General features: G+C 43.7%; 8 protein-coding genes and 1 long non-coding RNA gene across 17 annotated transcripts in view; 5 read left to right on the forward strand and 4 right to left on the reverse strand.

The window, feature by feature from the left end:
- Positions 1-6,344, reverse strand: part of LOC117727066 — a 7,321-nt gene extending 977 nt beyond the window's left edge. Inside the window, exons 1-2 of the long non-coding RNA XR_004609013.1 lie at positions 6,200-6,344; positions 792-1,000 (exon numbers count right to left, since the gene is read on the reverse strand). This is a non-coding gene — a long non-coding RNA (uncharacterized LOC117727066). The remainder of the gene's footprint in view (positions 1-791; positions 1,001-6,199) is intronic.
- On the forward strand, positions 3,049-17,811 carry vegfab (vascular endothelial growth factor Ab). 5 transcript variants are annotated; one of them, XM_034527062.1, is made up of 9 exons: positions 3,049-3,268; positions 4,249-4,659; positions 6,759-6,801; positions 7,718-7,914; positions 8,614-8,690; positions 10,826-10,858; positions 13,254-13,316; positions 14,879-15,022; positions 16,192-17,811. In XM_034527062.1, the coding sequence occupies exons 2-9, from the start codon at positions 4,606-4,608 to the stop codon at positions 16,211-16,213; spliced, it is 633 nt and encodes a 210-aa protein (XP_034382953.1). In that variant the 5' UTR covers positions 3,049-3,268; positions 4,249-4,605; the 3' UTR covers positions 16,214-17,811. The 5 variants fall into 5 exon arrangements, with proteins under 5 accessions (XP_034382953.1, XP_034382957.1, XP_034382956.1 ...); XM_034527066.1 differs by lacking the exons at positions 3,049-3,268; positions 13,254-13,316; positions 16,192-17,811 and adding an exon at positions 12,262-12,351 and having other exon boundaries at positions 3,279-4,659; positions 14,879-14,991; XM_034527065.1 differs by lacking the exons at positions 3,049-3,268; positions 14,879-15,022; positions 16,192-17,811 and adding an exon at positions 12,262-12,351 and having other exon boundaries at positions 3,279-4,659; positions 13,254-13,362.
- An 18,540-nt stretch (positions 17,812-36,351) lies between these two features.
- naga (N-acetylgalactosaminidase, alpha) lies at positions 36,352-41,178 on the reverse strand. Its single transcript, XM_034527528.1, has 9 exons — positions 40,898-41,178; positions 40,218-40,374; positions 39,486-39,626; positions 38,871-39,082; positions 38,697-38,791; positions 38,377-38,538; positions 37,990-38,187; positions 37,716-37,856; positions 36,352-37,110 (listed from the first exon to the last, which is right to left on the reverse strand). The coding sequence occupies exons 2-9, from the start codon at positions 40,370-40,372 to the stop codon at positions 36,907-36,909; spliced, it is 1,308 nt and encodes a 435-aa protein (XP_034383419.1). The 5' UTR covers positions 40,373-40,374; positions 40,898-41,178; the 3' UTR covers positions 36,352-36,906.
- A 2,546-nt stretch (positions 41,179-43,724) lies between these two features.
- Positions 43,725-57,269, forward strand: LOC117727465 (adenylate cyclase type 3-like). Of its 2 annotated transcripts, XM_034527796.1 has the most exons (22): positions 43,725-43,792; positions 44,952-46,933; positions 47,024-48,090; positions 48,810-48,959; positions 50,087-50,223; positions 50,353-50,464; positions 51,307-51,434; positions 51,769-51,927; positions 52,026-52,185; positions 52,776-52,883; positions 53,021-53,097; positions 53,207-53,368; positions 53,527-53,614; positions 53,819-53,935; positions 54,539-54,810; positions 54,961-55,042; positions 55,230-55,388; positions 55,649-55,795; positions 55,902-56,018; positions 56,133-56,259; positions 56,385-56,509; positions 56,663-56,842. In XM_034527796.1, exons 3-22 carry the CDS (start codon positions 47,407-47,409, stop codon positions 56,840-56,842), a joined length of 3,291 nt encoding a protein of 1,096 aa, XP_034383687.1. In that variant the 5' UTR covers positions 43,725-43,792; positions 44,952-46,933; positions 47,024-47,406. The 2 variants fall into 2 exon arrangements, with proteins under 2 accessions (XP_034383687.1, XP_034383688.1); XM_034527797.1 differs by having other exon boundaries at positions 44,952-48,090; positions 56,663-57,269.
- An 894-nt stretch (positions 57,270-58,163) lies between these two features.
- LOC117727011 (WD repeat-containing protein 26-like) lies at positions 58,164-72,354 on the forward strand. Its single transcript, XM_034526955.1, is given in 15 exon segments — positions 58,164-58,845; positions 58,847-58,920; positions 61,055-61,154; positions 62,386-62,442; positions 64,491-64,627; positions 65,540-65,637; positions 65,762-65,918; positions 66,272-66,410; positions 67,140-67,280; positions 67,667-67,786; positions 68,290-68,435; positions 68,591-68,669; positions 68,791-68,920; positions 69,429-69,623; positions 69,758-72,354. Coding segments are annotated over 15 exon segments (1,833 nt in total). The 5' UTR covers positions 58,164-58,611; the 3' UTR covers positions 69,784-72,354.
- Positions 72,355-74,790: 2,436 nt separating this feature from the next.
- si:ch211-57i17.1 (uncharacterized protein LOC565010 homolog) lies at positions 74,791-87,665 on the forward strand. Its single transcript, XM_034527480.1, has 9 exons — positions 74,791-75,247; positions 78,522-78,630; positions 78,870-78,986; positions 80,005-80,146; positions 81,577-81,704; positions 82,190-82,339; positions 83,720-83,795; positions 83,982-84,047; positions 84,849-87,665. The coding sequence occupies exons 1-9, from the start codon at positions 74,940-74,942 to the stop codon at positions 84,863-84,865; spliced, it is 1,113 nt and encodes a 370-aa protein (XP_034383371.1). The 5' UTR covers positions 74,791-74,939; the 3' UTR covers positions 84,866-87,665.
- Positions 87,666-96,666: 9,001 nt separating this feature from the next.
- On the reverse strand, positions 96,667-123,050 carry LOC117727875 (estrogen-related receptor gamma-like). 2 transcript variants are annotated; one of them, XM_034528405.1, is made up of 8 exons: positions 122,766-123,050; positions 111,251-111,499; positions 110,957-111,114; positions 109,557-109,673; positions 104,428-104,538; positions 103,663-103,845; positions 98,798-99,067; positions 96,667-98,540 (listed from the first exon to the last, which is right to left on the reverse strand). In XM_034528405.1, the coding sequence occupies exons 2-8, from the start codon at positions 111,484-111,486 to the stop codon at positions 98,296-98,298; spliced, it is 1,320 nt and encodes a 439-aa protein (XP_034384296.1). In that variant the 5' UTR covers positions 111,487-111,499; positions 122,766-123,050; the 3' UTR covers positions 96,667-98,295. The 2 variants fall into 2 exon arrangements, with proteins under 2 accessions (XP_034384296.1, XP_034384295.1); XM_034528404.1 differs by lacking the exon at positions 122,766-123,050 and adding an exon at positions 115,844-116,186 and having other exon boundaries at positions 96,689-98,540.
- A 1,969-nt stretch (positions 123,051-125,019) lies between these two features.
- gpatch2 (G patch domain containing 2) lies at positions 125,020-132,596 on the reverse strand. 3 transcript variants are annotated; one of them, XM_034527648.1, is made up of 11 exons: positions 132,402-132,596; positions 131,437-131,680; positions 130,745-131,292; positions 130,272-130,336; positions 129,579-129,776; positions 129,046-129,157; positions 128,424-128,477; positions 127,862-127,901; positions 127,616-127,680; positions 127,281-127,369; positions 125,020-125,886 (listed from the first exon to the last, which is right to left on the reverse strand). In XM_034527648.1, the coding sequence occupies exons 1-11, from the start codon at positions 132,449-132,451 to the stop codon at positions 125,717-125,719; spliced, it is 1,635 nt and encodes a 544-aa protein (XP_034383539.1). In that variant the 5' UTR covers positions 132,452-132,596; the 3' UTR covers positions 125,020-125,716. The 3 variants fall into 3 exon arrangements, with proteins under 3 accessions (XP_034383539.1, XP_034383538.1, XP_034383540.1); XM_034527647.1 differs by having other exon boundaries at positions 130,742-131,292; XM_034527649.1 differs by lacking the exon at positions 128,424-128,477 and having other exon boundaries at positions 130,742-131,292.
- Positions 132,597-136,788: 4,192 nt separating this feature from the next.
- Positions 136,789-142,218, forward strand: part of LOC117727217 (phosphatidate phosphatase LPIN1-like) — a 10,556-nt gene continuing 5,126 nt past the window's right edge. Inside the window, exons 1-7 of the mRNA XM_034527367.1 lie at positions 136,789-137,161; positions 138,929-139,132; positions 139,251-139,346; positions 140,597-140,868; positions 141,282-141,377; positions 141,473-141,596; positions 141,738-142,038. Coding sequence (XP_034383258.1) covers positions 138,941-139,132; positions 139,251-139,346; positions 140,597-140,868; positions 141,282-141,377; positions 141,473-141,596; positions 141,738-142,038 — 1,081 coding nt within the window. The 5' untranslated portion in view covers positions 136,789-137,161; positions 138,929-138,940. The remainder of the gene's footprint in view (positions 137,162-138,928; positions 139,133-139,250; positions 139,347-140,596; positions 140,869-141,281; positions 141,378-141,472; positions 141,597-141,737; positions 142,039-142,218) is intronic.

A 142,218-nucleotide genomic window follows, 5' to 3' on the forward strand; every position in this document is an offset into this window, starting at 1 on the left:
CAGATAACTCGGTCAGAAGCACCTGTGCAAATCACTCCCTTCCACGCACACGCACACACACACACACACACACACACACACAGGCAGCTCACGCTTCTCAGGAACAGACGGCAGAAGGAAAAGTCTCACTTCTTACAGAAAAAGGGAGGATAGGAAGAGGAAAGGGAACGGAGGAGAAGAATGTGTAATTTGGAGCCAGGTGATAAAAGAGTGGGGCAGTCAGCCATCGGGCTCTCTGATGGAATGCCTCTGTTACATTATACATTTAAACAATGTGACTTTCATCCTACCATGCTGCACGCACAGCTGTTTCGGCAAATAATTCAGCTACTGTACATATGTTTGAGTGTAAAAAAATTTATATTGTTATAATTAAAGACCTTCAGGATTGTATTTATTTGATAGATAATATAAAAAATATATATTTGGACTTGTTGTTATCGTCTACACATGTGTGGATGATTAGCTTGTCTGCCCCTTTTTGAATCCCTCCAAAAATGTATTTAGGAATATGAATCATCGGAGCATTTAGAATAGTTACGATTTTCATTTTTAGCCATTTTGCACGGGATCCATCTTGTTCATCTGAGTAAAGAGTTCACAGGAAACAAGGCATGCGTGTGTCCCGTTGTTTACAATTACAAGCAAAAGTACAGAATGTAATAACTCTTTAGCAGTTTTATTGTCAAAATGTTCTCAAGCTCAAAGTAAAAGAACTAAATAGGCAGAATGACCCTTTAAAGAATGTTAAATTGGATTATTGTTACTGAAGCACTGCAAGCAGCACTTACTTGTAGATGATTTTGTAGATAACATTTGTTCATACTGTTTGACACCATCATATGAGTCTTCATGCTCTGTGGCGGGGTCAGCCATCCCCGCGCTGGTTTCAAAGGGCCCTCCGATGCACCGGGGATTCACCGGGAAAGGATGCAGCATGTCAAAGTGTCCTCTCATTGACAGCAGCCTCGATGTTCACTCTCCTCACACCTTTTACTGCCTGCGAGTTCACGTTAAAAACAAATCAACAGGTGGAACACGGGGGGAAGGGGGGGGGGGGGGGGGGCTTTTATTGTGAAGCAGTAACAGGAAACACAATGGATTCCTCTCGGATAGTTATTGCATTGCATTTGTGACTGCGGTGTTGAACCTTATATTGCTGTCCCCCCCCCCCCCCCCCCCCCACACCACCACCACCCCCTGGGCGCAGACAGGAATCACCTTGACCTGGTAACATGATGACGTTAACAAACGTGCGTCAATGAGCAGGTCCACGCAGGGGAGGCTGTTTGTTGTACTTTTAAGAAAAAGACCATTTAATTAAAGCCTGCGTGTGTGTTTACGCGTGGTTTATGTGTGGAGTCAGCACAAAAACTGGGATGCACTCGCTCACCCATGCACCGTGTCCACTGTAACCTTGCCCACTTGAGTGCAAAGATACACACAGGAAAACACACACACACACACACACTCACGGTCTGAGTCAGCAGAAATAGGAGCTTGGTGACACCGTTAATGAACCCAAGTGTTATTCTTCAATTAAACTAAGGACGGGTACCGAACCGGGGGACTCCGCTCCGGTTACATGACGGACAAATCCTTCTCTTCCTAAAAGCTCTTTCTTCTTATCCATCACTCAGTCTGCACAATCTGCTTTCTTGCTCCATCATGCCTCAATTCCCTCCGCTGTAAAGTCTCATTGTCTCTCCTGGTTTTTCTCCCTCTTTTCATTTTGAATGCACGGTGTGAAGGTATGAGTTGTAGCAAGCAGGCCTTGTGAGGCACATGGCTGCCAACTTATGTCATTACATCCTTATCAGCTCTTTCCACTTCCTCCATGTCTATCAATCTGTCAGTGAGCCGGAGGTTATAGATAGACACAACATTAGCAGTGCTGCAGGGGCCTATTGGTCCAGTAGAGGGCATCACTGCTATGTGGGAGCAAATTATTATTATTATCTAGAAATATTACATACACAACAACCCCCAAAGAGCATTTCATTCAGCTGGAAGACGTTTAACATTAGACTGCGTGGAAATGTGAAACATCACTTGTTTGAGATAATGACCCTTGCACATTTTACACAACCTTGAAGTGCCATCCATTTTTGGTTTTATCTATCATTTAAATCTGCCTTTTGGAGTAATTTCACGTTTCACGTTAAACTTTATGCCTCAAGGAGAGAACCACATTTTTTAAAAAAGGGCTTCAGGCTTTTAACCAACAACAAGCAGATGGGAAACACTACTTTCCTTTCAAATCAATTTAACATGTGTTTTAAGTGGTGGAAAGCAATTTAATAGATTTATCCAAGTAATCTAGTTACCTTTCATATTTTAGAATTATATATTGCTAGACGCTTAACTGTATAAAAGGAAAGAAAGAGACATGTTTTTTTATTTTTTTATTTAATTATGTCGGAAAAGTAAATTGTGTTATGCCCTTTAAAATGTCTATTATACAGTAGAATTATGGTAATTGGTCATATTGTCAGAATGTGCTTTCATTTGTGTTTATTAGCCCTATTAAGACATAATCTTATTTGTCCTGCTATTGGACAGTTTGGGTTGGTTCCTTTAAGTGGGATAAGTGCTAATTATGCTTCAATGGAGCAGGATGAGCAACAATATTTCTTACGCAGATTGTGTATTTGGGCTAGGTCAATTTTTGTTATATTATTATTGATTTCATGAGGATAGCAGGCCAAGGAGAGTATAGCTTGCAGAAAGAAGTGCATGTTGAAGTGCACATGGTGGTCTACACGAGTCCGGACCCAGCTGGCAGTTAAAATTAGCTCCATGTCAACCAGCTGCTATGTTAATGCCTCAACAACAATAATAAATACTACAATAATATAATTACATATATAATATAATCTCCAAAAGTCTGATTGCTGCTTTTACTTTAGTAAATTATATGTACGCATGTCCCAAGCTGCGTAACGTCCTTTGAATCACACAATCTTCGTCATCATCTCCATCATCATCATCATCATCATCATCATCATCGTCGTCGTCGTCACGCTCGTGACTTCCTTTATCAGCATGGTTGCCCTTCTCTTCCATGTTCCTCCTCTTCATCGCCGTCTATACATTTCAGCTGTCGCGCACAGAAAATAAATTCCTGACCAGAAGTCACCCTCGACCGGTCAGGTGGCTCCTTCCGTCCTCCGTCAGCGGCCGGGAGGAGGAACTTAGTCATTACGACGCGCGTGGAGCCGACTCCTACTTTCCATGCGCACGACTCCCTGGCGGAGCACCGACGCGGGTACGCACGCACGCACGCATACACAAGAGACGTATAGGCTACGTGTCCCGGCACACACGCTCTCCCATTCCGGCAAGTTTATACGAATCATCGTGAAGGAAATTGATTATTATTTGTGTTCTTCTTCTTCCTAAATATCACCCAAGGAGACGATCCAAGGTCATATTCTCTGTCGCATTTGTGCGTTTTGTTCAGCAGTAATTTCCTCGCAATTAATAAGTTCATAAGACTTGTGAACGAGGTCTGTGTGTAAATGTGTTTTAATAAAGTAAAGTATTAGATATGTGCCCCTTTGAGTGAGCTTTTAAAGATGCGCCCCTTCACGCGACATGTGGAGATGATGAAATGGATATGAAAGTGGATGATATTTCATCCGGTGAATACGAATGATCGGGATGCCCTTGGTTCTTTTATTCTCAAATAAAAGAAAAATAATAATACATTTAAAAAAGAAATAGACCGGTTGTGAAGTCAGCTTTTATTAAAAAAAAGGTACAACTTTTTTTTCCTTTTTTTTTTAAAAAAAGACTTCCGAGTGCTGTATAGATTTAGAAGACACACCCTTTCTCTAATGTCCAACCAATCAACCATCGACCCGGGCTCGCGGCTGCCTGTGGCCGCGACACACACGGACACAGTATGGAGAGACAGACACAGTAGGTGGACGCGGTCTATCTTAACGCAGAGAGCAGACCTGCAAAGTGCGCAGTGACAAGAGGAGTAACACACACACACACACACACGCACGCACGCACACGCACACACACGACAAGAAGGCAAAGAGACAAGTTGTGTGGGGACGAGTATCAGCGCGGTGTTCCTTTTTTCTTTTTTTTTTCCTTCCACTGAACGTCATCCTTGTCAATGCTCCAGTTGCACATACGAGTCGGCCACAAGTTTCCAATGGACAGACACTTGGAGAAGGCTGGCGCGACAAGCATGGGATTATTTTTGTAATGTGGATTGCTATTCTTTTGCAGGAAAATAAAGGTCCGTTGCGGAACAATGTGGGACGTTTTGCGTCTTGGATTCTCGTTTTTTTGGATATCTTGTAAATCATTGGCAACAGTTGAGAAAGGAAGAAGTTATGCGCGAAGGATTGTATGCTCCGACCCCGGGACCATCATGGATTTGCCTCGAGAATTCCCTGCCCCTTATTTAGAGAAGTTTTAGCCGGTCCACTCGTGTTGCTATTTTACTTTTTTTTTCTTCTCCTTGTTGTTAAAAAAACAAAACTTCACGCTTTTGAGAACAAATCGCCACTTTTGGTCTTTTGGATTTAAAAAAACAACAAAACAACAACGTCGCCTGCCTTTTTGGATTGGATTTCCAACACCATGAACATTATTGACAGTTTGACACTATTATTTTTGACGCTGTCAGCTGTCAAGGTGAGTCATGTGCCCCCCCCCCCCCCACACACACACACACACACACACACACGCACACACACACACGCACACACACACCCTCCGAAGGCAAACTGGACGAAACAGAAGAAACATTATGCGACCTCTATTTGCGTAATGCAGCCCCGCTGGTCATTAGTGTGTAGCTCGTCCTTGCCTTTCCTCCGGCTAGGTCATCGCTCGTGTTCAAACACACCGAAATGTTTCGTGGCTTTTTGGGGGAAAGATCTAAAGAGCCACTACGCAAAGCCGACACTATATAAAACCCTAAACGCACCACGCTCGCAGGTGGTACGTTGTGTGTGTTGCCAATGCGCCGTACGGGGTGATTTTTAAATAATATTGTGAAGTTTGGACACCGGGGTGATCGCCGGGGCCTGCTCTAAAACCACCTTGGAGATATGATGACGCTTTAAAGGCGCAGTGGCTCCATTCTGATTTAGGACATGTGAGCAGGTTCATTACACTCTCGCGGTTTGCCTTCTTCAAATGAGGAAGAAAATCCAGACTTTTTTTTGTTTTTTTCCCCCCACTGCGATTACAGTGGACATGTCCGTTTCCGGTCAAGACAAAGCACCACTTCACAGATGCATCAGGTTGACGCGAGAATTGGAAGAATGGCTGTTTGAGAGCGCGCTGTAAATCGTTACCCATAATGATTAATCAAGTGCAGTGTGTCCACGAGAGGCTTTGAAGCAAAGGTTTTCCTAGTGGAAAAAAAAAAGAAAAAAAACACACACACACCACCTCAATAGGAGACTTTCCAACAACCAGATTGGATTTTGAAGGATTATTTCTTATAGAAATATGCAATCTCAAAGGAAGCAAGGGCACTTCCGTTTGGGATATAGCTCACTCTCTCTCTCTTTCTCTCTCTCCCTCTCCCAATGCAAAGTCCAGTAACGTGTTTATTTATCTAACTGGGTGATTCAATGACAGCTAACCCCGCAATCAACACCGAATAGCATCAGGATGCTGTCTCAGTTGCTCATGCCTATCATCGGTTTAAGGGGCCGCTGTTCGCAGCTTGACACCCGGCCATTAGTTATACAGTATATGGGGCTTTTTTTTCTTTTTTCCCCCCTTTCTTCAGGGTTGGGGGTCTCCCAGCCCACACTGGACCCCGGCTCACGCCACCAGAAGGGGGGAGGAGACTGCCCCCCCCCCCCCCCCCCACACACACACACACACAGCCACAAATCTTTATAACAACACGTTTCATTTAGGAATAGAACAACAGTTCCACGGACTCAATTGAATATGAGCCAGTTGCAAAACGGGATCGGATCTCACGCAATATTGGCGAGATATTGCGCGAGATACTGCGCGCCTGAGAGAGAGAGAGCGAGAGCGAGAGAGAGAGAGAGAGAGAGAGAGAGAGACAGAGAAGGGAAGGGGGGGGGGGGGGGGGGGGGGGCGCGTGTGTGAAAGCGAGAGAAAGTTGGCAAAATGCTTCCCTGTGGTCGGCTGGTGTGGTGACAGCTACCTCCTGTGAGGGAAAGTAGCAGGCTGGAATTCTTACCGGCTTTAATGGCGACAGTTGCCAAGAGGCGGCGGAGGCGCGCGGAGGTTTTCGGCCCCTGAAACAAAAGCTTCCACAGTCACTCAACCAGCGGCAGGAGTCAGGTCGAATATTTGGCCATGTAAGGCCTATATTGCACCACATATAGCAGCTATGTGATAATAAGTATTGGTATATTAAATGAAGGGGGGGGGGGGGGGGGGGAAGCCACTAATAAAATGAAGGCTATCCACGGACACTTTTGTTTCAGAATGTTGAAACATTAATAACTATTTTTTTTTTTAACTATAAATTCAGATGTGGTAAAGGACCAGACTCACGCTCCGAAAACTATACATTCATATTTATTTCCAATGCGTATAGAAGACATGTGACTTGCATTGCTCCCTTAATTACGTATATAGACCAAAATACGATACATAAACGGTCAAAAGAAATGTCAGAATGTAAATATGTATATTTATATACACACACACATCTATGGATGAGTAAATGGCACGAGCTCTTGCACAATCTACTGTAACTAACAGGTCGTATTTGTGTTCTTCTCTTCTTGCAGAGCGCGCACATACCGAAGGAAACAGAAAGAGGTCCACATGACGGTAAGGTGTCCCGCAGGGCACTGTGGGAAAACAGCATGCCCTGGGCTCCCTGGCTGGCACTCAGCCAAATAGAAACAGGCTGGTTTGAGGTTCATCTTGACATTAAAAAGGGGGGAATTATCGCCTCCTGGTGGACATCTCCATAGCTTGACCTTGTCCAGATTTATCCCCCCCCCGAAAACTCCCCCTTTTAGTAAATGAGTTCAGTTTCACCCTTAAAATCTCAACTCTTAGATGTGTTCATCCCGCACAGCATTCCTTCTTGTTTGAGGTTAAGCATTACGGGGAAATGTTGTGGAATTTCACCCGGTTGGCCCACAATTTCATCTTTGCACAATCCCGAGTGTTGCCCAATCGAATTTGAACAATCAGAAGCTGAACTCCACGATATTGTTCAGTGTGTGTTTAATTTGGCTCCTCGGGGGGGGGGGGGGTGTTGCCCCCTCTGTGTGCTCACATCTTTCTCAAGAGCAGAACTCCTTTAAAGACCGAGAGTGGGGACTGAAGTGGGGAAACTAGTCTATTGGTTATTGTTGTGTAACCGTAGGTGAATGGGGCAGAAGCAGAGTTATGAAACATGGACGCAGTGGATGGGGCCCGTTGATATACACATAGAGGACTACCTAAATTGCTTGTGTGTGTGTGTGTGTATACAAGTAGATAAATAAACCAACTGTTTCTCAATGGAGTAATAGAAAGTAAAACGTGTGTGTGCATGTTTGTGTGTGCGTTTCATCTCCTCCAGTGATTGTTTGCCAGTCAGTATTCTTTGTATTCACGTCTCCTTTAGATGTGTGTTATTGTTACAGAACTGCCCCGTTCAGGAGTGGGTGGTTTAGACTAAAGCTCCGCTGCCATTTTATAACCCTTGTACACTGTGATTCTATCTCCCCCCCCCCCTTTTCCTCCCCCCTAGTGATCCCTTTAATGGAGGTGTACAACAAGAGTTTGTGTCAGCCTCGGGAGCTGCTGGTGGAGATTCTGCAGGAGTATCCGGAGGAGGTGGAGCACATCTTCATCCCGTCCTGCGTGGTGTTGACGCGCTGCGCCGGCTGCTGCAACGATGAGATGCTGCAGTGCACGCCGACATCCAGCTATAACGTCACGATGGAGGTCAGCTATCAAATTATACTTTGTTATTTTAGCCTCTTTTTTTTTTACGTGGGCTCTTCAAGTTCCCGTCTGATCGGCCCAGAGGTCTCCATGGGCCCCTGTGCTCAATCTAAAAGGCCAACGCGATTTGCTCAAAGGTTGCTCAGGTGTGACCTTTGAGCAAAAGTCAACCCTGTACTTAGCCTTTTTTTAAATTATCACCTCTCTGCTTCTCTGTCTACGAGTCTGTAGACAGAGAAGAGAGTCTGTTTACATTCATCAGGCCATTCCTATTAAAAAAGGTGAAGATCTTCTAGAACTTGGGCACATTTTGGCACTGGTTCTCTGCTCAGGTGGCATTAAACCATCAGTCCAAGGCAAACCTCAAACAATGTGCAAAACAATGTGCGAAATGTGATGGAATATTTGGAACTTCTGATGCTTTGCCATCTCTTCCGTTTTCATTCACACCAGTTTAAGACTTTAAGATGTGAAACTTAAAATGAATACATTTAGATCCTCTTTTTCTCATCTGAACCTTAGTGACCTTTCTGTGTGACGTTTTGTTGCTCCTTGTCCGTCTATTTCTTGAAAGCTATGATTGTAACACTTAAGAACGAAAAGTTTAAGACTGTAGATCCACATTCAATTCAAACCTCTGACGATTTCTCTTCTCTTCTCTTCTCTTCTCTCATTTCTTTTTTTTTTTTTTTTTTACAGATAAAAAGAATAAAACCCCAAAGGCAACAAAATGATATTTTCATGAGTTTTACAGAACACAGCGCATGTGAGTGTAGGTAAGAAAACCCCAAACTCTCACTGAAACACACACACACACACACACACACACCGTGAATGAAATGCTGTTCGTTGGAGTGGCGGAGAAGAGGTTGGACCAAACAAGTCCCTTCGAGTTACTGTCTTGTCTGTTTGCCTCTGACACATTCAACACTCGTATCGGGTGGATTCATATCTTATCTTTGCTTCTTTACGACACCGATCTTAAACATCCTCCACATTGCGTTGGTTTAATCCTCATTCCAGCGTATTTCTCAAGCAAAGGAGATGCTTTTGTGTGGATACAGAGCTACATAATCCTTTGTTTTCCCTATTGGAGCATGCAGAGGTCACTCCTGGGACGACATACAGGTTATAGCTTTAGTTATTGATCTCCGAGATAAGCAAGCGTGTGTCCTTTTTGTGGCCTCCAGTCGCAGTACGGCGACTTCTCCTGGTTTTCGACTTGCGGTACAATGATTTATAGATTTTATGGATCAATTTGATGTTGTAAAAACAGATAAGCGCTGCAACTTAATGTGGCATTAGTGGCATGTTCTTCGTGTGCTGGCGTTTTTTAAGCTCGACTGGCACAGCGAGAATCGGACGGTTCTCAGAAGTGAAACAAGGACAGAGGGTCAATATTTCATCACCCTCGAACGAGCACGTCATTGACGTGACGTGCTCGTTCGAGGAAGATGAAATATTGACCTTTCTTTCCCATCATTATCGGCGGCTGAGATCTGAGATGCGTGTGACATGAAATAGCAAACTGGGAACGCAGCAACCCGGATGCGGCGACGTGCATCCTCCTCCCGTGTTTAAGGGAAATATTAAAAGCAAACAAACTTTGGAGGACTTATTGGCCGAGGACCAAGCTCTCTCTTTTATGAGTTACTGCATCTGAAACATGTCTGTTATTTGTGCAGCAGTCTGTCTGGAGAGCCCCCGGCTACAAAGTGATGACACAATACTTCAAAAATAAAGTCATTTAGATGCAGCTATCAACATTTAAGGCAGATTCATACGATTTTAGAGGGTCTAATCAATCTATTTTGTAGTTTAGGAAGTTGTACTTCACGCTATTGTTCTGGAAATGCTACGCAGGCTTTAAATATGTAAACTAAACAGGTCACTGCTAAAAATGTCCTTGTGTATATGAAGGCGATCCCAGGTGGGGGATGGCGGACGCTGCCACCAACAATGTAAAATCACTCCGTTTTATTTTTATTTAACATTTATTCCAACAGATAAAATCCGTTGAGATAAAAAGCTCAAGAAGGCAACACAGTCAAATGTCAAGCGTACGTCAGTTTCACGCAAAACAATAAAACAAAGACAAAACAACACACAAGTAAAAGAAAAAACGTGGGTCAACACACCAACAGAAGAGGTTCAATAGGCACAGATAGTGTACGATACATATAGACCAAAAAAAAAAAAGGAAACAACTAAATTGTTATGCATGGCGGCAAGAACAGTTTACGATTAAAACCTCCGATAACTTTTGTTTGAAAAAAAAGTAGCTCGCGAGATGACTGACTCGAAATTGAGTCTCGTCTGCAGATCATTCCAAGACCAAGGCCCTTCATGAAGCAGACCCCATCAAAAACACAGATTGACTTCGTGAAAAAAAAAGAAAATGAGAAATCTAATTGACTTTTGCTTCAAATAGAATACTTGGCTGCGTGTCCTCTTTGAAAGAAACAGTTTCCCAACACTTTTGGCCAACGGTTTTCTCCGGAGTTCGCCAGAAGTTTTATTGCTCCACATTCTGTTATTGAAAGTGTGACCACACGGACGAGAAGTGAAACAGGCCTGCCAGCCGCCTATTGTGGTCCCGTTTGAATGCGTGTGTCTTCATCAGTGAACACAGTCTACATGTGTGTGTGTGTGTGTGTGTGTGTGTGTATGGTTGTTTCCCAACTAATCTGCTTCATTTCCTGAGCGATTGAAAGTGAACATTTTATCGCGGTTTCTGGTATCGGACCGTTAAAAAAAAAAAAAAAGAAAAAAAAAAAAAATGATGCAAGTCCGCCCGTGGTGGTAATGAGCATCTGGTCTCTGATGGTCTGGATACGTATCTGTTTACCCGGGACAACAACAGTGCGCTGTGTGATCTGATGTCATGTTGTTTTCTTCCTGCTCTTTTCAGGTTAAAGAAAGAAGCAAAAGAACAGAAAGAAAAGTGAGTACAGCACTTCTTTCTGCATGGAGATTGTTTTGTTTCCTTTCAAAAAAAAAAAAAAAAGGGGGGAAACAATGGGGACTTGAGATTTGATCTTTTTCCTGATCGGCCCTGCAAACAAAACTCTCACTCTCAGTCTTCTGCAGCTGCCGGCCTTCCGGACACTCTCCCGTATATATGCTCCTTTTTTCTGCTGCCTTCGCCATATTCCTTCACATTCACACACCCAGACACTTCGAATCGATACCATTTCATTAAAAGAAGACAAGCTCCTACATGATATCATGCTGAGATTAGCGTGCAGCTCTCAGGGTGATAAAACACGAGCAATACCAGCTCAATCCATTCGGGTGAATGAGTGACACTTGATGAGGCCGTTGCCCTCTCTATACCTGTCCTTTACACCTGTCCTCCCTTTTGTGTCTCATGCATTCCTCTCATCTCTTCTTACTGTTTACGTCCCACTTAACTTCTGTTACTTCGGTGACTGGTTGCTCCGATATAGATAACAGTGTTTTTGAAGATCGGTTAAACTTTTTCTGTTTATGGTTCTCGCTTCAGTGTTCAGTGTGCACAGGGTCATTAAAACTCTTTAATCCTCCTTCTGCGAACAGTCGTTAATATCTCGCCCTTGCGGGGGGGGGGGCTGCTGCTTATATTTTGGTTTTATGTCAGGTCATCTGTCATATAGATAAGTGCTAGTTTTGAGACCTCCTCTTTGACCTCGTCTTCATTGTTTACGAGTCCGCCGTCGGTGGTGCGCGTCTACAAAGCGATGGTCTCGGGGTCGTTCAACGCTTTTATACTTTCATGTTTTCATTTTAACGCCGCGCTGCCGACCTCTCAGTAGTGACGGGTTCTCTGGAGGTCTCCCTGCTGCGGTTGTGTAACTGTCAACGTCCGCAGGGAAAGCGGACCTAACATTAAAGAGGAAGTTCACGCACTTACAGGAGTTCCATCCTATCTTTATTGGACGGTGTCATATTTGTCATCCGGTCCCGGCTGGGTCTGAACGAGCACCATTGGATGGATTGTCATGGAGCCACATTCTGATCCCCTCATATGGCTCCTTCATTATGTCAAATGTCCTTGGTTTATTATTACATACCTGCAAACTAATGACATTCCCGTCAGCCTCAGCTGCACTTTGTGTTTGATGCTATTAAGCGAATGTTAGGATACTAACACACTAAGAGGATGAACATGGTCAATATTATAATCGACATGTTACTATTGTGAATATGTAACTATGCTGACAAAATGCTGCATTTAGTTCAAAGCACCCCTGAGCCAAACTACAGCCTCTGTGACTCTTAGCCTTCTTTATTTTTGTGACCTGTTATCTGGCAGCGGGTTCTATTTGCCTGCATCAAAGCCGACATGTAAATCCAATATGTCCACAGGCTGAGCCGGGTACTTCCTCAAACCTGTGCAGCTAACTCTAAAACTGTGGTTCGAAGTCCTCAACGTGCCAGAATCTAATCACGATGGAGGTAAAAAAGACTTATTTTCAAAATGCACTTTATTTACAGTTTGCCATCAATGTCCACAGATACATTTTGGTTTTTCCTTTCTATTTAGAGTATTAAAAAAAGTTCGCTGTGTAGTTGTAATCATCTAAGACAGCAAAAGCTTCCGCCACCCAGGCTCGTCTTTTGAACGCGCATCCTGATATTTTAATCCAGCCTGCACCTGTGAATCTCCAGGTGAATGCTTGAGAGGCTTGTTCTCATTGTACTGTGGTCTGAAACCAGTTGAATCAGCCATAAAGAGTTGACCCAGATAGCTTGAAAGATGCCGTTTTGGTGGAGTCCAAGTTCATTGTCCTCTGAGAAATTTCCGGCAAACCAACCGAGCCAAACCTCAAACTATTGATCGCTTTGTGTACCGTTTTACAAAACCCTTTTTGGACAATAGAGCCGTTTTGAGCATTTCCTATTCATCACATTGAGAAACCGCGACATTAAGCTGCAACACTGCGCGTGTGTCTTTAAACCTTATGACCTACAAATCAGGACACACCTTAGTAGTTGCTTGTAGTTTAATTTCAACAGCTCGACAAAAGAGTGGTGGTTTTTTTGTCACCCCTCACTGAAAAACATTTAGACATATCACACACACACGCATATGAACACTGCCTGAAGCCGTTCTCATAACATGATGATATATAAATTATCACCCCAAATTGGCCAATCACCACAAAATAATCAAATTAAAAGGAATAACCTGTTACGAATGACTGATAGTTTGGCTCTTTGTTTAATAGAATTGATAAAAAAAAAGACTGCTATTTATCGGCGTTGGTTGTCAGTTTAGGCTTTTCTAAACACATCGGCCCATCTCTCCTCAGTCTCTCAGGCATCTCTCTGCGTTGTTGTCCTCTTTCTCTTTGCAGAAAATCCCGGAAAGGCCAAAAGAGAAAACTAAAGAAAAACCGCGACAAAACAATTCACGATGCCGTATGTCAGCTCCGCCTTCTCCACCTACTGCACCTGAGTGTTGCGCTTCTCATAATTAAGCTAATTTGGGAGGAGCTAATTTGCCCCTTTTAAATTTGCACCCGTCAGCCCCATCAACTAGCATGTCGCTTCTGTGTTTCGTCCTAACTTTGTCTCGTCCACCATGTACCACATACTCAGAGTATCCGTGTCCATGCTGCCCTGTTTGCTAACGTTGTTTTGCTAACGTAGTTTTAGCAAAACCTTACGTAACAGCGATAACTGGTGGAAGTACAGCAGGCTTGCCAGCCATATCCCACATCACTAGAGATGAACATGACCCATCTCCAGCCGTCAAAATACACATCTAATCTCCCCACAACTTCACCAGCTCCCCGTCTGAAGAATATCACTCCGTGCGGGGAGACTGGGACCTTGGTTGGGATGAGATACAGCAGCGAATCAGGAAAAACAGTACAAACTAGAGTTTCTTCTCACATCTTGTCAGATACCAAGTTTTCTGATTGATAATGAAGACGTTTAAACAGCGTGAAAATAAACAGATCAGCTGTTAGCAGTAACTTGAACCTTTTTACTGAATCAAGGTCGCAGCTCCACCAGCATGGCTACGCAGACGGGTTCAAAATGTTCTGTAATCTGTGCTGGCATCGGGATTGTAATCGCGGTGCTGTGTTCAGTGTTGAGTCTGTGCCGCTTTGCTGTGTCTCGTACCCGTCTCCTTTCCGACTCTTTGTTCTTTTCATCTTTGCAAACAGGTTTTGCCATCATGTGCATAATGCTGGTACTTTTTATGTAATGTAAAGATCTAAGTGATGGCTATCTATTGCCTTTTTTTATTTTGCTAAGGGGGATATGTAAACAAATTGTTTAGCGAGTACTGTTTTGTTTCTTTGCCTGCTTTTGTATCTGAAACTATACAAGAGCACCCATATTTTATTCAACAAAACATAACAATTATCTCATGTTTCTTCAGTGCTCATACTGTGAAAGAATATGTGTCTGTGTGTTAATTTGTAATTTGTACATTGAGATGTATCCGAGCCTTTATCTGTCAATTTTCCGCCTCTGTTCTGAATCTAATGTCTCTCTGAAGGAGGCATAGTCTGCAGTTTTCACTCAATAAAATGAAATGTTTCTTACCGGAGCACCAAGCACAGCCTTGAGTCTTCTTTATCAAGAGTTTTCCATTTTTAAGAGTGAGAGCAAGGTCATTGACCCGCAGTTCAAAGCCAATATGTGTTGTTGTGTGTCGCATGAAACAGTCCGGAGCTTTGCTCATTGCATGTCTATCACATACAAGGCATTTGTGAGCGGTCAAATCAATGAGAGAGTGTTTGGGGGGCGTGAGGGAGGGTCATTTTACTGCTCTAGTATTTGCCTGCTCTATGGGAACCCGTGTGCAACACTACCCAACTGTCACATGCAGTACAACTGGTCGGGCCGCGGCTTGGAAGAGCAAACTGGAGCGTATGAAAGGGTTGATAATGGGTGGTAATAGTACACTGTGATAATCATCCTCCCTCTCCCTCCCTCCCATCTCGGTCTGTATCTTTCTGTCCAGTGTTTGTGAGCCATGTTGCGATCACTGCTCGGAGAGGAGAAAGCGCTTGTTCGTGCAGGATCCAGCAACCTGCCGGTGCTCCTGCAAGCACACAGATGAATACTGTAAAGAACGTCAGCTAGAGCTCAACGAGAGGACCTGCAAGTAAGTTATTTTTTTCGATTATTGAGCCATATGGACATTTTTTGTCCTGTGTTCTGCTCCAGAAGTATGGAAAAACTCATTAAAAACCACATGGCCAGGGGATTGTTCAAACATAAAAGGGTCTGTCTCCGAGAAGACCGCTGTTCATTCCCCCCGATTATGTGTTATGTATTTTGCGTACTTTATTAAGGGCACTAATGTAGTTATGTTCGTTATGGTTGTTGCCCAACTGATCTAAGTTAATTTTGACAAGACTGTGCATGGAACAAGGGGAAATGAACACATGTTGCTGGCTTTCGTAGGAAAAACACATTAAAATAAGGAGTAACTTTTTGTAAGATATCATCAGAACTGTTGTATGGGGATATGTTGACCTTGTCATGCATCTCAAGTCTATCGACAATAATTTAGTACGATTATCCTAAATAACAGGCAGATTAAAAAAATTAACCGTTCAACATAATTTAGCTTCATGATGTTTTATACTTAATATTAACAATGGCTCACATGACTTTTTCCATGCGAGAGGGGTGGCTCGTAGTGACGAACCCAAAGATAATTATCAACCAACTCTCCTTCAACTCATTATTCTAGTTTAATGGCCCGCAATTTTACTGATTTAATTGACTCATCGGGGTCTCATCGGTGTTGTTGACACCTATAAACACTTTAGGAAACCGGCCCAGTACTAAATGGCAATATAAACTATCTGTGGTGCATAGTGCATCATTAAGCTGCTAAAGAGCAAGATATTTCCATCCGGAGTTGGAGGAGACTAAAACATAGTGAAATGGGGGGTGAGCATTGAACCTGCATTTTTCAGCAAAGATGACTCCAAATAAATGTTAATGTTGCTCCATAACTCCTAGTTGATGTGTAGTCAACTGATTGCGAACACCTTTCGTCATATTAACCTTAAAAATGTGATAATATATCAGTGTTGTGTTCACCGCGTAGGTCTACTGCCCCCAGGTGGCCAGAAAAGAAATTGTAGAGCTTTGTGATCCAGTTATACAGGCTAGCGGGATACTGTAGCAGCTAGCATGAATGCAACATTGTGACTTTAGCTCTCCATTTGTTTATGCGTGTTTATGTCTGAGAAATACTTCTATGGACAACTTGTATTTGTTCTTGTTCTGATAACCGTTTAATTTTTCCCTCTTGTTTAGATGTGACAAGCCAAGGAGATGAGGTGGCAGCACCAGATGTACAAGATGAAGGAATATTCTAGATATTTCACAGCACAGCACTTTGACCTTTGAACCGTAAGCTCTTCTTTTCTGTGGAAAGCATTCCCCTTGGACTGTCTTGAGAGTGAACAATAAGAAAGACTGAACTGAAGTTTCCTCCCACCGTTTATCTGTGTGTATATAGACCATGAAAAAAAGAAGAAGAAAAAAAAAAAAAAAAAAGTACAGAATTGTTATGCTGCTACAAAAACAAATAACTACCCATCATTTGACAAAATGTGGTTTTGCATTTCTAACAGGCTTGTGATGCAGGTGTCGTCTTGTTGTCAATTCATTGTATGCAATTACTTCACTGGATATGAGTCTCTACTGTGGTTGTGTGTCAGTCGTAAAATTGCAAAACCTCTCAATTTAAGATATATTTAACTGCTAAAACAGCGAGTGACGCTGAAGAGGACATGGGAGCGCACTCTTCTTTCAAAAATGATGGATGGATTTTCAATTGGTCGATTTCTACTTTTGGAGTATAACAGCAGGACAACCGGGACAGTTGAATCTGTCTTTACATGACAATGCAGGACTGAGATGGACTTACACAATGTCACCATTGTGACCAGCTTGCAGAAGAAGAGACTCCGGAGTGCCATATACTTTTTAAAGGGATACTGGTTGTTAATATAGCATCTACTGTTTTGCTATGTCCGACATGAAAACCACTGTAAACATCCTATACTGTAGTTTGATTCCATTTGAAAAAAAAAACTGTGCCTCGCAAAATGTACTGAGAAATCTTTCGAGTGCTTTTTAAATTATTTTTTTGTTTCCTTTTTTCAGGAGAGGGGATTGTCAAAGTAGTTTTGTTAGTTGTTAAAGTCAAAACAGAACGCATTGATTACATATCTTCATCTCTGAACTTGTACATACTTAATATCCCTTTATGCCATAGTCCATTCTAGATAATTTATAATGTTATAGAGTATTTTTCAGTATTCAGTCTTCTACCCATATTTAATTTGGTCTATTTATATATGCAGTGTTATGTACCTGTGGCTGTCCTATCTCCCCCCATGTGTAAGGTCACTGATGGCTACTCTCAGCATGGAGCCTCTCTGTGCTTTTCTACGAAACCAACTAAAAAAACAAGTCGAAAAAAGGATTTGTTAACATTCCCTGAATGGATAATTTGTACAGGTGTACTGATGACATCTCCTCTGGATTGTTTCAACTCCCTCTTATCTAAGGGTGTGGGTGCTCTGTAGGATTTTAACATGCTGTGCGTTTGTGAAAATGTGTGTGTATGAGTGTGTGTTCACGTGCATTTGCCGATGCCCACATCTGTGTGGAGGTAGCGGACCTGTGTTATGTCCGTCCTGCGAGATGCAAATACGAATAAACTACTGCTAGCAGCTCAGCATACACTACCACAACAACGCCACAGTTTTACATTTGGATAACAATCTGCATCCTGTCATAGACCCCTCATTATTAGTTCTCTTTGTCTCTCCTTCACTATTAACATGTTTTCTGTGTCTATGTAAAACAGTAAAGCATATTTATTTTCAAATTATATTGTTTTTTATATAAAATAAGGAAAAGGTTGCTGTGTTGTGAATGCTGTGTTTTCAAGAGGTTTTAACAAGGCAACATGAGTTTTCCATGTTTTTTTGTGCCGCAAGCTGACACTCACACATATAGTAAGAATCCCTGCAGGATGTAATATGATAGAAAATAGAACAGATAAATAAAAAAATCCTGCATCCTTTTCATGACAGAGAGACAGACAGACAGACAGACTTATGAATAAAATTGCACTTTGGAGCAGTGTGCGTAATTTCCTCTGTTAGATCTAACTGTAGTCACCAATTTAGGAGCACTGGTGGAAACACAACAACTATTATCAAAGGAAAAGTGTACTAAAATAGTTCGGTTAGGCTTTTGTAGGTAGGTTTTGGTAACAAGGAAAATGCATGAAAACAAAAAGTTACCTGCGATTGGCTACCCATTGGAAGAAAAAATAAAGTTTTTTTTCGATAAGCCTTCAAATTAAATTCAGAACAGTTAGTCTTTTGTTAATGTAAGAGATAGTTGGTCTCAAGTACTGGCTTGGCATGATTAAAGTTAAGGTAAGAATATGGTTGGGACCATTTCTGCGTAATACTAAAAAAAAAAGCATCATTGGTATTACATTACCGACATCTGCACTGTTGCAAATAACACAACTCCCTCATTCATTTCAATGAAACCACTGCGTCGACGCAGAAGACACGATGCTCAGTGCCAACTCGTCAAATATTTGGTCAGTGCCCCTTGGTCGGACACACCGGGGCACCCTTTAGCGTCTGCATGAGATGCACCTGGTTTTCAACTAACTCCAATTTAAACCCTGTGTGCCATCATTAGCCACTGGCGTAGTATAAATAGCAACCAAAAGTCCACCTGGGTGTAGGAGGGGAGGATGGATCAATCAATCGATGGATAGATGGGTCAAACAAACACAGGACTTTCCCCCAGACTTCCATTTGTGTCCTGTATGAAAATAAAGCCTTCATTGACTTATTTTGGCATACATTCTTTACGTTACTTACCTAGCCTTCTTAACACGAGTTAAGTAACAAGCGTACTTATTTGACTTAAACGTCCTTGTTTTAACCCCGACAACAATCTTTTCCTTGACCTAATCAAGTATCTTTTGGTGCTTTTGTCAACCTAAAAACGAAGCAACCGACACGTTGGAAGTTGCATTGCAAAGGGCCACTGACTCGGAGTCGGTATTTGACGAGTTAGGAGTGCCTCAGTTGGCCATTTTCCACAAGCAGAATTTTTTTCCTGGAATCAAAGAAACTTTAGGAACTCATACAGATTCACGTTTAAAAAAAAAAAAAAAGTGTTTCTAAATTTGGCACGTGGGCTGCATAACGTGCCACTTTAGATTGTTTTTCGAGTTTTCTCCCAAAGTTCCTTTTTTCTTGGCGTGGAAATGTTCACTTATTGGAAATGTTGATGGAATTTCAACACTTTCCGTATGTATTGTAACATAAACTTGATACCTGTAACCTCCAAGCGAAGACAGCCTCTGCTTTACTAGATTATCATGTCACCTGTTCCCCTTTAGTTCATCTGGGAAAAAGTTTTAGCTAACGGGGCACGGGATTAGTGACCTTTTCAGTGACACTGCTTCAGTAGCTGAGCTCCGGGACCAAGTCTAACCCTTATGAATGTAGATTAAGTGGAGGTTTGTGGCTCTTTGGCCGTGTTTGTTTTGAAACTCGCTCCCTCTTATCCCCATTGCTTGCTGCTTCCCGCTGGATTAGCTCCTGCATGGCGCTAATGCTCTGCCGCGCTCTCCCTGACTCATGCTCTTTATGTGCATACCTAAATATAAAGCACACCATATAATCCCTGTAAATTGTGGGGCCCCCTTCACTGGGCAAAACACCCCGAAGAATGTCATAAACCGTCTAATCTGTTATTTACCAGCAACCCAGAAACCAGCGAGCAAAGCTAGCTAAACTGATTTAACATCAGTTTGGATGGTTTAGGATGTTGATATGTAAAAAGCATCAAACAGAGGGTGATCATTTATTTTGTTGTGAGTGTGATGAGACCAAAGAAGAATACATATTTTGAAAAAGAGTCTTTAAGACGTACAATATATAATTTTAGTTAATTAATGGTTAAAGGAAATCCAACAACAACCCGCTTTTAAGAAACCCCCTAAATTAACTAGCCTCTCACAGCCATTAAAGGGGTTGTTATTTCTCTAATGTATAAACTACATGTGATTCTACAAGCCCATGAGAACAGTGGTACTGTTGAGTGATACAATTAAGAAGTACATTAATCCTTATATTATGTAACCTTTAAAGACATATTCTGACCCTTTGAGGAGAGGGGAAACATCCTTCATCGTGCATATGAGAGATTGAATCAGTGGCAAGCAGTGTGGTGTGTGTGTGTGTGTGTGTGTGTGGTGTGTGTGTGGTGTGTAAAGTCTACTTTACTTTCAATTGCAATTCAAGTCTTATCATTTCTGGACTCCCATGTGGACGAATGTGGTAGATTATAAAGAGAATAGGGTGGGAAAACGTGATACATGATTCATCATAGCCTAGCTGTGTTCTTATCTAGGTTAAGTTGAGTCAAATGTAATCAGTCACATGCAACGGTGTATCGTTTAAAACCAACAAGCAAGAAAGTCGTTACACATTTTCTAGAATTATACTTTGAGATTTTTGGACATTTAATGAAATCAAGGAAACACAAATAAATATGAGACAAGGTTCGTTGGCTTTTAATGAAAATAAACCGATAAACTAAATAAAGCCAGCGTTAGTACAAGCACAGACTCACAAATAGCACCACGGTCTGCTCTCATGCAGGTAGGGGGCTCAAAATCACCATCTATTAGAGAAGTTAAGATGGCAAAGAAGCGTCGAGAGGGATCCTGGCTGATTACTTTGTGCTGAAATGATCTCCGCATTACATCAAGGGAGGATCGGATTGCCATGGGTGTACGATTCCCTGCCTCACTTCACAGCCCAAAAGGAAGGGCATCCTCACACCCTGATTGGCCGAGAGGGGAAATGCACCAAGCTGCTCTCAATTCCTAATTAGGAGCCAGTCCCCCCCCACGCCCCAAACAGGTGATCTGAACAACCCTCCAATCGAATGTGGCATACATCCAAAATGTATGGGGAAAGGGATAATGTAATGCTTCTGTGTGTCTTAATGTGTTGGGTCTCGGGTCTATATATAATATAACGATTGTAAGCAGAAGGATGTAGTTAAAAAGTACAACAATGGACGCAGGTATGATTAGAGCTGAGGCAGGCGACGTGCAGCCAGGCAGGTCAATGACTTCCCACTGCTGACGTGTGAACCCAAAGGAACCACGACTCTGCAAAAAAAAACAATCCCTGATGGCTGTCCACAGTGTAGTCAGGCATGATGTGTGCTCGCTCACACGTACTACGTCTTAAAGGCTTCCGATCTATATTTACCCACCTTTATGACTGATTGTGACACTGAAAAAATATTCTCCATGAGTCATGAGGCAGGAAACCGGAGAGTGAAGGAAGGAGGGAGGGGATGAGAATAAGACTAAAATCAGTTTAAAGAGGGATCAGTGGAGCATGCTGGAAAAGAGACTAATTGAGCCGAAGGGGGAGAATGAAAGAGGATAAAAAAAAATGGGATAGAGGAGTGCGTGATTGAGAAGGGATAAGGTGGAGAGCTGAGGGGGGGGGGGGGGATTTGCATTCGGGTCCCCCCTCATTCATGTGTGGGATAGTTTGTTGCTAATAAAAATTAATAGAAAAGCAGTGAAACGTGCAGAGAGAACCTTGACATAAGGACGTCATATTTTCTCCTGATCCATTTAATAACAGCAGATTTGCATAAAATACAACAACATCTGTGAAACATTTCTGAAGCTTTGCAATTGCAGTTTTTTTTTTGCCAGAACGGCTGCACCCTCTCACATGGGTGTAGTCCAGCTTACACTCATTACCACAGCATTACCATTCACTGAGCATCTAATAATGTGTGTATGTTTGATTGTGTATTTATGTGTGTGTATTTGCAAATGGACGAGTTTATTGATTCGTTTGACACCCTAAAAGTCCTCTTTTTTGTTCAATTATGTTCCCCCTCTTCCTCTGTCTGTCTCTCTCTTTCTTTGTGGCCTATGTTCAAGTCTTCCTCTCAGCTTCAGTGCAAAGTACATGTCCGTGCACCTCTAAGCTCACTAATTAACACCCTATATCTTATTTGTTTAAACCGTACAAAAAAACAACAATCTTCTCAGATGACTCTCGGGCAGGAGCCCTAAGCGTTTTTCCAGAAATGTCAAACTAGTCATTAAAGTTTTTGGAACACAGAACAGTTTGTGATATTTAATCAATCCCCTTATAGCATGCTCTTTGCACCCTGCCTCTGCTCAGTGAGGTGCTCGAGCTCAGGATCAGGAACAATCGTGTCTTGCTCTAAAACACCACAGGGCACTGACTTGAACCCAAATTATGCGATTGTGAGCCCACTTGCAATGCCCTGTATCAGCTGTTTTGTAGAGTAGAATTTTTAAGGGATTGTAGTTTGAAATACTTCTGCTGTTCATCTGCAAGTGAGGAAGTGATGCGATCTGGACGAATTACTGCAGATCAGGCAGAAAGGAGCTGGATTTGTGTTTGAGGTTTTTTTTTTTTGTATTTGGACAGGCCCAGCCTTGTTAGAGAATCCAAAAAGGACTCTGTGTTGAAAGGAATTGGCAGGAATACACAACTCCTGATCAACCACAACTTGCTCATATGAATAGGTGTGGAAGCTAAAGATCTTACTCCTTTGTTCGCCCCAAAAATACGATTTCAAGGGTCAGGGGATGCCGGCAAATGAGGATCTGTGATAAAATAATGTTCTCACAGTGAAACTTGACTCTTGTAATCCCAAAGTCCAAAAGGGACTTTTGACTGCATGTGTGTGCATGCAAGTTATAGTTTGGCTTCTTATCAATCTTACTCGCTGTTAATAAAAGCCTTTTAGAGACCGATTATCAGAATCCTCTGCAAACTGACGCCCATCCTCTTCTATGTGTCGAGATCTTTTACGTTCATCTTAAAATACTATAAAATGTAGCTTTTTATTATTTGTTTTATTGTATCCATTACTGTAATTGAATTTGAGAAAGAAAAGGTATATTTGTATTTTTTTGTGTGTGGTTTATTTACATCTTGGGAAACATGAGAGTGGTTTCCATCTTTTCCATAGCGTTTTATTAAAAATTGCTCATTTCAGAAGAAGTATAAAGATGACTATAAATAACAATTTGCTTGACTTTGTTTTGATTAAGAAATCGTACATACGCAGGCCCTTTCTAAAATACAGCCCATTTCCATACAACAGACTCCTCCACAATGTAAACATTTAGCTCTTTCTCCCACATATACTGTAAATCTATCGTCCCCGCCCACCGTAACATTTGACCCCGTGCGTCGACTCCTTCACAAGTTGCTTTATAGAAACATAGAAGTGATGAATGATGAGATGTTTATCTCTTATCTTTTTGTCCAGATTCCTTTGCTAACTAATAACTGTGCCATCTGCTTTTAAAAGGTAAGAAAAAAGAGGTAACATTTTGACAGCATTTCTTACGGCCACGTCACAAGAGTGGAGCTTCTGCTGCAGTCATTTCATCAAAAGTTGATGCCTACCCTCCAAACCTACTATTTTCATCCCACTTCATCCGTCCTCTGCATATGACTCTAAATATCACTCCCTCAGGGCAGACACAGTGACGCTTTATTTTCTTTTTTTTCTGAGACCACAACAAACTTTGACCAGAACATTTCGCTGGCATCCGCTGCCCAAGACAATAAACATGACTTTTCCCATGATGAACCAAGCTCCTGTGTCTCTGGCGTACTGGTCTTACAGGATAACAGTTCCCAGATAGTTCACTATACTGGTGTATAGTTCACCAATGGGTTAACACAGTGGTTCCCAACATGACTATACTGGAACAGGCTAATTTGTAAAAAAAATATAAAATAATCCAACCAAAAAGATGTTAAACCAAAAGTTATGTATAAACACATCTACAATTACTAAGTAAAAAAACAACAACAAGTAACAGTTGAAATACTAAGCTGAATATTATGGATAAAAGGTTGAAATAGTGAACAAAAACAGTTGGAATAGTTAGCTAACAGAAAAGTATAATTGAATAACAAAGTAATAGATTAATGGTTGAAATATATGTTATATAACAGTAATTTATAAACAATTGAAATTACCATGAAAGATAAGGAGTTGAAAAAGTTAGCTAAACATAGTTATTCAAAATAAGTTAAACCTTAACAATTCTAAATATATTCAGAGACGCACTATTTATTCATGTTAATTAATCGTATATGTGATGATATTTCTTGTGTTAAAATAGTTTTTTAATGTGCACAGAGTAGTGAAAAAAGAAGGCCTGTAGCGAGATTAGCAACACGAAATGATCCATTAAGTGCTTCAAACAAATGATCTACTGGTAAACTACGGTATCCGTGATTAATGGCATGCTTTTAAAAATGTCAAGACACCATAATGTGTATAGCAGCGAGACACCATGCCTCTCAGCCATGCCTCGTTGTTTCGCCGTACACGCTGTGCAGTGGTGCTGCTAATTAGCCACGACTAATGTCAGTAATGTGTAGCGCGGAGACGCGGTGTCCGGGAGCAGGAGATATTTCCGAGAGATTAGCGGTTGGGGCTAAAGGTGAGATTAAGACATTCCCTGCATGTTCTCTGCGAAATCGGCCTATTTCTGACCACTTAAATCATTTACACGGGATTTGTTTCGCTTGCCGATCCATCAAATTGCATGAGAGGGGGAAGTTAAACGATTAGTAAAAAGTTGTGTGCTCAAGTGACTGGCAGAAGTGATGATTTATGTCTGAAATGAAATGTAAAAATTCTTCTTTCAATTAAAGATCTTGTCCAGGTCTCTACGTGGTAGTCAGTAATTTAAAGACTGTTTGTGTATTTGTGTTTTTAATTTTGTCATCCTGACAGTGCACACTGTATTTTTTACGATGTAATTGGTCTATGCACAACATCTCTAGCCCTAAAAGAGGCATCCACTCTACGCCATGAGGTATCTTTGGGGAGTTTTTCCTTATCTATATAAGGGTCAAAGGATATTGGCTGGATGTGCTCAGCTATAAATATTGGTTTGCCCTGGTTCCTGCGTTGCCACAAAACACACCACAGCTAATATTACACCTTTTCTCATCCCGCTTGTATGGAAATGCATTAAAACGCAGATTAAAAAAAAACAGCAAGCGTCTCGCTCAAATTCACAATTTAACACAAACCTTTTTAAGACTCCACTCACATAATGTGCGACCTTGTCGCATTACGTTGCCATGTTGTGATCATACAGTATATTTGCCTATACATTAGGGTAATCATCTAAAACTTTTAAGTGGATTAGGTGTAATCTTCTTACTGTGCCATACTTAAGGATTTTCACATACATGGGTTGATAGCTACTGCCAAATCCGTTCAAGCGGCCCGTCACTCAAACCTGTGCCAACCCAGAAGGCCCTCCGCCGCATCGAGACCCGACGCGCTGCCTCGCGAGAAACACACGCCAGCGTCACGGGGACCGCCGCTGCACGAGAGGCCCCCCCAAAGCACAAACATCTGGATCACGGGCCCGGCTGCTGTGCCGCTTTCACCAAGTGAACTGTTGCAACATTCGACCGACTGTTGCACCCGAGAGTAAACTGTTGCGTCACAGGAATGGACTCGGGTTAACCCACGAAGTGGAACTGTGTCACCAGTAACTGGAAAGCTAGCATGCCGAAAGAAGAGATCTGTTGCTATGGTTACCTGCCGTTTCACAGCTCTAATTTGAACTTAAAAAACTGGGACTATGTGTGATACCTGTCAGCCAATGAGAATGTATTTCACTATAGCCTTGGTAGAGGACAACAGATCTCCATATATATGATCTATAGATTTTTAGAAGAGTTTAACTTGTGATGCTAGTAATGCTTGTGTGTGTGTTTTTGTTTTTTAATGTTATAATGTCATCCATCTGGGTTTTGTTATATTGTTATTGCTTTTACTGTTACAAATGCCCCAAAATTGATGTTCATGTGACCAAGCCCCTCTGCTGGCTGTACCAATTATGACTCTCATCCGTCACGGGAAGTTGTTTGACGTGGTTATAGAGCCTCAAAGTTCAGAGATGGAGGCAGTCGAGGGTTGTCGGATGATTTGGAAAGCATGTCGTTGTGTAATCTGGGCGACTCATTGCTGCTCCTAACAGTGACGTGTCATGAAACCCTCGTCGCACAGTTGTGGCGGCCCTGCGTTGTGAAAGCCTGCTCCATTCATCTGTCTGGCACAGTGAAACGCATCGTGCTTTCTGCAGCACGTCGTTGTGAGAAATATCCCCAAGAAAATCGTGCAGATCTGACTTGCTTCTATACTGCTTCTACATTCGCAGGTATGCCAACGACTGTCTGGCTGGCTCAAGCTCAAGGACAGACAGATAAGAGCACACACACACACACACACACACACACACACACAGAGAGAGAGGTTTCTAAAACTAAATCAAATATTTATCCAATTCAGGGAAACGTTAGAAAGGAATGACACATAGCCTCAAATATGTAGTCCTACTGGAGAGTGTGTATAATTCATGCCATATTCATTAAGAGTTCTCGATTCAAGATGGCAGCTCCTCTTCCTCCTGAGGGAGTATACATGCACACATGCTTTACCTTTTTTTACGGGAAGGTTCAGTGATAACAAACTCCCATTAAGAATTTACGTCAGGTGCTGTGACTGTAACCGACCTGTCAACACTCAGGCGAGCCCTAATGGGATTTCACTTCCTGCGGTGTGTACACAGACTGTATAAACAATGTTAAATCAAGTGGAGATGAAAGCCGCTAGCCTAATTTTAACTCTTTCTATGCCGGGGTGGATATTATAGAAAAAGGGTAACGGTGCAGTGGATTTAATAAAGCAAGAACCCTTCCTTGCTTGAACATGAACTCATCGACTCGTTGGTCATCGCAGCAACACATTACGCCGTCTCTCCCTCTCGAATCTCTCCCCCCCCCTCCCCTAAGTGTATCTCATTTTAGCATCGGCTATCTGTAAGCCAAGAGCCGCCGCTGTCACCAGATCCCCGAGTCCCGCAGAGTTCTCGGGAATGGCATGTGTTCCCAATTGGCAGCTTGATGTCGGCTGACCACACAACTACACACCGGGGGCTTTCTAGGGGCCAAGGTGCGGCTCCCTTGTAGTTCCATCAAAAACCAGGTAGAAATGTCAGGCCGGGACCCACCAGGAGACGCCCCCGCAAGGCTTCTGACACTATATGAGAAGAAGGACTCATGCCTCGAGAGGGAAGCCACCGTATCAAACAGGTGCACACATTCATCTGCGGTCTCGTGATGTTGCTTTGGTTTTTTCGGGACCCCCCCCCCAACAACCACCCCCAACCCACCCCTCCTTTACTTCTTCCTAACACCTCTGCACATAGATAATGTCAATGTTGCTTCTCGGGTTTCAGAAGAAAGGGGCACAGGGAGAGCTGGACGTTTTCTTGGCAGTGACGATGGCGTCAACTCTCCCGACCGCGCCAGTCGGCCTCCGGTACATATGTGCAAGCGATTGTGCGCGCGTCAGTGATGTATGTTTTAAGTGCGGACAGCTTACAGCTCAAGCCATACACCGACAGTTTGCAGATGCAGATCTGTTTTTGCACAAGAGCTGGATGTATATAAAAAGAAAGAAACGCACAGGATTTATAGCTTCGGCTCCATGAGAGTGTGCCACAGAATGTCGCTGGTAGTGGCGACATTAAGAGAGAATATACAGCGAAAGGTCAAGGTGAGACAAGAGCACGAACATGAAATTGAATCATCACCATCACTCTGGTTCTCTCCTCTTTTTTTAATTTAAACAAATTAAAAACACATCCTTTTTTTGTCTTTTTTTTTGTCTGAGTCATCCCCGAGTTTTTTTGTAAATCCTTGAACGCACTACTTGGAAGGACTTCTCTGTTTACTGTTCTCTTTCGTCCTGTCGGCGCCTGGGTTTGCTCTGTTCCTTATCTGTCTCCACTGCACAGGCACTCCAGCAATAATTCGATTTCGCCATCCTCCTCTTGCCCTCTTCCACGCTCTCTCCATTAGTGTTCCACCTACGACCTTTTGTTTTGAGTTCATGTCCTTTTTTGATGACAAAGCTGCGTGTTGAATATGACTTCCAAGTGGATCTGGCCTGGAAAATAACTTCTCTTTAGCCACACCGACTCACGACATGTCTGTGATCGTTGTGTTCAGTGCCGTTCGAGGAGCTAAAAGTACACTACATGACATTGTTTAACCTTCATGTCATTTCCTCACCTTTTTTCTAAAAAAAATTTAAGTTGCACTATAAGAATGTGTCTCCATCTCCTTTTCTTTTTGTCTGCGACAGCTCGTGTGCTATTTTGCTTGAGACAATCTGGTTGAAATAGATTTTTGTAGCTTGAGGAAAAGCATCGCCCCCCCCCCCCCCCCCCCCCTCGCAGACAGTGGCATGACCAGGCAGGAACAAAGATATGCGCACTCACACGCATACAGTAATTAGGGGTACTGTAATTGCGACTTTGCATTGTAAACTGGCGCGGCAGAGTTGCCAGGGAAGGTTTGTTGACTGTAGGTTTATGACAGGGAACTTAAATGGTATGTGTTTATCTACATTCTGCAGTGGTGAGAGCTGTCTGAAATATCCACCGGGTTCTCCGTAATGGAGTTGGCTCAGGCCGTGTCGTGGTCGTCATCATTATCGTCACTGTAACTGGAATCTGATGTACGGTGGGGGATGTCGGATGCAAATGTTAAATGATGTCACGCACGTGCAGTTACTTTTTGTTGTGCAACGTGGCAGGTTATATGTGGTCTAAGTGCCATTCCCGAATTACTCGGCTTAAGTTAAGACAACTTGTATGGGGACAAACAGCTCGTCCCCACAGGGAACACATGTTGGGGTTTCTTTGGTTAAGATTTAGGTTAAAAGAGAGGCGGTCCTCATCATGAGTGGTTGGGGTTGGGCATGTAGCGGGTATGCCTAAATGTAAGACTAGCACTCAGCAAGGTTAATGCCAGAAGTAGAATATGTGTGGACGGAGACTATAAAACATCTGACTGTGTGGTTACTTCATGTTAAAAAAGCTTTGAAAGTAACACGAAACAAACCGTAAAAGTCCTGTTTTTATATCATATGTTTCATCAATTATCCGTATAGGATTCAGTTTTATAGTTCTTATTTTCTAATGTGTGTGTGTGTGTCCATGCATATAAGATCATATCATACTTTCTCATCGCCCCCGGGTTCTTACATTCTCACACACAACCACAATAAATCCTCCCACAACAATATTTCCATTTAAAAATCACATTTCCAAGCTATTATTCCTTTTTTGGGGTGTGGGGCGGCATTCTCAACTTCAAAATTCCAATGTCCCACATTTCCATTGGGTTCACATGAACGGCAGATCAGCAGATTTCTTTTTCCCGCCCCGCTCTGAAATTAACAATGGCTGCTTTTCAGGACTTCAAAGTGCCCGAGGGGGTGAGAATGGGCAGTTGGGTTGCATAAAATATCAAGGTGAGAGATTAGGGCTTATCGGAGATTTCCTTTGAGGAAAAAAAACCGTCTCGAGTGGCTACTGCATGGACTAAACAGCAATAAAGTCTGAGAGAGGTCCATGTGTTGCAACAGGGTCAGGGGGTCAGCTTCTGGTGATTTATGGGCTCATGTGGAAGAAAAGCTATTTGTGTTGTCCTCTGCTTCTTGAAAATCTTGAAAAAATGTGTGTCTTCTGCCACTCTGTACCGGTGTGTTTGACCTAAAGTACCCTCCTGCCCGGAGAGCTTTGACTTTCCAGGAAAACCAACGTTTCACCCAGTCGTCATACACTTTTGATCACCGCCGCTCTTGCAAAAAAATGTACGGCGGAGGCTAAACGAAGACAAAATGATCTCAAAACTGCATTACCGCTGCGATCCATTATAATGGATCGAGTTGCGTGTGTGATTCAAGGTCAGCTAAAAACTGACGACTCCAAAATGCCATTCAGGAAGGAAGGTTTTGCTCTGTGGATTGTGAGGGGAAATGCACCCGAGTTACCCCCCCCCCCCCCCCCACGCCCCCATGTCGTGGGTCAGGCAATACCCTACCGCCCCCCAGTGGTCACGGGGCAAACGCAAATGACCTTGGAGGTCATATCAAGGCCTTCACCCGGTGGAATTTATATGATAAAAACAAAAACAAAACGTACTATCGCGAAAATGTTTTTTTTAAATTTTTTATTGCAAATCATCTTATTCAAAACTTGAATATTGATATTGATATTGCAATTTTAATCTGAGGTTGCAGAAGAGTTCTCAATTCGACATTTGGAGCAATAATATAGCGGCAAACAAATATTATCTATGTACAGATACGGTGGAGTAATGTCTACCTGAGAGGAGAATGGAGTCGCTCTGTGTGTTGTAATCAGAGCCTTGTTTACATATCTGGGCCGGCTGTGCATGCCTTTTAGTGCGTGTGAGCTCGCCCCCCCTCGCTAGCTAATGGTCGCCTCCCTGCAATACACTTCCTACCCCCCCCTGGAAGCCTCAATAGCAACATTTCGTGGAGGTCTCTAAAACCACGAGACAATTATGTGTCACCTGCAATCGTCCCTTAAATGTATTTCCAAAGCTGCAAAACATTTTATTCAAACTGCAAAAATATTTTAGTGTTAAAAAATGATTTTATGTTTGTTTGTTTTTTTCGCTGAAAATGACACATTCCTCCAGAGGTCGCAACAGGTTTTGCAGAGCCAGCCTGTCTTCATGTCTATTTGTGGACCTAAATGGACCCCCGTCCCCCTTTGGACATCATCTCTCCTCTAGGACGGGAATGAGAAGAACCCGAGCCGAGTTCTGCGTCCCCGGATCTGAGCGTGTGCCCCGCAACGTGAGCCGTTGCAGGGCAGAGTTATTGTGTCGTGTAGTTGGGTGAGTGGTCTAATTGTTAATTGGGGGTCGGGGTGGATGGTTACAGCTGGTATGGACATTTGACTTGGTTTTAAGTCTCAGCTGTCATCATGTTGAGGGCCGCGAAGATGCGAGAGATGTGCTCTCGTTCAGTCCCTTGAAAGGAAATCATTACAGTGAACCAGAGTGCTCGTTCTGACTGGATAAACTGGAACAAGCTGTGCACCTGTTCTTGGAAGCGGCAGGTCAATGAACAACAATGGGAGGCAGCAGGTATTTGCACACCTGTCTGAAACAGTGCTACCGTGAGTCATTTATAATGCCTTTCCGTGTCAATGTTCACACATAACTACAACCCCTGAGTCTCTCCTGACACTGTGACACAGGGCAAGGGACGTCACCGTTTTGACAAGTAGCTCTTTTTGTTCTTTTTACAAACCCTTCAACTGTGCTCATTATGGACAGGATGAACAGCTCAGAGATGGTGAACCACACTGACTGGTGGAAAAAGGTGGGCTCCCTGGGGGTCAAGTCCGTATCGTTCCCTGTAGTGCCAGAAGGACTCTGGCCGGGCCGCGTCAGTACAGCAGGTGCTTTCTGCACCCTGAACTCTGTTTCTCACCAACACTGCAAGTAAGTGATAATGACCGAGATTATGGATTTCAGGCTGAAGAGCTTCCTGCTGTCACTCGGACTGCAAAGCGTACAAATGTAAAAACTCACAAGTCTTTACACCTTTTCAGACGTCGTCATATAGAGTCGCACGACAGCCGATTTAAGGCCACACACTCATTTAGCCTATATGCAGACACACACACGCACACACTCCATTAGACTAAACTGTGGCCAGTCCCCGTAGTTAATGTTTAGACTCACGATGCCTGCAGATATACACAGCAGGCGGCGGGGACGCTGGGCTGAAGGTCAGCCCCACACGTGCTGTTTGATCTTTTCCAGCCGACAGCGAGCCAAATGACACGAATTAAAGGCCGTGGGGGGGGCGGGGGGGGACGAGACCGCAGATGAATGTGTGCACCTGTTTGATACGGCGGCTTTTTTACGGTAAAAGAGACACAATCACCTCGGAAGAAGTAGGTCATTGAGTAGGTTGGGATATATTCACAAGAACTGGATATTCAGGCGTGTGTGTGTGTGTGTGTTTGTGTGTGTGTGTGTGTGTGTTGCATAGCAAAGTAATAAGGTATTCATTCTCTCCAATTCATACTAACACAATGTTCCAGCTTGAGGAACATTTTACAGCTGCAGAATTGGCTGATTAAACAGTAACCCGGAACGTTAAGTTTTCAGTTTGCACTTTAAAAACATTACCTTTTCTCTTCGGGTAATATAATCTGTTTTTCAGTGTTTCACTGCACAACTGCAGTCATCTTGTAGTCAATGCAGCTGATATACTATGAAACGTGTTAAAGCCACAATGAATGGCTCTGCGACGCTCTACACAAAAATTACAATATTTTGACGCTTGGAATTTCGACCTCATCGTCAAGGTCAGAGGCGATCGCCAAAGTCATTGCGGTTCATCGCCTGGCAACCATGAACATTTGTAGCATGCTAGCATGGTTTAATAAGCCACGATATGGTTGAGCAGGACTTTGACAGTCAAGCAGCGTTGGCTGCGAGGAGCAGCAATCGAACCACAGTGATTTCCATGGGTATAAATAAAAAATACCATTAAGTGTCCAGGGCAGCTTTACATTGGTGCTACTGCACGACCAAGTGACAGATTGACAGGTATTTTCCCGGTAAGCTGAATGATCCAGATGTATTAAAAAGGTAATGCTGATGATGAGACACCCAACCAAAATAGCACAGAAGATCCTGCACATGGTTATTCACAGGGCCAGACTGAAGGTTATGAAAAGCATTGTCGACCGATCAAGTCTATTTTTATGGGTCCCCCCCCCCCCCCACACATGGCTCCTTTTTGCAAACTAATGTTGTCAGTCAAGGGTTTGACAGTGAGACAATCGTCACGTGCGCGCGCCCGCCCACAAAACACGCTTGCCAAATAACTCCACCTGCTCTTTCCAGACCTTTCCAACCATTCTCCTTGAGGCCAAATCCCGCTGCTGTGTTGGCTGTGCTCTGCTCCGGCCGGTGAAAGGGAAGATGGGGGTGGGGGTGGGGGTACCCAGAAAGGCTTCGGGATCTGACACCGAAAACAAGACAGGGAATCCAGCGGAACAAAGGAATACAGTGAGGGAATGGGGTGACCACACACAGTACGCACAGATATACAGTGCGTCTGCATGCAGGAAGGTAACTGTGTGGGATCCAGGATATAGAGAGTGTGTGTGTCTGTGTGTGTGTGTGTGTGTGTGTACAGGGGATGAGAGAGAGAAAATGAGACGAGGTTGAGCGTGTGGAAAGACAGATTATAGAGTGAAAAGGAAAGACTGAGACAGTGTGAGCGCGAGCTGCATTGACTTTGACCCACTCAGGCTGCCAGTAAGCAGACAGCTGACAGCCTGGCCAGTTGCCTACGAACCCAACGCCTCTGCAACGTGCAGCCTGCCTCGTACACAGCAGCGACATGGAAACAGTTACCAGGCGCGTCTGTTTTTATCTAGACAACAGCAGCCACTGGTGGACACATCCAGACACTCATTCATAAAAATCCCAAACCACAAATACATGTCAGTGGGTGGGGGTGGGGGGGAGGGGAAGTTTGGAGGTATGAATCGCTCATGAGAAATATTTTTCACCCAAGTGAGGAGTAACTTTCGCCATCGTGCACACAGATGTTTCATGTTTTATTCCCACATTTCCACATGTGTATCTTATCCATATACGCACACATACATGTCCACACACTCTCACTACAGCTGAAACAACAGCATCGCCACACAGCCAGCAGGTCTTCCTCGGCTGTGACAGACTGTGTAGGGCAGAGCAGGGCAGGACAACCTTCCCACCAGACGTCCACGGTCCAAACCCAAATCAATTTAATGCCCCAGTACTTTTGGATAAAAGGAGAAATCACACAGCGAGCCTGCAGCAAGGACACTGTCCTTTGCTTCATGGGCCACAGAGTCACAAGAGGGGAAACAAGTGTGTGATGAAAGCAGTCGTGGCGTCAGATCTTTGCCTAATAATGCATGAGCAAGTAAAAGAAGGGGAAAGACGTCAATGCTGCACTGAGAGAGGCAACGGACGTGATGCAGCCCGCATGGCCCTGTTTAAGTAATCCCCGTTCAGAACTTCCATGTTTGCTTCATTTAGTACAAAAAGTAACGTGATGGGGGTAATTTTCTGTCTCACCTATTGGCTATGGCTAAATAATAAAAAGTTGAAATCTAATTGTGCAGGACCAGAGTATGAAACCACAATATTTGATCATCTGTTTCACCATATAAAAGTGGCAGAGGAATGTTTAACTGCCGTGAGCCATAACCAAAGATAATTAAACCAATTTTCTTTTTCTGTTTTTAAACCATTTTTCGACACTAACGCCATAGAGCACAGAGACGCAGTAACTTCAACCTCTGCAGCTTCAGGCTCTAGGAATTCACATGATTTGATGTGTGCCAGAGCTGGTCACATATTACATGTATTCATTAAAGGTCGAGTTATGAATAAAAAACCCACTCTGCTCTAGATCAGACGTTGGGATTGGGATGTCATGACTCATCAACTAGACAGGCAGCACCAGGAGAGAGTGATGATGTCACCGAGATGAGCTGAGGAGCACAGGGGCACGGTGTGTGTGTGTGTACGTGTGTGTTTGTGTGTGTGTGTGTGTGTACGTGTGTGTGTGTGTGTGTGTGTGTGCACCTTTAGAGGTTTTGAGTGTGTGCGGCCTCCTTTGAGACTATGAGCGTGCTCATATTCTGACCTATATGCAAAGCCCTGGGTGTATCATATCCCCCCCCCCCCTCTGCCCCCTCCTCCGAGTTGGATTTTAGAGGCGTGAGGCAGAGAGCGTGACTAGCAGCGTGACAACAACGACGTGTGTGTGTTGGCCCAGAAGAAGGGGGGATCAACCCCTGATTTGAATCAGGGTGCTGGTGTTGGGTACAAAGACTGGAGTGGTGACTTGTGTGCCTCTCTGCAGCTGTGGGCCTACGTGAGCGCTGGCAGGAACGCTTTCGTTCCCCATCCCCACCCCCCCCCCCCCCCCCCCCCCCCCCCCCCCCCCCCCCCCCCCCCCCCCCCCCCCCCCCCCCCCCTTTACTCTCTCTCATCTCTCACACTACTCCCTTCCTTTGCTCATTTGTGCCTTCTAATAGACTTCAGGCAGCCCCCCCTTCTTCCTCCTTTGCTCAAATCCTTCATGCACAGTTCTCTCTTTTTCTCTATCAAAACTCCCTCGCTCCTCTCCCACGTCATGTTCCCAAACGGCGGGGACCTTGACAGTGAGCGATGTGTGGTGCTCGGCCAGCCAACGGATATCTGAGACGAATGAAAGGGAAAGACAGGAAGGCAAAGATAATCTTTCCCACACACACACACACACACACACAGACATACACACAGCTGATCTTGCCTGAAATGACCTAGAAGGAATATGTGTGTGTGTGTGTGTGTGTGTCACGCAAAGCAAGTTTACTCATGTCATACATACGCACACGCAGTAGCATACATGCCCATGCACACACACACTCATATGACCACTCGTTTATCTTGAGACTTTGTGTAAACACGGGGCTTTAAGGCCAAGGTCAAAGGTGATACTTTATGCACAGGATTTAGCAAAAGGAGACAAGGAGGAGGAGGAGGAGGGATAGGGAGGGATGAAGATGAGGAGGTAGACAGAATACAGGGAAGAACTAATAGATGGTGGATAAAGGAGAGAGTTTAAAAGAGTTTATACATTGTTGTTCAATTCCAAATGGGAGAGGGTGATGCCAGAGGACAGAACATCATAACAGAGAGATAAAAGACTGAGCTGAATCGGCTGACTGTCCTTGTGCTCCTCAGCAGGTGCATTTTTTGGCAGTGGATCGGATTGGAAGGCCCATGTGGCCACAGCTATGCGGCCTGAAGAGCAGCGCTGACCTCTGCTGGCTGAATATGGACGTGGGCCTGTGTTTGTGTTGGCTCCATTATGCAAAAGAATCTATGAGTTATGAGTTGCCAGATAAAGACGTAATCGACCACTCCTCAAATTGCATTACGACTATTGAAGGCTGAGGATGAAAGCTGTTTTCATGTTCATCTCCATAAGTCTGCAATATATTCGGTAGTAAGCGGTATTGAAAATGGATGGATGGGATGTTACAGTGCACACGAGTCTCGGACACTAAACCATAAAAGATGAAGCCGTAATTGGCAACCATAGAACAGTGAAACAAACACAAAAAGTAGTTTTAGTTTATTGCTCAGTTCTGATAACTGTACATTCAGGGACATAAGTTGAGACGTTAGGGACGAAGGGAGAGCTCAAAGTGAATAACTTAATGGGAAAGTCCTAAAAGTCCTTCGGCAGCAAAGTGTTTCTGTGTGTGTACATGTATTTATTTATAAGTCCTGAAGAACACAAGTTATTCCGGAGCAGCATTTTTAGTCGGATGAGGTAAGTCCCCGTCAAGATGAGCACCGGCGCAACTACATGATTACAAACATGATGGGGAAAAGAACAAACTTTTGCCAAATCATTTATTTCAGTAAAGACAAAAATGCATTATTCACAGAATCATTTTTTATAAAAATCTTCATTTCTTAAACACACGTTCAGAGCTTTTATTATCCTGAGCAATACAACAAACAGATCTTCAAAGGCTGAAACCGATTTCCTTTTATTAAACATTCAGAAAAACTAGCATTGTATAAGCCTTTATTGTCCTTAAAGCTGCTTACTTCAAATGTTTCAATAAGAGCAGAGCAGCGGAGGCTTCTGAGTCTTAGTGCTGATCTACGATCAGTTTTTCAGCTCAGAGATACACATTATGATCAGCTCTCATAACCTGTGAAGCACAGAAACACGTAAATTGTGTGCAAAATGTTTCCCACTTTAATAGAGGTGTTTTATGTTTTGGATATTTTCACGTATAGAATTTGAGGAAATTAGTGATATATGCAGACGCAAAATGGCTGCCCCCCTTGAGCTTTAAGTGACTTTATACTTGCAATATAGATCGTGCCTTTTAAAAAAAAGAAGACACAATCCATATCATGTGACAACGTCAGTGAGCGATCAGAGGAAGGCATGAGGAACAACGTTTTCGTCATCATTGCCAAATGCAAATCCCTGGAGTCGGCCGCCTTTATAGAACTGGCGAAGGTTCCTTTTGGCGGGCGCAGACACGTGCCACATGACCACGCCGGTGGGGTTCACTGACACCACGAAGCCAGTGGTGTCTTTCAGCGTTGTGGTCTTCTCAGTGAAGACGTCATAGATCTGAGGGAGGGAGACCACGTTTGAAGTTACGACAGAGGAGCTTTATAGATGATGAGATGAGATGATTATTGATTATTTTCAGTGAGGAAGTCCATGCAACCTTGTGATACAGAGATACATGATGAGTAGTGATAAAGCTTTATGTGCTGGGATAAACTGCTAAATTAATGATTTGGCATTTATAGATGTGGCATTTATAGATGTAATGGCAGTAGTGGAGGTGGAAGTGGAGAATAACATGTACTTGGTCGTAACTGCATTTAAAACAAGTCTATGCATTGCAAGAATAATTCTAAAGCATTAAAGGCTGAAGTGGAGTCAGAGGTGGAACCTGGGGCATATGAAATTGTATTATCTGCATCAAAATGTACATTGAAGGGCGAAGAATATTGTTATTTCTCTGTAATTTAAATGTAGGGGGCCAAGAATAAGACCCTGTGGAACCCCATTTCTGATGCACACCCTGTGGATGTAATACATTCAGAGTTACTTCAAGTGTAACCTTTTTTGAGATAGCAAGGGCTGGATGAGTGGCTACAGCAGACGAGGGAGGATGGAGATGTTGATTAAGTAGACAGGATTAAAGGTTTAAAGACACACAGTACCTTGTAGCTGCCAGCGGTGTAGTTGAGTTTGCCGAGGGTCGTCTGGTAGCGGTAGGGCATGTCGTTACGACGACTGAAGAATACCAACGCACTTGCATTGTTTGACAGCGGACGCCAGGACACGTCAATGCCATTCTTCTCCTGGCAGAAAGAAGTGGATGAGAAAATGTGAACAATGACACAACGGGAAGATATGTATTATGTGAGAGAGGATAGAAACGTTTTTTCCATCTTTCAAGAAGCTGCAAAAACCCGTGGAAAAAAAGTGTGTCACCTTTACAATGCGCCTTCCCTGGATGCCCATGGCGTCCTGGTTGATGCTGATGGCCATTTTGTTCTGCAGGATGCTGCGGGCCCCGCTGCTGATCGTGCGCAGGTCATTGGACATGAAAAGTGGAGCAGCCATAATCGCCCACAGAGCCATCTGAGCCCGGGACTGGTCCATGCTGAGGCCGAAGTCGCCAGCAATCAGCTGTGGAGATCAGAGTCACACAATCAAGGAAGAACCATATAGAAAATATACCTGTTGTACATTTTTTTCACGTTTTTCCTGTACTTTTTTTTTTACCGTTTTAAAAAAAAACTTGCCTAACCTCATTGACGGACCATATAGTAAATAGTAAAACATTAAATAATTGAATATCGTGTCAGTTGAACAGACCATATCCGGGTCGTTCCACTTTCCAGGTCCAGCTGCAGGTGCCAGGACCTCCTGGTTCTCAAAGAACCAGTCAATAATGTTCAGGACACTGTCCCAGGAGTCCTGGATGTCGCCATAGTTACGCCACAGGTTGCAGATCTCCCCCAACTGAGTGTAGTTCACCTGAAAACATAACTCAGTTTCACAAGTATCAACTGGATTTAAAGTATTTAGAACAATAGTCCTCTCGACGGAGGCTACTTCCACTAGGAAAAATGTGTTCTGTGTCAGGCCTGAAGCTTCAGGTGGATGATATCAACTTTAAGACACTCTGTTTATACCTTAGGTGGCAGGCCCCCCTGGTAGGCTGGCCAACTGCAGGAGTAGCCAATGGGACGTCCCGTAGCATTTAAGGCCTTTGACATGAGAGGGTAACCTGCCCAAGAGAGGAGCAAAAATCAAGTCAGCAACATCTCAATAACCACAATGTCTGAGTCACTTCCTTCTTTTCTCACCCTTCGCTTGCTCTGTGGCGTTAGAGTAACAGCCGTCGAATTTAAACATATCCACCTCCCAGTCGGCCAAAGTCTGAGCGTCTAACTCGATCTTGTCCAGTGTGGTGCCGGGGTACCCCCCACAGGTGTGTGTGCCCAGGTCCCCGTAGAGGCCCAGCTTGAGACCCCTGTCATGCATATAGCGTGCCAGCTTGTGGATGCCTCCTGGGAACCTGATGGAGAGGCGGACAGTTCATGAAATCAGGGCACAGTCTTGATGAACAGTATGATACGGAATGATGTCACTCAAATAGTGAAGCTCTGAATCCGAAAAGCCTGCAGTGCTTTGTTTAGGATGATGGCTTCCTCTTTTCCCTTTAAAAAATGCAGCGGTCTTCATCATATGCTGATGCTGCATGTAATAGCATACACCACACATAAGTGAAACTACTGACTACGAATGTTTTTGCGAGTCATATGACTGTCACATTGTAACAACCTTGTTTAACTGTTTTATTGACTCGCAGGTTTAGATGATACCGATTATCCTTTCTACTCTGTGGGCGTGTGTGTGTGTGTGTGTGTGTGTGTGTGTGTGTGTGTGTGTGTGTGCGTAGGTTCACACTGCTCCGTTACCGTTTCGGGTCGGCCTGCAGCCGCCCCTTCTCATCTCTCTTCATGGAGGACCAGCAGTCGTCTATGTTCACATAGACGTAGCCGAGTTCCCTCCAGCCGTCCTCCGACAGTCGGTCTGCCATGTCGATGAACAGATCCTCACTGGAGGGAAGACAGACATGGTGGAAGAGAGCCAGAACGTGTGATTAGCAAATAATTAAAGGTGAAAGTCGCTAAAAGGTGGGTCACATTGTCATTTTGTACATTGTTCATGGAATACAAAAAATATTGATCATAACGGCATGAACAGTTTGATTTAAACAATGTCATGAGGGTATGTGTTGAATGAGGTGATAAGTTTAAGAGTGCTTCTTATTGTAATGGTGAAAAGAAGAGGTTCTTAAGTTAAATGGCAAAAAGACATTTTGGCAAATGAGTTTTTGAAGTCTTTCACAAAAATTATTTCTCAAAGTATACAAACCTGATTTGGAATGGCGAGATGCTGAACAGGAAGGCCAGTTTAAAGTGGCTTGTTTGGCTGGTGCAGTTTCACCATTTGAATAAGTTAGGGGGGGGGGGGGCAATGAGGAGAAGCAGCTTCACGTTATAACTGAACTTACTAGTCATTCCTAATCTTAACTTTTAATATCTCTAAACGGCAGAATCCACCCTAAGATGAGACACCTGTATTGAACTACACCTGCGTTGAAAGTAAAAGCTCCAGTCCGTTGTATTCACGTTGGGTGGACTTGCCTGATGCAGTTCTTGGGGTCGTGTGCGCAGTCAATGTCACAGCGGAAGCGTTCCCATGCCAACCAGCCCATCGGAGGGACCCTCATCTCTCCGTTGTCGAGGGCCAAGGTGGCCCCGGAGAGCGCGGACACCAACAGCAGCACCGCCAAATGCATTCCTGTAAAAGAGAGAGACGCCCGCCGCTTGTTTGGTTATCGTGTGGTGTGTCGTTTTGTTTTCTTTAAAAGCTGATTTTGAATCATGAACATACCCTCAACATATCTCCCGTGTAACAAATGACGGGGCATCTCAAAACACACACACACACACCTCCTGAGTGTCACCTGACTGGGTAGGATAGTGTCTGACTTCTGACTCGTAAACAGCTGACTGAACCAGAACCCATTGCTCATTGCAAAAGGACAACAGGTTCTTACAACATGGCAGAAGGATTGCAATGTTGATAACTGGGGCTTTAATGTATAATAAAGACATTTTCCCCCTGGGGATGAATAAAGTATAATCTAATAATAAGCAGTACCCAATAATGTATTTACTAAATACATAATATAATGTATTTACTAAATACATTATTAGTGCAGACGATACAAATACAGTGTTTGCGGATTCACACTCATATGGCACACTTTAACATCGTGAAAAGTATAATAGTTATAATGGTACAATAGTACGTTACTTACTGAAATCCAGTGACCTGCTCTTATTCACAGGAAGGGAGACGGAAGAGGATGCGCTCCACAACTCCGAATCTGTGCTCCTAACTCCTTCTTCTTCTCCTTCTTCTCCTTCCTCCAGTCTCGAGACTACTTCTTTTTATTCTTCAGTGGCTTCCGTTTAACTCCACTCTGACCTTTAGACAAACCCCGTGATGGACAACCTCTCCGGTCGAGTGTAAAGAAATGTAAGTGAGCAGCTTCGACTGTAAAGGCAACGACCGTCACGTGACACCGCTCAGTCAGCTGACTGCGGAGCAGGAAGTTGGAGAGGTATCGTACGACCCGGGCCGCGTCCCATTCCTCTTTATTACCTCACCTCTGACCCTCAGTCCTTTCCCTACTTTCTTTTATTTGTGAATAACTTCACATTACAGTAACGATGAGTGACAGAGAGCAACATTTGCGTTTGTTATGGTCTTCAAAAAATAAATTATTTGATAAGACACCATTTATAAAGGGGTTTTAAACAACTATAGCATGCAGACAACTAGTGTCTTTGCAAAAGTGTGCGGCAGGAATGAGTCCTATAATCCAAAAAGTCGTCTCAAAGGATGCGGCTGCCAAATTGGAAAATAAATAATGTATTTGTTGTAATGGGATTTTGGTTAGAGGTAAGAAATTGTCCTGGGGATGTAAGTGTGTGATGGCAGTGTAGAAGTGCACCGTCATGGTCTTTGGCAGGTTGAACTTCTTCAGCTTCCTCAGGAAGAACATCCTCTGCGGAGCCTTAGTGATGGAGCTGAGCTGCCTTTTGAGGGTGGGGGGGGGGGCTTGGTTATTGCAGAAATCCACAACCATCTCCACTGTTTAGAGCGTTGAGATCCAGGTTGTTTTGACCATGAAGGTCGGTCTCCCATTTGGTGGTCTTATCCCCAGCAGAGATGAGTCCAATGAAGGTGGTGTCATCCGCGAACTTCAGGAGCTTGACGGACTTTGTGACTGGAAGTGCAGCTGTTGGTGTACAGGGAGTATAGCAGAGGGGAGAGAACGCAGCCTTAGGGAGAACCGGTGCTGAAGGTCCGCCTCCGAGAAACTGAGACATGTTTCCACAGCGTCACATGCTGCATCCTGTCAGACAGGAAGTCTGTGATCCACTTGCAGGTGGAGTCGGACACGTGCAGCTGGGAGAGCTTGTTGTGCAGCACAGACAGGTTGATGGTATTGAAGGCAGAGTTGAAGTCTACAAACAGGATCCTGGCGTATAGGTTCCAGAGGAGTCCAGATGCTGGAGGAGGATGTGGAGGGCCATGTTGACTTCGTCGTCTACAGACCTGTCGGTTCTGTAGGCGAGGGGGGGAACTGGTGGTCTGGAGCCGGCGGATGGGGACATGGAGATCGGATCGTGACTTTCAAAGCGAAAACTTGTGCAGAAGTCGTTTATGGAGTGGGGGGGCTTTGGGCAGTCCGAGGCCCCTCCAGACTGAAGCAGAGACACTTGCTGAGAGCTGGTGTTGCAGTTTCTCTGAGTACCGTTTCTCACCGCCTTGCTAAACCTGTATTTTTAAGGCCTGTTCCTTTTGCAACCATAAAGTTTTGCAGTGAACCGCAGGGTTTGTCGTTGTTATATAACTCACCCCTGGTGCATGATGGTCCACAGCTGTCTTCACAGGAGCCCGATGGATGACGTCACCGCCTCTGTATGCTCAACCAGACTGTTGGTAGCAGTCCTGACAACAACACCCCGGTCTGTACAGTCCTGCATGTTGGCCTGCGGTGAGAATGTAAACACCGGCCAGGATGAATGAAGAGAACTCACGGGGGGTAAAAAAGGGGTTTGAGGTTTACGATGAAAGATTCCCGATCAAGAGAACAGTGCCGCAGACTCACTGTCCCGTCTTTACTCCAGCCATTGTTGGTATAAAAACAGACTTGCTCCATGTCACCACCCGCTCTGAACAGCTGACAGCCTGCCAGCTGGAGAGCAGAGCACAGCTACTTTTTGCTTTATTTGTAGCCAATTTATATTTCAATGTCATTGTCTAGAAATAAAGTGCTTTATTTTTAAGGAGGGTGTTTTGTCATTTTAAAATCTTGTGCAGATAACACCTTTGTGAAAGCATGTACTATTTACGTAATTAGACTTTTTTAAACAGGTAACTTTTGACAAAACCTGGTCCATTAAACATCTTGACAACTAAAATGCCATCCTTAACTGATAGTAAACAGTGAAGCAATAGAACGCATGTCTCTGTTTCACAGTCCAACTTTATTTAAATGTTGGCCAAAATCTTCACTGTATTCTTAAAATTGTTTCAGATCAGCATGAAAATAACAATAAGTGTAAAAAAAAAAAAGAAAAAAGTATTGGTTCTGCAGTAAAATCGCTCCAGTGATTGTTATGTAAGTCGCATTTTACTGTTATTTTTTTGTTTTCCATTTGATCTGAGAGGAGCTCCAACACAGCAGAGTTCAGCAGGAGGTTATGTCAACCATTACAATCAGTTAAACCATTTTCATATTATCACCTGATATTGTATAATAAAAAAAAGAAAACCTTGAAACATGCATTACAATATGTTCACTGGTTTATATAGTGGTTGTGAATGAGTCATAATTGACCTGTAAAAACATGCAAATATGAGGTGGAAAGAGTTAATCAATCATTAATCATTTTTTTGGGCCATTTAATTCCATGGGTATCAAAAGTATCAGTCTAGACTGATACTTTTTTAGTGAAACGGGTCCAGTTGCTTCGTGGCAAGAAAATGAAGCAACCGCGTGTCAGTACGTTGCACTGAGAGACTGCAGGTGGCGACAATGCAACTCGTGGAAGAAGCTGCCGTACAAAAGCAACAGAAGAAGAAAGCGTGTTGCCCGTGCAAAGGTATCTCCGAGGAGACATGGCAGAAACCAGTCTGGGTAAGAGCACTCAACAGCAACACAGTGCACACTAGAGATGTCCACACAGCTTTTGATATCTGAACAGGGTCTAAAAGCTGCAGCCATGCCACAGAGTTGCTGTTGTGATGCCTCATAAAGTTTACAACAGAAACATGGATAACTTTTTATATATTTGTTGTTGTTGTTGTTGTAGTTGTTGCAAAGAATCAGAAGCATTGACACAGGTGTGTGGTTAGTGAAATGGTCTGTGGAAATGTGTGTTGTCTTTTCACAGTTCAGACAGATTTCCTGGTTTGAAGTTTCAGTGGATCCATTGAAGTGGTTTCACTTTCCTCTTAAAGTGACAGTAGCCGTTTATAGCAATAAGAGGAGCAGACATCTGCATATAAGAGGTGGAAGAAGAAGTATTCAGATCCTTTAGTTTACTCAAAGTAGCAATGCAATACCACAATACAAGTGTACTCCATTGCAAATACAAGTACCCAGGTACTTAAATATATTAAAAGTAAGAGTACTCCTAATGCAGATGTTTTAATATAAAAGCAGCAGTTTAATGTGTCCGGTGGAGATTCAGCCCCATTTTGGGTATTTATACGTGGTTGGGAAGTTTTATCTATAACAAGACATAACAACACTTATTGTATAATCTGATCATGTGTTTTGTGGACTTCAAAAGTACAAGGTTTACACCTGAAATGGAACTTTGTGTGTTCAGTATGCTCGATAATAATAATGATTCTTTCTGTAGCACTTACCAAGATTATCGTGCTTTAAAGGGGCAGGCATAAAGAAATAAAATCATCAAAATGAAAATTGTAAAGAATAAAACAAAAGACAAAATGGAGCGAGATCAAGCCCAAACAACTCTGCATCCTAGATGTACCTTAATGCAACTCTGTACCATCCTTCGTTACCCCGTGTCTGAGGAAACACATCTTTCAAACTCCATGCCACAGTTTTTAATGCACAATTTCTGTTAAATATGCGTACCGACGACGGGGTTCTTTTCTCTAACTTTAGAAAGATCCCGTCAGTGGACATTATATATCCGTTTTCACGGACTGAGTAGTACTAAATTCAGGCACACAATATTATGAATATGAAAATGTATCTAACATTGCGATTGTTATAAAGTTCTAATATATATATCTTATTGTTATGTCGTATTGCATCCCAGGTGTTTTTGGTGCAGTGAAGATCATCCTCCAAAGTGCAGCAGCAGGTTTTGCTTTTGGAGAAGCCGCGTTGTTTGCAGTCGAGCCCTCGCTGACGACAGATGGCATCCTGCTGAATGCCGCCACTCTGGCTGCGGGACGAGTCGGTTCCACGGGCGTCGGGGTGGTGGCGGCGTGCCTGGCGTTCACCTCGGTGCTCACTTCTCTCGGTAGTGGTTTCCTCCTCGCTGCCATGACGATGAAGCTGTTGACCCAGGCTGGGGTGAGGTTGCCGTGGTTGGTGGAGGCCACGACAGGAGCCTCTGTTGTCGCGGGTGCCGTCACGACCGGAGTGTTCGCCGGCATCCTTCCCCCATGGGTCTGCCTCACAGCCCAAAGCATTCTGGTCCTTGTAGTCTACTCATACTCCAATATTAACGACATGACCACCGCTCTGTTAATCATCTTCACCACTCTCTACCTGTGTGTAGTTTACGGAAGAATGGGTGTCATGGTGGGACTCTTCGTGGTGGGTTTGACCATATCTGTGCTGTGCGCCCTTCGAAAGGCTCTGACGGAGAGGACGACGCAAAGACCAAAATCTAAAACCGAGTGCCAACTTTTGGAGAGGATATTCTTCTACTCCGTTTTTGTGGGGGTTCTGGGATTTGCAGTCGGCTTGGGGGCGGGTGAAGCAGGAGAGGGGTCTGAAGCGGAGGTGGTCTTGATGCTGCAGTCGGTCCTCTGGGTGGCCTTTCTGTCTGCAGGGCTGCTGGGAGCCGGACTGGGAACGGTGGCCACGGCCGGGCTGGGGCCAGAGGTGGCTGGAAAGGTCAGCGTGGGGGCTGCTATAATATCATCAGTATTCCTTAGAGCCATTCTGCAATCAAGCTCTTCTTTAGGGACCCGGAGCAGCTTGGGGGGGACGCTGGGAGCAGCCACAGCTGCGGGGGTGTCTCTCGGAGCCGCGAGCGTTGCGGCGAAGAAGGCGTTCGGGACTCGAAATTGGACTTCAGTGGCTTTAGGTTCGGTAGTTGTTGGTGCAATTCTGGCAGTGCGCGGCGTGGCACTCAAAGCGACACTCCTGACGACATCAGAACTCATGACGATCGCCCTGGTTGCAGTAGGGTCATTTGTTCTGGGTGCACCAAAGAGCCCGTTCAACACTCAGGTGACTCTACAAACGGGCCTCCTCACGGGGCCGGAGCTAATTAAAGGAATCGGCATGGAGACGGTCACTGCGGCAGCGGCACCCATCGGAGCCGGGGCGCTCGGGGCTGCAGCGTTGGGTACCGCAGCTCTGGGGAGACTGGGGACTGTGGGAATTCTGGTGGCTATATCGTTGGCTTTAGGAAGTGTTCTTAGTGGCATGATAGGGAAACCTCCGCGGACAGAGGCTGACTGAGGACGAGGGCGAGCACTAAAGCTCTGCATGCATGTGTTGGGTTGACAGAGGTGTTTACATTATTACAAGTCTACACTGGCCTAAAAAAATTATATTTTAAATGTGAGCTCATTTGCATCAGATTCTTTTTTTTTTTTTCATAAAAAACGCTTTTGCTTGTGGATCAAACCTGGCAGTATTGTCATAATGGTATTATGCAGGCCGGCAGTGATGAATAAAGTGGATGATGAATGTTATCCAAGTGTATTTATTTGCAATTTGCCAATATCTTTGTACTAATTACTGTAAAACACTGGAGGATGAGATAAAGGGTCAGTTGTTTGACAAGAGTCGCCGCGAGGATCCCTTCTCCTCACTTCTTTCGCACCAGCATTGCCACTATTCCCAAGACGTGATCGCAAGGTGGCAGTTACTTTGGTTTCATCTTAGCAACAGTAACAGAGGACTTGCTGTTTAGAAAAGGGAGGGGGGGGAAGAGAGAGAGAGAGAGAGAGAAAGAGAGGCAAAGAATAACATCAGTAGCTTGAAGAGCATCTTAGGATAGAGTCTGTTCCGCAGATCTTACCACGATCAAGAAAAACATGGATTTAATACATGAAAGTAAGATGCCCCTCCGTCTATATGAACTCACATTACCCTCTCTGAAGAGATGATATGTTGCATTCAAATGGATATCCACCTGTGGCTCAGGGTTTTGTGGGTCATGGCAGCAGCACACATGAGCAGCGAGAAAGAAGAAGTGTTTCCTCTGAACCAACTGGGGCACCTGGGGCAGCAAGCTGTACTCTGATGTACTTTTGAGGAAGTTGATGAGAATTTTGTAACATGGTAATAATTTCAAAAGGTAAGCATTGTGTTTGTTTATGGATGGTGAAGCACAGTCATTGGTAACAACCTGGGATGTCGTTCTTTTTTTTGCCAAAAATAAAATAAAAGTTCGTTAACAATGTAATTATCTCCAAAAGTTGCACAAAGATGGGACCCAGCACAACTTTTTCATGGATTCTGGCATTTGTGCGCACTTCAGGACTCACGCGCGGCAGTATTACTTCATGAGCCTTTATTAAACGAACATGTCTGTGAACCGGGTCCACGCGACCGACCCGGAGCCGTCCTCCGCGGAGTACTCAACGGACTACTCGGTGCAGATTCCCAGTGATCCGGGACACGCGGCGGGTCGCTCGCGGGACGTCACGGTGCTCCAGTCGAGCTGCTGCCGCTGCCTGCCGCGCGCGGTGCGCCTCACCTTCGCACCGGACTCACTGGAGAGAATCTACCAGAACTACTTTCGCCGACAGAGACAAGAGAACCTGCTCGTGCTGGCGGCGCTCGCGGCGCTTTTCAACAGCTTCGTCATCGTCATGTGCGCGGTGGTGTACACGCCGGACAAACTGGCCATGGTGGTGGTCGCCGCGGTGGGGCTGGCCGCGGACGTCGCGCTCTACGCGCTGTGCAGGCGGCGGATGCTGCCCGCGTCGCCCGTCCTACGCGGCGCGGTGCCGTACGTCCTGTGGCTGATGATCACCGTGCACGTGCTGTGTTACCTGGGTCTGAACCACGAGCGTTTCCCCCATGGCAGTGACGCCGCGGGCTGGCACGCCTTTTTCAGTTTCTGCAGCTTTCTGACCCTGCCGCTGGATCTGGTGCCGCTGCTGCTGCTCACGGCCATCTCCTGCGGGATACACACCCTGGTGCTGGGGGTGACCGTGGCTCAGAGGTTTGAGGATGACCTGCAGGGGCCCATGCTGGTGAGACAGGTAAATATGGCCCTCAGGAAAGTGACATTGGAGCAGAGCACCTGAGGATGATAGAGGCCCAAGGTGTCACAACAGGAAATGGGTTTGTGTGTGTGTGTGTGCGTGTGTGTGTGTGTGTGTGTGTGTGTGTGTGTGTGTGTGTGTGTGTGTGTGTGCCTATACGATTGGATGTATCCACACTTTATTTTAGGGCATTGGTCACAAGACAAAGCTGATTTGCCTCAGAGGGCTTTACAATCTGTACACATACGACATCCCTGACCTTTGACCTCACATCGGATCTGGAAAAACTTCCAAGAAAATAGAGAAAAAAAACATTCACAGGGAAGAAACCTTCAGGAGAGCAACAGAGGAAGATCCCTCTCCCCGGATGGACAGAAGCAATAGATTTCATGTGTACAGAATGAACATCAACTATTTCATAACTTTGCCAGTAAGGAATGCAGCCCTTTGATTTACTTAGTTCCCCAAAACGAAATGCTCTCACCGTAATGCCGCCGTATAGAGAAAATCAATCATATATTCATTAATTTTACTATAATTAATCCAAATTAGTTTCCTTAATATTCTGACACTATATACATTCAGTGGCTTGACAATTGCCAAGGTCATACAAAATGCAGTTGTTACAAACGGACAGTATGAGGAAACTAACAACGCCCCATTTATATAAAATGAAATGTAACATACGAACACACGTCGTCTGACCCGCTCTTCAGCTCCTCGCCAACTGGATGCTGAACCTGTGCGCAGCCACGGTGGGCGTGATGTCGTACTACATGGCGGACAGGAAGTACAGGACAGCTTTTCTGGAGGCCCGTCAGTCACTCGGGGTCAAACTTACGCTGGAGGAGCAGAGCACCGAGCAGGTAAGTGGGACACACACACACACACACACACACACACACACAGACACAGACAATCACAGGCATACTTTGTCTAATGAGATAATACATTTCCTTATTTGGAGCAAACACACACACACACACACACACACACACACACACACATTCTCCACGAATACACGTGTGCAGTAGAACTCCCTGTGCATCCTAATTACTGTGTGTTTTGCTCAGCTCGGAGCTAATAAGTTGATTAGAGAGACTTGTTTTCACCGCCAGGGACACAATACGGTCAGCTTGAGCTCTGTGGCAACAGAACTGTTGACAACATTGTGGGAAGATATGATTTGATATTTTGAAAGCATGTTTATTGTATTTGATTAATGCTCTTAGTTTCCCATCTCAGTAACCTTCATCCTTTAGTTTAGCTTTTTCTATTTTACTCCTTTTGACAGCTACCCTTTTCTATAATGAAAATATTGTTGATGGTCAATTTTCGTGTTAATTGTCTTAATTGACTAGTGTGTGAGGTAGACGTAGACTAGTATTATTTGTTTCTCTTAAATATCAGGGATGGGAGGTTTGGGCTCCAATGACATTTTGAATATACTGACAATGATGTATTTCTTGTTACGCTATTATGTATTTCATCTCCTGCCACAAGGGTGACAGTATTTAAAAATGTGATCACTTTAATCTATTAAACACAAAGATAATGTAACCTATACTGTCTCCAACCTTTATTTGTATTAATTTAGCTCTATTATTTGCTCTCACTTTTTTTTCACAATTTGTGGAAAAAAGAGAGCAGACCTGTGAAGAGTTGTTTATAGACATGGGTGGAAAAGATGGGGAATGATGGTGGATATGTAGATGAGGATAGAGAGACAAAAAGAGAATATATATAATTCCCAAATTGCCTTTTTTTGGTAGAAGACATGAAGGCCCAGCCAACCAGTTGACAGGATCTTTTGAGAATTCCTCTACTGCCTCAGTCATGCTATGCAAGCATACACACACACACACACACACACACACACACACACACACACACACACACACACACACACATAATACACATGGGACACATATATTCTTTCTGTCAGCACCGAACACGACAAAACTCACCGTGTTCCAACTGTGTCTCCATGAAGGAGGAGCTCTTGCTGTCCATACTGCCCAAACACATCGCTGATGAGATGCTGCAGGGCATGAAGAGCCAGGCCGATCAGAACGAGGTCCAGCAGCAGCAGTTCAACACCATGTACATGTACCGCCATGAAAACGTCAGGTCGGGATCACAAAATATGCTCTTTTTTTTGGTGTGGCGGGCGGGGGTTTGATTTATTTCATTGTTAGGGGAAGATTTGTGCAGCTTGTTAAATGTCACATTGCAACCTCTTCTTCACTTCTGTTCCAGTATCTTGTTTGCTGACATTGTGGGCTTCACCCAGCTGTCCTCAACCTGTAGCGCCCAGGAGCTTGTAAAGCTGCTCAATGAACTGTTCGCCCGCTTCGATACACTGGCTGACGTGAGTGACTGTTTTTCCTGTGTCTCCGTTGTAGTTACATAGTTAAATAGGATGATCCTATTGTAGATAACACACAAAGTGCCCTCTAAGATGCCATTCCAGTGGAGAAAACAGGACAAAGTGGCCATTAGGATGCCATTCCAGTGGAGAAAACAGGACAAAGTGGCCACTAGGATGCCATTCCAGTGGAGAAAACAGGACGAAGTGGCCACTAGGATGCCATTCCAGTGGAGAAAACAGGATGAAGTGGCCTCTAGGATGCCATTTCAGTGGAGAAAACAGGATGAAGTGGCCATTAGGATGCCATTCCAGTGGAGAATACAGGATGAAGTAGCCACTAGGATGCCATTCCCGTGGAGAAAACAGGATGAAGTGGCCATTAGGATGCCATTCCAGTGGAGAATACAGGATGAAGTAGCCACTAGGATGCCATTCCAGTGGATAAAACAGGACAAAGTGGCCACTAGGATGCCCTTCATGTGGAGAAGACAGGATGAAGTGGCCACTAGGATGCCATTTCATTGGAGAAAACAGGATGAAGTGGCCACTAGGATGCCCCTCTAATAGAGGAAAGATTATGAAGTGTCTTCCACGGCACTTTTAGCATACTAGTGTGTGCAGCTGCTGCCCTTTTAATATTTGTACCCCACTCCTCTGAGACCGCCTGAGTCCATCACTGCTCCATGTGTTTCTCGTCCTTGATTTGATCAAGACAATATAGTGTTGGGTATAGATGTTTTATAGCTTTATCATGGATATGTCGTTTCCCATGGTTTTACATTCATAATTCTGTTTTCTAGATGTATTTTGAGACACTTCATTTGTTTCTTGCTCTCTTGCAGGAACATCACCAACTGAGGATTAAGATCCTCGGAGACTGTTACTATTGTATCTGTGGTCTTCCCGACTTCAGGGATGACCACGCCGCCTGCTCCATAATGATGGGCCTCGCGATGGTAGAGGCCATCTCGTGAGTAGTGATTTTATTTTCACAACATAAATATGACAAAAGAGATATAACAAAGACATAATAAGTAAAGGGAAGGGATAGTGACGACGTAGAGGTGGTATCATGGTCAGTTTATTTGGATTGTTCGTGTATGAGACAAAAGGGAATCATTAAAAAAAAAAATAGAAAAGTTTATACAAGAAAAAAAAGTGTAAAGGAAAGGAAGAAGTGAAGAGTTAAGAGAATGGTTGGGAATATTTCTACAGTCAACGATGTAAAGATAGAAGAGAGAAAAAAAGGAGACATGAACGAATGAAGAAACCACGGAGTTGCTCCGCCTTCCCTCTTGCTGCAGGTACGTGCGAGAGAAGACTAAAACTGAAGTGGACATGCGCGTGGGCGTCCACTCGGGCACCGTGCTGGGAGGAGTGCTCGGGCAGAAGAGGTGGCAGTTTGACGTTTGGTCCACGGATGTCACTGTGGCCAATAAGATGGAATCTGGGGGGATTCCTGGGTGAGAGAGAGAGAACGGCCTTATTTCACTGCCGGGGAGGGGGGAGCGATCAAATTCTCTCGTGCACTTTTATTTCAAGAGGTTTGTGTCGTACACAGGAGGGTGCATATTTCCCAGACCACCAAGGACAGTCTGTGCGGGGAATTTGAACTGGAGCTGGGGGACGGAGGAGGGCGGTGCGAGTACCTGCAGGAGAAAGGCATCGACACTTACTTAGTTCTGGTGCCGAACCAGGAGGCGAACGGGCTCAGAGGAAATGTAATGTATCTTTCAAGGAAATTTTACATTACATTACATTACATTACATGTCATTTAGCTGACGCTTTTATCCAAAGCGACTTACAATAAGTGCATTAAACCGTGAGTCCAAACTCAGAACAACAAGAATCAAGCAAGTACAATTTCTTCAATAAAGTCAAACTACAAAGTACTATCCGTAAGTGCCATTTAAGTGCTACTAAAGTGCTATCGGTAAGGGACAATTAGGGTTTTATTTATCAAAAGCATTGTTTCTTTTGGATCATTCGGTTTTTTAACTCACTAACCTAGACGTCGCTTAAATCAAAAGTACACAACACTACATTAAATATAATATTTTGTTCTGTTTTTATAGAAAAATTTAGGGAAATTGCTTCAAATTTGGCACAAACTTGCATGATGAACTGCTTAGAACTTGATTCAAGTTGTTGGCCACAACTCAATAATTCATTATGCTAATTATGACAATTGTGTTGGACAGACAAGGATGTAAACTGCAACTTGACTAGTTTGCGTAGGCATTGAACCAGGAAGTGTTCATTCTAGTTATTTTAATCACATTAACAGATGTGTTCCTTCTCTGCCCTCAGAAACCAGGCATGTTGTCCAACAGAAATTCAAACCAGTTAATCAACACTACAGCCACCAATGGGAGCGCAGCCTCCCCCCAATCCACGCCCACTGAGTCTAAACAGGAGGTACATTATAATAAATGTCTTTATTTAAATGTCAACTATAAATGCAGGTCTTTTCATCAGTATATTAATAAAATGGAAAATTAAGAGCCTTGATAATCTTACCGATCCAATCTCTCTCTCCATGTTGACAACATCAGCGGAATAAGATGGTCGAGGAGCAAGTGATCAACAGACGGTTGCAGCAGGAGCTGCTGGAAAGAGAAACCCAGCAAATGTAAGAAAATCAGACCAAAAAAAGATCGCAAATGCAGAGAACGATGACGACAAAGTTCTAGCTTTGTACATAGTTCTAAAGGGATAACTTCTCTCCACGTTGCTCGCAGCATGAAGGATCACCAGATCAACCTTCTGTCGTTGCGTTTCGTGGACGCGAAGTTGGAGGAGCACTACTCCTCAGAGAAGGAGAAGCGAAGCGGAGCTGCCTTCTGCTGCTGCATCATAGTGCTCTTCTTCATTACGGCGATGGAGGTGTTCATAGACCCACTGTGAGTTCAGGGATATTACTGTGTCACACATTTACATACACATTACATATAATAATACACACACACACATTTAAATGCTCCTTTGACATCTCTGAATTCATGAACCAATAGAAATAGTGAAGTTGAAAGTGGACTGAAGATGTGTGTTCTGGTTCCAGGTTGGCTGTGAACTATGTGACGCTCGCAATAGGAGAGGTGTTGCTGCTCATCCTCACCGTCTGCTCCCTGGCTGCCATCTTTCCCAGGGTGAGGAAAGATGGGGAAACAGAATTCATACAAATTTAATTTGTTCATTTCTTTGTCTTGTTTTGGCTCAAGAACAACATTGTTAAAATCTAAATGCAGCTTAAAGGCATAAACAGATTTGTAAAATTGTATTTGTGACACGAGACTGATGGACTCTCATAAAGTATACGTAGTCATGAAGTAAAACATGTCTTTTGGTCACAGATGTTCTCCAAGAGGATGGTGTCTTTCTCGGTGTGGATTGATCGCACGCGGTGGGCCAGAAACACATGGGCCATGGCGGCCATCTTTGTTCTAACGATGGCTGTGATCGCTGACATGGTACGGAATGTTATAACTCATACGTTGTGAGCATGTGTGTGTGTATGTGTGTGTGTGTGTGACCGGTGCTTTACTCACACGTTTTATAACACAAAAATACATTTTCATATCGCAAAAAACTATATATATCGTCATATCACCCAACCCTAGTGTGTGTGTGTGTCTCCCCTTTGTCCTCATCAAACCATCACCGTCTTTCATGTATCTGACTACATGTTCCCAGTGGGGTCCATTAGCTGTCTGTCTCGCTGCCTGCTGGCTCATTTGTTAGGTCCCACAGGGAGCAGCCTGGTACACACACCGCTGCCTTCGCGGTCTGACAAGAATAGAGGACGCTAAAGTGAACATTAATTTCTCTGTCACGGCTGCCATGTGGAGGTGACGGGCACAGTGGGACAAAAATGTTTGTGATAAAAAAAAAAAAAAAATGTAGCCCCACTTGTTGCCATTGTAACAGGTTTATTGTGACTTGATCGTTCAAACTGTTTATTTAATGTAAAAGGGAAACAACCGTGTACACTAAAACACATTGTCCTAGCTATTGACACTGTGAAACAGGTGTTAAGTGAACATGACTCTTGCCCTTCATCCCTGATATCGCAGCTGAGCTGTGTCCCACCGTCCCTTCGAGTCTTCAACAGCACTTCCGGCCCCGTGTTGGAGTCCCTCGGAGACCGAGGCTGCGCGGAGAATCCGAAGCACTACAGCTTCATGGCTGTGATGTCGCTCATCGCCACCGCCATGTTGGTGCAGGTCAGCCACCTGATCAAACTGGGCCTCATGGTGCTGGTCGTCACGGCAAATGGAGCTGTCAATATCTACAGCTGGCGGGACATATATGACCTGTATGACTACATACAGTTTGCCTCCTACAGGTGAGAAATGGGCTAAAGCAGAATGTGTTTTTTTATTTGTGATTTTATTTAAAATGCTTGAATAAACAAGCCAGTAAACAACGATTAGGCTATATTTAGTTGTTTTATTTATAAAATACAGTTGTAATACATTATCCTGCTTGTTTCTAGAACATCCATAGTGCCATCCAAGTACCTCATGACCGTGATGATCATTGTCATGATGATTGGTTTCTACCTCTTTGCCCGCCATGTGAGTCACCATCTTCTATCCTCCTACACTGGATCACACTGTGTTGACCCACAGCGTGTCTCCTACATCCTACAGCTTCCTGTAACGGTGCAAATCAATCATCGCATTTCTATAATGGCTTTTTCTTGTTCTCCATACAACTTTCCCTGCCTCTGTGGTGTGTGTGTGTGTGTGTGTGTGTGTGCAGTTGGAGCTTCAGTCCAGGAAGCTGTTCCTGTGGAAGATGGGTGTGCACGACCAGAAGGAGCGGGTGTTTGAGATGAGACGCTGGAACGAAGCGCTGGTCACCAACATGCTGCCGGAGCACGTGGCCAAACACTTCCTGGGCTCTAAAAAGAGAGACGAGGTGCATACGACCGTGCGCCAAGTTACATTATGATCTGTGAGGGGAAAAGAAAAGAAATGTGAAAGAGAGAGTGAGAAATGTCAGGAAGGAGGAGGAGGAAGGTCACGATACTGTTCAAAAGCCATCACAATGCAATGTGTTGCATATCAGCGCCATCTTGTGGTGTATTTCAAAATTACACATCAAATATTTCCTCTGGTCTTATAATCGGTGAAAACTAATAATAAATATAGCAAACTAACGTCATTTGTCATTTGTAGGACCTGTACAGCCAGTCGTACAATGAAACAGGTGTGATGTTTGCTTCCATCCCCAACTTTTCTGACTTCTACACCGAAGAGAGCATCAACAACGGAGGCCTCGAGTGCCTCAGGATCCTCAATGAGATCATCTCCGACTTTGACAGCGTGAGTCCCGTCTGCGTTTGTACAGCTTGTAGTCGACACGTTGAGACACAGCTCCCCCCAGGTATTAAACACCTAACTACTAACCCATACGCTTGTCTTCCACCAGTTACTAGACAGGGATGAGTTCCGCTTCATCACGAAGATCAAGACGATAGGCAGCACCTACATGGCCGCATCAGGACTCACCCCGGAGAGCAACACAAACGAGTACAGCAACCGCAAGGTGTGACACACGTGCACACGCCTCACATGTTATAAATATACCTGTTTTATCTGAACTGGTGCTGCATGTGGTGATGATGATAGTAACGGTGAAGGTTGGGCGGTTGCTCCACAGCCAGAGGACCAGTCACTGATCGAGCGCTGGCAGCACCTCGCCGACCTGGCAGACTTTGCCTTGGCGATGAAAGTCACCCTAAACAACCTCAACAAACAGTCCTTCAACAACTTCATGCTCCGAATTGGTTTGTGTGTGTGTGTGTGTGTGTGTGTGTGTGTGTGTGTGTGTGTGTGTGTGTGTGTGTGTGTGTGTGTCTGAGGAAATGTTCAAGTGTGTGTGTGCTTATGATGACATGTTAATCCCTTCCAGGTCTTAATAAAGGGGGAGTGTTGGCTGGAGTGATTGGAGCTCGTAAACCTCACTATGATATCTGGGGCAACACAGTCAATGTCGCCAGCAGAATGGAGTCCACCGGAGTGATGGGAAACATCCAGGTATCACCGACACAAAATCCCACATATAACACGCTTGAATGCAATCCTGTTATCACTCTTTTTTTTTTTCTTTTTTTTTTCATGCTCATTTTCAACTTCCAATTTCTGCTTTTATCCATCTCCTTTAAATGTTATGTCCCGCTCTGCCCTCAGGTGGTGGAGGACTGCTACGACATCCTGAAGGAGTATGGCTTCCGCTTCATCCGGAGAGGGCCCATATTTGTCAAAGGTAAAGGGGAGCTGCTGACCTTCTTCATGAAAGGAAAAGACAACCCCAGTAGCAATGGTGGTCCAGTGACAACCACGCTTCCACACCAAGTCGGTGACCTTTGAAAATTCTCACCTGGTGAAAAGCTGCTCATGAAAGGATAAGCCTGGGCATAATGTCCACTCGGGCCATTTTCTCTCATATACACAGGTTACTTACATATATATTTTTCATAAGCTCTGTAGCAATGTAAAGCATATGGACATAGACCAACACAACCAAATTAGATTATTATAAGCATTACAACTGTGAAATGCCATTTCACACAGAAATACATGTAATAAGATAAACTGATTATGTATAGTTGTACATAATTCAGAAATACAGTTGCCGGAGCTCCTGCAATAAGAATAACAAGCTTAGAACAGACATATAAAGTACCTTCCTTTTAATCTATTTTGTTTATTTCTTTTTTGTTAAATATTGTAGCTGTATTTATACTGTATTTATACTGTGTTAATAAAACATGTTTGCACTATGTTTTTAAAATTACTTTGCAGTCTTGTTATTATTCTAATAAGGCAAGAATTAATAAACAAATGAATACCAGTTGGGATTAATTGTATGTTGCTAATCATTTACACAGACATAAAAATGATATCTTAAGTGATGATGTCAGCGTCACTTATTATATGTGCAGTTTAATGTTGTTTTTGTTTGTTTAATAAAAATAAGAATGGATCTATGCCAAATGTTAGCATGTTGGTCTGCTAATGTTATGACTATATTGCCATGCTAAATGTGTGCACTGTTACAAGACAAAGACAGGTCAACAGTGTCGGAGCAGTGATCTAATTATTAATACATCTAATTATTAATACAATGGATGTCCCTGGCCAGTTGTTTCTTGATTATTCAGTCTTTCTTTGATTATTCCTTCATCTACACATATGGTGGCAAAAACACTGGTGGTGTATGCCAATGTTGCAGAGTTTGAAGGAAGTGTTCAAAGTGATATATGGTAAGATGATATGAACTGTATTATCCACAGGGGGAAATTTATACAGTAATATATTTAAACATGGTCACGATGAGCTTTTTGTATAAGTAATGCATAGATTTTTTTTTTTCTTTGAGTGAACTTTGAGCCAAAAATCAAACAACCTCTATTTACATTCGGTTTAGGCCTATTCTCTGAGATAATTAATTTGGGACAACATGATTTATTGATTTAGGATTTATTATTTCAAGTGGTTAAATTAAAAAAAAATGTAAAAGCTGCACAATTCAATATGAGGTTATTCTAATTTTAAAATGTCGGATATATTGAGGTGAAGTCTCTGGAGACATGAATTTAAACGTGTATGTTATTGTTATCAGTTCATTATAATGCTAACTAGGGTCTCATGCGCCACGCATGGATTATAATTCTACCCGGAAGTTTGGTAGTGTAGGAATTTCCGGTTACGTCAGGGCGTCAGGACACCATTAGAGCTGCAGCTGATTTGAGAGAAACAACAACAAAAAACGGGCTAACTGACAGCGCTCTCATAGTGACAGTCCGCTCTGAGCCAGACAACGAGGCCTCAAATCTGGAAGCGTAACCTTAATTTCCCACCCGGAGCTCCGCCGGCTTCTAACCACGGCCGCTCTCGGTGAGGAAACTCTGGCCTCCGCTTCCTCCTCCTCCGACTCGGACACCGGCGGAGCGTCGCCGCCCCCGCGGAAGAAGCACCGAGCCTCGGCGGCGGAGGGAGCAGGAGAGCCCGGGGCTTCAGCAGATATAACAGGCCTGTCCGGAATTGTTTTAGGACTTGCTGCTCACTCTCCGCACTCTCAAGCCACCTCTGCCATCCACTTTAACCGAAGTGTCGTCAACAACCTCAGCAGCAGCATGCAGGCAAACGGGGCAGGACAGGGACAAGAATCTACAGAGCTCTCCTGCCTTAACAGCGCACAAAACGGGGAGTCATCCTCGGCCGGGGGAACCCACTCCAACGGGCTGCTCTCCAGCACAGACAACGGGAACAGCGTCGGCACCAGCAACGGCTCTTCAACCGGCCCCGTGTCGGGGACTTCGGCTTCCTCTGCGGCCTCGGGCTCGGAGGTCGGCGGCTCTCTGAAGAAGAAAAAAACGACTATCGCAGGCGGAGGAAGATGTCATACGATTAATAGGGCAACATCTCCACGGGCTGGGGCTGAAGTAAGTTTATTCAAACTCGGTGGTGGAGGATGTGGGGGGGGGGGGTGTTAAAGAACCTAACGTACACAAAAAAACACATAATACGTTGAACGTAAGAAGTGTTATCCACCTCGCTGGTGCTTCGAGTGAAACTCAAATAGCAGATGGCAAAAGCGCTGTTTAGTGCGCTTAACAGACACAAACATGGGGGGATGGGGCAGTTAGCCGGAGAGCTCGGCAGTCGGTAGAAAGAAGGGGTCCATCTTGCACAATAACAGTTGGCTTGATGGCTAGCAGAGACTCGCGCTGAGGTGTTATGTCCTGACATTAAACCCCCTCACGTAAACATAAATCAGTTTAACGTGTGGCTGGTTTTTTTTTTTTAATGTCTTAAACAAATCCAATCGTTAAAGTTAAAGGATGATTCATACGCCGCGATGCATTTATTCACGTTATAGATTTCGCTGTGGATAAAAAAAAAAAAGCCATTACATAATCTTAACGATGTTTTTTTTTTAATGGTTTGTAAGACATACCATTAATTGTCATGCGAATGTTTACACTTTATTTGGCTTCTTGGTGAGGTACACATGGAGGATTATCGAGTTTGCAAGTTGTAATGTTACATTTTATTTGCGTTTCAATGGAGGAGGAAATGTTAACGTGCGGAATGCAAATGTCGGGTTTTCGCCCCGATGGTTTTGTTTTTTTTCCCATCATTTTCTTGCTGTGTGTGTCGGGGGGGGGGGGGATTTATTTTTAATTTGTTCACATGACCGTGTCGATGTGACATTAATAGTTGTGCCACACTGAACCAAGCAGCATGGTTATAAGAACCGACCTGGTTATTTTAGTATTCCGACTTTCCGCTGTTTGCACATCCGGAGCTGTCATTCCTTTTTTCTCAAGTTGTTTATTTATCCAAATGCATCACCATTTTTAATACAGCCGTCTCCTCAACGCGATCACTTCTTTCCCTTTTGATTAATAACTTCGATATATTTGAGGCTGTCACTGTTGTCAGAGCAATGTGTCAACAGTCGGTCACAAACGGTGACGCGCACTTAACGTGGATTACTTATTTAAAGACGACGATCAATACTGTGGCCCACACTTGGTTGGACCTGGATCTGTTTTTTTTTTTTTGTTTTTTTTTTATGGCAGCGGAAGAATGCGCTTTCTGGCAGCTGTTTGTTTTTTTTGTTTTAAGGTGGAAGCTCCTGTGTTTGAAATCTAATTATTGCGTGGTGGGGTTTTCGAGAAATGTATCTAACTTACGCACGCAACGTGTGTGTGGTGGCCACGGACATCCGCAGATCGATGGTATGCAGGGAAGTGTAGCTGCCATTACAGGGCATTATACAAGAGAGCTTAACATGGCAATGTTTATAAGGAAGGAGGGAGGGGGGAGATGCATGACATTGGCTGGTATGAAACAGAGCCCCTACATTTCAGCTGGGGAAATGCAAGAGAAATCAGTGTTGCAGCCAGCTGGATGAGAGGCTCAACACAGCTGCTGCGCCACTCCATTGATACCTGAGAATGATGTCATCATGCTGAAGGTGTCAGCCACCCCCATCCATCCCCAACCCACTTTCATTATCTCTCTCACACACACACACACACTCGCATATCTCAGCAGACGTGTTTGTGGTGGTGGTGGTTGTGAAGTGTGTTCGGACAGATGGTTATGGTTCATGGTCCATGGTTGGCAGCCTGAGAGGATGATATCCACTGCAGTGGGAGCTCGGTTCATGTTAGTGAACCTCCTACCGTCCACAGATAGTACTCTGGTTACAAAACCGGTGGCCACGAACCTGCTAAATGATTGCTGCGTATATATATATATATATATATATGCCGTTCACCTATTTGCTCTCCTTCTAAACCATGGCACAGTTACAGTGGAGAGGTGCAATAGGTGATGCGATAATCAAGAAAAGTTGAATAATCTGCCTAGAAATACCACTTTATATAATCAAGACGAGCCAACTTTCATCATACTAATGAGCCAACATTAGCTTAGTCCCACTTAGCTCTGAAATATTGTCTTTGCACTTTATTCTTAAGTTAAACATGATTCTCTCCTTTTTTCCTCACTTGTATTTTGTCGTCGTCCGTCCCCCCCCCCCCCCCCCCCCCTGTGTCTCTGCAGTCAGACAGTGGACCTGCTGATGCAGGAGTCAGGCTGCCGACTCGAACACTCCTCAGCTACCAAGTTCCGCAATCATGTCATGGAGGGAGAGTGGGACAAGGTGAGTGTTGGGTTACCACGGTCACGGAAGAGCACACACCTTGATGGACAGGGAAGTGGTGATCAACAGTGTCCTTATGTTACTGTAAGATGGAGAGCTTGTTTGCTCGGTCCAGAAAACCAGCATGCAAATATATTTGCGGGTTGTCGCGCATGTTATAGACAAAAGCAAATATTGTTATTGTTAAAGCCCGGGAAAACATAAGCAACGTTTTTATAGTGGTCTGCATTGGGCCACAGTTGCACAATATTTGTTATGTGTTGTACACATGTTATACACATTTGGCTGATGAGTGCCAGCCAACTGTTTTCTTGACTAACAGGTCTTACTGTGCTTTTTGATTTTGTAACTGCCAATTATAGAGCACATGGCGTTGTTGAAGCTCTTTAACCCTCAAGCATATAATTCATATATTTCATGACATTGTTGACAGAACAAAGAAAATCTGCCTCTAATTATTAACGTTGAGAGCCCAGAGAAAAATCAAACTTCTGGTGGTTGAATAGAATGTTTTGGGAACAGTGTATGGTTGAATAAAACTGTTCTTTGTTGTTATGCCTTAAGCAAAATGATAAGGCACATGCCCCTTCATTTTACTAAAAGATCCAATTACACCTGAACACCTGAAGCATAGCGGAGTGCTACTGCAGGATGTTGTGGGCCCTAAATCAACAGTCTCGGCTCTATTACCCTGTTCTGCAGCAGAATAATCTCATTCCAACATTTAAGAGCTGAGGCTTATGACAAAGCACACATCCCATACAAAATGACATTGTGAATCTTCTGGAATAATGACTCTATGTCAGAACTGCTGGCTGGAATATTAACACCAGCACTAAGCCAAATGCAGGGACATGTTTGGATGTGGCATGTAGGGTTGTGCTCTCTACAAGCCAATTGTGAAGCAGCCACTGTTTTGATTCCCAAAGTCTAGTTTCTGTACTAGCAACATGGGACCAGAGGCTAGTGTTGTTTTGAGAGACACACACAGATGTGTTGTTGTCTTTTATAATCACAATACATGGACATCAGATTCTTTGTTGTATCCTCAATTTGCTCATCTTAAACAAGAAAGAAGAAGTCGACCATAAGATCTGTAATACTGCTTGATTTAGTTATTTTTTTCTCTTGTGCATGCATGGAAACTGCTGAGCTGACCATTTCTCTCTCTCTCTCTCTCTCTCTCTCTCTGTCTCTCCCCTCCATCACTCTCCCTTTTGTTTTGATCCAGGCTGAGAATGATCTCAATGAGCTGAGAGCACTGATGCATTCTCCCAATGCTATTGTGGTAAGCTCCCCTTGAACTGAACTGAATGACAGCCGGTCAGTTAGAAGGCCCAACTAGAGGTTCTAGAACGGTACCGTTATAATAATGCAGGGCTGCAGGGTTCTTGTTGTGGAACACTGAGCGCTAAATGAAATGTTCTGGATGACACCGCGGGATGGAAACAGCATTAGATTCATGGAATTGTTGCAGATAAGATGAGATAAGATATTACTTTATTCATCCCTCAGGGTGGAATTTCTCGAAGCAGAAGCAACAATGTTTACATATATACAATAAAATATAATAGCAGGGCAGGACATATTACATTCAATAATTTAAATAATAAAGGAAATGAACATGTTAAAATGAAAGTGTATCTAAAGTATAACGTGAAAGTGGTGCAAGGTTTATAGATGTTTCGGTTGTTTTAAGCCAAATATGGTTAGCCTTTAGTTTGTCCTTGGATTGATTAAAACTAAAAGACTCAAAATCAAAATAGGCCTGTTTTATTTTATTGATTGATTTTAAATGTATATTATATATTCCTTTCAACTAGAGCCGTACTGGTCGGCTGATCTTGGGGTGTTGAGGATATATTGTATACAAGCAAATGCCTAACAAGAAAATTGCAGTATAGAAATGCCCAAATATGTTTGAAATGGTGAAGAGTTCTCCGTCATATACAGTACATTGTCCACTAGAGATTACTGAGTTTATTTTTTTCAATTTGAAGAAAAGACGATCAGCCAATATACTGGGATTACAACCAGTACAACCAGAGCGGTGTCTCAGTTCCACACTACATATTAATTCTAACTGTACTGCATCCAAACTGAAAAGTGTTCAAATTAAGTGCGATCACTTCTCAGAAACTTTTACTATGCTTGCCAACTTTTTGTGTATTCTTGTTCTATAAACTGTTGTCCCAAAAGGCATTGCACACACACAAAAAAAAGAACAGTGCTCCTAAAAAGATGGCGTCAGGAGCGTCTTTGCGAAAAAATTAAATAGAACATTTATTGAAAAAGCTCTTTGATTGTAAATTGGCAGTTTGATTGCCATCTGTAAGTCTCGTATCATTGTTTTGATACAAAAAAAATACAAAAGATCATGTATTGTATACTAACTGCTGATATTCATCATTTCAGCTTAAAAAGACTTGACACCTGGTACGGTAAATGTTGCCGCGATATGGTATACCGTGAAGATTTGTACAATAGCACACATACTGCATAGTATTTGGGAAATGGGGCTAATTAGCCGCAGCTAGCATGCTAATTAGCCGACGAGATGAGCTTCAGAAACGGTCCCATGTGTCTCGGAGCCTGCTGCTCTGTCAGAAGTCTGTCTAACTGCCATCCCCAGTTGGGTTATTGAGAGAATGGCTGCCGCTGTTGCTTTTCAACTGTAAGTGCAGTGTGGGGTAGCCATTTTAGGTCTCGAGTTGTAGCAGGTTAGTGTCGTCATTGTCAACATGGCTTTCACTGCAGTTCCTGCTTCGGAGTTGGGAGATGTCTGTGTTCTTGCACTCTTTTGTTTTGGAGACCTTTTGTGGGCGGATGTATTCGTGTGTAGTAGAGTTAACTGTTGTACCCGTTGTCAGGGCTACAGCTCCTTCTGCATACCTGAGATAAGACGGAGACTCTTGATACCACAAGTCTTAACACTGACCAGCAGCGGCTGGTAAACACTTGCTAGTGGTCTTCAGTGTGAAGGAAGTAGGCAATATGTCTTAGTAACGTCTATAAATGTGTTCTGAATGAAAACACAATGCCACCGTTTTGTACTTTGATGCCAATTTACACTGGTAATACATTTCATATGGGGTATTTTCTTAAATTTGTATGATGTATGATTTGAGATGTTATTGTAATGCATAGCTGTAACACATGAAACATGAAGCTTTTTATGTCCTTCTATAGTCATGCAGACCAGCTGTTGTTGAAATCACTTCTTATCAATAACAAAGGGAAACTTGACGCCGTACTATGAGCTTGTTTGTCATTCTATGCTTTTCTCTTTAAAAAAAAAATCTCTTCTCTTTGTTCTTATGTCCCACGTCTACTTAGCGTATGAAGTTCCTGTTGCTGCAGCAGAAGTACCTAGAATATCTGGAGGATGGCAAAGTCCTGGAGGCTCTGCAGGTGCTCCGGGGGGAGCTGACGCCGCTCAAGTACAACACAGATCGCATCCACGTACTAAGCGGGTACGGTTCCACGTTTTGATTCTGCATCTGTCTCATTGCAGTCCACCCTGTCCAAACACACACACACACACACACACACACACACACACACACACTCACACACAGATACCTTTTGTAATCACTAATTATACACCGACCACCTCTGAGCCAGGGTTTTAATGGAGGCGGGTTAGTCATTGGAATGCAATACAGCAATGTTTTAACCGGTCAAATCCACTGTGAAAATAATATGCTAAATATGTTTTTTCAATGTTGCAACACAGTTACTGTTTATCAAGTTGCACACTTATTGTGAGATAGGATTCCTGTTTTTGGTAGAGATGTGTATGTATCTTCTACAGTGAGGGAAAGCATGACTATTGACACGAATCATGTAGTTTTAAAAAAAAACATTCTAATAATTTCACTGTCAAACCCTGATTCTGTTTTTGTCCTGTACTGCGCTAAGTTTGATTGCTTTCACGGCCTGTTCAAATGCCGGGCTCGGATCAGTATTCCTCCATGATCTCCAGTTTGTCCTACGATAACTTGTTCCACTGAAGTACAGTACAAGGTTGTCGGCAGCTACAGGGTCATCTACGACATGACCTGATCAATGCATCGTCCCCCATGCGCTCAGCAAACGCATTCCTGTGATCCATCATCTCCGCTGTCGACAAGCCCGTGTGTCTTCACAGACTGTCACTCAACTGACAGAATAATCAATTGGTCTGTCATCGTATTTCTGTTAGCTCGTTCCTCCAAAACACGTATCCTCTTTCAGGAAGCATTATTCCCAGCACACTAATCACTGTTTTGATGATAATGTGTGCTCCTGCTCTTCCCGGTAATTTAACTATATTTGTTGTACTTCTTACTGTGTATGTTTTTTTTAAATTTATTTCTGAGCGTAGTGCTTGTGTCTTCCTCCAGGTACCTCATGTGTAGCCATGCTGAGGACCTGAAGGCCAAGGCAGAGTGGGAGGGCAAGGGCACCGCGTCACGCTGCAGACTGCTGGACAAATTACAGAGTGAGGCGACATGTCTATGCACTAACCCCTCTAGAGCTAACGCACACACACATTGCAATATCCACAACACTTCTAAAAGGCCGCTGCTTAAATAACCCATACGTCTGCTTCTATCTCTCTGCAGCGTACCTGCCACCGTCTGTGATGCTGCCCCCTCGGCGGATGCAGACCCTCCTGCGGCAAGCAGTGGAGCTGCAGAGGGACCGCTGCCTCTATCACAACACCAAGCTGGACAGTAATCTGGACTCGGTCTCTCTCCTCCTCGATCATGTCTGCAGCAGGTTGGTTACTGCACAGCTCGCATGCTCCTCCGGCCCCTCACCTCCATTTTGGATTATCAAACTTCAGCATCTACTCACATGTTGAGGCACTGAAATACGTGCTTTGTGTGCCTCTTCTGTGTCGGAAGTCTTAACTCGATTACCCTCTCTTTTATCTATCTTTCTTAGTGTTTGTTTTGTTCGGCATTCTCATTAAGATCAAAATGCCTCGAGCATCTTCCTCCATCCAATATGTCTGCACTATTCTTGTTATTGTATAAGTTTGCAACATGTTGAGATATAGACAATATGAGCTACTATTGCTGATTTGCACAATAAACAATTTTAACCTTTGGTCTTCCTCCATATCACAGGAAGCAGTTCCCATGTTACACTCAACAGATTCTGACAGAGCACTGCAACGAGGTGTGGTTCTGCAAGTTCTCAAATGACGGCACCAAACTAGCCACCGGCTCCAAAGACACTACAGTCATTATTTGGCAAGTGGACCCGGTGAGTGAGCTAAAATTACCCTTCTGGAATGTCGTGGTCAGGGCTTTAATATTGAGAAGCAGGTTTTTCTCGGAATTTTTTTATATGCATCTTTAGAGTGCACTTTTGTATACTTTATGCATATTAACGCATGTAAATCAGAAGGAATCGTATCTTCAGAAATACACAAGTTACCGCCCTCTTTCTTTTGGTGAAGTCTGTGATTGTCTCCGATCACTGCTCATTCAATATGGTTCTCCTCATTGAATCATTAACATTTAAATGTGGTCGGTCATCTCGTTCTGTAAGGAACACTGGTGTCTGTTTTTATATAAAGTAGAACGTATGTTTACCGTATCTCTATAAAATATGAACCCTGGGCCAAATGATGTTATAGACCATTCAGATTCAGATTCAACTTTATTGTGATTGCACAGAGTACAGGTACTGAGGCAACCAAATGTCGGTTAGCACCTGACCAGAGGAGTGCAAAGAGAGCAGTATATATACAAAACAAAGTGGAATGCAGATATAATATACAGTAGTTCGTCTTCCAGGTTCTTTTGTGCTGGCTCAGACTTCAGAAAAACTTCTTCTTTTTTTTAATAAACTATTTTGAATTTAGTGCACATGCTCACTGGACTCGGGTATACCTCTGGAGCAGTCTGGAATCTCTTTTGAATGATTCTCTCTGTGTGTGTGCGTGAGAATTAATGTCATCATAATCCTCTTCATCCTGTCTTTGTGTAGGAGAGCCACCAGTTGAAGCTGCTGCGGACCCTTGAGGGTCATGCATACGGCGTCTCCTATTTAGCCTGGAGCCCCGACGACACCTACCTGATCGCCTGTGGACCCGACGACTGCTCTGAGCTGTGGCTCTGGAATGTCCAGGTGACATTTTATATGCGTTTTAATACCCCACTGCATATACTCTTGTACTTGCGATGCATTTTAAACGACAGCTTTTCCATGTGCCAGCCTCATTTTCTTTTTATGGGAACATGAGAGAAATAAATTTGATCGGTGATGTGAAAGACTTGAGCTGTCTAATTCAGTAAACAAAAAGAGAAGACACAAGCCTTACGCCTCCCATAGATACTCTGTAGGCGGTGTACTCAATGACTCCCATCCTTGCCCTCCCCTTTCCTTTCATTTTATCCACCCCTCCCCCACTCTTACTTAATGTTTCTTCTTGCTGTCTCTCTCTCTCTCCCCCCCCCCCTATTTTTCTCTACTCATGTTTTTCATCCGTCTCTGCCAATCCCCTTGATGAGCAGACGGGGGAGCTGCGGACCAAAATGTCCCAGTCCCATGAAGACAGTCTGACCAGTGTGGCATGGAACCCTGACGGCAAACGCTTTGTCACCGGAGGACAGAGGGGACAGTTTTATCAGTGTGTAAGTGGAGGGGTAATTTTGCCTAAAGAGTATTGTTATAATGGGATGTGTTGAGCCAGTAAATGTCTGTATATATTTCTATTTATGTGTAAGTGCACTGTGGGAGATGGAGTGGGAGTCATATTCCTTGTCCGTGAATAATATATATATATATATATATATATATATATATATATATATATATATATATTTGTTAAATTGATGACTTTTTAAGCAGATTGCTTCAAAATAATTGGATCTTTCTATGTATTGATTTTCCAGCTACAAACTTGGTGAACCAATAATGAGAACTTTTATTTAATTTTTTTTAGCACATTTCTTTCAGGAAGGGTTTGGGATGGTTAATGTGTTTATCTAGGTGTGCTGTGCATCACTGTGTATAATTGATAAATAGTCTGATTGTTGCGCGTCTGACCGGTCATATACGGTCACCATATATTATGTCATGTTTTCATTCCCATGTCAAGAATAAGAGATGAAGGATGTGCTGTCTGTGTTGTCAGGACCTGGACGGTAACTTGTTGGACTCCTGGGAGGGCGTGAGGGTGCAGTGCCTGTGGTGCCTGGGCGATGGCAGAGCAGTGCTGGCCTCAGACACCCACCAACGTATCCGGGGGTATAACTTCGAGGACCTTACGGACAGAAACATGTATGTACCAGCTCTAATAGTCCCTGTACTGTTGTGTATATCTAAGAATAAGGTTCAATTAGTAGTTGAAAATGCAACACATCCAGCCAAAGAAGTTTGATTATTTAAAGCCCCTCCCCCTGACTGCCTGTGTCTTGTTTACGTGTCCTCTACAGAGTTCAGGAGGACCACCCCATTATGTCTTTTACTGTTTCAAAGAATGGAAGATTAGCTTTGTTAAATGTAGCAACTCAGGTAAGCTTTTTGACTAACTCCACTGCCATCAATATGAGTGTATCGGCTTCTAAAGAACACTTTGTTTTGAATAACACGATGCCGGACGTTTCAGCTGTTCCTCTACTACCTATTTTTGTAGGGAGTGCACCTGTGGGACCTTCAGGACCGGGTGCTGGTGAGGAAATACCAAGGTGTGACCCAGGGCTTCTACACCATCCACTCCTGCTTTGGAGGACACAACGAAGACTTCATTGCCAGTGGCAGCGAAGGTACAGTCGGAGGCCGCTGCAGAGCGAACGTGACGACAGGGAAAACAGTATGGCTCTTTGTGAGAAACGGAAGCACTTAGACGGCCCCTGCTGCCTTTTTATTTATTTATTTTTCTCTCGTTCTGTGGACATTGGGAGTCAAAGATCTTGCCGTGTTTGGTTTGCGGTTAGTAAAAACGCAGAGAGCATTTCAAGTCTTCGCACATGCTGATTCAGGCAGATCTGAGTAATCTGTGTTTTACAGCTTGTTGCACAGGATCACTGCTCATTAGTGCTTTAGTATTAACTCGTATGAACACACTTCACATCGATTTTTCTATGGCAGTGATTTGGACTTTTTTTTTTTTTAACTTTTCTTCCTCCTTTCATATTTTTGCTCTAATCTGTCAACATCCATGTGTTCTCATATCTCTCTCCCATTGTCCTGAGAATACTTACTTCCACCTGCTTTGTTGCCTTTGTCACCCCCCCCCCCCCCCCCCCCCCCCCCCCTCCTCCTCCTCCGCAGACCACAAAGTGTACATCTGGCACCGGCGGGGCGAACTTCCCATCGCTGAGCTAACGGGCCACACGCGCACCGTTAACTGTGTGAGCTGGAACCCGGCCATCCCGGGACTCATGGCGTCCGCCTCAGATGACGGCACAGTGCGTGTCTGGGGTCCTGCACCCTTTCTCGACTCGCAAGAGGCGGACGGACTCAACGGTAACTGCCGAATCAGCGTCGGCATACTCGTTTTAACAACAATTATCATGTTGAAACTGGTTCTAAAGTTACAAAGTGTCTCTATAATTTTCCTGATATCATCTTAATTTCTTTTTCTTTTTTTCTCTCCCCAGAAAACTGCAGTAACATGGACAGTTGATGGTCACTTATGGAGCAGATGACATCTCTCTTTAACAAGAATCCAAGAAGAAAACTAAATCTAAACGGGCAAACAAAAATCCAACACCAACCTAAAGCAAGACACGAATAACAAATTTAAAAAAAAAAAAAGTCACCAAGACAAAACAAGAAAACAAAAGTGAGAAAAAAATGTGTCTCCTTACTGGCCTAGAGAAAAACGGTTGCGGGGATGGCGGACCCTCTGAAAATTCAGGTCCTCAACTAAAACCTGATTCCCTGACCAAGAGGGAAACTGGTCAATACCCAGCGGGATACAATCGCCATCCACTGGTGAGCTGGAACGGCTGTTCTCCTCCTCCAACTGACCCTCCTTTCCCCCACCCCACCCCCCCATCACGCTGCATGGTCACCAGCCATGCCAGGTCCTCGCAGAGATTCCCAGGAAACCCACGTCCACCTTGAGCTCGAAGGTCCCGGTGATGCCTCCAGACAGACGTCGCAGACCAGCCCGTCCATCATTGGCCCACATCTGTCTGCCCGCTTGTCTCTCGCATCACCTGTATAATGTCTCCGTGGACATGGGCGAGGGTGTTGTTGGGGGAGGACGGTGCTTAGGGGGGGGGGGGGGATATAGCAACTCTTCTGTATGTGTGTTCTCCTCTTCCCCACTCTCTCTTGCTATATTCTTCGCATTTGACCTGTTGGGACAAAGGCTTGAAACTCCACCGTCAAAACACTGACCGACCAGCTGACAAAGAACACACACAAAAAAAAAAAAAAAAGGCTATGCTAAATGTTGGATTTTTTTTTATAATAGTCATAGCGTAATTCTCATTTAAGAGGTGAATCTTAGCTCAAGTAGTGCCCGTGGAAAGCTTTAGCGTGAAGATTCCACTTTGTGTTTCTCGACATTAGGAAAAACAAACTTTTAATTCCTTAATTTAACTTCTAACAAGGACGGTCGCTGTAATGTCTCCAGCTGACAGCCCCCCCCCCCCCCTCCCTCCTCTGTCGAGCTAGCTACTGCACAACTCCATTACATCTGCCTAAGAGGAGATGGACAGAGGGATTCACAGTTCACATATCAACAGTGAGGGGGTTCAGACGTTGGTGGAGAGGTGGGGTTTCCACTGTCAGGACACATGCTGTGACCTTACTCAAAAGACACGCTTTGGGATGTGAAAGAGTTCAAGTGCAACTAGGATTGCACACCGGTGACTGCTGTCCTTCCTGTTTGTGTGTGTGTGTGTGTGTGTGCGTGCGTGCATGCGCGCTTGAGAGTTTGTGTGTGTGTGTGTGAGTGAGTGAGAGCAATTATGCATGCACACATTAGTGTGAGTTAACATTTGTGGGTGCAGGTTTAATTGGCGCGTGTTTTTTTTTGTTGTTTTTTTTTGTATGTGTGTTCAATTCACACCAGCAGAAGGTTCACACCCCCCCCTCGCTCCCTTGTGCTCCTGATCCCATAGTAAAATTGTAAAGAGGATTTTAAACCAATTCTAAGTTAGCCAAAGCCCCCATAGGGACCTCTATCTGTGGAACAAACAATACTTGAGAGACATTTTGTAAAAGGAAAACTTTTCTTTAATCCGGGGCTTTAATTTTTACATTAGAATTTCTTTCTCCTTTACCACGTGGCATTCGAATGGCACTGAGTTATGGGCAACGAATCGCCCCTGTGGGTAAAAAGAAAAGGACGTTTGGAAAATGAAGAAAGGAAAAAAAAGAGCAGTTTGAGGCATGTTTAAAAAAAAAAAAAAAAAGAAAAAAAAAAAAGTTGTAAAACTGTTGTGTTATTAGCAAAGGGTCATTTCATATGAGAAGTTAATGATTGTAATTACTGAACGAGTAGTTGGCGCGGCCCTCGAGACGAGAGGCACCGATAACCAGAACCACTCTCTGAACACACAACGTTCGGGAGTGTTGTTGCGATCCTAAAACACACGCACACACAAACTGCCTTCCTGTTCATACAGTTGCACACAAACCGTCAGTATGTATGACACCTCCCCACCCCCACTGCACTTCGAGTGGTCTTTTTTTTCTTTGCTCGCTCGCATCTACTGCAATGGCACAAATCCATGAGCTTCTTATGGTCGCCTCATTGGCTGTTCTGATGGCTTAAAAGGTCGCATTGGCAAAGACTCAAAACCTAACCCGAGATTGCTAAAGGAATTGAACCCTCGCCACGCCTCTACGCATCCAAAAGCAGTGACTGATCATCTCGTAGGCGTTATAGAACTGAACCTTGCCACATAAAAGGCATAGCAGCCTGGTCTCGAGGGTACTACTCTTGGAAAGGAGAGATTAAGCATTAACACCCCCCCACACACACACACACACACACACCTTTGCTCTCCAGCCAAGTTATTCAGTGGTCAGTGCGCCATTCAAAGCTTTCTTCCTCCCTTTTTCAGGGTATGTAATGACTATTTGCTACAGACTGATATACAGTAAAACATGTTTAAAATCAGTGCTTTTCTGTCTGTTTTTATTGAACATTTTTGTTACTTCAATTTTTTGTTCACATTATATCATTTTTTTGGTTGACCTCTATCCCTGTATGATCATATTAAAATATAACCAGACATTTGGAGTCCTCCATTTCTTTTGTAGTCTTTACAACCCTCCCCCCCCCTCCCCCTTCCCCCCTGTTATCATTATTATATATATATTTTTGTTTGTTTCTTTGCATTCAGTTGGCTTTGTATCGACTATTACAAATGAATATGCACACCCATGCCAATTGGAGTGGGAAGAGTTTCTAGGAAGTGTGTTACCTACAATCAAATCAGGTTTGAACTTATACACCCCTCGCCTTTTTAAAGAGTTTCCTTCATGTGAAAATCTACTTTATCGCATGTGTGTGTGTGTGTAATTGACCGAAATCTCTCTCTCTCTTGGTGTGCCATTGTTGATTGATCCTTATTGAAGCCAAATCACTTGAGGAACACTGGAGTTGTTTGTGTGTCTCAGTCTGATATAAAAACCTGTATCTCAACTCCTGGACTGCAGGATGGACTTCCTCTTCCACACCCAACATGTCAGAAGACTTGAGGCCAATCGCACACATTAAACCCCAACAAGAGTTTCAGTTAAACCCATCATTCACCTGTAGGTGACAAATGCTGTGTCTGTATGCAACCTTGTGTCCGCTCTTCTTTTTGTCTGAGTTTACCAAGGGAGTTGTTTTTGATTAAAATATGTCTTATTTCTCTCTCGGAGGTGATGTGGGGGTGGGGGTGGGGGATACTAAGGGCTTACTGTAGCATCTCTAAGCTCCTTGGGATATATGCTAGGAAGGGGTGACGTGTGGCTTTGCGTTCAATGTGTTATTTACAAAAGTGATTGTACTGTTTTGTATCGTTGTGTAGGAAAAGTGTCACGTATGCATATTTTCAATAAAGCATTCAGGGGTTTAAAAAAGAAAAAGGAAAAGGGGGGGGGGGAAAAAGGCCGATGGGAGTTTGATGTGGACAATATGTTGCGAAGGCCCAGAGAATGTTTTCAAAACCCATCTCTCCCACCCTTTCAATGCAAAAATGGACCCAGGTTGGCCCATAATCATTGCTTTGGGCAAAGCATGTGGCAAAGGGTCTCTAGTGGGTTAATCTGCCAAAATTCTACTTTGTATTCAGTTGTTTATAATGCAATTTCAGGCACCAGACCATCTGGTAAAAGGCTATCTTTGATGCCATTAGGAATAATGAGAACAATTTGGCAATAAAGTGGCATTATTTTTGAGTAAATCTTGTTGGCCATATATTTCTATAGAAAACGTGTCATTTAAGCGGGTCCACGGCATGGGTGCTGACAAAATGTGAGAATATCTTTGGAGAGCCAACATTTTCGATATTAAAAATGAAGTAAATAATCATGTGACTTGATACAGACCAAATATATAATACAACCATGGAATTGTGAAATAATCCAATGCATTTCTTAACATTGCTTTGTAGACAGCACACCTGGTTCTGAACTTTTTGTCTTATATTGGCTTTGTGATGAAAAATAAAATATTGTTATGAAGTTTAAAAAGAACTTGAAAATTGATCTTTTGGAATTTAAACTCCTGGACTGAATAGAAAATGACCTGCAGTAAAAAAAATACATAATGAAATAATATTTCACAATAATGAGATATCTTTTTTAAATGTACAGGATTATTTCACTATATAGTGGTTATATTAAACATTTTGTGTGTATGTATTTCATGTATTATGTATTCAATAAAGACCACTGCAGGACTGCAGACTCATTACGCCACCTGGTGGTCAATTGCTAAATCTAAGTAAAACAACAACAACAAACAACATTCAAGTCAAATATAAGAATGCAATTGTGAAAGGATTTAAAAAAGGACACGGACCCAGAAACTGAAACAAAATAATATGGGATAAAGGCTTAAAGATCTACACCTCATTAAGATCAACGTGTTGAAGGTATTGGAAGACCAATAATCAATAGTGGACCCAATACCTTTAACTCAGCAGTGATACTGAGATATAATACTTAATTAAAACAATATTACACTCCAGAAATGCTCAGTTAGAAATAAAAGAAAACATTTAAATGATTATTAGATACTCATTATGCGGAATGGCATGATTTCTGACATCTTATATTACTTTCAAATGCATACTATTTTATGGTATTACTTTTGTATATGTATGTACAGTAGATTAAATGCATGTAGTTACTTTCCAAATCAGGCTCCCCCCCCTTCAAAAAAAGGCAGGGAATCCATCTTTAAAATCCTGCTGCTGTTTATTCAATCTTGAGTGGTGCAAAACATGTATTTTGAATGAGACACTCGGGAAAGCGGTGAGTTTGTATTTACTGCAGAAAAATGCATAATAAATACTGTCTGTTTTCCTAAAAGTACATATAAATACACTTAAAGTGCAGTCTCTTCTGACTCATATCGATATGTCGAATATAAACGGCACATCAAACCATATAGAAGTCGAGCTGACGTGGGTTTGTTTTGCTCCATCTGAAGGGGCGTGGCGTCCAAACCGACGTCACACCGGACCGCCCACTCCCCCCTTTCCCTCTCTCTCTCTCTCGCTCGCGCTCTCTCTGTCTCGTCGTCTAGTCCAGTGTCTCGAAGCCGAGAACAGAGCACCGTAGAGGGGGTCTAACCGGGCTGTCAACCGAGCTCCAACGGCAGTCATGGCGGCGCCGTTAGCCCACTTCGACGAGGACTGGCAGGACTTTAACGAATTCCAGCCGGCCTCGGCGTCGGCCGACCAGCTGGACCTGCTGAACTCCAACGTGGGCGAGCCGTCGTCGGGCCTAGACGATTTCTCCGACCTGGACAACAGTTTCTCCGGCGAGATCTGCAGCTTCAAATCGATGGAGGACCTCGTCCAAGACTTCGACGAGAAGCTGACGGTGTGTTTCCGAAACTACAACGCGGCGACGGAAAACATCGCGCCCGTTAAACCCATCACGGAGGACAGCTACCTGAAGGACGACGAGTGAGTGCGAGTTTTACGCGAATTTTTCAATTTACGCTAACTTTTTAATCTCTTAGCCAACGCTAGCTAAGCTTACGTTGATGTTACACCGGGGGGGCTCTTAGCTTAGCTGGAATCAGTGTCGTCCAAAGTTTGCCGGCGAGCTCGCGCACGTTCGGTCTTATTATTATAAAGTGTGTGTGACACCTTTTTTCATTACTAGACTCTTGAATGTAAGTTTTCATTCAGACCCAGAGAAGTATAAATACAGTATAGTCTCACAAATATCAAGTACAAAGTATTAGCTAGCATATTTTAATAGTTGTGTGTGTGCGCGTGTGCGTGTGTCTCTGCGTGCGCGCGCGGAAGAAATCGGAGGTTTTCCTGCCACGTTACCAGTACTTGCTGTCAGGATATATTGGTTTATGTTATTTATTAAAACCACTGATCCATAACGTGAATGCTGTTGCTTCTTACTGCAAACAGACACGTTGTGGTATTTCATACAATTACATAAGTTAATATGGCCCGTTTCATACAATGGCATTATGTATGAAAGGGTACACTGTCAGCATCTGTTCTCTCCTCCTTAGCAGCCCTCTTCGTCTCAGGCTCGGGGTCTCAGTAGACCCTTCAATGTCAAAACTAGACATTTACATGACAACATGTTATTGCTTCCCAGCAGCAGACAGTCACACCGAGCCCACACAAATTATGGACATCACTGTGACTACTGAGCTGTGTGGGCTGCATACATCACCCTCCTCTTGCCTTCTGCCTTCTTCTGCACATTGCAACATTGTTACATTGCAACATTGTCAAACTGTTAGATCTAATCACACAATGCACTGTATGTAAAAGAAAAAAAGCGTTGCCTTCTCTACCAAAAGGGAAGTTAGTCATGTATGCACGTGTTTCTTTTGTTTGAATATTGTATCTGACCCAACTAGGACTTGAATATTGAGTTTGTGACTCCATCACCTAAGTCAGATGAAGACCACCATTTTGTATTGAGATGGAGAGCGTTGCTTACATAGTCGTAACATTAGCTGGGATGAAAACATATCGATTGCAGAAGCCGACTAAAACATCATACGATTGAAAAATGCAACGTTTAAGGGCTGCGATGAATGACCTTTTATTTAGGATCGGCTACAGAGCAGCAACATTTAGTCGATAAACATATTAGTATATATTTTGATGGTCAATTAATCAATTCAGTCAGTTTCTCAAAGGAGGATTTGCTGCTTCTATATATTTTTTGTTTTGTTTATTGTTGTAAACTGAATATGTATGTTATGCTGATTTATTTTCCTAAAAGGTGCAATATATATTTCCTAATTTCCAAGGTGACATTTTCAAAACTGTCACATTTGAACAAGAACGCTATATATTTCTACAACTAGAACTAGAAGTGCACTTTAGGGATTCAACAAATTACCCATTGTCGAAAATATAATATAATATAAAATAGTTGCCACTCATTTTTCTGTCAAATGGTCGTATTAGCTGTGGGATCATTTGAACTAGTGCTCGTCAACTAATATAATAATATCAGATGCCTGTCAAGCAGGTTTTGCACAGATCTCTGTCTGTCCCTTTTGAAACAATAACCGAGGACTTGTGACTAGACTCAAACAACCCCAGACACTGGATTTTTTTGATCTGATAGTCATAAATAAAATAGTGGAGAGCTTGTCAACGCACATAACTGTAACAGTCTCACAGTTAATGGCGCTCTGACTGTTTCGGGGAAATGTAGGAAGGCTGGGAGAGAAGCATCTATGGTTGTTGAAGATGAAGAAACGGAGGACGCAGGGATTCGACTAATTGGACAGCGGCCCGTAGAAGCCCAAAGAGCGGTGCCAAGCTCAGTGAGAGTCTTTTCTGGATGACTGCACTTAGGCAGGACGTGCCTAGGCGCTTAACAAGATCTCCAGAAAGACCACGGAGGAGATGAACAACGGGGATGACAAGGAGGGTGTGTGTGTGTGTCGTGTGTGTGTGTGTGTGTGTGTGTGTGTGTGTGTGTGTGTGTATGAGAGAATGGAGCAACCAAATTGTTTCAAAGCAAAGTCGTGCATGCAGATTATGTGTTCAAGATAAAAGAACATCCACACAACTATATTCGAGCAAAATTGTCCCTTTTTTAAAAAAAGGGGAAAAAAAGAAAAGAAAGTAAAATGCTCCCAGTGAAACTAGGGCTAATCGTGTATTTGATCACGCACTCACATGTCCGACACAGTGTCATTGCTTGAGGCACCAAAAGTATTTCCCGCCAGCCGTTGCCCTATTTAGAACAACTCTTCAGCCCCCCACTCCCCCGAGCTGTGCATGTGCACTTCAGGGGGAAGCATGTAAGTTATGTAAGTGTGTGTGTGTGTGTGTGTGTGTGTGTGTGTGTGTGTGTGTGTGTTTGTTTGTGTGTGAGAAAGAGAGGGTATGACGATGCAGAGCCTCTCTGACACATGGGTTCACAGCATCTATCCTCGCTCTGCTTGGAGCAGTCGAGGGCCCGGAATAAAAACACAGTGACTTGCATGTGCACGTGAATTTAATATTCTCCACAGATTCTATTTTCTGTCGAGGTGATTTGAAAACCTGCACAATGCGACAGTTGTTTGTTTCCAAACGGGACCATGGGGGGAAAGGGCAGTTTTAATTTAGTGTGTATACAATTGCAGTAACCTTTTCAATGAAGTTCAATTCAATAAATCAGGATTTATTAAATTATCGGGAACCACTAACCGCCAGTTAATTGAGCAACATTTCTTTCTAATTGGATATATGTGCACACATTTTTGCGACCGTCCCTCACGTGATTGAAAGATGGATTTCACAGTTGAACAGTGTTCTTGTTTGTATATGACAGACCGCGTGCCACCATCTGCTCGGCTGCGATAACTCGGCAGTGCATTGCAAACATTCAACACTCCGTCAGTGCAATGACGCGGTCTCTTAATCGTCCGATAATATCCGAAAACTTGTAAACAACTAATGCCCTCGGCAGACATTTGGGAAAATGCCACGCGATGGAGGAGTTGTTGCGTTTTGTCGGTGGTGTTCAGGCGGCTGCTGTGGACGCTGCAGCAGGAACACAGTGAGGGAGGGAAGGAGTGAGTGAGCCGAGAACACGACACCGCCAAGTAACGCTGTGTCACAGTAAAACAAAGAGAAGGAAGCAGGTCTTGTCTCATCTACAGGGTGTCGAAAACTCGTCGCTTGTCTTCTCTTTGCTCACAACTTCATCCTTCACCCAAACTGAAGCAGAGAACCCCGTCTTTCTTTCCTCCAGGGTGTGGAACGCTCTGACAGATAATTATGGCAACGTGATGGCGGTGGACTGGAAGACATCGCACACTCGCTCCCTACACCTGCCCACCCTCAACATCGTTGAACATGAGGTACAACACACACACACACACACACACACACACACACACACACAGAGTCCTTAAGTGTCACAATGAATGCACATAGTAAACGCATAGGCTACATTTCCAGGCAGCCTTTGAACCTTGCAGGAGAAGATGCGAAACCACCTGCTTGTTGTCTCATCCAAGTTTTTGTCTCTCTCTCTCTTTCTGTCTCCCTCTCAAATCCCCCTCCTCCACAACTCCCTTCCTCCTTCCCCAACGGACAGAAGATGGATAACCAGTCTCTGGATCTGTCTGACGACGAGGAGCTCAGGGAGCAGATGGATATGCACTCGATCATCGTCTCCAGCATCAGCGACGAGCCGCTCTACACGGCCGAACAGGTAACTTTTAACACGCTTCTTTTTCTTTTCACACTAGCATCAGTCCATTTGAGTCCGACCCACGGCCCTTTTGCTGCATGTCATTCTTTCTCTCGCTCTCTCTCTTTCTCGCTCTCTCTCTTTCCATTCTTCAGCTTCACTTCTTCAAAAGAAGTTCTGATGTTTGTTTTAGCATGTCATGATGTTGAGAGCATGTTCAGTTCAGTTTCTTTTGGCTTCATGCACACGCCAAAATGTCAAATTCTGATTGGGATATTTGTTCATGGGAAGCTTTTATAAACCATTTTTAGATTTACTGAAGATCTAAAAGTGTTTTCCCAGCGACAAAGTACAAACAGAGTGAAACTAAGCGAAACCAAAATAGCAACCTGGAAGAATTCATTTATTGCTCACTGTTTGCTCGTGACAGTCCAAACTGTTGTATCTCTAATGATGTAACGACTCACGACAGACTCTTGGTTTGACTGCATCCGTCCCCGCTGCTCTTCATGTGTCGTACACAAACATCAACCAGGCTCCCGAGCGTCCTGGAAAACCTGAAAAACAGTTGACGAATTTTCCAGTCTTAGCAAACACCCCCAAAAAAACTTGTTTTGCCCTAGAAAATCATTTTAACATTCTCCTGTAGCAAAACAAATAACACTGCCGTCTGAAAGGGCTATGTTATGTTATGTTAAGGTTGAAATGGTAGACTGCACTTCTTTTAGGTCAAACATCCGTGGAGAGGAACATATTATTGTGTGACACAGCCCCTTACCATGCTACATCACTCCAAATGATCTCTGTAAAAGACTAGGACTCCTGGCCTGGAACAGTCGTAATGACAGCTGTAAAATGATAAACCTTTTTTCTTCTATGTCCATAAAACTACCACAGAAAACGCTGTCACATATTCGCATACACCCGTAAACCTATAAACGACTAATTCACCACATATAAAAGTCGAAATGCGGTACCGTGCGTGTGTGAACATATATATATATATATATATATGTGTGTGTGTGTGTGTGTGTTTTAGGTGATCGAGGAGATAGAGGAGATGATGCAGGAGTCTCCAGACCCGGAGGACGATAAGAGTCCCTCACAGTCCGACCTGTCCATGCTGTCTCAAGACCTCCACGCCCTGAAACGCTCCGGCTCCAACACCAGCTACGAGGACCGTGAGTACCAAAACCTCTACAAGAAGAGAATAAAGCTTTTAATATCATGCCTTTTTAACACTCTACAGCCATTTGACAGTTCTCTAAATCACTCAATGAAGTGCAATGAGTCGCACTGTCTACTGCATGAAGAAACGGCTACGCACACTCACACACACGCACTACCATTCTTGCGTAATATGTCACAAATGCAAACTGACAGCAATTCCGGTTTTCCTCCATGTTGTATAATCAACCGCATAGATTTGTCTTGAGCACAATTTGTCGTGTCATACCGGTGCAGACTAAGAAGTTGCACCCAGTTCGCCTCAAGTCTGTGGATTTAGTTTCTGATATCTGCATATATTAAGAATCTAGTCTGTTTTATCATATTAGTTAGAATGATTGTCATTAAGTGTATTTACACTGCGATGAATACACAACATTTGGAACACATTTTCTTAAATTCACATGACTTCTACTTTGCCTTTTTATAACTTTTTTACTACTATGCACCTCACTGTAATGTTTTTATTTATCATTACAATCTTATCTACCAGCGCGTACATGCTCTAAAATGTATTTACCTGCACAAAAAAAACGTTTACAGCATTGTTTAATGTATTTCGTCCTTCTCTCTCTGCACTTCTCCCGCGGCCGTGAAGGAGTTGACAGTAATGTGCATGGCAAAATACTTCAAATTGCATATGGTCATAGTCAGCGACTTGTTGAGGAGGAAATCCATTTAGCTTTTCAGCAAATCTGCTACGGAAACTCCATCCATCCATTATCTTTCATCGCTTATCCTGTTCAGGGTCACAAGGGGGGGGGGGGGGGGGGCTGCAGCCGAGCCCGGAGAGGCAATTTAGAGTAATCAATTAACCCGAGCTGTGGGAAGTTTACACTACGGGAACTGTTTGATCAAATAAGGACTTCTTTACTGACGGTTTCATTTGATATATAACATGTAACGCATCATGTGCTGTCAGTGTCCTCCCCGGCGCTATCTATTATAAAATACTTTGTCATTGTGTGGCCTGAGAGCGTGTGAAAAGAGTCGGTCGCCCTGAACATCTAACTTTCTGTAAAGTTATGTGCACCGATGCATGGAGAGATGAGAAATGCATTTTGAACATATTGTACAGATTTCCAAGCTTTCGTGACTCACGATTGGTCCTGGACGCTAACGGTTAGCCGTGAATGGTTAATGCATTTCTGTTCGCTTGAAAATAATCTTTCATCTCAGTTTTTTACCAGGTTGTTTGTTGACCCATGTGACATTTAACCGACGGTCTATTGGGAGCCCGCTAGAAGGGAATGAATATTTAACAATATAATGTTGTGTTTCCATTTCATTAACTGCCGAACCGCCAACCACTCATGCTGAATACTCATCAACTCGACTGATCTCTTGCATGCTTTTTCCTCATCTCTCTGCACGCCGCCCTCAGGGCTGCATCAGCTGTCGGTGTCTGAGCTGACCGAGACGTTGGAGGAAGTGGAGACGGCCATTCGCCGCTACAGTGAAGAGCTGATCCGGGCTCTGGCCCTGCGAGATGAACTGGACTATGAAAAGGAGGTACTTTCATTTTGATCCTCTTTTAACTGCATCGGCACGTCGTCACCACAACGAGGCGACGACTTGCGAAAAGAAACAGTCCAAACATGGCCAAATTATTATTATTATTAACAGCACTTTAGAGTCATTATCAGTCTGACAATTCCTAAGTAATATTATATGGTATATGTGTGCTTGTAAAAGAATCTTTTAAATGTTATATTTGAAGAAGACGCAGGCATTTGAACATCCGTGACACGAGAACCGACTGCAGGGCTCACAGTTCTCTGTAGGCTGGTGTCACTGAACCACTGGCAGCTTTAAAATGTAATTTGCTTCAATGTCACAGCGTATTTTTAACGGGGGATTAAAAATAGTTTTCTTTTGGAGCGTTGTGTAACACAGAAATTCAAAAGTAGATGTCAGTTTGATCCTTTTTAAATTAAAAAAAAAAAAAAAAAACACGCATAAATCAAGGAGTTGTGTCTCAAAAAAACCCAAAACAGGTGAAGAACAGCTTCATCTCGCTGCTGATCGACGTGCAGAACCGACAGAAGGAGCACCGCGAGCTGCTGCGGAAGAAGAAGAAGATCCGAAGTACGACGACAACCAGGCCCAACGGCCACAGGACCACCAGCACGCACATCCCGGGCACGGTGAGTCACGCGGCGACGCGGCGTGGGAGGCCTCGTCAAACAAATGCCCCGAATGCATGATTCTATTAACGAGCCGTGGTAGACGCAGTTCTTTTAAAAGTATACGCAGATATGCATGATGCATGACATGATGTGTGCGTGGGAGAGCTGCTTTCACACTTTCTTCCACCTTTCCCTTAATATAGAAATCTCTTTACTCTCTTTCCCCCCCCCCCCCTTCCCTCTTCCTTCCTCTCACTCCTTGTAGCTCCTCACTCTGGAGGGACTCTCCAATGTCATTCAAAATGGCCTCCGTCAAACTTTTGGCACCACAGGAGGGGACAAACAGGTGCCCCTGCTCTTTCTTTGCACTCACGTGTTTCTTTTTCTTCTTTGCAGATATTTTCTGTCCCTTTTTCTTGTGTTTTTTTGTTTTTTTTTACCTCTGGCATGTTTCCTTCTCCACAGCTACTGCTGGTGTTTGGTGTCAAACCTTCAAACATTTACTTTCAACTTTTCTTCTCCTTTGTGGTTGATTTCTGTATTTCACTTGTCATTTTATTTCATATTTTGCAGCTTTTCACTGTTTGCACGTCTTGTTCTACCTTTTTTGTTTTAAGCCAAGAGGATCATGTTGCATCATCATTGCTTTCTTTTGCTGGCATCAGTAAACATTTACTCTATTAAGTCTCAACCAACTGCCAGTTACAGGCACCGTATGTCCATATGTCAACTTTCATAACACGGCATCGCATTTTATCACCTTTTTTTTACATTTTAAGATTTTGGATAGATCTCTGTGCAATGAATATGTGTCTGGCAATTATAGATGGACTTTTACTGTAATAGTGTAGAAAGTGAACCACCACGTCAGCTGGCGACTGTGGGTCAGTGGTTAGCAGGTCCGTCTTCAGAGGATCGGAGGTTCGATCCCCGACCTAGTCGACGTGTCCTTGAGCAAGACACTTAACTCTGAATTGCTCCCCGTAGCTGTGTCTACGGTGTATGAATGTAAGTTGCTTTGGATAAAATGAAATGTAATGTAAAGCTGGCGATCGAGACCAAAGACAATAAAATGAAGGAACAACTCTGTTCCTGTTGAGCTTTATTTACTGTGACAATCATTAAAAAGCAGAAGCATTCAGTTTAGTAGAGAAGTGCTAATGCTATCACATTGGAAACCAACCTCCCAGCGTAACGACTATTGTTATCAAACAAAATCCACAAAACGGCCTGAAAATGTGATGAATGCATGAGTCTGTGGAGCGGAGCTGACCGCTATGATTGGCCGGTCTGTGTTCGAGGGGAGGGACTTAGTGAAGAGACTTATTGTCCTTATACTAATTATTATAACTATTATTTCCTTGTGTCTTACATGATCTTTTTTTTTTTTTTTTTCAGTACCTAACCACAGTCATCCCTTACGAAAAGAAAACTGGCTCCCCAGTGTTAGAAGACCTACAGATCCTCACAAAGAGTGAGTGGAGCGACACACACACACACACACACACACACACACACACACACACACACACACACACACACTTGACCAAATTGGATGTGGTCGTCTTGTTTTGACCTCAAACTGTTCAATCAGTTTTCTTTGTTTTGCCTCGATGCATGTCTATGTTTTTAAATGCATGTGCTACTCTCTCCTTGCTAGTCCTCCACGCCATGAGGGACGACAGTGAGAAGGTCCCTGCCCTGCTAACAGACTACATCCTCAAAGGTAAGCATGCATCCTCGGTCGGTTTTAACCGCTTCCCCGTATGTTAGATAGCAGTACTCCATATTTAGAAGTGTGTCGCGACATCCCATGTCCCCTTTGGCTTGAAAGAGGAAGTGCAACATTCACATTCTCCATTTCCAGGGAAGCTGACGATAGGAACAAAAAAAAAAAAAAAACAGGATTCCACAGAGAAAAGTAGCACTCGACACGAAACATGAATTTCAAGGGGGAGGGGTGGAACAATGCTTTGTCTTGCCACCCTTCACTGTTGACCTGTACCTTCCTTGTCTTTCGTCTGTGCTGCTTTGTCCTCTGGGTAGCTCTGGTATGAGAGCAGTGAAACTGAGGTTTGTTAGGCACTGACACATTAACAAGATTCTTCACCTTCCAGCCCTCCATTCAGAGCCCTGTCAAACACCCCTCTCTCTCTCTCTCTCTCTCCTTCTCTTTCTCTGTGCGTCTTTGTAGTTTCACTATCTCTCCCCCCAGGCAGCCTTCCCTCACTCGCTCTTCGCTGTCGTGCCTAACGTATCGTGCTGTGCGGTGCTCGTGGCTGCACTCCACCTACCCCCCCCCCCCCCCGACACACACCAACACACTCGTCCACGCGGTTCCCCGTTACCGCGAGCTTGTGGTAGCAGCTGTTCTCGTGTCTGCTTTCTCACCTGTGTCTTCTCTCTCTCTCGCTCTTCTCTTCCCCTGTGGCAGTTGCTCTTCCATCATGTTCAGCTCTTCTTCATGTGCCTACGGTGGTCGTCAGAGCAGCTTTGGTCATGGCCGCTTCTGTTCTTGTCTCCACAGTGCTTTGTCCGACGTAAAGCCAGAGGCGAGCCTTCCTGCTTCCAGAACAGTTCATCGGACCATCAGAAGAGGGTTCTGGTAATTGGGAAGAACCCAGGAAATGGATTAACAATCTAAATCTTCCTTTCTCAACTCCTTTTTCACTACGACGACTTTCTTTCCTTGTGGCATTTATTTTTTCGTTCTACTCTGCCACTGTTTTGTTTTGTCCTACAATTTTAACTCTAGATATAACTCCTTTGATCTTTCTAGTTCTTTTCACATGTGATATTTTATCCTTTTAATGCCCGAGCGCTACAACCCTGTATACCCTGACTGCATGATGACTTGTGTATGAATGCCAGTAATCAGTATTAGTCTGAGCATGTCACTTCTCGATGGAGAAGGGTCAGGTGTATTTTAATTCCACGAGCTTCATCAGCAGACCTGTGCAAGGGAAATGCAGTTTTGTAAATCTAATGTATTTGCATCGGCATCGTTCATGCCTGACGGCGAAAAACAAATCCAGAATCTCTGGAGTGGTTGGCCGGTCTTGAGCATGAATCCTGTTTTTGTTTTTTTTGCTTTTGCTTTTAACGGCATTTATGATTTATGTCTCGGGGGTTAAAAATTATTTTTCGAAATTTAAAATCCAAATTCGTAGGATAAACCCGTCTTTTTTTTGCATGTTGGTTTGGGTTGAATGTTAAAATGAAATATTTTGTATACGATAAAAAAAAATTGCACAGTTTTGGAAAACTTTTAACTTTTTGAAAAAGGGAAGAAAAAAAAAAAAGTGAACAAACTTAAAAGCTGGATGAACAAACATGTAAAGCATATTTTTGGAGAGAGAATTGTTTTTAGTGAGATTAGGGACTTGCCAGTAGCCACCTTTTTGTGACCACATGGCAACATCATGTAGTAAATGCTGCCCATTGACCTCTGAGCCCTCAAGTAGTGACCGCCGCCCCCAACAACTTTATCACCTCCCACGAGTCGTCATTACACGAGTCTGAGAATACCTCGTGAAACTTTATTTTTTGCTTGAAAATGAGTGACTTCGTCGCGTCATTAAGATAAATATTGTGGTTTAGGATAATGTTAGCTTTAATAAATGTGTAGTTAAGCTTCTGTTATAAGTTGTGGGTTTTCTCTATCCATGAACCCTTTAACTGTTGTGGAAATCTCGTAGCAGCACTTTAGTCTGTCAGTGATCCGGTCGCGGAATATATGGTGGATGTACTTCAGAGTGCGTCTCACTAGATTAGCGTTAGATGAGGCTTCGCCGCTTTAGCTAGCGCTGCCAAAACGTGTCAACATGAAGGATCGTTGTCCTTCATCCATCTATCTACCTTATTAGTCATCATGAGCATGATCATTTCAACCTTAAAGGGGGGTACTCCACCGAGCCTTTGTTACAAACACAGGGAGTGGAGTTTAAAAGATGTGAGAATCGAATGAGAATACACTATTGATATGCATTATATGGGGAATCGTAGTGTTTTTTTTTTTTTTTTGTAGCTCGAAACTAAAAGTCCAAAATATCTCCGGCTCTCTGTATAACGCGTCTCATGCAAGTCTCCCGACATCTTGGCTGGTGCAACACCAAGTCACTGATGCACCCCCGACCCGACCCCCCCCACCCCCTTTTTAGAACCTCGTACCGCCAATCTAGCGCCGCATGTCTGTCGGCCCACTGACGTTCAGATCACCAGCTACGACCCCGTCAGGTCTCGCCTCGCTCTCAGGTACGACACATCAGTGTTGGCAGTTTACATCTGGTTCTGAACGATACCGACATTCCTGAGTCTCTCTATGTTTCTGGCAATAACGTTATTAGCTAGACTTTCAACTTTTGCTGCACTTTTTTTTTTACGAGCCAGTGGAGGTGATCATAGAAGCCTCTAGACCAGGGTAGCATTACAGATAAGAGGTCCGAGACGCCGCTTCGTAGTAGTCGGTGTAGCTGGAAATGAAACGGGACAGTAGCATCCGTTTGGAGTTTAGCAGTCTAGTGGCGATGAACAAGGAATTTTATTTTTGACTGGTTTAAAACATTGTCGTGCATGTGGCCAGGAGGAGGCGGGCAGGAGGAAGTCGACGAAGGGGTGTGATAAAGTTAATGGACGTTGGGGAAGATCGCACAAAACGGTTGCTTGAATTTGAGGGTTCCATTGTTATTCTTTTTGTCAAAAGAAGACGAAAAAGCGTGTCGTGCTATATTTAACTATTTAATACGCATCTGTCGTATCTACTATTCACAATCTAAGCATTAATTTGTTTTTGTTTACAGACATTGATATCACACTAGAGGGACAGGGTGCGTGTTGCAGGTGGAATGCAGAAAACTCAAAAAGCTGTTTCATTTAAACTGGTCGGGAGATATCGAAAAAGGGCAAAGTTGAACATCAGAAGTTCTTGACGCGTTTAGAGAAAACATCCTTCAGTTGATCCTCGTTTTACAAAAGCTAAGAAGGTCCTTTTTAGTTTTATATTCGAAATGGCAGTCGTGGATCCCGTCTCGGGCCAGAACCCCCTCATCTGGTCTCTAGTTATCAGACATAACGGTGTAACTGCAATTTAGAGATTTATATTTATATATGTACAACGAAACAAGCAACCGAAAAAAGAGGCTGCCTTTGTAAATGCCTGAAGATTTTGTACATTAAACCGACTCGTTTTGTTTTTACATGCAATATAATGTGGTACTGCAGTATATTAATTTATTATGTAAATGTTCCATTTTTGTAACCATATTATGGACTGTAATGGTACATGTGTTTCTTATGCCCACAATGCATTGCAACTCATTTCAAATAAATGAAATATGTGAAGAATTCGATGACTTTTTGTGAAACGTACAATATTATTGTAATTTAATTTGAGCCATTGTCTACCCACTACCTGTCCATGCTGTCCTTTTTTAAAAACATGTATCTCTCAAACATAAACTTTTAATGAGCTACGGTATGCGTTTTAAGCTTTGTGACAATTTCAGACTTTTTTTTTTTTTTTTCAATGTTTATGATTTAACAAGATATTTTCTTTTGAAGAACAATGGAATACTTTATCCATCAGTTTGTCTAAAAGAAACAAATGTGGAGACTCGTTGTTTTTACAGCAGTGACATTGATGCATATGATGTGCTCTTTATTTAAAAAATGTGTTATAACCAGTTAAAAGTCTTGCATAACTGAAGAAAACCTGAAAAGAGACATTTATATTATTTCTCTGGTCTGTTTATTCCTCATGAATGCCACTCCGTGAATAACCTAAATCGTGCTTTACACGAGATGGGAGCGTTTCTATTGCTTCTCAACAGCTCTCAACATGGCGGCGTGCAGCTGACGGCGCTGAAGGAGGAAGCCAGAGGGTTGAAGCTCCGCCTCCGTGATGCCGTCAGTCAGGACCAACAAAGCATGAATCGACATGACTACAGGTGTATCTTTACCGCTATAGTAATGCATCTGTAGATGCTGTATATTGATATCAAAGCGTGTTTTAACTTATCTACACGTGTATATTATTTCAACTATTTTCATATCAAATGTGCTTCATCAATATTGAGATCAATCGGGGTTTTTATGTAACGAGTTGCTCAGCAGTTCCACCGACCAGACAGACAAAAATATGTCAAGATCACAACATGGAGAGTTGGTTGAAAATAAATATGCCGGTAACAAAAAAAATTATAACGATGAGTATTACGCCTCTTAAAAAAAAAAATTAACATGGTGAAAAAGTGCTCTCTTGAGAAAAATAAAAAAGATGAATATGTTCTGCTGCATCAGCGTACAGAAGCTTTGGTGTTCCTCAAAGTGGAGTCTACTAACTAACAGTCCTCCTCACTCAGAAAGAAGTTATCCGTGTTTTTAATGTCAGAGCCATAACATTTCCACTTTTATCTCCTCCCAGTCGTCACAGTTACTCCAGTGATCTTTTCACCAGCTAAGTTCTTTTTTTCTTTTCTTTCTTCATCGTGAGAGAAAAGAAACTTTCCCCTCGTCTGTCCGACATAAAGAGCCGGGCTTCATGCGAGCGAGTGGCCTTCGCCGAGTTCAAAGGTCGTCCTCGGGTCACAGGTTGGTGTCGGTGAACATGGTGTGCTCCTTCCTCACCGTGCTGAAACCTTTGACGGTGTCGACGAATTCCTCGTCGTCCATGAACTGAAAGAGAAGGACGGAGCTCGTTAACCGTGTGTGTGTGTGTGTGTGTGTGTGTGTGTGTGTGTTCTACATCTGTGTGACGAGTCTCAGTGTTTCCCCATGTTTTTGTTTTTTAAAATTTGTATTTTGGGGCACAGCTGTGAAGATGTGTGCAACGTATGCCGTGGAATACCAGTTGATCTGTGATGTCACTGCTGTGTAACGGGGTGCTCTGAACCGGTTCACGTTTCTCTCACCATCCCGCTGTCGTGGCCGGAGATGTTCGGGTCCCACACGTCGTCGCCGTCTCCCGTTGTCGACTTCCCGTCCATCACTTGGCTGACGCTGCGCCTCAGGGAGTTCACACTGAGGATCTCCAGCTCCCCTTGGGGGGGCACCTCGTCAATGGGCTCACATTTAGCTTCCAGGACTTCCTGGTGAGGAGCGGAGAGAGGTGTGTGACTCTGTCTGAGCGACTGTGTGTGTGTGTGTGTGTGTGTGTGTGTGTGTGTTACCTCCATCTTCATGGTGAAACCCTTCAGTGTCACACTGTTGGAGAAGCCTGTCGTGTCGGGCACCGTTTCAAACTGAAAAGGACAGTGTGTGTGTGTGATATAGTTATTTAAACTCTACAGGTCAATTATGTCTCACTGTTATTATGGCACTATATTTGTGCCCGGGACATTAATTATGGTTTAGAGACAAATTTTGTTTGGTCAAATTAAATTACTCTTGGATTTTATCATTTTCTCCACAAAATGTAATTAATGTGCTTTCTCCCATTGTGCTCTCTGAAATGATCAAATATAATATAATATAACAACTCACACCCCATAAAGTTATAGACTTATCCCACGATACAAAATAAGAATGGAATTGTTCATAATAATTGTCTTATTCATTCTTTTTACTGGAGATTTAAAAATGTTTTTACTGGCAAACTGGCCACATCACACATTTAACAGAATTAATAAAACAACATGAAGAAAGTCACTAAGGATGGCAAGAAATATCTAGATAAATACTAAATATTCATATTTCAACTAAATAATTAGTAAAAGAGCATTCTTTATAGTCCGTCATAGTCTACAGATATTTGACATAATGGCTGCATTCCATTTCCCTTTCCTCTGCTTTCCAAGGCACTGAACGGGCCTCCTCTTAATGAAGTGAACAGTGTTTGTTTTTTTTCGACGTCCTCTCACCAAAACCGAGTTGCTGGTTGGGTAAATAGCCATGCGGCTCCTCTTCTGCATGGGCGGGGCCGCCAGCGGGGGTCTCTCTCTGGTGAAGGGGGATTTGTTCAGGGCCTGGAAGGGAAACGTGACCTGTGCTGTTGAGGTCGTTTCCCACCGACGTGCCGTACAATGTCAAAATGAGTGTCTCTCACCTTATGGAGCGTGACGCCTAACACGATGGCGAGCAGCAGCAGGGCGATGGTTGCCATCACCACCATGAACCACAGCTCCTGGACCAGCAGCGGGTCTCCCTGACCTCCCTCCGCCCGCTCACCTCCACCTCCTGCAGGAGGAGGGAGGCTCGGTGAATCTGGAGGGAAGGCCGGCGTTTTATGTCTGAGGTTTGTTAGTAATTATCATTTTATTCAATTACAAAATAACCTCCTTACAACCATCCAGCTATAAATGGTTTTGTGTTGTTATTTATTTATTTTAAATGGTATAAGCAACACCCTTTTTCTAGATTTTACACTTGTATATCCTCCAGAAGATTGATCACTGTTTTGTCACACAACACATGTAGAAATAAGTAAAAATAATCTGTATATTGTCATATAATTAAAAACATGACGCATACCCCCGGCTCATCTGAATGTCCCTAAATGGATTAATGCAGACCTCTGTTGGGCTTTTAATACATCACAAGTCAACTCTGAGATAGAAAGACGATCACACGTGCTGCGGAAGAGATATGACACTGTAACTGGAGACACGCTTTGTTCTCGTGGCCTAGTTTCTAGCCCGAGCACCGCACTCCCTAATCGGACACTTTTAATACATTCCTCTAGACTTCTTCTGCCGTCTTAAATGTGTCGTTAGAAATTGGCACACCGCGCAGGACTGCAGCGACGCTGCTGCTTCTTCTTTTCCAGCATGCTCCAGGAAAGGATGCAAGAGTAGGTTTTTAGACCTTGTTTTGTTGGAGTTTAGACTGGAAGGTAACGAGTGAGTCCATCCAGAGACTCACCAGTACTGGGGTCCGTGGTTCGGCCTGCGGCGGGGGTGCTGGCAGCCCCCTCGCTGTGCGATGCATCGATCGGAAAGGCAAAAAGACCTGCTGGGTGTTAAGGATCGCACCTGTCGCCCCATCAATATTTTACTCCGCGATGCTTTTACTTGCTGAGTCCTCGGCAGCGCACGGACGAGGAAAAGCTGAAGGAAAATGTCCCCATGCCTCGTCTCCTGCCCCGAGGCGAATGTTTCCTAGAGGGCACCAAGGTCGAAGGATTCACACACTCTGCATGTGTGTTCCTCTTGTCGCTCCGAAACTTCTTCTTTTTTTTCTTCTTCTTCTTTCAGCAGCGCCATGGTAACGGCCAGGTGTCAGCTTTCAGTTTACCTGAAGAGGCACGGGAGCCATTTCACCCCTCTGATCCTCAGGTGCCCTTGTTTGTACGGCCTTTCTTATGGGAATATAATCCCCGTATGTGTTTTACGTTCACTTAAAACATGGCATAACGTCATGTAATAAAGAATATTACGGTACGTGACATATTCCCAGTAGTGTGATCATGGCCTGGTGTTTGTTACTTCACTGAGATGATACTCCAGCCCTTATATTATGTGTTATGAGAGTCTATGTGTATATTATTAAGAGAAGGACGTTATTATTTCTCTCTCAATGATATTGCAGCTGTATGAATTAGCTTAGCTATTTTGTTATGTGTGCTGTTGGACATTTAATTGCACACCGCCAGGTGTCTGAAGCCATATGTAATGATCAAACAGATGAAACATCTAATGTTTCTCCAGTTTAATCATGTTTTTTATGGGATGCCTGCAGCCCTGCGGAAATTGCTATAGGAATCACTTATGTTCAATGTTCACGTGACATTATTGTGTCTAAACCGTTACGGGTGAGATTTGAACCTTGTGAAAAAAGAATTTTGACCTTGTTGCTCAAACCACAATGAGCGTCCCGTGGTGCTCCTTGCAATGCGCTGTGCAACCCACACGGTGGCGCTAAGAAGAAGCAGCAGCTGCTGTGTGTCCAGCGTGAAAGAGGCACCAGCAGCAGCAGCAGAGGAGTTGAGCTGCAGTGCCTCTTATCCTCCATCCCAGACATGATTGCAGTTGCACTCAGAAATCAACTAAACGCCCCCTTTGTCCTCCCTATCGGGACAATGCAGCACGGTTAAGCTGAAGGCCCCGATGTGCTGAGAAGTCCCTTTTTTTAAATATTTAATTTTTTTCTCTTTCTCTGCGTCGTCCTCGAGTGACCTCTAACTGTGCATGTTCTTGTTGTCCATCCGCAGTGGGGGGATGATGGAGAGCGACAGGCAGGAGGTGCAGCAGCAGCTTTAGTAACAGTCTGTCAGGGCGTTCGTGGTGTCGCCGCAGGACCACATCAAACTTTTAAACAGGTGGGAGTCCCGGGATGATTTGTGTTCTTCTCTTCTTCTTCTCCTTGCTTAAAAAAAAAAAACGATGTCTGTCGTACTGCACATTGGAGCATCCTGACATTGTATTTACATCGGATGTTTTACCCCCAGCCTAATTTGACGTGCATTCAAAAGTGTGTGCCACCCATAATAATGTACCTGCAGCACAGAGTAGTCTAGTTTAAACTCTTAAAACGCGTCTGGAGGAGAGCTTAATAATTGGAATTCTGTAGGTTTTGTAGAAAAACTCCAAATGGAGACGAGTTTGAAGTCACCAGGTGTAACGTCTAACTCGTATTCCAATTTTATATTTTATTTCATTTTTTACGATAAACGTCCAAGACTCGCGGTCCAGTGACTCTGAATGACAAAAGCTGTTAATCAGAACCAAAACACACGAGCGAGATGTGAAATTAGAATAATCGGAATCATCGCATTGGTTTTTACTTTTCAACGAAGACCGCTTCTTTTTTTTTTTTTAAAGTGTGTGCTCATTTAGGGCCATTTTTGTTTTGAGACACATTTCCGGTCAGCTTATTATCTCAACTCAATGTCGCCAAACAATAAGTTAACCAAAACAAAGTGATTATTTAGGACTTTCTTTGAGTCTGTAGCCACCAGGTCCCCAGCTCCAGCCAGACATAGCCACTCCGTGGAGGAGGGGGGGCTCCACATTAACTAACTGCTCATTTGATTTATTTTTACAGAAGAGCTCTCCTCAGTCTAATACCCTAATCAGCATTCATACCTCGCCGTGATGATTCGGGACAATGCTTTTTTATTGAGGAAGTGATCTCACCCTTGAGTGCCAGAATCAGCCTTTTTTTACAGCCCATCTCCTCAGGGCCTCATCCATCACCAAGGTGTCTGGGCGACACGGCCGCTAGACACATACTAACTCATTTAAGGAGAGGGACATACACGGATATATCACTCAAGATCACTAACTCACTTACTGACGGCTGATGTGGTGAAACATCTCCAAGCTGCTCGAAATCCCTCGGTGCGCCGCTGGAGTTTTAACCACGGGAAAATAAAGAGATTATTAAGCTTCTGCTGACAGATAAGGTGGGAATAAAGGACACATTCACTTGGATTTCTATCTATCTCTTTATTCTTCAGGTTTTACTGGCCTTGTCTCCTCTCCTTGTTTATACAAACAATATCTATCTCATGCTTCGTGTTACGGAACCAATCGTGACTGTAAACTCAAATCAAAAAGCATGTAATCCTACACAATACACGCTTGTTCAATCAGCATCCTAACAAAGGCAGAGCGTGGCTCATCATCACGATATTTTTCCAATTACATTTTCAGATTGAGTAGTCTGGGCCTAAAACGTAGCCCTAAGAAATACTGGCACACAAAATTTTATTGCAACACTTCATTTTATGGGAACAGCTGGACCATTTTAAAGGTACTATGTGAAGAAATCTACATGTAATTGTTTTGTATTGACAAAGAAAGATTTAATGAAAATTGTATATTGTGTTGAAAAATGTATACTAGCAATTGTTTGTCAATGCATGTAGAAATGAATTGTTTTAAATATCGTAGTATAGTATTTAAAATAACGTCATGCAAAAACATTTTATTTCATAAAGGCTCATAGTATGGTAAGTCATACAATGTCACAAAAGTCATGGTATAGAATGTCAAAAAATATCTTGGAAAAAGTCAGTAAAGTGTGTCAAAAAATGACATGAAAAATTATAGTTTAGTATGTCAAATGTAAAAAAAAATAATGAAAGATATAGGTCACTATACCAGAAAAGTCAAGCTAAAGGATAAAAGGTCAAAGTATGTCATACAAAGTTATAGCATAGAAAGTCATAAAGTAAAAATAAAACGACAAACAAACTAGTATACATGATTGTTCTGGAGCTGCACCAGAAGGAAGTGACTCAAACTGTTCATGTCCAGGGTCAGAGGGGTCCACCACAATCTTTCCTGCTCACTTCAGGTTCCTTGAGTTAAACGGGTTCGCAGAGGAATTGCAGCCAATCACCTTTTACCGACACAGTCTGCCCTTAACCGTGGCAACAGTGGACCAGATGGTGGAGGAGGAGGAGGAGGTGAGGATGGATTCTTCCAGAAATTCACATCCATCTCCGCTGTATTTGGAGCGCTGACCCTTTTAAGTTGTTTCGTCTGCATTAATTCACCAGATGGTCAATCTCCATCCTGACCTGTAGGCGGACTCAGCCCCTGAGTTTGTGATGAAGAAGTCATTGTGTGTCATAAAAAAAGTCCTAGTTTGGTATAGGTCATAAAAATGGCAAGTATCTTAAAATGAAAAATGTCCAAATTGTATTGTATGTTGAAAAAATTCAAGGTATACCAAGTCAACATTTAAAAAAAAAAAAAATCATATCTGCTCCCTTCCGAGTGACCAATGGGGTGCGACAAGGTGTAATACTGTCACCTGCTCTTTTCAATCGTCATATGGATGACGTCTCTAAAATGACCGGACGTATGGTCTCATTAACCATCTGATCTATACGCTGATGACTCAGTGGTCCTGCCTCCTTATTGCTGCTCACGTTGTGTCCTGCAGTCTGACGTTCAATTCAACTCTCAAAAGACTTATGATAGCTATAACCAAGGAGTCACAGTATAGATTGTCAAAAAGGTAATTGTACAATATGGCAAACAAAGCATTGCATAAGTAAAAAAAAAGTCTTACTATGTAAAAAAATATATGCATGTCACAATTTTGTATTTTTTAAGTAATTATAATAAAGTATGTAAAAAAAAAAAGGCGAAAAGGATCATAGTATAGTAAGTAAATAAACCTCTTAATGTAGTAATATTACAGTATGTCAGAAATAGTCATAATACATCAAGAGTCATTTCATAGTACGTGATAAAAATCTTCAAGAAGTCGTAGCATTGTCTGTAAAAAATGTATGATAAAGTATGTCATCAAAAAAGTAAAACCGTAGTATGCCTTCAAAAAGTCAAACTAATATATGATTAAATGTCAGTGTATTGCATGTTGTAACAAAGTGTTAGTATAGCAGGTCGTAAAAAAGTTGTTAAAAGTCATAACAAAATGATAATATAGCATTTAATCAACAATGTCACTTTGGCATGGAGGTAAAGCATTATGAATGCTGTACTCCTATACATTATGCCCACCACTTGTCACGCAAATAAATACAGAGCTATAAAGCATTTTAGGGACACTTTTACGGCCCGTGTCATGAATACATCACAGTGTTCGATGGAGGCAAAACAAAGGAATGACTGGTGGTGAACACAAATCACCTCGGTGTCGTGGGCCGAAGATGAATATTGAAGGTTTCATCTTTTTTGGGTTGTTGTTTGGTGACAGAATCAATATTGCGTTAATTTGAACTGCGATTCGAGTGAGCTAAAAAATGGGAGAAACCCTTCGAAGGTAAAGAGTAAATGCTAACAGTTTAGCTTCAGGCTAACCTGCACTGCTGCAGCAGGTTATATCATCAGAGCGAGTGAGTCACCAAACCTATAGGAAGATGAAGGCGTGGCCTGCTGTTAGCGGTTCCTTCCTGTAACCAATGTTAGCGGACAGCTAACTACTTAGCTAGCTTTAATTCTGCAATGTGTTCATGCAACTTTGGTTGGAAGAAATGGATCTGAATATATACACATATATATGTATATATTTATCAAGAGTTATATACTGCTTATAAAATTAGAAATAGGGTTGTTTTAAATCAAAAGCATGACCAAAATATGAATAAAGTGAATATATAATACATTTTAATTTTAAAGTATGAATTTAAATGATTGTATGATGATGCGATGAGTCAACCCACCTCTGCTTCCATCCGTCTCAACAGGCATCTGATGACCAGCACTCCCCGGAGTCACTGCTAGACTTCATTACATTATGGACGCTAATTATAAATCTCCATCCAACTGGGAGCTGATGGTCTAAATGTGAAATAAATGTGCTAACTTGGAAAATGACGGTCCATTGTCAAACAGTGCAGAATAGACTGTCCTCACTTACCAGCGCTTAATGAATTTGTTTCACAGCCCCTTTTTTTCTTCTCGTTATTGAGAAAGATGACACTCAGATGATGTGAGCTTTGCATTAAGGGGATCATCTTTATTGCCCAAGAATCCACCTGAGAATGAATTAGCGCGGCACAGCTCAGCCAAACAAAGCTTATTTGCATCCTTAAACATCTCTGTTGGCGTAAGACATGACGTATATACAGCAAAACGTACAGTACACACATTTAAAACCGGCATATTGCTGCCGTCGTCTCGTCACAAAGAAAATATGCACATCATAGCGTCACAGTACCTTGAGTAAAATAAGGAGAAAGACTTTTACTCAACGTACTGAGGTTCCTTTCAGTTTAATCCCTTCATGTCACGGGTGCAGAAAAAAGACAAATTTCAGATATAACTACTCTTCACACAAAACACTCTAACAGATTAACAGCGCGCCATCACCAGTTTCCCCAAAACTTTATGGCTAAAAGGAAAAAGTAGTGCACAAATTTCATCCTACAAAGACATTCTACCATAGAAAGGACATCAAATGCCTCCCTAATCCAGATTATACAGTATGGCAGCCATTTTACATAGTTAAAGTTATATCTAAGGGTCTACAATAACTCTACAACATTATGATCTTTAAGTACGCACTCCAATTATAATCAAGTTGCCTCGAATTTCATGATATGGTTTTACATTGGTATCAGTGCTGGAGCAGAGAAGCTAGTAAAAATGATTTTTACTATATCATTTAAAAATCTTTAAAAAAAAATTATTATCCACTGGAGTTGTTTTAATCTACTCTTCATTAATGCCACATTAGTACATTTAAAAAAAAAAAAACAGCAAACGAACAGAGCCACTTTTAGAATAAATATCACTTTGCTGTCGTACAATTGTATAATGCATCATATACTCTTTCCCTGAAATTTGCAAATAAATCAGGAAGCCGCTTATTGTTTTATGAGATGCTGATCACTTAATAGCTTCCCTTTCATCATTTATATATGAACGTAGTGGATAGATAGATACGTTTGCCATACACAACACAGCAGGGATGCAGGTTTATGTGAAGTTTATGTGAATGTCTTACAGGCCACATTATATTATTGTGGACATATGCTGGTATTAATAGTTGTGAGTCTTTACTCTTTGGCAAGACTTTCCTCTTGGGACACATTTATACCTTCTCTCTACCAAAAAAATGACAAACAAAAATCCAATCAGTAAAAGGCTTTCTAAATGCACTAGAATGCAGATTAACAGGTTTCAAGATGGATGACATAATCCAGGAGGATATTCAAGTATCAGGTGGTCTTTTGACGGGAGAAGCTCTACTTTTGGCATGTTACTGTAAATATCTCTAGAAGGCGCTTTTCTTCTGCTTTCACGCTGCCCGTCCGTCCGCCTGCGACGCGCTTAAATCAGTGTCAAACTGTAAAGATGACGATGTTCCTCGTCGTCGAGGGACACTCGAATCAGACGGCTCCATTCAAACCGTTGTCGGGAGAAGGAAAAGATGTCGCTCTAAGAAAAAAAAAAACTTCTCTTGTCAAAGCTGAAATGGACAAAGACGTGGCGTCGAAAACCTCACCGTCACCCCCCCCCCACCACACGTGATTCCTTCGCCTTCCTGACGTCCCCGACCACCCTCGTTTGCGCGGAGGGATCCAGGACGAAAGCTGATTGGCCGTCCCCGTGTCCGGGTCAGGCCTTGGCCTCCAGCAGTTCGAGGAACAGTTTGTGCATGGGCACGCGGCCGTCCTGTTTGATGCTGCAGAAGTGCTGCACCGCGCGAGCAGCCGTCTGACGGAGGAGAGGGAGGGTCATGATCAGCTTGCCGGCCCGCCGAGCGTCCTCCGGGCGGTGGGCGGCCTCGTACTCCTGAAGGGCCCCGTGAAGGACGTCCTGGAGTCTCTGAACTGCCTCGGAGTCCTCAATTTGCATGGAGTCTGTCAGGAACATGGAATTGAGGGAATTTCCCGTCAGGAGGAGAATAAATGCGATAAACAAAGCAAAAGCAGAATTAAAAAAAAAAAAAGCCTGATTCGCTACTTTAATCGAATTGCACAAATGGGAATGCCATTAGCGTGAAAGCAATTTGGACATAAACCAAAGTACAATATGGGACCGATTGAAATGTTGACCTGCAGGTGGCGCTAGAAGAGAAGTCAGAGGATCGACAAAAGGATTCGGATTCATCCAATACCTGAATTAGCGAGCGCGATAGCCTTGAGGACCACAAACTCCTCCTTCTCCAGCCCCATCGTCTTATACTTCTTCACCAGCTGCAGGATGGCGTTGTTGAGGTCGAGCAGCCCGGCCAGCTTGGACTGCTCCTCGTCCATGACGTAGTCCTCGGCGTACACCAGCTTGTCCTCCAGGCCCAGCGAGCGGAACACCACTCGGAGAATCAAAATCTCCATCCAGCCGCTCTGCAGTAGGCTCATCTGGTCCGCCAGAGAGAGGGAGGGGAAGCCTATAGGGAGACAGAGGGGAGCCAAATGGACCAGGTTCTTGGGATGCAGAATAAACTGGGGGGATGAAAAGAAGTGGGCATTTGAGGGCTAACACGTGGGTCTTCATTAGAGGGTCCGTGACCCCTAAGGAGATAAAGAAAGAAGCCAGTGTGAGGGCTCTTTTTCTGCTCACACACCAGCAGGGCTCCATCCGTTATAAGTGAACAACAACATTATGAAAGTAAATTAGAAAAACTAACAGGGAGCCAAGTGTAGGAAAGTATAAGCACGGGGGTGATGTGATCATGCCTCCGTGTCCCGGTAATGAGATCGAGCGGCAGCGATTCAGCAATTGATGCGAAACAATGTTTTTAAATTACCTAATTTTAGAAATGACCTCGAGTTGGATGAAACATGACTTGACAACATTTTTGACTTGATCATCAAAACGGAGATTTGCATCCAATAATACCCTTAAATTACTAGCAGCCCTATTTGAGAGATGTGATGGGATTTTGGAGAACTGAACAGACTTATCATTAAATTTGGCATTTTAGGACATCTAGGGTTTATTATCAGAATGCCAAGTTGCTCTCGGCTACTCTGATCTGAGCAGGAGCTCTCCGACTCTCAGCTAAAAAATAGAGTTTTTTTTCCTCAAAAACATTAAATACCGCATGTCTAATAAAAGGTGCTATTGGGTTGCATTGTGGTAATCGTAGGATCCGGCCGGCTGACCCACACTAGGAACAAAAAGTCAGGATATTTCATCCTCGCTTGCACACATTCCTCTTCTTAAACTGTCCCTATAGCAAGTCCCCCAACTTTATTAAATGTTAATACTAAACGGGCGGAAGAACCCCTTTAAAAAAAAAACGTGGTTGAATTCATTTTGCGCGTTGATAATAATAATCATAATCATTTGTATTCAATATAATAGTACCATTGATGGTACAGATTCCCTCATAAGAAGACCACGTTGCAAAGGGCATAACAAAGGACAGAGGGAGTGAATGGGGGGGGGGTGAATTTAATTACACTCTGTGGGACACACCCACTTTGATTGACAATTACACCCCACAGGAGCATGATTAAACCTGGGCACGTCCCCCGCATAAACCCACATACACACGCTCACACACACGTTTACTGTAATTAAAACAGATGATTTTATAGAACGGGGAGAGGATGGGGTGGGGGGGGCGTTTGTGTTTTTGACACCATCGGTGATGGTGTATCAGGATCCACTGCTCTTTACAATCACCAACGGGGACGTGAGTGGCGCCCCATTTCCCCCAGTATCGCCGCCTGATTGATTGGAAACGCTGTCTGTGCACAATTTCATTGGTCGATAGGGATCAGTATTCAGGCACGGAGACCTGTTTGAGTGTGATGACATTTCAGACAACACATCGATGTATTTTAAGGGCAAATACAAGTTAAACCTTCAATAAAAGTAAAAGAGCATATTTTAAAAGGGACAACGTGAAGGGCACCGAGGGCAACGGGGAGTGCTGACATTTGGGGGGGAGGGGGTGGGTTTCTTGAGCCAGTGTTAGTTGTATCATATCAACGGCAACACACAGCCAGTAACACCACATACCCGAAAGCCAACAAGCAGCACAGACTCAAAAAAAAAAGGCCAAAAGCAAAGAGGGCAGTTGGTCTTTAGCCAGCTCATCTGCCAGTCTGGCCCTCCGACTTCAGACCGCATCACCGTCAATCTGCCTGATTAAAGCGGACACGGAAGAGGGGGAGCAGCCAGGACAGTTGCCCCATCACACTCACCTCCCCCTGGGCAAAGAACTCAGATGGCCCAGGCCCCTTCGCCCAGGACCCTGGTTCTCCCAGCGATGGGGCGCCACTCATCCAGAGCTGATGTGACATGGCCATTACGCTGCTAGAAGGGGGCAGTCTTTTTTCTTTTTTAAATATCCATTCTCTGTGTGTGTGCGTGTGTGTGTGTGTGTGTGTGTGTGTGTGTGTGTGTGTGTCTTTCTTTGTCCCCCGTTAGTTGAACCGTCGTGGTCTCTCTTACCTCCTCAACCTGCTCCTTGTATGATGCCCTTGTGCCTTCCTTTCATTACGCCTGCTGTCACTCATTTATTTTCATTATTATCTCATCCTTCATCCTTTTTGTCTTTATCTGCCATATTCTGTGTCTGCCTCCCTGACTGTCTTTTTCTATTAAATTTAAAAAGTCCCTGTCACTGGAAGAACAATGTTTTCAGGCAACAGTGTCATTTTGTTTGCCAAAGAAACAATTAATGTATTCTAATGAAATGAAATGAAGATGAGCTGGTTTGTTTCATGCATTGCCTCTGTTGTTATATTGTGTGTATTTTTTGTACTGCCTCTGTGTATATTTTTCTCGGCCCAAATGAAATCCTTCTTTGATTAATACATTTGATTAGATTTTTTCTCTTTGATTTAGTCTATATGCAGTAATCTCTAAAGTAAAGAAAATGCTCATCAGATGTTATCTGAGGACAAAATGTACCAGAAATACACGTTTTATAATAATTAGAGGAAAGCTAATATTTATAAAGTCTAAATCTGTTCATACACAGTATGTATGCTTCTTTGCTTTCTTGTCGAGACTTAGATGAGAACATTGATACCACACTCATGTCTGTCCATTGAATACGAAGACACCATCAGCAGCCATTTAGCCTAGCTTAGCATAAAGACTGGAAACAGATAGCCTGGCTCTAGCTGCAGGTCACTGAATCTGCCTCCCGGCACCTCGAAGGCAGTAACTTATTGAAATATCCTTTTCTGCAGTCCAGCAAAGAACCAACAAACATGTTAAACAGCTTATTATACATATATTTTAGAGGTTTCCCACTCGTATGTTAAGCTAAGCTAACCAGCTGCTGGCTCCAGCGTCACATATTTATTGTACAGGCCCGAGAGTGGTATTGATCCTCTCATCTAACGCTCAGCAATTAACTGACACTAATGAACAGCAACGACCTGCCTGCTTACCGGACAGGTCGTTAAAAATCCTCTCCTCTTTTTTTTTTTAAATGGATGTTCCTGAGATTTATTTGCCTCAGCTCGCCCGATGAAAGAGCAGCTTTTTGTTGCATTTTTACCATGTTTTTACTGACATTTTCCTAACTTTAAGTAAAAGGAGCTTGACAGTTGGAGGGATACATGGCTCCCCGTCTGTCCTCCCCCTCAGGCGGGGATCTGCTGTGTGTACGGGCCAAACGAGCCAAACCCTCCACTGGCGGAGGGCTACAAATACACCCATCAGTCGGACTCCGTCTGTCTCGTGCGCTGACAGTAAAGAGCCGTCAACGGGAGAAAAGAGGCAGACAGCAACAGCCGGGGGGCAGACACCAAACACCAACACACTCTCTAATGGTTGTTCATGTCCACTTTGTAGGTGGAAATACAGAGGGGGCAAATATAGTTGAGATACTAGCGCACACACACACACACACACACACACACACACACACACACACACACACACACACACACCTGCTTTGTTTGTTTTGTAAGCATTTCAGAGATAGGACATCAACAAAAAACCCAGGTGTTACCCTGGTGATGTTTTGTGTGTGGATAACATGGCTGATAAAGCAGTCACGGCTTCAGTTAGAGAAATAAAAGACGAAGAACAATGATTCTTTTCAACATATTGCCGGTTGACACTTTGGTTAATTACGTTTGTAATGACCCATCCACTGTTAGACCACCGCTTTTAATTTATAAAATGACAAAAACTAATAGAAATGCCCATCACAACAAACATAAGCTCGAGGTGACATCTTTAAGTTGCTTGTTTCGTCAAACCTACAGTCCAAAACTCAAATTTATTCAATGTACAATCATAAATGAACAGTAATGAAAGCCAATCTTCACATTTGAGAAGCTGGATGCAGCAGATATTCTGTATTTTCGCTCAATAAATGGCCTTAACGATATTCAGTTATCATTTAGGCCAATTGATCCTTTTAAATGTGAGAATTTGCTGCCATTCTCAGTTTTACACCGTTGCAAACGTAATATTATTGGGTTTTAAGACATCAACTTGTGCTTTGTAAGATTGTAATGGCAAATAAGAAAAGTTTTTTTTCAAACACACTTGTGAAAGTGCTTCTTCATTTCCTGTCTCCAAAGCCAAGTATCAAAAGCAGACCTGCGGACCTCTGTTGCCATCGCAAACGATTACAACCGCCAACATGGCCGCATACCAGCGTTTTAATCCCGCTAAGCTGTCAGAATGCACTTCCCCTCTCCTTTCCACCCTTTCGTCCAATGGAAAAGAAATAATGTGGACATCCCTTCTGCTGTTCCTGTGTCAGAGGAGCAGTTGAGTGGGTTCCAAGTGTCAAGGAGGATTTCCGTAATTCAGAGGCGGCCGCGACCCAGGAAATGAATTAAAACGTCCAGGTGGCCACTGGTCATCTGGTTGATATATATTAGGAACACACATTGATCAGCAAGGGCATGGCGCGCGCACACACACACACACACACACACACACATGCTGTCCTCACGGCATCTTGGCAACCACAAGTCACAACGATCTCCTCCTCTGATCAGATTATAGACTTAATGTGAGCTAATGTGAGCTAAACGACTGCCCGACCGATCATACCTGGGATGTGTTTGGCCCAGCCGATGTTGACCACCAGCTCTCGGTCAGCCAGGTCACACAGCGTGGTCAGAGCCTTGATGTCGCTCTCAGGTACAGTGGGGTCCGGCATGGCGAAGATGCCCTCGGGCTCGGCCACCAGCAGCAGGGACACCACTTTGTTTTCTACCACACCGCCAACAAAGTCTGAGAGAGATAGATCCAATTAGATCATGACCGCCTTTATTTATGTAGCCAGTTACACAAAAGAGCATGCAAACAAACACCGTCAGAAACAATCACAGACCAAATGTATCTCCACATTTGCTGGTTTTGAATCCAAAAGAGAGAAATTGTGCCTTTATGGGGTTGAGAAAACGTCCTTTTGAAAGCTAAATAAACCGTTTGAAACCCCCACAGGATTACCAACAAATTCCATGGCATTATGTAAAAAAAATTGAAAAAAAAAAGGGAGAAAACCGGCCTGTTTTTCTTAGCTCATGAACAGCTGAAGTTTTGAAGATATATTCATCCATTCAAAGTGTCCCACGTCTCAATTCCGAAACTACAGTTGGCATTGATTAATGCCAACTCATTAGCAAATACAAGCTATAAAAATGATGAAGTGTGACACCGGACAACATCCCAGATTTGACTGTTCTGAACTCGCAGACCACAACAGAGCCTCTCGTACACCTCCAATAAAGGAATCCATCAACACAGACTGACTACTTAACAATGTCAGTCGTGTTCATTGTGCACCTTGCAGGCTTTTGTGTGGACACCTACATGTTTTCTTCTGAGGCAAGGCATTCTGCGGGTGCAGATACGGGCTGTTCTCCGCATCTATCCTCCTCTTGTACTTCTGTCTGCCACCGCGAACCCGGTCCAAACGCACACCTACACAAACACAAACACGGGGATGTTAATGATGCATTTGGTGTCGGACAACCAGGCGTCTAAATATACACTCGCCTGGTTGTCCTTAAACCGCGGGCTGAAGTCACTCACATGCACAGTGCATTATGGTCATTTCATGTATTTGATTTAAGGTTTTTTCAAAAAAGCATCTTGATGAGGAGATCACATCTTTCTTCTTTTTTTTACATAAAGTATAAAAAATAGTATTTATTTGTTGAGAAATTCTTCGGATTTTTTTTAAACAAAGTACAAGCAAAAGTAATCAGATTAAATCGTCACATTTCATGACTTCAAACACTGACTCCAGCTCAAACTTCGTGATCAGTGATCGGGAAAACACGCTTCCTGTCGAACCCGGTCACCCATCGGGGGACGTCGGCCAATCATCTGCTCCTGCGAACGTGACACGTCTATAGCCGGCACGGCAGCATGCACCGTGCAACCACGACACCCGAGAACTTCAGGAGCAGCCGATGACAACTGCTCGTCTTAACGAGCATTGTGGTAGCCTCGTCACCACGGTGACAGGGAGTTAAGAGAGTGTGCGTGTCTGTGCGTCTGTGTGTGTGTGTGTGTGTAACACTTAGCGCTGAGAGTAACAGTCACCGGGTGTATCTCTCAAGAAAATGTGTCCAGCGAGTGTGAACGTGACTCAGGGTGCCTTCAGTCGTGGTGTTGGGTTACCTGACCTGCACAGAGGCCGTAGTGACCCTGAATAGATCTATAATGGCACTCTGAGGGTATTATTCTCCCACTTGACACCTCACAGAGACGCCTCATCCCTATGAGCCTCCTGTGCTTATTCTTACTTGTGCAGATATTTATGGACAGCATACATGAACATCCACATTAAATAGCGTAATGTCCTTTTAATCAGGCATGCGACATATCTCGGAGGGGTTGAAAGGGTTCTTCGTTTTTTTTTTTTTGCATCATTGGTTTGAAAAGGCTCTTTGTGTCTATTTTATAGGCAAGCCATTACAATAACAACAATTTTATAGAAGTTCTGGTTTATGAGTTAATGTACCATGAACAGAGCTAGGTAAGATGGGAAGAGGGGGGGCCAGTAATAACAAAAGCGACGGTGTGAAAAATGTGGTCCGCCAGCGGGCTCTTCCACAAGACGACTATGAAATATCATATTGTATACATGTTTACATTTAAAAAGGCGGACAGTTTTGACAGCTATGCAGAATCCTTTACAGTACTGTGTGTAAGCCTATTTATGCATAAGTACATTACATAAGGGCTTTCTGTATTGGAGTTTTTCCTCGAAGCTCTTCTTACTGGTTAAGTGCCTCAATTGAAGAAAAAAAGTGATATGAAGTATTACTGCACCTATCAGGTCCAGTCCAGTCCAGAAGATTTAATATTAATTATCAGCCCAAGACGGGGAAATGTCATTTTAAAATGATCTTACAGTTATTGCACTCAAGATAAATGCGACGACTTATCGCCATATAGATTTTGAGATCACATCGGTCGAGACCTACACTCAATACCTAGTAATACAAATAGTAAGTGTGGACTATCCCGGGCACTTGGCCGGCGTCACTCCGAGGTGTGAGATGAGGGATGAGGGCGCGTACTCGTGAATCAGATCAAACTGGTAGCAAAACCCTGGATTCAATCACGCTACTTTGGTCACTTAATATGTAGGAAAAGTGTGTTTTATACGGGTCTATTTGTGTGCGTGTCGGCGCTCGGCTCTGACAGTATTTCAAACACACACAACAGAGATAAGTGTAACTCTTCACAGTGGAATGTGCCGACAACCAAAAGGCCGAGAATAGCTCCGGTGGATAACAGACACGCAAACCCTCCTCCCTGTTCGATAAACGCCGACTACTCAGACATTGATCTATTTTTTGCAGCTTTCATCACTCGGCCGTCTTCCCGTGGGGTGTCTGGATCTTCACATGGGAGGCTTTACAGGTTCCCAAAAGGCTCACGGCAGTACGGCAGGATCAGGAACAACGACACCCAGGCCTGCCTGATCCGGACTGATCCAGGTTATCGTGTTCTTTTGGCAACGGCGACCTCCTTTCCTCCGTCGCTGCTGCCACCATGAGCGTGTGTTCAGTACAAACAATCCCACAAACACTGTGACATATGTACACAACGCTGCTGTGGCGTTACACCCCTCTCCCACCTCCCCGCACGAGGCTATTCAAATGAAAAAGGATGTGGAAAGTTGGCACTCGGAGTCTCTCTCCGTTCCATTCTCAGAATACAGATTAACGCACTTGAGACCAAAATGACTTCAGCTGAGGAGGGAGTGCTGCACCGCCGGCCGTATCGCTTAGACATTTAAAACACCACAAGATCACACAATCGCATCTGTGTGATGAACCGCATTTTGAAAAGAATGATGGCGTGCATTTGGCCGACACACACACGTGTTTAGAAGCGACAGCGACTGCAGCGTTGAGCACTAAACAGGGCTTAATCAAATCACATCCCGGGGTCTATATGTCTTTTAGCCGCGTCTTTAATACGACTCTGACTCTGGCCCATTAAACCTCGCAGCTCCTCTGTCTCAGCCTTTACTGCGGCCTCTCCGGGGGAAGAGGGGCACTACGAGACACGATGAAGCGCGTTACGAGGGCGCTTACGACGGGAGTTACGAGGGGCAGTTCGCATTTCACGGAGGTCCAGGAATCCCACAAGGCATCTGGAGGAATTTACGAGGGGGGAGGGAAAGCAAAAGGGGGTGGGCGAGAGGAGAGGGAGGTATGAGGGGGGGAGGGGGGTTGAGAGGCGGACCGGGATGCTGTTGATGCCCCTTCCCTATTAAAAGCAGCTAATTTAGAAAAATTGCAGACACACAGTCACTCACAAAAGCCCACAGAGGTGTGTGTGTGTGAACGTAGAGCGCAGGCTGACACGTGTTGAGACAAACTCGTATACACAAACTGGTACACGTGTACAGAGGCAATAACTCTGCGCGTCCATCACTCACACACACACACACACACATTTGGGAACACAGCTGCAATAAACAGATGCTTCTGCGTGTTTGGAGATGAGGAGGTGGGTATTATTGGATCATTCAAAGTTTATGACGACTGGGATCTTATTTTCATGGTTTTAGCCCCCAGTTTCTATTGGTTATGATAACATTGTAACGTGGGATAGTAATTGTTGAGATCTGGGAACATGGCGACATCACCACAACAAAGTCAGAAAAAAGGGAAAAAGACTGGCTTTAAGGGATTAAGTCAGGTTGTAAACAAGTCAACAGTTGAGACGCATTCACACTTTGTTAAGAACTCAAAAATACCCAAAATGATGGTAATAAAACTGTGTGTGTGTGTGTGTGCTCGCTCTGGGTTGGTTCATGTACAATGTTTATGAGAGAGAGTTTAGGTTAAAATGTATAAATATATATAAATATATGTAAAAAGGACTGGACGTAACAGCATTTAAAATGGCAAAATATTGCCTCAAAATCAAGTCCAGTAGTCTCATATCGCGATATCGATAGAAAAATTAAGCCCTAGCTTGTTGTGTTGGGCAATCCAATTTAAACTGCTTTAAAAAAAAATGTTTTTTTAATAAACTGTGTGAACTTCTTGTCTGCAAACTGAACATTTCTGCAAACTGTAAGTGAGCATTTACCCCCTCGTCCCTCTTCAATAACTGTTCAGTGAATGAAAAGCATCTTTACATTTACTATCCCGTGGTCCTAAAATTGTCGCCGCCACACACAGACACACACACACATGTTGTGTATCTTCTCTCGTCTTTATTATCACCTGGAGGCCCACATGCCGCATGCAGCAAGTGGCCGGTACGGGAGGAGGTCGCTAATGTTTTCCTTTTTGAGTCACTTCTAAATCCGGACAACAATATGTCACCAGACAGGCACACAGTGCGACTAAAGGGGCACCTGATTGATGTCACAGATTCTCTGTGTGGTATGTATCATGTCACCACTGTTGGGCCATATTTCTGACCATATGTAATGACCTTATTGTAACGTAGAGATTTTAATTTGCTGTAGGGTGCAACTAACAACACATTTCATTAGCAATTAAATATATAGAGAATAGGTGAAAACTGTCCATCCCAGTTTCTCAAAGTCAGATATCCAGTTTACACAAATCGATCGATTATCAGAAGAAGTTGTCGACTATGCTCACAAAAGATGTTCGAAAAGGCCGCTAAAACATATTTGGTGTATTTTGTGACCTTATTTTAGTATGTGCATGGGTGTAGTCGGGCGCCACTGTGTCTATAATTGAGTTTCCGATATCAATTAAAGGAAGACCATTGTCGCGCACAAAGCAATAAACTGGTTAAGTAACGTGCATTGTCCCATTCTCATTAAATGTCCTTTTAAAATGTATCTCCAAACGTTTAATTTAAAAAATCCCTACATTTTAATTGTGTAAAAGTGACTCGCTGCGTTATCTCACTAGCTGCTGCAGTTTTTCACACACACACACATACACAAGCACACACACACACACACACACATACACACACACACACACACACACACGCACACACAATGGCTAATGTCCAAAAGCTATTTCTATAGAGCACGGGTGAAGCAAAAACGGACACAATCGCACAGTACGTCGCCCTCTCCTCCATCTCAAAGACACGGCGTTGCATTGTTCAGCCTTGTGTTTACTACACATACACAGAGACCGACACACACACACGTCACACCTGGCACGAAATGTCTGAAGTTTTAACTGTCAAAGGTTTTGGGTTTCACTGGAGTCCACAGAACTACTGTACATGCCGCCGCCCCGTTTTCAGTCGCCGTACGTCTCGTCGGGTATAGTGAATCATCTCTCTCTGGGTGACGTTTCCAGGAACGCACAACAGAAGGTATTGACGAGCAACACGGACTTGAGTCTTTTCTTCCTCAGCTGTCCAAAGGAGAATGTTTGAACTGCCGCCAAGACTACCAAACGATCGAGCCCAGAAAAAACTTGTTTGAACCAGGTCTAAACGTGATTTTTTTTTCATGTATAGCTGACCTTCTCTCAACATGCCCACGGACAGACATTTCACGAATCGACAGGCCTGGCAGGATTTCCTCCTTCTCTTGGTGATTTCACATTCATTGGACGCTGGGCAGCTGTATTCAATGTTACCTGGAGGAGAAGAGAGGAAAATTAAAATAAAATCATCTCTTCATTTCATTCGGGTTTCAGTCACTAAGCACAGCACGACAACTTAATGGTGAAATCCAATGATTTAATATTGTACTTCCATAAAGTTGGGGGGTTCACGAGAGACATGTTTTTTTAAAAGTATGGACATTATTGAAGCAGTGGTCGAAGGGGTATCCTGACTTTCAGTTCCTGGTGTGGGTCATGCCCCAAAACACAGGATCCTACACTTCCCATAATGCATCTGGAAAGAGACCGTCCCTGCTTGGTCAACACTCACACCTTTTAAACTCTGCACTTCCACTTGTTATGCCTCTGGCTTTATGTTAATAAATTACTGATCTCAAACAGAAACTGAGATGACCTTGATGACGTCACTATGACATCATCAGCTCCCTCCAAGCTACAGAGGACATTATACAACTGTTTTCACCTCCCCATGACAAGTAAACTGACCAGTAGAGTGCACCTTTAAATTATTGAGAATAAACATTATATTCTGCGAGTTGTAAAATAAAAAAATCATCATCATTCAGTTACTCAGTGCAATCACGTACAAACGCACGTTTCCGACACCTAATTGGGAGTAATGTGCGTTTAAGCCCGGTGGCGTTCAGCCAGTTAAAGGCGCTTTTCAGCTGCCACCGTCCATCAGAAACAGGAAGTATCTGATGAGCCAGACATCAGATCTCCCCGGTTGATCTGACAGCCGTTCATCCTGTTTGCCTTTTTCGAAACCAGTCCGCAGTCGCCAACCTCCAGAGGCCTAAACACATCACAGCCTGCTGGGCCCTCGACCTGGGCCGCGAGCCCGCAAAGCGCAAGACAATCCTATTAAAACACCCACACTGCGTGCCGCTGCCGGTCGACGTTTAGGGGCGAAGCCAATGTGCAAACACTCAGCACCATATGTTATGTGACACTTTAAAGCCTAAACTCAAACATGTTGACTGTATACAAGATGCACTGAAAGTTTAACCGCATATCAGCTGTTTGCAAACAGGTCTTTATTTTCCGCAGTTTGAGGCTGGGAGGGGGGGGGGATTGTGAGCTAACTGATCGGGTTTTGTTGATACCAAAACAATAGACTGCATCTGCACCATGTTGCTAGTAAAACAGGTTTATATGATGCAGGAAGGCATTATCAGCCATGCACACGAAACTCTGTTACTAAGTATAAAGCTGAGCGTGGAACATGTGCCTGAATGTGTGTGCGTGTGTGTGTGTGTGTGTGTGTGTGTGTGTGTGTTGTGTCTCTCTCTTACCCTGGATGGTCCTCTTGAAGAAGGCCTTGCAGGCTTCACAGGAGGCCACACCATAGTGGTAGCCCGAGGCAACGTCACCGCACACCAGACACACACGCTTGGCCACCGAGCCCAGCATGAATTCACACTTCACTTGGCTTTCTTCCTCCACAAACATCCTGGATGGAGGTGGAGAGAAAGAGAGAGGGAGGGAGGAGGTGAAGGGGACACTTTGAGAGGAATGTGCTCAGATGGTAACAGCGCTTCCATTTAAAGACACAAAGTAAATAGACAATATATGTCGCGTACACCGACCTGTTCGCTGCTACATTGCTGGCCAACCCCGCGGTGTGTCCATAGAGGCCTGGGGAGTCCAGCCCATTGCTGTGATTGTGATGGCCCTTGATCAGGGCCCCGTAGCTGGAGTTTGTGTCCGATGATGTGCTTCCAGGACTGGGCTGGGCCGGGCTGACGTCCCCCTGAGAGCTGGGGCTGGAGGGCTCACGCTTTATAGTGGGGGGACAGGTGGGGTCCAAGCCCCTCACTGACATCCTGCCCAGATGTCTGGGGAAGAGGGGGGGGGGGGGGGGGGGGATTGTATTATATATGATCGGACATGCATCGTATTGTAATATCTATTCATGCTGGTGAGGGATTTGACTTTCAGGTCAGCTTTATATATAATGAGTCACCTTGGTGTTGCTATAAATATTAATGACTGGCTAGTTTTATTAAGTCAGGCATAATTAACACAGATTTTTTTTTTAAATAAAAAAAAACAAAAAAACATTTCGATCAATCCATGGATTAATATATGTATTTCCAAACCACATACTGAGTAAAAACTATTAAAAAAAACACCCCCCTTCATTCATGCACCCATCAATCCCAGTCTGATCTAAACTGGCCGTTTGTGATTTCCAATCCCCACGTATGCAAAGCGGCTGTCTATTACACTGCTTTGTTTTTAAAGAAAGAGATTGCTTAAACAAACGTAGGGAAATAGCCGAGCTAGTAATCATCCGCTTCATCGTGGCCAGTATGTTTCGAACACGGCCATCTTTCCCTCTCTATTGTCTCTTTGTGTCTCTCATCACTCTCCACCTGTCATTACAGCTAAGCTGTTCTTACGGCAGTTAGCAATTTTTATTTACTGTTAGGAAACGTTAGACAACGTGCAGGATGCAAAATTAAAATAACATTGACGCACATGTGAACAAATGCTTTGTGGTGCAACGGCAGATTAAATGTCAACCTCCAAACCACTTAAAAGAACAATAAAGAATGGTGTCAAGCTTTTTTTCTGTTGATGAACACAGACATAAATACATCCGTGTCTTGTGTCTTAGCATTGCCGACATATTTTAAGAGGTATTTTCTACATCCATTATAAAGGCTTAAAATAAATGTTGCTGCGTGTTAAAGTGTGTATCATGACTTTATTATTGGATCAAGATGTGACTACAACAGACTCTCTGTCACCACGACGAGCAGAAAAAAGCATCTGAAACCAGCTGAGGTGTACAGCAGGCTCACAGGCATGTGATCTGCACTCACACACTCACACGCACACACACACACACACACACGCATGCTTGCTCACACACACGCTCATGCACACACTCATCATGGCGTCAGGTGTTCATGTGTGGATGTAAAAATAAAAATCATAGACAGGCTCCCAACTCTCTACGCACACTTCAGATTCATGTGATCAGGAACATAGTCAAGCTCTATGCACAGACACACACACACACACACACACACTTACAGACACATTTTAAAGCGAGTGTCTTCATAAACACCCTGACACATACTGGTATGCGACTGTTTGTTGCCAGGCCAACTTTATAAAAGACCCCTGCTGTCTCACTCCCTGTAGCACACACACACACACACACACACATACACACACACACACTCTAATCTTGGCCTGGTGAGGTGGAGGTCCAACCCAGTCTGTTTCCTGCCATGTAAATCAGTGTTCGCTTGGCCACAAGTCATTTGGTAGGCAAAAAGACGGGCTGCTTTTAACCACCTCCAGAGTAAACCATGGGCACGCGCTATTGACCCCTCTAGAAACCCACAAAGACGCACAGAGACAGACCGACAACAAGATACCAGCAGCAAAATTCTAGAAGAAAACAAGGCACCTATAGCAACTGTAGCAACTATAGCAACTATAGCAACTGTAGCAACGTGATCAGCATTTACTGTCTGCTATCATCAATATCATAATCATATTTGTATCACTTATGGGCAGAGCAACAATTGTTATGGCGAACGTGCGAGCAAGCATTTGCCTCTTTACACCGCAGACACGCAGCAGCGTTAGCATTTAGTCCAATGCTCACTCTGCTTTTAGCTTTTGGCTAAAAGCAGAGTGGTGGTCATTTGCACTTACTGGTGCAGCTTTAAACATTTGGTTTTGTAGAGAAAAAAAATCCCGAAAGACATTCCCAACAATACCCGACTCCTAAACCTTAAGTCGAGTCTTAAACCCGCCAATTAACACAACATAGAGACTCCTCCCCTTCACCGTTGCCGACTTTCACCTCTCCAATCCACTTTGAAGACTATAAAAACAGTACAGTGAGGAGATGCTAGACTCTCTGGTTTACTCATTGGCCATCCATCACAGGCGTCCATATTGCTGTGTCAAGTCTCTGACAGATACAGAGTGAGATATACGTTGTGTTCTCCTGTCATAATGCATCACGGGGAGGAAGACGAGGAGGAGGAGGAGGAGGAGGAGGAGAGGGGGGGGTTGGTTGTTTTGCTTTCATAATGAAATGGCATTAGTGTGGGGTGATCAGGTGTGATGTAATATTCACTCTGACAGATTACTAATCTACAACTCCACATAAAAGCCCATCAAAAGACTGTTGGTGCAGCTCCTACAGCGGCATGCAGCGGGGATAAATCAGAGAGGATGTGTTTGTGTGCGTGTGTCAATGGGTATTGTGTGTGTGTGTGTGTGTGTGTGTGTCTGTCTGTCTGTCAATGGGTATTCAAAGTTATCGTACCTTACCCCCTTTGTGTCCCAGAATTCAAAACAACTCTAATTGCACCGTGGCAACAAAGGCCAAAATTCAGCGTGAAACGACGTGGAGACAGAGAGAGAGAAGAAGAAGAGAGGCGGGAGGAAATTACAAGAGAGGCAGACAGATAGAGGGAGTGTGAAAAGAAGAAAAAAGACAGAAAGAAAAGGGGCAGCCCTGGGGCTCATTAACCTGGGGGTGAGGGTGGGTGGGGGGGGGGGGTTGAAAGGAAAGGGAGAAGGCAACACTCACTTCCAAGTGAGCAGAGTCATAATGCAGACAATGACCCAACGGATGAAGGAGGGAAGGAGGGAGGGAGAGTGAGAAGAAAACAGGGAGGGAAGGAAACACAGAAAACAAGAAGGAAGTGACAAAGAGATAGAAAGAAAAAAGTAAAAGTCAATCTACAGGCTTGGGGGGGGGAGTGAAAATAAAATACAAAAACACAACTACTGACTAACCTTTTAGCCCTAAGCCCTAACCCCTAACCCCGAGGAGCAGTTATTTAGGTCAGTGGGGTCTCAGTAGTGTTTTCTTTTAGTTTTTTTGACTAATGAGCCAGTAGGAGATGAGCAGGGATCAGTGGCACCCCGGGCCATCCGTAAGAGCCTTAGTCAGGCTTTGGACGAAGCTGTTAGCAGGGAGATGAGGTGCCTGCTGCTGGAGCTTTGGACCCGCAGGGCCCTGGAAACATGGATAGCGTGCCACACAGGGGATCATCTGCGGCCATCGCTGCCTTTTCTCCTTTTCTTTATCCGGTTGCTTCTGTCACCGGAGATCAGCCGACCTGTACGTCCACACGTGTCTTCTGCCTGGCTGTCTTCTCTTTCTATCCCGCCTGTCTTTTTCTGCTCGGGGGATGTTAGGATGAGATGTTTTTTTCTCACAGCCAAGTGATTATGCCAAAGCTGTCGTTTTGTTTTTGTTTTATTTTCAAAAGTGCAGCAGTGATGATAATGAACATGATTTTTTTTTTATTTTTTTTTTATGATTACAGTGAAAGGAAGGCAATCAAAAAGCTGTGCCGGGGTAATCAAACTGCTGCTTTTCGCAGGCGTTGGTTTGCTTTGTGCATGTCGGGAAGGTTTTTTTTTGTTTGGATGACACTGGCTTGTTCTCAAACTGGTCTTCCACAACTCACCCTCTACAAACAGTGTGAACAATGCCAACTGTAAGCGGAGCAAACACGCCTCCCCACCGCAGAGATGTGCATCGAAATGTCCCCTGAAGCGCATAGAAAGAAACTTTACATTACGTTTGTGTTTCCGCGAAACGTCATTATAGCTCGAAAGAACAACTGATTAATAATTCATCAGGAAATGATACGAAAATGCCTTTTGATCCTCGATTAATAGTTTGAGACGTTTGTAAGTATATATAACATGCTTTACGATCATATATTGAATTGGGTATATATTTATAAGTTAACTTAACATATTTTGGTTTTGATTTGTTGGTTAAAGCAATTTTTAGACGTTGTCTTTGGCTTAAGGAAAGCTGGCTGAGCGTTTATTACCATTTTCTGATGTCTCATAGACGACAGGAGGAATTGATTAATCCATAAGAAGTACCCATCTAATTAAATGCTGCAAGATGAAGAAAAAACTGCAAACCTCAAACTGCTAATTAATGGCAAATATTTACACCGGCTTAATTCAAACAAAGATAAATGAGGATAAAAGAGTCCGACTCTTTACAGTACTTAAATCAAAGTCAGAAACACACACACACACACATGAAAGAATATGTTCTAATCTCAGTCAAGACATCATAAGGAACCTAACATTCAATCTGGCTGCTCAGGTGGCTTCACCTGTGTGACACCATGAGAGTGCACAGAGTCCTAGTGAAAGGTGAAGGTACTTACTCTGTGTCAGAGTGGTAGGTGAAACACTCTGGGAGGTAGAGGTCGACTAAATCCATGTGCACTCTGCCACCATGCTCCGAAGATGAGAAAAAAAAAGGAACGTTTGTCTCCGACTCTCCTTCTCTTTATTCTCTCTGCAATGTTTTCATGAACTGAAGCTCTGGCAGCAGTGTTTGTCACCGTCTCTTTACTCTGCCTCCAAACTTTGTCTCCATCTACTGTCCTCAGGTCTGCGGTCTGCCACTCTCAGCTCCTCTCGTCGTCCCTGCGTCTGTCTTCCTGTCACTCGCACTCCTCACCGACAGGCCACTGGCTGCCTTTGAAGTCCCGACTGTTGTGACGAGCTGGCTGTGTGTGACAAGGGTCTCCAAGCAGAGCTGGCCCTCGTGAGCCACATCATTTGAATGGCCTTCCCTCAGAACGCTGAGCTGGCCCGGGATTGGCTGTCCTCTGAGCCAATGAGAGGCGGCCTCTCGCTGGGGCAGGTGGATGTGACAACAGAGGATGTTTAGGGTTTGGTGATAAGGAATAACTTCATAACTGGGAATGTAGAAGGTGAACTCTCACATAAATAGCGACGCATATTTCTTTTTATTATTGTAGCTGAGAAACAAAAAGAGGACTTTAAGAAAATTACCCTTTTCTATGTGTGTATGAATTAAAGGATAAACCGTGGCTTATATACTGCCCAATAAAATATACCACCACATACATCTACACTTAATCTTAATCAATGAATACGATCTAATGCAGCCAGTGCTAAATTAAGTAACATATTAATAGATCCACAAAACCAATATATACTTAAATCATCAATAATAGGCATTTACCAATGAAGAAATCTCGTTCCAGCTTATTAAACATGAAAATAAGAGGCTATTTTCGGTTCTATACTATTGTAAATTAAACATATTTGAGTTTTGCATTATTGCTTGGACAAAACAAGCATGGCGACAAACATTCCTCACTATAAATATAATAAATATAATCAATAAAGGGATCAATAGCTGTATTCAGATCCGAGGAAAGAGCTTTGATAATAAACACATGGACAACCATATGCACAGTTTGCCACCAGGCCTTAACAGGCACGCACAGTACTTTTATCTGATCTAATCAGCGATGGCTATGTGCCTAAAGTCACACTTTTTTAACCTTTCACTGACATCACACACGTGCACGCAAAATAAGTAACACAGTAAGTCGTGCTTGAGAGGGGAAGAGGGTTAACAGGAAATGAACCGCAATCCACAGAAACACAGGAAAAGTGAACTAAATACACACATTTTGTTTGAATTGTTGACGTAGGAAAGTGTGACTGGAAAGTTTTAAGATTGTCTTCGCTTGCCTCGTGTTCAACCGGACTGAATGTGACGAGAATTCAGCGAATATAAGATTCAACCTTTAATAATAACAATCATAAAAGGACCCTGATGAAGTTACGGTAGGAAGCCCGGTGTGAGAGGAGCCGTCCTGTTGCCACCGTGTCCTAATCCACTTAAAAGACAGACGCATTGGTGTGGGGGTGGGGGGGGGGGTGGGGGGGGGGGTGGGGGGGGGGGTTTCATAGGTCAAATTCAAATCATGGCCTCAGTGTGGATGCTTCCCAAGGAGCATTGAATAAATGAGTTATATTGCAGTATAGAGTACATCAAATATGTTCTTTCCACACTGTTCCAGTTGTTTCTGCATACGTATCAGCTCAGTACAGCAATGAAGTATTCATCAATGTACAAGCACACGATCATATTTTGCTATTTTTCAAACCAACGGAACATAATAGAGTCTAATCCAGAATCATTGCAACGTGCAAGAACAGCCGCCATACATTCCCCCAAATGAGAACAGTTTGAGCATCAAAGATGCACAGATGCCAGAGGGCAGTTTGGTCCACGTGAAGCCCGTTTCCACGTCAGTCTGAGCCCCGTCTCTTCCTCTCTCGTCGGGGATGGCGTGCTTTTTTCGAGGCTGACCCTCACCTGACCAACCTCCACAGGAATGAAATCACCTGCGCTAATCCGCCGCGGTGCAGATAAGGGCCAGACGGCAGACTGCACGGAGTGGGCCTTATCTCACGACGCGCCACATGAAACAGCTCGCGGCCGCGTACACACAGGCGTGCAACACATGTAAACAAATGCTAACGCGAACGCACGGAAACACAAAAGGTGTGTGTGGGGGGGGGGCATGTATGAAAAAAGAGCCACGAAAGATAAAAGAGAGTGTGACTTCTAATGGCACAGAATTTTTTTTATCTCAACCATAAAACACAAGAAGCCAGACACTGAGTGCTACTATCGTATCAAATCTGCTAAAGTTAATGTATCACATAAACCATTATCTACACTGAGGAATTATCTTTTATAAACCATTTAGGAAACCAAATGTTGACGCCGAGGCCGAGTGGCTCTTATCTCTCGCTGGCTTTTAGTCAATGGATTCTTTATTTGCTCAAACAAAGCGGAGGAGATTTTCCGATATTCAGGTTGAATTCAAAAACTTGAGATTAATACTTTAATCAACGGTTGATATTTTCCTTGGCACCGGTCCGAGTGGTCTTGAGACGTGAAGGCGCACTTGAGCGAAGCCAGAGTGGCGTCAAAGAGAACCACTTGAAAGGGCCCAACGCACCCCGAGTCGTTTATGCTTCTGATAATCTGCTCATTAATGCGCGCCGCTTGCACAAAAAGCTTTTTGTTTCACTTTGCGGTGGCTCCATGTCAAAAGGTTTATGTCGTTCGAGGTAATGTAAATAAAAAGGTTACAGACTGAAACTCATTCGCTTGATTGAACCGTTATCAACAAAGAGGTTCCGAATAAATCCAGATTAGGGGATAAGGATCGTGATGGCAAATAATCTATTAAATATTGTTGCCACGCGGCTCCAGGGGGATGTCAATGTCAGTCTATCGGTTGGTTGGTCCACCATTTTAGTCCAGAGTTAATATTGTATGAATAAATGTGATCCCTAAAACTTCCATAGCGTCGTCGTCAGCATGACTGCTGCTTATTGGGACACTTCTGAGACGACGAGAAACCTTCAACTAACAAATCTAACAATTTATGCAGATGACGATTTAGAGTAAACATTCACATCGTGACTTCACAATGGATCTTATTTCAGTAGGAAAAGCCTTTGTCTTGTTTTTTGACTGCTTTTTGTTGTTGTTGATGTGTTACAAGGTAGGAACTATAAACAATAAGGTCCAACCCGTCCCAGGAAGAGCAGACACACTTTGGACTTCTGTGCTGGCGACCAAAAAGAAAGAAGAAAGAAAATGGACTTTCATACTGCAGATTTAAAAAAGGGTGAAATTGGGAGGATTAGTCAGAAGGTATCTTTGAGGTTGAATGTGAAGAGGGTGTGGCTGAGTGTGAGCATGGTAACAATGGCAATTGTATTTTAAAACTGTAACCATTGGATGGATGGATGGATGGATGTTTATCTAAAATACATGTTTGTTTTTTTAATAATTTGTGTTTTTCAGCCAATATTTATTTGAAAAAAAATCAACATTTGTATTGGCCTCGAACATCATTGGCGATATAAAGGAGTAAAAGTTACTGAAACCAATTGAAACGCCCTGCTGGATGTCAAAAATGTATTTACTAACCAAATAAATAGTTCAGATGAAATAAAAAAAAAACCTCAGGGGCCTTGTCAAAAAAAAAAAAACGTCAACCAAAATGACAAAAACCACAGAAGACGAATGTCAAGTAAACTGAGCAAAGAAGACGCTAACATGAAGCAGAACTAAAATCTAGTAATAACATGAAATGTTTACAGTCTCAACGCAGCAAATTAAATTGAACGCGCATTGGCTGCAGAGATCAAAAATAATTTTACACCGCTGAAGCTGAACCGAAGACAGGAGCTCAATAGCTGCTCCGGAGGGACGCTGCCTGTAACAGAGCGGCCAGCTGCCAGCTATTGACCCCCGCACACCAGATGCATCACGTTCCCTCTGACGGAAAGCAAAAGTACAAGTGAAGCAGACACCCTTCGCACGTGTGTGTATGTGTGTGTGTGTGTGTGTGTGTGTGAGTGTGTGTTCACCCTTTTCTCCTCATCCCTAAACTCACGGCCATCAAATCTCAGCCTACAGGGACAGCTGTCGGATTGACTTCCAAAACTGGACAGTCACTCTGCAACTCCAACTCCAACCCCCCCCCCTCCCCACACACACACACACACACACACACACACACACACACATTAGCATTAGCCCTCCGATCTAGTGAGTGTAATCTGCTTAGTTTATGCCTGACTCACAGTCATCCATCAATTACTGAGACAGAGGGAAAGACTATTGACACTGTGTGCAAACACCATTGTCTCGCCGCAGTGGCACAGAATACCTCTCAGACACTTCAGTGGTTTACAAAAGGAGTGGAGGGGAAGTAAAAGTGGAGAAAGAGAGAAAAAAGGACAAGAAAAATAAGGGAAATAAAGAGAAATGTGATATAGAAATGGAGGAGCTTTTGATCTGCATGCTTGCTGTACAGTTACGCGTCTTTAAATAGATGGATGGGAGGGAAATGATACGCAGAATGATGGATTAAGTGACAGATTGGAATAGGATCAGATTCATTGTATTGATCCAATGCGCAGTGTACAGGGATCAGAGGTCAGACACATACACACACACACACATGCACACACACACAAATGCACACACACACACACCAGAAACCAAAGAAAGCCTCTGGGAGAAGCTTAAAGCAACGTAACCATAGAAATGTCACTTAGAGCTATACTGAGACCTGCTGCTGCTTTCCTCGGAGGGCAAATGGTCTTCGAATGGTTTTCACTTATCTGGACGTCCTGTGGTCCCACTGGGAAGGACGTTAGTCAGTGCTGGGACATGCACGTGCACAGGAAGGCATTCGGGCAGGCAGCAATTCATTAGGGCTAATTTGGGATAATTGTATGAATATTTGAGAGTAAATGCACAGAGAAACACGGTGGACTTACAGGCCCTAATAACTTGGCTGGACTGCCCCCTAGTGGACAGATATATTTGCCATCCACAGCAGCTTTGCTGCCTTGAACTGACCCGAGGGCTTGATAAGGGTTGATTATTTAAAAGCACTATTAAGGACTGTAATTGCAGTTCATAATGTGACTGAAGTTGACCCTGATTACTTCCGGCACGTGTCATTGTCCCATCATCACGCCGTGTTGTCTTCTGGCGGGTGCCCATCTGGAGGTTCTGAGGGCGATTATGTAACCATAGGCTGTCCCAACAAAACAATGAGGATCACTGCGACACGGCCCCTTCATATTCTCAACAACCTGTATTGGAGCCTCTGGTCTCCATCTCATTGACCTTTTACTTGTGGGTTATTTAAGTCACAAATGTGATTACTTCTAAAAAATGTTATTGATTTTAAGTGATGTGAATTTGAACAGATGCGCTTCATTCACGTCCTTTTCACAAGAAACCCTCTTTTTATACACGCGCACAAACACGCGCGCGCACACCTGGTTCCCAGACCTGTCTCAGGTGAGGGGCGGCGGATGTGGGCCCGACACACACACACACAAAATCCTGGGAGTCAGCACCACGGACCCACTGCTGATGTCAGGGACTATTATACACGCGTTCACATAACCACACACACGCACACACACACACACGCACACGCACACACACACACACACACGTGCACGCGCACACAGCATGCAGTCTCACCTATCTCATCATATCACTTTAATCTCCACAGGTGGCAAATTTAGCCCTCTGGCTCGCTGTCAGCGTGTCTACAACAAACAAATGGACACAGACGTACACAGAGACCAAACGAGCGATCCTGTCATGCTGGTTTAAAAAGTCCACCACAGCTTTTATGTATTCGCCTTCTGGCTTTCTTTATATCCCCCCCCCCCCCCCCCCCCCCCCCCCCTCTCTCTGGAGCCACCCCTCTAACGTGGCCTAACACATTCTGTCAGCAGCTCCACAGGTGAGCCGGTCTCCGCTCGCGACACTGACAATACTCATCTCGCTTCCTCTGACTCCGTCACCTCCTTCCCTTCTTCTTTTTTAATCCTTCACACTGTGTCGCCATCCGTTCCGGACTGCCCTTCCTCATCTGATCATAGAAGATGCACCCGGGAGGGGGGGGGGGGGGGGGGGGGTGTATTTTTCCTTGCTTTTTCCGGCAAATAAAATGTGACACCGGGCCCATTTTCATCCTACACCACCCTGCTCCAGGCGTTGGAGCCTTGTTCTAAGTGACCCCACCCCGGGGTCCTCCTTCAGCACCGCTCAACACAGTCCACTGGTTCACGGGCCACGGCCAAGGTACACAAGTCCAAATGTAATTTTCTGCAAGATTACACATGATAATGACTCGCTTTGGAAGGGTCGCCATAAATGATGACTTCCAATTATAGATGCACAACTATCGATCGGTCAACAGGAGCAGTGAGGAAGAGGAGAGGAGCCGGAGAGATGTACAGTAATGTTATGTTTACTGACGTCTCTCTTGACGCCCAACACGCACACGCACACGCACACGCACACACACACACACACACACACACACACACACACACGCAGTGGACATTGCTGCAGGCAAACTAGAATAGCTGAATAATTGCAAGTGAACTACTTACAAAGTCGTACATAGGTTGGAAAGCAAGTATTAATGGGAGCCAAATAAAAAGCATGAGCAATAAGTTCACCTGGGAGCTGAGTAGACCTTCACCTGGTCACACACACACACACACACACACACACACACACACACACACACACACACACACACAGCTATATATTGTGTGCACACCTCCGTTTCCATTCAAGCACCACATTGGTCTGTTTCTAAGCAGACAGAAACAAAAAACCCATCGGTCCATTTGCTGCACCTGCTTCCTCCCGTTCGCACATCTTAAAGCTTTTTTTTGCTCAGCACTTACTGTCAGTTTCATCCACCGGCTGGATGGCTGGTCCTCCGCTCTCCAGCTGCAGTCAGTCAGTCAGTCTCAAGGACAAACGCTCCAGCTCTCCTCGCCTCCGGTCTCTGTAGCTCAGCGATGCAGCAGCGCACACACACACACACACACACACACACACACACACACACACACACACTCTCCTTACACACACACACACACACACACACACTCTCTCTCTCCCTACACACACACACACATTCCCCTCTCCTCCTTTCTCTCCTCTCAGCGTCTCACTCTGGATCCAGTGCTGAGTTTACCTGCCTAGCTTGCTGGCAGGGGAGTCCTGAGAGTGTGTGTCAGACGGAAAGTGTGTCTAAGAGGGGGGAGGGAGGGGGGGGGGGGGGCAGCCAGCGTTCCCTTATATGCAGAGGGAGGTGGTGAGTAGAGGGGAGGGTAGAGGACACACCGCGCTCCTGTATTCCCATAGATACAGAGGAGGGATTTCTATCGCAGCCTCGCAAAGACGGGAGACGGGGTGGGGGGGAGAGAAAAGAGGGAGGGAGACAGAGGGAGCATCATATTTCAGCGATGTCGAGTCAGCATGTGAATGCGATGCATGTGTTGATGGAGTTGGAAACATTTAGAGGGCACGTTGTTATGGCCGGTTGTGGGTTAAAAGAAAAAAAAAGGAAGCTGCGAGCGTGTTTGTGCCGGAAAAGCCAACGGGCTATAAAGTTCTCCTAGTTTGCGTTTACAACACTAACTAAAGTCCCGGGCCAAAATGTGGACACATCCAAAATATTGGCATGGCCGATATAATTGGCTTTTAACAGGTGTATTTCTTTACTGGAGTCTCTGTCACTATAAGGTTGCCAGGCAACCAGTGCAGACTCCAACGAGTCACCGCCCCTGGCCAAGAAACAGATCCGTTACCCAACTCCCCGTTGTCATTTATTTATCAGGCATCCAGGAATCAACGTCGATATATTGTTTCTGCAAACCACGGAAAAGATATGGTTGAATATTTGCAAACGGTCTGAGAAAGTGACGTAGAACAATGGCATGGTATAACTCGTAGAACAATGACATAACAAAGTTACGTGGCATAATAAATGAGAAAGTCCATTTAGGTTTGGTGGGCTAAACAAAGACGTTCACCCAGGAGACCACTGTTCCTGTTTCTGTTAAATAAGCTAGTTACAGTTATGCTATATTGTTACGTTGTAGCCATAGTGTTTAAACACAAACCACATTTGTTCAAACCAAAAGTACTTTGTTTCCTAAACCTCACTTCAGAAAGTTATTTGCTTATCAAATAAAATGTATATGTACACATGAGTATATAGTGTGTAACTATCTTTTTTTTAATGGATATTAATATTCCTTTCTAAATTCTAGCATGGTTCAGGCTCTAGTGAAAATAGATTATAAAATTAGCCGTTGGCGTAAACCACCTGATGAACTGAAGAGGCGAGATCGGCCTCATCGGACAACTTATTCAGGCAGTTTAATACTTTCAGACATCACACACTTCTCTAAAACGGTCAAGTTGGGTCAATAACAACCAATTGGTGCTCGATGGGCACAAGAGCAGAGAAGAGGAAAATATTGTTACAGTACAACTTCCTTCACATTTATAAATTCATAATTTTATTATTTGTTTTTCTAGACATTAAACTCTCTACCTGCACTTAAAATAATTTGTGTGGAAAACTATGGCTGAAAGTAAACTACTTTACCCAACAGCCTAAACAAACACAAGAAACAGTGGGTCTAAAAGTAATTTATAAAATGTAATTAAAGTAGCACTTCTTCGATTGTTTTCAGTTAAAGGACCTGCCGGCCACAGGTGGCTTCACTTCCATCTGATTAGCACAGCCTATGCTGGCCATCAGTGATATCAAGTGAAACAAAAGCTTGTTAGGACATATATATATATATATATATATATATATATATATATATATATATATATATATATACACATCATTCTTTTAACTTCTGAAGACATTGAAAAGAGCTAAACTTAATAATTCTCTCTCACAGGAAATTGAAAAACTGAGTGCTTGTAACCAGACAATAATATAGCCATTGAGCATGGCTATCTATGGCAGGCTAAATACTGCAGCATAAGCATACGTCAGGATACAATACATAAACAAACAAGTCAAAAGTTGGTAAGACTTGACCCAACGTGTGTTTTCTTGGTAAACATCAGCAGAATCGGCAGCATCCACAGCTGTACATGCATACATAGTGGTGCACCAATGTAGGCGAAATTGTGAGTTTGATTTAATATAGTTTTTGGATAGATTAAAAAACTAAAAAACACAAAAAAAAACATTCTGATATGACATTTTCCATTAAATGAACAATATAATAAAGGATGGGGGGTGTATGGGGGGGGATCCAGATATTCGACACACATGCATTCAGTGTACCCTTACTTCATTACCTTAAAAAGAAACCTAAAATATATCTTGAGGTATGACCTGCTCAAATAGTCTTCGATTCCAAAATGATTGTGCAATATTGAACAAAACCATTTCTCATGAATTCACTAACCAATATCGTTGACTGAAAACATCCTTGGCTCAGTATAACTAACTATGGAGGCATCAATGTCATTCATTTTCTCCAACATGGAGTTTCTTGAGAAGACATGTTTGCAAAGTCTTTTCTCCAGCTCCGCTTCATGCACTTCCACATGTCACGCTGTCTCTCCCTCTGTTGCTGTGTGGACATCCCGGGCTTCTTGCAGTTTCCCCAATATGGGAAAGTTTCTCTTTCATCACAGACTGTTGCTAGGTAAAACCTCATTCCTTCCCTTCTTATGACTCACATGCCTGGATTATTATTTTTGTGTTATCGTTCATCGCCCCGAGCAGCAGTTCATCTCCTTCACTCCTTGTAGGTCTTTGGGCATCTTGTCCCGGGCCTGCATCAGGTTCAGGATCCAGACACCAGGGTGTTCAGTTGAAACCTAATCCTGTGCCTTTGGGTCTCTGCGTGGCACGGATGGGCTCGGTGATGCCCCGGCCCTCTGGACCCAGGCCCATCCCCGGGCTCCAGCCCATGCTCTGTAACATCCGACTCCCCATGTTTGAGTCGGGGATCGGAGACGCACTCTCCCCGACCACTCCTGAAACGAGAGGTCACAGGTCAGAAAAAAATATAAATATTTGCCTCCCTCTACCAGTCAAGTTGCAGTTCACAAAAGCAATCACCTCATTATTTTTACCCCATTAGACATTATGCATATACAAGTTTTGTGAAGTCAGCGTGACCTTTGGCCACCAAATTCCAATCCGTTCATCCTTGAGTCCGCGTGGACGTTTGTGTCAAATTTGAATAGAAATCCCTTCAGGCATTCCTGAGATATCGTGTTCATGAAGATGGGACGGATGTGAGGTCGCCGTGACCTTGAGCTTTGATCACTAAAATCTAATCAGTTCATCCTTGAGTCCAAGTGAATGTCCGTGCCCGAGCTTGTGAAATGTCCTCGAGGCGTTCCCGAAATAGCACGTACAGAAGAATGGGATGGATGTGAGGTCACCGTGACCTTGACCTTTAACCGCCAAATTCTAATCAGTTCATCCTCGACTCCAAGCGGATGTTTGTTCCAAATTTTTAAAAAAAGGACAATCCAAAAACATGTACGCATCTAAAATATAGTTCCAGGCGCGCAATTTGGTCCTTTTACGTCATTATAAATGGCCTTTGACTGCGTTAGAAACATCCCCTTTGGCTCTAGGAACTTGTGATGGGCAGGTTTCTAATGTGAATAGTTTAAATCAATATGAAAAATAACAGGTGAGTTGGTTGTTTTATTACATTTTTTCAATTCTGTCAACTTTTCCAGTCCTGAAGCAGAAACATCCGGTGAGAGAAACTAAGTTCTCACTTGTCTCAAAACGGTCTTTCCAGCATCGTTCTTTCTGGAAGTTCATGGCCCAGCGATGGATGCGAAGCCGCACGCTCATTTACACGCATGACCGTTGAGGCCCCCCCCAGTGGATTCAAGCCAAATTCTCAAGATGTGACTTTGACCTAACAGTAAAAGGCTTTGCAGCGTTGTCCTTCCTCCTACAAAAGCGTCAACTGGCCCAGAGGTAAAGAGAGTGGTTTGGGGGAGGGGGGTGATTCACAAGTGTTACTGGCTAAGAGCTAATCCAGAGCCTCGGCTCTAAAAGCATGACTAGCCGGCTGACTCTTGTCCAAATTAAGCTCAAGCTAAGGTTGAATAATGAGAGGCGGAGAGAGGGAGCAATATGAAAGATGAAGGACTCAGCTCTCTCGATTCATTCTTTTTTCTTCTTTTTTTTTAAATGCGTAGCGAAAGCCTAATTGTTTGCACCAGTGTGTGTGTGCGAGACAGAAGGCAATGATGAAAGCAGGCTGGTGAACACACTGAGGCTCGACCAAGGAGGGGGAGGGAAAGAGGCGAGAAAGCGAGAGCCAAAAATACAATAAAAGGGGCAGTAGGTAAAAAGGACCAGATGGTGTGTTGGGTGTAGCGGTGTTTGCATCCAATACCTGAGGGGGCGGCGGAGCCGAGGGGGGCTGCTTTTCGCCTCCGCTTGACATCCCCGGTACACAGAGAGCCGAGGTGCCCGCTGGTTTGTCTGCAAAACCAGACAAGCGTGATAAAAATATGGGAGCGTTAGTTTGAGCTCAAACAACACTGTGGAAAGTAGCTTTATTTTTTATTTTGAAAAAAAAAAGAAAATAAAACAGCAGTAAACGAGGAGAAACCAGTAGGGAGTTGGGTCGATGAGACCGCGGCAGAAACAAAAACAGGTACTAAATTGAATTAGTCCGAGTTTTGGTCATAAATCACTGGCGTTTAAAAGTTAAACTGTCGTTCTCACCGGCTCGCTGTTTTCACTGAGCAGCTTCTTCGATGCCCTCGGTCTGACCGTGGGTCCCAATGCAACTGAAGTGGAAAAAAAAAAAAGAGGAAAAACTTGAGTTAGTGCTTAAGCACTTTGCAATAATTATTTGGAATAAAACAACACGTCTGTCTTAAAACACCAGCCACATAAGGCCCTTGTATTAGATCAACATTTTTACTTTGCATTTGAGAGGGAATACATTGGTAAAGAAACATGGCTCACCTGTCCGTGCTCTCTCCTCGAGCCCGAGCTAAACCAAGGCCTGTTGGAGATATAATAGTATATAATAAGGCCCTCAAATTCCCACCATGGCAGCGTTCCAGAGACAGAAACCAAACTGCTATTAAATCACCATGTCTTGCTGTGGGTGAACTGTCGTCCATCACAGAAACTTTTACCTTTTTAGACTTTAACTTGGAGACCGTACTTGCATTTTAACTGCAGGAACTTAGTTGCCGTTAAATACTTTAAATTAACTAGGTACAAATGGGGAACCGGTAATATGAAATTAATATCGGTGTTCCAGTTTACTTTTATATTGTCTCAATACTAATTTAAGTCTTTCTTTTTTTTATTGCATGCTCGGCCGTCTACAAACTATGCAAACAAAATTAGTTTTACATAACAATTCAATCTGAATTGATTCTAGAGGTAAGGTGTGGCTCACAGTTTGCTACTTTTCTTAACTCTCAAACACTTCATTTGTACATCACCTTTCATGAAATCAAATGCAACTGAAAAGTGCTACAATCATAAGAGCAGATTAAAAAGAAACTAGAATTACCGCCACGCAGTTGTATGCCTCTGACAACCAGTCATGTTGCAGTTACATCCATGTCTGTCCAAAACATCATCAATTCATCATTAGCCATCCTATTAGACATCTGTACGAAAGTGTCATAATTAGCATATGAATTATTGAGGTAACAGTGACCTTTGACCACCAAATTATAAATCAGTACAATTGTTGAGTCCAGGTGGAAGGGGGGGGGGCAAATTGGGGAAGAAAGTCGATCTAGATGTTCGTGAAATATCACGTTAAAGAGCACGAGACAGATGTGAGGTCACAGTGACCTTGACCAATCTAAATCAAGACAAGTTTTAAATGTGAATAGATTAATAAATCAAGAAAACAACAAGTAAGTTGGTTGTTTCGCTTATTTGTGATTATGTCTACTATCTGGTACTAACTCTATATACAAGTCTGTAAAACGTGTTGCACTGAAGGATCTCCTCCTGTGACACCACCACTCCGTATGGGCGCACCACTTGAAAACATAGTGCCTCCGCCCGCGGCTCTTACAAGGCAAGCGGCATTAAAGTATGAACAAGAAAAGACACTGACAAAATATATAAAAAAAAAGAAATTTGAATTAATGTGAATTTTGAAAGAAATGGGGACTCACTCATGAGAGTCCTGGGTTTGTCTGCCCAGTCTGTCGTTGAAGCCTTGGCTGGAGCTGCCTGCCTGAGATACCTGAGGGTTTCCATGGAGACGACTCAGCCGGGCCTGGAACCCTGACAAACAGAGTACTGGGTCGTCACCTATTTACCTGAGGACATGATTATTAAATGAGGCCTGGTAAACAGTGAGTTGGCCACTAAGGATGAACCGTATTCTGAAAGGTACTGGGATTTATGTTAAATAATTATCAGGTATGTATTATTTGCATTTCTAAATCAGGTTTTTTCTATTTAGTACTGCTTGCTGAAGTCACAGGTATAATATACAACACTTTATAGCCTACTGCTAAACATTGATTAGTGTTTGGCCCCGTCTGGTCATGAGTGAGACTGCAACAACTAGTACATTGTAAAATGTATGCAAATGTGCCTCATTTAACCATATACACTCCTCCAGAGTTCTAATTTTTTTAAAGAAAAGTTTAATAAAATCAGTGCTGTTTTAAACCATATCGTCTGTATCTTTCCAGCCTACCTCGATGTGCTCCATGGCTCATGAGGGGGAAGGATCCAGTGAGGATGCTGTTGAAGACGGGGTCCGCTAGGTCCAGCTCCTCTGAGCCCGTCTCCCTCTCCCACCAAGGAATCACTCCTGCGATCCCACTCGCACCTCCGGATCCCGAAGCGGAGCCTGGCTCACCCTCATAGAACCAGTCGCTCTGCTCGTCATCAGCTGGAGGAGAGATGAAAACGGCACCGTTGTTTCACTTCACAGGAGTTATTTGGAAAGCTGTCCTGTGCTGATAAAGGAGGCTCTACTGAGGCTACACCTTTAGAAAAAAATTTAAAAAACCTGATATGGCATTAAAAAAAAGGTTGGAAATTCTGAAAGCTTGCTAGTACTAGTGTTCAGTCTCATCTAAAAAAGTTAAGTAATCTGCAGGGTGCATATAGGCATTTAAAACAGCTGACATATATTGAAAATGTAGCCACATAAAAGTGTATTGCAAGACCGAGCCAAAGACTTTTCTGGTGGCATAATAATCATGAGGCCAAGACAGGAGACGTACACAAATATTGTATCTTTAGAAGTTATTGTTTTGGTTGCATGCGTCATCAAATGTAGGAAATATTGGTGAAATACACACACACAAACATCATGTATACCTACTGTCTATGTACACTTTCTTTTGAGTTTAAACAATAATATTAACATATGAGTATTTACCTTGCCTTCCCTCGTCATTGGTGTAGAGGCCTCCGTCACTGCTGTTACTGACACTGCTGGTCTCACTGAAAAAGAAAGCGGAAGATGGAAATGCAAACCCTTTTTCCAATTAACAGAAGCAAAGATTTCTGAAATGGTATGTTGTCTAAACACAACAAATGTTGCATAGAATAGGTCAAATTTTGATGCAAGACAGAAAGTATCTGATCACTAAGTGAACAAGATGTTAAACTGACCAAAAATGATATGCCACATGTTGGTATTTTACGGTTATTGATATTCAATTCAACACACATTTATTTACGTGTGTTTATATTTAACTAAACAGTTTGGATATGCGATACCCAGCAGTTCTTCCTCACCTGTTGTGTCACATGCACTCATATATATAAAAGTATACAGAAGCAGCGAAAGGAGTTGCAACTTCTGGAAACATGGAGTATGAAAAATACTAAAGTCAAAACACTAACCACCTGTCACTCATGTCCTCATCTGAACCCTTCTGCTCCTCCAACTCCATCTTGTCCTTTGACCCGTCCGTTGGAGAAGAAATGGGGTCCTCACTCTCCACCACCACCCCTTCATCTGCAGCCTCCATTCCCAGCCTGTAGGGAGCCAGTTTCCTCTTCTTCACCCTGTTCTTCCCTCCCCCTGGCCCCATCAGTCCACCCCCACAGACTTCCATTGCACCCCTAACATCACTAGGGCCCAGTCTATGCTGCCTGGCACCAGCACGGGCTTTGGGAACAGGTGGTGGCCCTAGCATGGTACAGGAGGGGGGTTCTGATTCAGCAGGTGGGTCCACAGCCATGCGCTTGACCTTACGTCTCCGTCTAAGGCTGCGTGTTCCCTCTGCGGACCCCAGGACACCCAAGTCCTCCGGCCAAATCGGCCGCTTGCCTCGTCCAGTGTCAGCTGTTAGAACGGTGCGCCGTTTGGGGCCAAGTTGCTCATCTGAGTCGCTGTTGTCACGGGCATGGCTGTTGGCAGCAGAGACACCCCCTGTGCTGGCACGGTAGTCCTGCAACAAACATCATAGTAAATATCATACCGTGATTCTGGTGCTATATTTAGAAACGTGAAGACGTTTAAGATCAAAAGCTATATTAGATTAGATTTTTGGGCAAACGACTGTCTGTGTCCTAAACTGTTGTCCACAATCTACCTTGTGTTCCTCCACGCTGGACTCTGAGCCCTCACTGAGATGGCCTGTCTCCCAAGGCGGGTGCGGGTTGTCCGAGCGTCGTTTTCTGCCCCTCCGCTTCCGAGACTGCCTCTTCAGCAGACAGCCCACGGCCAGCGCGTGGTCTCCCCCATCACCAAACCCACCACGAGCGGCTTGCTCGGAGCTCTCCTCCAGCGCGGACACCAGGTCGTGGACCAGCTCGTCCATCGTCCGGCAGAAGTGCCTGAAGTGGAGGAAAAAGAGAGGATTCTGTTTTACACATTGAGGATTGCAACTTGGGATTGTTGTATTCATATGGGCATTGCAGGCCGTTAGAAAGTACGTGTCTGTGTGTGTGTGTGTGTGTGTATATGTATGTATAGGAATGATTTGCAGATAGTAATTGGAAAGCTACAGTTACAATTTTCCTAAACCCGTGTGCCGTGACGTTAATTAGCTTAACGTCGGCAGTTGAGAATGGTTAGTTGCCATTAAGAGACGAGCAACTGCAATTTTCAAGTTAGCCAGAGAGCTAACTATTCTCCTTTTACACATTATATGTTAAGTTGGACGGAAAAATCCTTATTACTTACGTTTATAAATCTTCAGAGGACTGATTTAGGAATTAAAGAGATTTAATGTCGTCTGCATCCTTTAACACCAACATTGACGTTACTCTTCTTGAGGCTCGTCAATAGCTTCACAAGCTAGCTAACGTCTTCTCGCTAGCTAGCTTAAGTTAACTAACTAACTATCACAAAAGAAAACCACTACTCGACCAACAACCAAGATACGTAGCTTTAACGACTGTCATCGGGGAAATAAACAAAAGGAGAAACCCCGATGTTTTAGCTTTGCTAGCTAGCTAGCTGTTAGCATAGCTAGCTTTAGCTCGCCAACTAACACGAGAGTGGACGTGAACAATATGTGAACGTTACGTCTCAGTGAGTTCAAAGACCACCTACCAGCCGGTTCCCGCTTTGCCGATGGTTTTTAGATTAGCTGCACGGAACATTAAAGCCCCCGAATGCCAAATACCTTTAACCAGAAACTACGGACAAACGTGTGGCGTCACACAACACGGCCACCATCCTGACACAAGAGAGGGCGATTAGCTAGCAGGATCAATAAGCGACAGGAGGACAGTGAACGCAGCCGGAGGTATTATGCTGCTTTCAGGTGCTGCGGGAAATTTGACCCTAGCATTGTGACACGAGAGCATGAGCACAGCTGCATAGATACATAATAAATAACTATAATACCTAGCTTACGTACATTTCATATAGTCTAGTCTGAAGTTACAGGAAAGCTATAACATGGATCTTGAGGTTCTTTTTGTTATTATTTTGATTAATTAATGAACAAAATTCAACCTGACCTTAAAGAAAAGTAATATAATTGTAACCGAACGAAATGTAGTTAAATTAGAGACACATTAAGTCTAACAACCAAAGTATATCTTTATAAATCGGATTTTAAATGTAGCAAGGGAATGCAACACACAATCTGCACATGTTTACATTTTGCCCACTAGAGGGCGATGTCGATTTTTCTATTGAAGTGCCCAGCTGGCCTATCAAATATATACCAAAGGTCAACAGTTAAAACGCATCGCTGGCATCAGGGGCATATTAATTACAGTGGTCACTGAACGATTTCCTGGTCACCGGGGAGACTTGGACTTCATCCCATGCGACAGGTGTCCTGATCTTTTCTGAACGTCAGCAAAAGGCGTCACACACGCTGTGTTAACTAATGAGAATTGTTACACCTGGAAAAAACTGTCCGGCATGCATTGGAAGGGGGTGGCTCCATGCCAGCCTTGGCAAGTTGTCATCTAACTGTGTGATCAAGTGTATATACAAAGTCCTCTTAGACCAACATTCTGATCAATAATCCTAACAGGTGTCCCCCCTCCTCCTCAAATGCCTTAGAAGTCAGAGGGTCTGGTGGACGATGACTACTCCAGGACAGTCTCAGGTTTCCGACCAGGGGGCCCAGGTACATTTAGTAAGACGCGGCTCACTTGCAGTCAGACACTTGACATGCTCACAGAGAGAAGACGCAAGTTCTAGACGGGACTGAACCTGTGGAGTTTTTTTTAATACATACACATCTGCTTAGAGGGAGCAAAGATTAGAAACCTGCGGCTGGGATCAAATACACGATGGAATCATGACATCAGCAGAGGATGATGAAGAGTTTGATGAAGCTGTTGACCGTTATGACACCACATGGAGCTGGGTAAAGTAGTGTGTAAAATCATCTGCATGTGTGGAACCAAAGCAAGAATTTTGGGGTGAAAGAGTGTACATCGTGATGCACACAATCAATGGATTGAGAAGGTGAAGGAATACACTTAGAAATGCATAAATGGAAAGAAATGCACAGAGAGAAAATCTATGCATATATATATATATATATATATATATATATATATATATATATATATATATATATATATATAAATAAAAGAATGATGGTGTGCAGTATGTGCATGGAGGATTACTAAATATATCGGATTCATACTGTAAGTGACAGATAGTTTGTATTTATATTTTTTAAAAACTGTGCATTCAAAACTAAATATAAAAGTATAGCGGGTCCTGGAGCTGGTTCTTAGGACAGCAGAGACAGAGACAGTTTTTGGATTTCTTTTTTTTTGGGATTTCTTATATTTCTTTTTGTAAAATACCCCAATTTTTAAATCTTACATGAATAAAAAAAGAGTTAATCTCATGTGCTTCTCTCACAGTCTTCAGCTAGAAGTCAACAACGTTTTGCCCCAAGAGGTTGTTCTGCACTCATAATATCTGTCATTAAGGACAAACCCCCCTTTTAATCAATGTTTCAGAAGTTTACAGTTCCAGATGAGCCAATCAGAGGCCTCGCTATATCAAACAAGTGTGTCAAAAGATTGGGCAATGAACTTGTGTACTTACTTGTTGTTGATTTCTGTCACACATTTCTGTCTTTATTATGTTGTTCCTTTTGTACGCACGCTATCGTTTGCACTCCTCAGTTGCTCTCCCTGAGGTTTACCTCATCGGATGCGAGGGTCAAAGGACAGAGGATGTCTTATGCTGTGCAGATTGTACAGCTAGACATTGGGCTACACAAATAAAAAACAAGATTTTAAAGTTCTTGGCTGGTGTGTGCCAATAAGCTGATGTTTTCTCTCTCCTACAGTTTAAAAACAACCCCCTTAAAAGTCACTTTTAAAAAAATGTTGGCAGATGAAGAGCCAACAAATGGCTGCTCTGCTACAGTGGGATTGATGGATTTATAGGAAGCAGTCAGCTCATAGTGACATATCCGTAAATCCAAAATTGGGATTGGAGTGTGAGACCACAGCAGCCGATACACTCCTCCGAGCAGAGAGGGTGAAGGATTTGGTGCAATGCTTAAATAATGTCAACCTAGTGGTTAGGGTCCATCTTCATTTAAAAAAAAAAAAAAAGTTAAGATATTTGAGGGGAATCAAAGCTCTGTTGATGAATGTTTCTGAGTGGTTTAGATACAGCGCCATGTGTCAGCTTGCTTTGCCGTAGCTTGACACCAGTCACAGCACTACATGAAATGGCCATCGTCTGCTGTTTGTGGTCCAGAGTGAATCCGCTGAGCTCAGCTCCTCCCGGCAGAGCAACTCGTTCTGAGAAACATTTCCCCGGGCAGCTGCGAGGCTCGTATGTCCTCGTAGAATCTCACCGGCTCTGACTGCTGTCTGTATGTGCAGCAGAGTCAGAATGGGCTATAACAGTATGTCTCACGCCTGTAGTTATTACAGGGTTATTACTATGTTTACTTTGGAATCAGGACGGAGACATGAAGTCCAAGGAGTTTGTGTGTTGTTTTAGGGTTACACATTTAGGAGTTGCAATAATGTGCTAAAGATGCTCATGGTGCATTCAGGGGGTGACCAAAGGGTCAGTTAGTTACAGTACAAGTGGCTTTGTGCTGTGATGAATGAAACTGAACGGTATACCGGCACAGAGGAGCAGCTGCTTCCTTACAAATATGAGAAACATGGTCACAGGAAAATGCCTCAGTTTAAATATGGTTTATTGACAAAAGAAAGTGTGAACTATACATGATAGTTCATTTTACATAACTTATGATGCAGTAAAAGAAGCCACCGACCTATCCAGTCATTAAACTGCTTAATGTCAGATGGGTTGCAGGTTGGTGCACAGTCTGGCGAGACAACGTTCTCAGGCAACAAACTGGTCCTGAAACTAAAGAACATGCAGGAAATGCAGAACATGCAGAACGTGCGAGGTTGTAAACCACAAAACACACACGCGCAACCAGCCAGAGCAATGCAGGACGGAACCGCAGTTATGACATTGTACAGTGTGACATTGTGACACCCACAGCTCGCCACTCAAGGCAGCTCCATGATTTCATAACAGTGACAACTGGCATGGCGGCAGGAACCTTTCAAAACGTTCACAAGGCACGAAGGGTTCAGCGGACTGGGGTGGAACCCCCCCTCACAGGGACGTGCGTTCTTCCTTCTATGGTCGAGCCAGAAAAATAGTATGGTACATCAATTAGTTGCTGTGCACTGTGATCACACACACACACACACACACACACACACACATGCACACGCACGCACACATATATCTGGCTCTTGTTACAGAAGAGTGACATGTGAGGCTGTTGTAGAATATAGCCTATTAAATATTTGAGCTTTATTTTGCTGTCAGAAGTTTGTACACGCACACACACACACACACACACACACACAGAGAGATAAAGTATGTGTACCATAGAGTTTATTCTAATCTGTTCGATAGGGTGAGTCTAGCTCTTCATTATAAACATGTAAAGTGTTTATAGTGTCTCTAACTGACTCTCTGTCAGTCTGGTTCTGTGTGTGTGTGTGACACCAACAGTCAACCACATCCTGCCGACACACACAGCTTACTTCAAAGGGTCTCAGTCTAGACCCGCTCCATCGCATGTGCTGTCACACGGGCCTGTGATTGGCCGGAGAGATCACCTCACTGCTCGAGGCTTCAAACGCTGACGTAGCCCGCCGCTCCTTCCTGTCGTGAACCGGAGCTGACTACTGCTGCTCCTTGCGGGGTCCTCTCTATGCCGGACCCACTCTGTAACCGGAGACGTCACCGCGTGGCGAGGTTGCGCTACAATGTAACGCGTCCGTGTCCCGTTCTCACATGAACAAAAAAAAAAACAACAACAACAAAACAAACAAACGTAAAAAGCACACGTGCGTTAGTCGGTGCGTAATGCGTCGTGTCTCCCGGTCACGTAAACTGCCCCCCCCCCCCTTTGTTTTTTTTCCCACGCGACGAGCCCAACATGTGTTGCCACACGCGCGCGAGGGCGAGGAGACTCGCGTGTTGCCACTGTGGCAGCTGAAAAACGATGCGTTTGGCAACTCAACAGCTCGGCGCTGATTGGTCCGCGGGCGGGTTCCGATGGAGATGATGTCATCCCGCCGACCGGGCTCGCTGAGACAGACGGAGCGAGTGAACCAGAGGCGGTCAGAGGGGGAACTTAGTATCGCAATGACTTAAATAGTCCGTTTTTTGTGTGTTGTTTTTGTTGTCGCTTTAACTAGTCAAGGTTTACTCTAACACGCACGCATCGCCTCAGTCCGCAAAAAGGCTCTTCTCTCATGGGTTGTTGAGCTGTCATTCACCGCTGTGGAAACGTCTCCGTGTGTGTGTTTTAACGGCTGCCAGCACAGAAGGTATGATGCGGGTTTTTATTAGTGTGTTTGACTGCACCTGCATGTCTGATAATTCAGATTCTGTCACGATCAATACTGCTTTATATCGGCCCACTCATCAGTTATCATGCGTTACTAACACGGGACGTTATTATGAGTCAGCTATACACGTATTGGGATTTGTTTTTAAAATGTCTTTAAATGGGTGCAGCTGATAGGTGTGAGGCACGTGTATAAGTGTTCTTAATTAAACTCATAATTCATCACGTACACCTTCCACTTGCTTTCTTCAAGAGTTTAGGTGGAGCAAAGTTATCCTGTGAGGCTTATGGGTTACGTGTGTGTGTGTGTGTGTGTGTGTGTGTGTGTGTGTGTGTGTGTGGTAACGTGGGACTAATGACATTTGGTGAACATGAAAGTGTGTCTTCACTTGAAGCAGCACATTGTCCGCAGAGTGGCTCAGCCAGATTCTAGTCTGCAAAAGGGAAGATTCATAACTGCAGCTTGCAAACCAATTCAACTCGTGATCATACTACAGTTCAACACAAGTCATTGGCTTTAATGGAAAAAAAATGAGGATTTCGCAAAAGGCTCAGATAAGTCTTCATCCGCTCGGTTTTGAAACCAAGAAGTGCTGTCAAGTGCTTTGAGATGCTTTTCCTCTTTCTGTTTCATCTGTAACGCAAGAACATCTATTTTTGGACGAAGCTCATGCACATGAAGCAGTGTTCACAGAAAAAGTCCCCATGCTTTAAAAATCAGCAGGGATTTGCCAGCGGCGCTGTAACTCAACGCCTCAGTGAAAGGTGAAATTAATAATTAAAGATGGTTTTAAGGTCGTCTGCAAAGGAGTATTTGAAGACTCTGATATAGTTATGGCACCTCGGATTCACCGGCTGCTCTAAAATTAGGGCCCCCATGTTCTCTTGCGAGGAGCCCTCGTCCTCCACGGTCACATGCTCAAAGGTGGAGCTGCGTTGGCATTGTTCCAGATCTTCCCTGTTGCTGCAATCCCTTTGGGGGCCCACTGCCAACTGAGTCAAGGTCAGACCCCCCCCCCCCCCCCTTGTCTGTTATCAGACAGCTGCAAACCCCAAGGAGTCTTGACCGCCACACATGGGATTCATCACGTGTGACCATTGGTGTGATCTTCCTCTCTTTGTTACTGTGTGGCGATCATCCATCCAGGGACAGTAATGTACAGTGTGTGACTGACTGTGCAAGCTCTGTAGCCTGTCTGCAAAGACAAACAATCGACATACTCCGACGAATGCGTCACAGTATTCTTTACCTTCGGAAATACTATTTGCATTGTCGACGTGCTCAGCTGTAGTTCTGTGCTCAGCCAATGAATACAGAGGAAGGCTGTGACATCACCTCCGCTAGTCTGAGTGCAGAGCGATCTGACTTGTTTTCTGTCCTTTGACCTCCGTTGGTGGCTGAATGGAAAACAGTCGGGTAGGATTTCCAGACTTATCGGACTGGGGAAGGTCAAAGTGGCATCATGTTCTTTTCTGCAGCATGTAATCCAACGACTACTGAACAGGAACACGTCTCCATGTCCTCTTTCCATAGCGAGACCGGTCTTAGCGCAGCTTAAAAATCTTCAAATCAGTGTATTGGAATAACTTCACCCCCTGAGGGAGAGTCGTGCGCCATCACTGGTTTGACTGACAGACTGCACTTTGTGATCACCACTATGAAGTAGCACATTTAGACATTTTCATATGGATGTAGTTGATAGCTTTAACACTAAATAATCTCTTTCCCCCCCCCCCCCTCCTACAGACCCGTCAGACCATGAACTACGTGGGCCAGTTGGCAGGGCAGGTGTTCGTCCAGGTCAAAGAGCTGTACCGAGGCCTCAATCCCGCCACCCTTTCTGGCTGCATTGACGTCATCGTGGTGAGACAGCCCGATGGATCTCTGCAGTGTTCGCCTTTCCACGTTCGCTTCGGCAAGATGGGAGTCCTCCGGTCCCGAGAGAAAGTGGTAAGGGCACATCGAGAGCCGCGTTTAGCCTTCCAGAGGCTCAAAGTCTCGTTTTTTTCATCCGTTCCCGCTTTTTAACCCCTCCCCGCCTATTTTGCCCCTTTTCCTGCTGCTCAAGGTGGACATGGAGATCAACGGAGAGCCCGTGGATCTACATATGAAGCTCGGGGACAACGGAGAAGCATTCTTTGTGCAAGAAACGGAAAATGATCAGGTCTGCGTGAATGTAATTGTGTCTGAGCAATGAGTGCCCCCCCCCCTTCCTGACACCCCCATGTTTACAACCAACTATCGTTCTGCTCCCATGCCGTCTTACTGTACAGTAGTTTGAACAAGGTCGTGCTGTGCGTACAGAGTTGGCCCTGAGGCCATGCAGGAATCTTTTCCTTTCCTTTTTGGCTGGAAAGCATTCCTCTGTTCATCGGAGAGTGAATGAGTGCTGAAAGCAGCATTTACTATCTCGGGCTTTCTGAACTGTACTTAAAGCTGCAGGATCAAGTTGAAAAGATCTAGTAAAACAATTAAAATACCCCTCTCTTTCTAAAAAGAAATCCTTTTACTTGAAATATTGTTATGTTTATGAAGCCCTATGGAAAGAAAGCAGATTTTTTTTAATTTTTTTTTCTTTGAGTTCTTGGAAAGCATTTTGGGTTTTCCAAGAATTTGGAGCTGCACGGCTCATGTGCACGTGACGATGTGTGCAGCCTGAAAGACGCAAACAAGGGTGGGGGTGGGGGGGTCCCCGGCACCAATGAGGGAAGTGGGTAATTTATTTCCACCCCAGAGTGGTGTCAGATTCCCAGGCCTGGAAGAGAGAGAAGGTCTTGGCACAGGGAAGAAAAACATGGAGGACAGTATTGTCAGACCACAAATCATACGGCTGTATGTCACTTTTCTCCTCCTTCATCCTCTCTCTCTCTCTCTCTATCTATTTCTTTGTGTCAGCACACACACATAAACATTTAGATTCCCCTGCGCTGGCAACAAGAGTCTCCTGGAAAGTATTTTCGTTTCCGAGAAGGAAAACAAAACTGAGGAACAGAGCCTGTTTTGGATTGGCTGTTTGGTTACACTGGAAAAAGGCTTTCCTCACAGCAGAAGTGGCTGCAAACAGTTTTGCGGCGATTGCGCGTCTGTGCAAAAACACTGGCGGCATGTTCCAAATGTTTTTTTCTGCTTACAGAAATTGGTAGTGTGGATGGCAGAGAAGATATTTTGGATGTAGTACAAATCCCGCTCTCTGTCCTTCCACCGTTTTTTGTTTGCTCTGCACGTGCTCCAAATAAATGTCTCTTTGTGTTGCTCAATAATTAATTTGAACGCAAATGTTTCAGGACTTATAAATTCAAATCGAAAAAAAAATGCTTTTAATGGCAAGACTCTTGTGGATGTTGAGTGTTTTAAATCTCATCTCAAAAGCTGTTTGATTCATCGATGCCCCTGATGTGATCTTGTTTCTCACAGGAAGTGGTGCCCTCCTACCTGGCCACCTCTCCGATCCTGTCGGATGGGCCCCTTCTGATGGGGAAGAGCTCCGGGCCGCCCATACAGACCCTGGGCTCTGCGGGCTGCATGGGAGAGACTGGCGGTGGGACGGCGATGATGAAGAAGAGGAGGAAGAGGAGAAGGAAGGCGCGGGCGGACAGCGTGAGGAGGGAGGAGAGCGGGGACTACTCGGAGGACGAAGACATGTTCACCATAGACATCAGCTCGGACGAAATGGCGGAGAGCAACAGGTGAGCATGAATGTGGAGAGGGTCAAGGGTCAAGGAGGCGAAAGGAGGAGAAAGAGGAATAAGGAAAGAAAGAGGACGTACATGTGGGGTGCAAGCAAAGAGGAAGAGAAACACACTAGACAGAAAATGGTTGTATATGTCGTGTAAACATATTATCATTAAGCTTTGTTATCAAAGGGAACAGTCTACCTCTGATGCCGAGCATAAGTTCAACTGGGGAGTCAAAAAGAAACGCACAGTCCAGACTCACACTTGTGTTGTGAGTGCGTGCAGAGAGCAACACTTTCAGGCATGGTCTCTGTGGGTGTGAAGTTTAATTAGGCCACGAATAAAATCATAAACACCGTTATGTTGCAGATTCATGCCGTACATACATCTGGTGTACATATATACTGTTTTTGTGTGTGCTTCAGGACTCGGGACGTCCTAAGAGACGAGACAACAGTCGGCTCTTTCAAACAGACCGGCATCTACACCCGTTCAGATGGCGACTGGAGCCCAATTCAGAGGTGCTTCATGCTCTCGTATGACTCATAAGGCCTCCATGTTATTATTCAGAAGGGACAGCTCCGTGACTCTGGTTTATCATCTGTTCCTCTCTCAGCCCGGGAAACTCTCGCCCCACCTCTCCCAAGAGCGACTCGGAACTACTGACCAAGCCGTCAGACGCACGCAATCAGAATCCAGCCATGCTGTGGGCGTGGGGCGAGCTGCCACAGGCTGCCAAGGTAACCCAAAGAGTCCACTGTGCATACACACACACACACAGAGAACAGCTCGAAATACACTTGCAGTAGTATTTTTGGTACGTTAATGTTAGTCTGGCTCGCAGTGTTTTCATATTTCGTCCTCCTCCCCTGCTTTTCTAGCCGTCCTTCCTCCCAGTGAAACCCGACCCCCCACCAGTTTGCCCAGTGTCCATCCCTGTGTCTGAAAGCACACACTTCCGCGTGATAACGCACGAGTCGTCCTCGGAGCAGTGTGGACCCTGCTCTGAAATATCAGCGCTCGGGCTGCTGATGCCGGAGGAGACCTCGGGTGAGGGCACAGTGGGGATGGAGTCAGAGTCCATGAGGACAGCTGGAGGTGTAGCAGCCCGTATGACGTCTGACACGGAGGAGGCAGTGTCGCCTCCGCCAGGCAAGACAGACTCTCCATCCAAGAGACAAGGTAAGGTCAAAGGTCAACGGCACAATACAACATCATTTGCAGGTTTTTAGCTGTCAATTGTACGTCTTTCTTTTTCTGTATTAGTTCATCATGTTAAACTCACCAATTTTGACCAAATACTTTGAGATGTTCAAAATAAGCAAGATTTTTTTTTTCACCACATATATAATATAATTTCAT

The sequence above is a fragment of the Cyclopterus lumpus genome, chromosome 24 (assembly GCF_009769545.1).
Source record: "Cyclopterus lumpus isolate fCycLum1 chromosome 24, fCycLum1.pri, whole genome shotgun sequence".
Classification (NCBI taxonomy): Eukaryota; Metazoa; Chordata; class Actinopteri; order Perciformes; family Cyclopteridae; genus Cyclopterus; species Cyclopterus lumpus.

Coding starts and splice junctions, on each gene's coding strand:
- si:ch211-57i17.1 (XM_034527480.1), top strand. CDS start 74,940: ATGGCGGCGCCGTTAGCCCACTTCGACGAGGACTGGCAGGACTTTAAC. Junction 78,631..78,869: donor TCAACATCGTTGAACATGAG/GTACAACACACA, acceptor CCCAACGGACAG/AAGATGGATAACCAGTCTCT. Junction 82,340..83,719: donor GCACGCACATCCCGGGCACG/GTGAGTCACGCG, acceptor TTTTTTTTTCAG/TACCTAACCACAGTCATCCC.
- naga (XM_034527528.1), bottom strand. CDS start 40,372: ATGCATTTGGCGGTGCTGCTGTTGGTGTCCGCGCTCTCCGGGGCCACC. Junction 39,627..40,217: donor GACCCCAAGAACTGCATCAG/GCAAGTCCACCC, acceptor TCTTCCCTCCAG/TGAGGATCTGTTCATCGACA. Junction 37,857..37,989: donor AGGGAAGGCGCATTGTAAAG/GTGACACACTTT, acceptor TCTTTCTGCCAG/GAGAAGAATGGCATTGACGT.
- vegfab (XM_034527062.1), top strand. CDS start 4,606: ATGAACATTATTGACAGTTTGACACTATTATTTTTGACGCTGTCAGCT. Junction 7,915..8,613: donor GCTATAACGTCACGATGGAG/GTCAGCTATCAA, acceptor TTTTTTTTACAG/ATAAAAAGAATAAAACCCCA. Junction 8,691..10,825: donor CACAGCGCATGTGAGTGTAG/GTAAGAAAACCC, acceptor TGCTCTTTTCAG/GTTAAAGAAAGAAGCAAAAG.
- LOC117727875 (XM_034528404.1), bottom strand. CDS start 115,899: ATGGATTTAGTCGACCTCTACCTCCCAGAGTGTTTCACCTACCACTCT. Junction 111,115..111,250: donor AGCAATGTAGCAGCGAACAG/GTCGGTGTACGC, acceptor ACCTCCATCCAG/GATGTTTGTGGAGGAAGAAA. Junction 103,846..104,427: donor CTTGCCTCAGAAGAAAACAT/GTAGGTGTCCAC, acceptor TATCTCTCTCAG/ACTTTGTTGGCGGTGTGGTA.
- LOC117727465 (XM_034527797.1), top strand. CDS start 47,407: ATGTCTGTGAACCGGGTCCACGCGACCGACCCGGAGCCGTCCTCCGCG. Junction 51,928..52,025: donor GAATCTGGGGGGATTCCTGG/GTGAGAGAGAGA, acceptor TGTCGTACACAG/GAGGGTGCATATTTCCCAGA. Junction 55,389..55,648: donor GCTCTAAAAAGAGAGACGAG/GTGCATACGACC, acceptor TGTCATTTGTAG/GACCTGTACAGCCAGTCGTA.
- gpatch2 (XM_034527647.1), bottom strand. CDS start 132,451: ATGTTCCGTGCAGCTAATCTAAAAACCATCGGCAAAGCGGGAACCGGC. Junction 128,478..129,045: donor CAAACCCAGGACTCTCATGA/GTGAGTCCCCAT, acceptor TGTTTTGGACAG/ACATGGATGTAACTGCAACA. Junction 127,370..127,615: donor TCAGTGAAAACAGCGAGCCG/GTGAGAACGACA, acceptor CTGGTTTTGCAG/ACAAACCAGCGGGCACCTCG.